Raw genomic sequence first — 144,179 nt, forward strand, 5'->3', positions numbered from 1 at the left:
CTGGGAGAACTGCTTCCACCATCTCCTCCTTCTAATGGAAACCCTGAAGCCTCAAAGTTGTCTTGAGCTAAAATGGCAAGTAGCAAAGGAAATCTTATTTTTCCCCCAAGCCCTAACTTATTACGGGAAGTCATCACAGCCCGATTAGTATTTAAGCAACAATGTGCTGATTCATGATTCAGCCAAAGGCTTAACTGCCATGTAAATGGAGCACGATATTTAAATCTTAATTTCATTACCTGCTGGTAATAATCTTACAATTATAAATCCAAAGTATCACTCGGAATACATTTGCATACGTAAAAGAATGTGTCCTCATTGTTGTTCCACGGCACACATGGCTGTTGGTTTGACTTCAAACCGGAGCTGAAAATCCTTTTATGGAGAGAGAGATGACAGAATTTTTCCCTGCACCGAAGCCTGCCTGGAGAGGGAGAGAAACACATCCACACCATAGAAGGGCATCTGGGCAAGCACAAGTGCCCCGCATGTCACCTGTGAGATATGAGCCACCTCTGCGTGGGTTACTGATGCTCTCACATTTTTGCTAACAAGTCAGTCGATTCAACAAAAGCCACTTCAGAATTCCCAGACACTCAACACTGATTGTCACAGAAGGGGCAGTGGAGACTCTCAGCCTCTGCAGAACTCTCAGGCTGTCAGGGCCTCGATGCCTATATTCTGGCTGTTATATCTCTAGGGCAACGTTTTCCCAGAGGAATAGAGGGTTTGCGGCCTCATCAGCACACGTGTGTGCACATGCGCAGAAAAGAACCATCTCGGCAACTGGGAGTCCTGCAGCAGTGGAAGGGGAAGTCTCTAGTCCTGCCAAGACTGAACTCCCCAGTGAATGGGATTGTTGGGAAAGGGCATAATGTGGGGGTGCATCAGGAGAGGAACACCACTATAGAAGGGGAGTGGGAGGTGCTAGGGAGATGTTAGCCTGGAAGCCAGGAAAGGGAATAACATTTGAAATGTGAATAAGAAATACCCAATTTAATAAAGATGGAATAAAAAAAGACACTCCTTCTGGAAGAGGAGAATGTGTGATTTCTTTTCAGGATCTGTGGGAAGACAATGGACACCTGGGCAAATGTGGAATGACCTATAGATCCTTGGAAACATTTGGAGAGTTCCAGAAACCCCTGGAAAAGTGGAAGATCCGAGATCTCTATGGCAAGAGAGGAAGGTTTATGTGAACCTGGAATGTGTGGGGAATTACCTGTCCAAGTTTGTCAGTAGAAGAGTCAGCAGAAGGAGGCCCAGGCACAGTGTGATCTTCTTTGAATCTTTCACTGTTCTCCCCAGTACTGTGTTTTGTAGATGTTGCAGGCACTCTGGATACCAACTCGTCACAGTCCACATGTTCTTCAAACCCAGTAGACATAACCCGGCTTTTTTTTTTTTTTCACCTTCCCAAGAATGGGCACTAAAGATGAGGCCACTTTTTTTCTAGTAGCAGGATGAAAGCAGATATTCTGGTATCCCTGTTCCTCAGCATCGAGATATATTAAAAAAATTAAGACACTTGTTTTATGTGTTCCCACCACACCTGGTATTTACAATATGTGTCAAAGAATACAGACTCACCCCTAGTTAAATACTTCTTTAGTTGTATTAATATGTAGCCTGTGGAATCTTATATTTCCAATTACTCCTTCCCATCTGCTCTAGCTTGCTGTCTATTTTATATTTACTTCAGATGTGAACATATATTGTGTCCCGCGCGCGACTTTCCGCCGGCAAGAAGCACGCGAGACATAGAAATTCTTGCAATGACTGATACTTTATTCCTATCTCATGGAGAAGCCCCGCGCACCAGGCAGGCGCGCCTATTTAACCCTCGGGCACGCATCCATGCCTGATTGGTTGTTTACTCATGATCTCATCAGGCATGCCCCGGAATGGGCAAAGACCGGGCAGGAAGGCACTCTTGTACATGCGCACAGTTAACTTCCTGATAGGGGGGCCAGCTGGCGCAGCGAAGGCTGGCGCCATCTTGACTGACTTGGCCTTCCACGTGGGGCGCAGTGGAAGCCAGCGCCATCTAGTGGTCGCGCATGTTATTGTGGCCCTCTACAATATTGCTATTATTTCATGTTGCAGAGCAATCATGACTGAAGATGTTAATTTTAGTTCTGTTTAAATTATTCTGTTCCTCATGCACTGATTTCTGTGTGAATATCAATTTCTGACTCATTATTTTGTCTCCTTAAATGATTCTTCTGCAACATTCTTTTTCAAAATCTACTTTTTAATTTTTAATTATCTCGGTGAGTGTACGTGTTTTTGTGTGTGTGTGTGTGTGTGTGTGTATACACATAAGAGCATGATGTCCAAGAAAGCCAGTAGGGGGAGGTAGATCCCCAGAGCTGAAATAACAAGTGGTTTTGGGTCACAGGACACGGGAGCCTGAATCCAAACTCAGATCTTCTGTAAAAGCAGTTTGCATTCTTAATTACTATGTCGTCTCTGTGGCACCATTTTAACATTTCTTCAATTAGTCCAGTTGGTTAGCAATTCCATTAGATGTTGTCTGGGAAAAAACAAAACTTTTTAAAAGTTTTATCTTTAATAGGCACTTTTTTTCTTCTGAGCACAGAACTGGAACTTTAGAGTTATTTATTTCGGAAGTGACCTTGTGCCATCCTGCCTGATTTGCAGTGGGCGTGATTTCCAGTCTAACCACAACTATATCTTCTCTTTTTATTCTCTGTTCTTTCCTTGATTCATTTTTCTTTCTTTCAAGCTTTTTCCACTTACAAGTTCTTTATTATATACATATATCATCGTATTGATTATGGATCTCTCCCAGATCAGCTTTTAACTTTCATGAGCACTGAACCTGTGTCTGGCTGTACTCTGTGTTCAGCACCTGGGACAGCTCCCGGGTCTCAGACACATTAAGTGTTTATTAAACAAAAGGGGCTGTTTATTCTTATTTTACAGATGAGATGCCTCAGGCAGGGAAAGGCTATGGTAACGGAACACACTGGGGTTCCTAACGTGGTTTCTGAGAGACTTAATGAGTTGAAGACAAAAGGGGAGAACCTAGGTTTCTTGGGTTGTTCATACAAGGTCTTAGCCACAGAGGATGAAAGGTAACACGTTCAGTATGGCGAGAACAGCTCAGATTTAGGTTATTACAACTCAGTGTGGATCCGCTCACATCAGCCCCTTTCTGGATGTGTGGCTTGCCTGGAAGAGTTTTAAGACACTTGTACATTGAATCCTGTTCTGACATGCAAGCATAAATGTTGAGGACAAATAATCTTTCTATGATCATAGCTATAAAAATTTATTTTTCTTGTGTTTATTATATTTTATTGTATTTATTGTATTTTGTTGCATTATGTTTGAGACAAGATCTTACAACATATCTTTTGCTGGCCTGGAACTTGTTTTGTATACAAGGCTGATAAGAAGAGAATCTTTAAAAAACCTTCTTAGGAGCAAGTAAAAGCTATCCTGGTTATTGCCCTGCAATGATGGACCTTGCCCTGGAGACCCATGTTAATACAGTAATGTGTGGAATATACTGATTGATTTTTATTGATCCTCCTCTATGACTCTGCCTGGAAGGAGCCAAAAGAAAGCTCACAGCCACCTTACAGCCAGGCAGAAGCAAGGACTGAACTTGAAATCGTGAAAGAAGACAGTAGGGACAAGAGCTTGTATCCTGAGTCCTTGTGTATATTCCAGGAAGCAAAAACTAGCCTATAGTGATAAAGGCATCATCATGGTTTGAATATGCTTGACCCAGGCTTGTCCTAAGCCTGGCAACCTAAGTTTGATACCCAGGACCCACGTGGTGGAAGGAGAGAGCTGACCCTCGCAAGTTGTCCTTTGACCTCCGTGAGTGTGTTTGTGTGTGTGTGTGTGTGTGTGTGTGTGTGTGTGTGTGTGGGTGTGTGCGCTTACAGATTAAAAATGGACATTTCCTGGACAGATACCAGGCACTGAAGTTTAACCAGGAACAGATAAACCAGTTAAACAACCCCATAACTCCTAAGGAAATAAAAGCATATTGAAAAAGGGACATAACTATCTAACCATGCAACTTAGCTCTGATATGTCCTGAAATGATCACCACTATTTTTGTATCAAATATTCATTTTTATTTATTTCTCAATATTTTATGCCAATTTTTAATTTCTGATTATGTGGAATCAGAAAAAAGAATGTGGAATTTTTGTGTCTGTATGTTGATTAGAAATTAAGTCAGTTATAAATATAAAGTTGGGACAAGAACTTACCTTACTATGAAAGGCAAACTAAGCTTGAGTATCTCCTCTGAACAAAGATGCATTATCATCCTTTCTCATGTGTAGGTGAGATTTATCGACACCATTGCTAGATTTTTTCATGTAGGGATTGATCTCAGCAGTTCAAGCTCAGCTTGGCAAACAACCATCCTTAGCCAGGGAACCTTTATACAATCTCCAAATTTAATATTTCCTAATACTATCCGAGAGCATTTCTATGAATTCAGAATTAGTACCTGGATTATTTTAGAGGAAAGTGATTATGTGGGAATTAATTTAGTTCATTATAGCCACAGTGCTATAATGCTACCCATTCTTCTATTTTATGCACTACTCATTACATTTGTATATTTGTTTTAAAAACCCTGCTTAGCTAACTAGCACAACCTCTGCCGATATTATTATATAGCTTCCTTTTGTTGATGGCTATGTCTCTACATCATTTTATGCTCACTGTTTTGGCAACTGATTTCTCTTTAATTTATGTTTATGATGCACATCATGGAGACCCTTCTGTTTTGGCTCTTTGGATGATATTGTTTTCCCTGGTATTATTTCATTGAGGACACAAACACTTACCGAACATTCACTTATTTACATTTATACTGTACATTTCTATCTGGTGATTTGACTATACCATTTATGGTGAAGCAGATAATAATCTCTAGTGAAGTAAAAGTCAAATGGTGTTTAAAAAATTGACCACCTGTATTCTTTTCATCTTTCACTTATTTTCAAGTAAGATACAAAGAAGTCTCTCTCTTCCTCGGATTTACTCTTACTTATGGGAAAAAATTAATTAGCAAATTAATTAAAATTATTTTAGAACAATAGTTTTTCTATGCTTATAATATCTAGATGTAATACTTTAGCCATGAGCTTTCTGAACTCTCCTGCATACTATAGAGTTAATACACTTAGTGTGCGTGAGAACTCCACATAAGAGGCTAAAAAAATACCTCAGCCGTTAAAGGCTTGTGACCAAACCAAAAGGTCAATGAAACTGAAATTATAACTGTATATTAGGTGTTTGTATTGAAATAGTCAAATATTAACTCTTTGTAATTCTCTACATCATATCAGGTCTAATTATAATGATAGTGAATCTATCCAATTACAAGATTCACCTTTATACTTAATACCTTATTTGAATTATTTAACATGTGCTTTGGTTTCAACTTCATATTCTATACCAAAGGAAGCATAGTTAATGCTCTCCTATAATCAAATAGCCACATTCTCTGCGGTAATCTGGTATGTCAGTAAAATATCAAAATCGGTTTCTTTAGTTCATTTACTTTGGAGAGATCTAATCTCAGCAGAAATGCTGAAATGAAATATAAATAAAATAAACTCACTGAATAAAATATAAATCTTTATAAAAGATTAATGAAATAGTAAAATAAGTTATAAAACACGGAAATAAATTACAAAATTCAAACTCAGATTACCCCCACCAAAACCCAGCTCACTGAAAATAAAGACCATGTACCCATTATATAAGTAAGTACCTGTGAGGACAGGATTGACAACACTCTAAGTTCCTTCTCTCCCTTTACATTAAGGGAGCAGAGGTAATGATTTCCCCTATGTTCTCTGAATTATCCATGGTTCTGCTTAAGATGCAACAAAAAATCTAAAATGCCTGTTTATGGAAGATTCATTTTTTTTCTTATTTGCATCCTTAATGTATCATAATCGAAGAAATTCTAGATGTCTAATGAAGATGTGTTATATAAATAAATGATGAAGAAGATTCAATTTAAAATTATATTATGTTTATTAGAAGAATTTTTGCACTCAATTTCATAATCCATTTTATATAATACAGACTCTGTCATTCTTCTCCACATATTCCAGTCAAGATGTATCTTAATACACCACGCTTATTCAAGTGTATTTTGTATCTATTTGTATCCACCTCCCCATGACAACGCCCTCAATATATATTTCATATACTGAAAATGCCTATCCTGATATTTCCATTTATTAGGATGATACTATCAAGAAGATACAAGCTTCCTGTTTCTGGCTGCACCCAGAGATGACATAGTACAATAGCTCTCTGTTCCCAAATTTGGTGGGGGAGAAAGCTGGACTCCCAGAATCATGGACAATTCTGAGATCTTAGGGGAAACCATTACCTCTGCTCACATTCCTGTGCTGAGAGGAAGCTGCTTAGAGCCCTATGGATACAGGAACCTTGGGAGAGTAAGGGAGGGGATCTTTCCAGTATCTACTTGTGTCCAGAGATGGAAGCCAGTGGCCAGGAAAAGTAACACAACTGAGAACACAGGCGAGACCAACCCTTCTGCTCCAAGCGACCAGGATGGAGTCCTCAGGACGCAGAAAACAAGAGCAGTCTGGGACAGGACACTTCCTGTTTCTGCCTGCAAACATTGCTGATCTGGTCCTACATATCTCTGTACCCACATCTTGGTGGGAGAAAAGAAGTCTATAGGAACAGTGACAAAGAGTTTTACAGGATGGTGAAGCCACTGTCAGAGACAGCAAGACCATGAAACACCAGAGAAAACCTGATGACAAGAGTCAAGCACAGGAACCTAAGCAACAGAAATCAAATCTACTTCACATCATCAGAGCTCCCTTATCCAAAGAAAGCAAATATTGGATATCCCAACAAACTGAAAAAGCAAGATGTGGATCCAAAATCATTTTTCATGATGATGATAGAGGACATTGAGTAGGGAACATATAAAACTCTTCAAGAAATACAGGACAAAACAGGTAAAAAAGTAGCTGCCCTTAAAGGGGAAACACAAAATTCCTTCAAGAATCACAGGAAAACACAGTCAAGCAGTTGAAGGAATTTAAAAAATCTAGGATCAATAAGTGGAAATAGAAGCAATAAAGAAAGCACAAAGAAGGACAACCCTGGAGGTAGAAAACCTAGGGAAGAAATCAGAAGTCATAGACAGAAGCATCAGAAAGAGAATACAAGAGAAAAAAGATAAAAATCTCAGGGGCAGAAGATACTGTAGAAAACATTTACACAACCATCAAAGAAAATGTAAAGCTCAAAGAGCTCCTAATGGAAAACAACCAGGAAATCCAGGACAGAATGAGATCAAACCAAAGGATAATGGGTATAAAAAAGAGCGAAGATTCCCATAAAGAAGGGCCAGTAAATATCATCAAAAATTATAGGAGAAAACTTCCCTAACCTAAATGGAGAAATGCCTATAATAATAAAAGAATCATACATTTCTCCAAATAGATTGGACCAAAAAGAAACTTCTCCCTTCACATAATAGTCTAAACACCAAATGCACAAAACAAAGAAAGAATAGTAAAGTCAGTAAGAGAAAAAGTCAGGTAACATATATAGGCATACCTATAAGTATTACACCAGACTCCTCACCAGAGACCATGGATATCAGATCCAGAGTGCATTTTATAAAACACTAAGAGAAAATAAATGCCAGCCCAGGATACTATCCCTGCAAAACTTTCAATCAGCGCAACTGGAGAAACCAAGATATTTTATGATAAACTAAATTTACGCAGTATATTTGCACAATTCCTGCCCTATTAAAGATAATAGATGAGAAACTCCAACAAAGGAGGGAAATTACACCCTATAAAAAGGAAGCAAGTAATCCTCTTGCAACAAACACAAAAGAAGAGAGTCACACAAACATACTTCCACCTCTACCAAAAAATAACAGAAAACCACAATAACTATTCCTTAATATCTCTTAGCATCAAAGCAAAATTCTCCAACCAAAAAGACATAGACTAACAGACTGCATACGTAAAGAAGAACTAGAATTTTGTTGCATTAAGGAAAAACAGCTCAGTGACAAAGACAGATAGTATCTCAGAATAAAAGGCTGGAAAACAATTTTCCAAGAAAATGGTCTGTAGAAACATCCTGGAGGATACATTCCAGTATCTAATTCAACCAAAAGATATCAAAAAAGAAAAAAAAAAGATAAGGACGGACACTTCATTTTAATCAAAGAAAAAATTCCACCAAGATCAACTCTCTATCCTGAATATCTATACACTACATCCAAGGGCACCTAAATTTATAAAGGAAACCGAACTAAAGCTCAGGCTAATGAAATAGTCGTGGGAGACTTCAACAACCCACACTCAGCTATGGCCAGATCATGGAAAGTGAAACCAGAGACACAGAGAAATTAACAGCTTTTGAACCAAATGGATTTAAGAAATATCTATAGAATATTTCACCCTTGAACAAAAGAATACACCTTATTCTCAGGAACTCACGGCACATTCTCCAAAACTGATCATACAGTTGGTCATAAAAGAGGCATCAACAGATACAAAAGAGTGAAATAATCCCAAGCATTTTCTCACACGACCATGACCTAAGGCTGGACTTCAATAACAACAAAAATGTCAGGAAGCCCAAATACTCATGGAGGTTGACCAATATTTTACTCAGTGATAACTTGGTAGAGGAAGAACTAAAGAAAAAAATTAAAAAAAATAAAAATGTTTTAAAATTTTAGGAATGTAAGGTACAACAAACAAACTTATGGGACACAATGAACGGAGAGCTAAGAGGAAAACTCAGAGCTCTGAGAGCATCCAAAGGGAAACTGGAGAGAGCATACATTAGCAGCTTGACAACAAATATAAAAGCTCAAAAGCAAAAAGAAGCAGATTCACCCGAGAGGAGCACAAGGCAGGAAATAATCAAACTCAGGTCTGAAATCAACTAAGGAGAAACACAAAGAACTCGACAAAGAATCAATAAAACCAGGAGCTGGATCCAAGGGCAAATCAACACTGTACTTAAACCTGAGCTAGAATGACAAAAGGGCACAGAGAAAGTATCCAAATAACCAAATCCGAAATGAGAGAGAAACAAAACAACAGAATCTGCAGAAATTCAAAACATCATCATACCATATTACTGAAATTTATATTCAAGAAAAGTAGAAAATCTGGATCAAATGATCAATTTTCTATACAGGGAGCAGTTACCAAAGTTAAGTCAGGGTCAGAAAAAATATCTAAACTGTACCATGAATCCCAAAAAAAATTAGAAACAATTATTAAAAGCTCCCAATTGGGAAAAGATCCCATGACCAGATGATTTTAGTGGAAAATTCTATCCGCACTTCCTAGAAACAAATATTGTCCAAAATTTTCCACAAAATACAAACAGAGGAACACTACCCAATTCCATCGATGAAGCCACAGTTACGCTTATACCTAAAGCACACAAGGACCCAATAAAGAAAGTGAACTTCAGACCAATTTCCCTTATGAATATTGACAAAAATATTCAATCAAATCATTGCAAACAAAATCCATGAACACATCAAAATGGTCATCCATCAAAATCAAGGAGACTTCATAACATGAATGCAAGGATATTTCAATATGGAATTCCATCAACATAATCCACCAGATAATCAAACTGAAAGAAAAAAATGACATTTCACTCTCATTAGATGCTGCGAAAGCATTTGACAAAATAAAACGCCCCTTCATAGCCAAAGCCTTGCAATGATAGGAATTCAAGGCCCATACTCAAGCATAGTAAAGTCATGGACAGCAAACCAGTAGCCAAAAATCAAACTAAATGAAGAGAAACTTGAAGCTCTTCCTCTAAAATCAGGGACTAGACAAGGCTATCCATTCTCTCCCTACTTATTCAATATCGTGCTCAATATGCTAGCCTGACCAATCAGACAACAAAGAAGGACAAAGGGATACAAATATGAAAGGAAGAGGCCAATATATCACTATTTGCAGGAGATACGATAGTATACCTAAGTAACTCCATTATTTCCACCAGAAAACTACTGCACGTGATAAACAGCTACAGGAAAATCCTGGATATAGAATTAACTCAAACAGATCAGTGACCTTCCATGAATAAACAGACCGAGAAAGATATTAGGGAAATGACACTCTTCACAATAATCACAAATAACAAAAAAACCCTCTGTGCAACTCAAACCAGGCAAGTGAAAGCGCCTTATGATGAGAACTTAATGTCTCTAATAGAAGAAAATTTGAGAAGATGGAAAGACCTTTCATGGTCATGGATTGGCAGTATTGATATAGTAAAAATGGCCCTTTGCCAAAATCAATCTACAGATTCAATGCAATCCCCAAGAAAATCTCAACAAAATTATTAATACAGTTAGAAGGAGAAATATGCAAGTTCATTTAGAATAAGAAAAAAACTAGGAAGTGAAAACTATTCTCAAAATAAAAGAAATTCTGGGGAAATCAAAATCCCTAAGGTCAAGCTGAATACCCAGCAATAGTGATAAAAATTATATGGTATTGGTACAGAGACAGGCAAGTAATCACCTGTGTTGGTTCACATAGATGTCAGCGTGTAAATTAATGTAAACCATCCATTCTTTATCACGCTGTACGAAGCTGAAGTCCAAGTGGACTAAGGACATCGAGAATAAAGAGATATACACAAACTAATAGAAGAAAAAGTGTGGGGGGGAGTTGGGGATCTGGCTCAGTGGTAGAGCACTCGCCTAGCGAGCGCAAGGCCCGGGGTTCGGTCCCCAGCTCTGAAAAAAAGAAAAAAAAATAAAAGAAGAAAAAGTGGGGAAAAGCTTGAACACGTGATGACTATGGAAAATTTCTTGAACAGAACCCCAAACAAGTGGCTTATGCTCTACGATGAGGGGGTTGAGAGATTGGACCTTGTAAAATTGCAAAGTGTGTTCAAGGCAAAGAACGCTGTCATTATGACAAAATGGCCACTAATACCTTGAAAAAAGTTCTTTGCCCTCCTATATCTGAAAGAGAATTAATATTCAATATGTACAAAGAACTCAAGAAATTATGCTTCAGAAAGTCAAATAACCCTTTTAAAAATGGGGTACAGATCTAATCAAATAATTTTCAGCAGAAGAATTTTGAATGGCTGAGAAATACATAAAGAAATGTTCAACGTCACTATTCATCAGGGTAATGCAAATCAAAGGATACACCAGGCAGAATGGCTAAGATCAAACATTCAGTTAACAGAAGATGATGGTCACCATGTGGAGAAAGGGTAAGACTCCTCCATTATTGGTGGGATTGAAATGAGGTACAATATTCCGGAAATTACTCTGGGCTTTCCTCAGAACATTGGACATGGTATATGCTGAGGACTTAGCTACCCCACTCCTGGGCATATTCCCAAATGATGCCCCAACATAGAACCAGGACACACGTTGTACTATGTTTACAGCAGCTGTATTCATGATAGCCAGAAGCTAGGAAGAACCCAGATGATTTGACCACAGGAATGGGTACAGAAAATGTGGTTCATCTACGTAATGGAGAGCCCCTCAGTAATTAAATACCATGACATCGTGAAATTATAAGCAAATGAATGAAACTATAAAATACCATCCTGAATGAGGCAACCAAATCACACACACACACAAACACAAAACAAAAACAAAACACACACACACACACACACAGAGACACAGAAATCAATACCCCAAAAGCTTGAATTACCCATCATACAATTCACACACCACAATCAAATAACACACACACACACACACACACACAAACAAAAATAAAACACACAAACACACACATAAAATACAAAAATAAAACACACAAACACACACACACACACACACACACACATACACACACACACTATCCCAAAACCTTGAATTACCCAACATACAATTCACATACCGCTTTAAGTTCAAGAAGAAAGATGAAGCAAATGAGGATGGTCTGTATTAAAAGGGGAAACAAAAATATTCATAGGACATGATATGGAGATTAAGTTTAGAGCAGAGACTGAAGGAATAGCCATTCTGAGCCTGCACCACCTGGGGATGCAGCCCACATGCATGCAGCCCCCAAACCTAAACAACATTGCTGAGGCCAACAAGTGCATGCTCACAGGAGCTTGATATAGCTGTCCCCTGAGAGGCTCTCCCAGATCATGACAAACACCGAGGCTGATGCTTGCAGCCAACCATTGCACTGAGAACAGGGTACCCTTTGGAGAAGAGAGAGAAAGTATTAAAGGAGCGGAAGTGCCTTGCAACCCAGGAAGGACAACAGGGGTCACGAACCAGATCTCCGCGGGACTAAAGCACTTCCTGAAGACTGCACATGGACCGACTGGCGTCTCCAGCTGCATATGTAGCAATGCATGACCGTGCTCTGCACCAATGGAGGAGCCCTTGGTCATGCCAAGGCTGGGCCTTCTGGAAATAGAATGTCATGCTGGGGAGGCAGCAAGGGGATGTTTTTGCGGAGGGGGAAACACATTTGAACAAAACAGGGCAGAGGAAGTGGATAGGGAGAGGGGGCTTATGGATGGAGGCCACACACATACAGCTTTTATATTTTTCTATGCCTTTAACAGCTCAATGGCAAGGCCACTTCCTAACCTCCGAGTGGCTAAACTATCCCCCACTTATATTCCCACGTTATTATTTGCTAAAATCTATATCCCATCTTTCTTGCCCTGGACTCCATTGGGCAGCTCTCCTGGGTCTGCTTATTCTCATGCTCTTCTATGTCAGCTGCTTCTCTGTCCTGAAAGTCTGTCCTGGAGAATCTCCATGTCTTCTTCCTCTCTGGACCTTTGTCCAAGCGTCCTGAAACTCCTGCTCTGTCTGCCCTGCCTAGACACTGGCTATCAGTATCTCTATTTACCAATCAGAACCAACTGAGGCAGGGTCCCTGATTCATAAGTTCAGGACACTGTGATAAGCATGAGAATAAAATCAGCTACAATAACTATTTGTATGTGATTTTCTAGGAACAATATTCCCCAAATTTTAATATTCTGTTAAAGTACTAGAATCATAGAAAATACCAAGTAGACTCATAATAACAATAATAATATAATATAATGTATTAAAAGTGATAATAAAAATAATAATAAATATAATAATAATATAATATAATTAATATAATAAGAATTATAATAAAATAATAATAAATATAATAATAAATGTAATAAAAATGATAATAAAAATAATAATAAATATAATAATATAATATAATAAGATGATAATAAAAAGAATAATAAATATAATAATTATAATAATAAATAATAATGAAAATAAAATAATCATCATCATAATCATCATCAAAGCCTAAGTGAACAGAGAAATAAAAATACAAAAACTGTGAAGGAAAAAGACCAAGTCACACATAAAGCTGATCACATTAGACTAACACCTGAATTTTCAATGGATAATCTATAATATAAATGGGCTTGGATCACCTTTCAACACATTGTCAGAGAATACAGATACCAGTCTCAAATTTATTACTGAGCAAATGTATCGTTCACATCAACCCGAGAGGAGAAACTTTACACAGCATAATCAACAGGAAGCCATGTCTCTTCAGCAACCTTAGTCTAAAAATGGGAAACCGCATTCTGAAAATAAGGGATATTCTCAGGAGGATAGAAATGGTAAATAACCCTGTAGTAATTCATCCGAAGTGGGAAAAAGTATGGGGCATCAACAAAATAAAAAAGACTCATAAATACTCCTCATTAATAACGCTAAGCATAGGGGTTGGGGATTTAGCTCAGTGGTTAGAGCGCTTGCCTCGCAAGCGCAAGGCCCTGGGTTCGGTCCCCAGCTCTGAAAAAAAAAAGGCTAAGCATTAACTGTCCCACACCAATAATATACAGGCTATCAATTAGTATAGGAAAACAGGTTTATTTCTCCTACATCCAAAAAGTACATTTGTTTTAGATACAATTGCATACTCGTGTTTAATATGCAATTGCCCATAATTCTTTTACTTTTTCTTTTCTTTTTTTTGTAAGTATATTTATTGTTCATTAGTTTTTTATAAAAATCTAGCAGATTTTCTTTTTAGTGGTAAGTGTAGAATTTTCATTTATATGTTTTTCTTTTTTTTTTCTTTTTTTGGGGGGTGTTCCCCTCCCCATCCTCCCCCCATTACCGCCCTCCCCCCAACAATCGCGTTCACTGGGGGTTCAGTCTTAGCAGGACCCAGGGCTTCCCCTTCCACTGGTGCTCTTACTAGGATATTCAATGCTATCTATGAGGTTAGAGTCCAGGGTCAGTCCATGTATAGTCTTTAGGTAGTGGCTTAGTCCCTGGAAGCTCTGGTTGCTTGGCATTGTTGTACTTTTGGGGTATCGAGCCCCTTCAAGCTCTTCCAGTTCTTTCTCTGATTCCTTCAACGGGGGTCCTATTCTCAGTTCAGTGGTTTGCTGCTGGCATTCGCCTCTGTATTTGCTGTATTCTGGCTGTGTCTCTCAGGAGAGATCTACATCCGGCTCCTGTCGGTCTGTACTTCTTTGCTTCATCCATCTTGTCTATTGGGTGGCTGTATATGTATATACCACATGTAGAGTAGACTCTGAATGGGTGTTCCTTCTGTCTCTGTTTTAATCTTTGCTTCTCTCTTCCCTGCCAAGGGTACTCTTGTTCCCCCTCTTAAAGAAGGAGTGAAGCATTCACATTTTGATCATCCATCTTGAGTTTCATGTGTTCTAGGCATCTAGGGTAATTCAAGCATTTGGGCCAATAGCCACTTATCAGTGAGGGCATACCATGTGTGTTTGTCTGTGATTGGGTTAGCTCACTCAGGATGATATTTTCCAGTTCCATCCATTGCCTACGAATTTCATAAAGCCATTGTTTTTGATAGCTGAGTAATATTCCATTGTGTAGATATACCACATTTTCTGTATCCATTCCTCTGTTGAAGGGCATCTGGGTTCTTTCCAGCTTCTGGCTATTATAAATAAGGCTGCGATGAACATAGTGGAGCATGTGTCTTTGTTATATGTTGGGGCATATTTTGGGTATATACCCAAGAGAGGTATAGCTGGATCCTCAGGCAGTTCAATGTCCAATTTTCTGAGGATCCTCCAGACTGATTTTTAAGATGTGTAAAGTGACCCATGAAAGTGAAGAAGGATCAACCAAAAAACACCAGACCCCTTCATGCCACAACCTTCAATATGACAGACGGTATTTGTAACTTAATAATTACTTTCTCTTTATAGAACATATTTTCTTAGCAGGAGTATTAATGTGTAGGCTTTAAATGTCTCTTTTCTTAATATTGTTCAAGATATTCTATCAGTCGGACTATTGATTTAAATAAAGAAAACAAGAATAAAAGATGTATTGTCTGGATATGTAGTCCAGGCTAACCTAAAATTCCTAATTTCTCTCCCTCAGTCTCTTGAATGTGAGTATTCTAAGAGCAAGACATGGCGTCTGGCTTGATAGAAATTCCTTCCTATTCTTTCATCTCAACATCTTAGAATTCTTAACAAACTACCTGTATTTCTGTACACATAGTATCTACACAGTTCATTCCTCTTTGCTCACTTTTGCATATGGCACCTGCTGTGTGCTTGTTTGGTTACTTACATGGAAAACTGTTCAGTTCCAGCACAGCCTTGTCTGTTTTCAGATATCATCCGTCTCTTCTCTCTATAGTTACACTCTGTTTTTCACACTGTGACTGCTAAAGTAGCTGTTAGCTCTGTGGTGGTGACTCCTCATCTTGTTCACATTGTAGCCTTATATGGAGACTGAGTATGGACTGCAAATTTCTTATCATTATGTTCACCATCCTCACCAATCCATGAGCTCTCATGTAATGAGAAGCTCCAGGGTTTAGCTTACTTTGGATCCTTGGGGATTCTGCCTGTCCCTTCCCATTATATCTTCTGAAGTTCAGTCTCATGTCCCTCAAATATTGGAACGTGGCAAACTCATTTTCCAGAATATCAACTCAAGAACCAGAATGTTATACTTACATTTGAATTTGTGCAATAAAAATGATTCAGGAGAAATCCTGAGGTTTTATAAAAGAAACCTTACTAAAGCTAAAAGCACACATTGCACCTGACATGATAATAGTAGGAGATTTCAGCACCACACCCTCATAACTGGAGAGATCGTGGAAACAGAAATTAAACAGAGATGTAGAGAAAGCAATGGAAGTTATGAACCAAATGGATTTAGCAGATATTCATAGAACGTTCCATTCTAAAAAAATAAGGATATACATTCTTCTCATGATCTCGGGAACCTTCTTCAGAATTGACCACATAATCGATCCCTCAACAGACCTTACCAGATACAGGAAGATAGAAATAATCCCATGCATTCCCTCAGATCAACACACACTAAAGCTGGTCTTCAACAATAACAATAATGACAGAAAACTCACGTATACGTGGAAGTTGAAAAATGCTTTACTCCATGACAACTTGGTGAAGGAAGAAATAAAGAAATTAAAGACTTCTTAGAAATTAATGAAAAAGAAGATAAACATTCCCAAACATATATGACACAGGGAAACAGAGCTAAGAGTAAAGCATAGATCTGAGTGCTTGGGAGAAAAAACAGGAGAGAGCATATGTCAGGAGCTTGATAGCAGATGTAAAAGGTCTAGAACAAAAAGAACTATGTAAACACAAGGGGATAGAACACAGGAAATTATAAAACTCAGAGCTGAAATCAACGAAGTAGAAATGAAAAGGACGATACGAAGAATCAACAAAACCAGTATCTGTTTCTTCGAGAAAAACAATAAGATGGATAAACCCTTAGCCAAACTAACCAGAGGTCAGAGAGACTGTATCCAAATTAACAAAATCAGAAATGAAAAGGGAGACATAACAACAGAATCTGAAGAAATTAAAAAAAAATCATCAGATTCTACTATAAAAGCCTATATTCAACAAAACTGCAAAATCTGGAGGAAATGGACAATTTTGTAGACAGATAACAGGTAGCAAAGTTAAATCAGGAACAAATAAACTATCTAAACAACCCCATAACTCCTAAGGAAATAGAAGCAGATATTAAAAGTCTTCCAACAAAACAGAGTCCAGGTCGAGATGGGTTCAGTGCAGAATTCTATCAGACCTTCTTAGAAGACTTCATACTAATATTGTTAAAACTCTTCCACAAAATTGAAATAGTCTGAGCACTAGCTCATTCCTTATATGAGTCCACAATTACTCTTATACCTAACCTACACAAAGACTCAGCACAGAAAGAGAACTTCAGACCAATTTCCCTTATGAATATTGACAAAAAATAATCAATAAATTTCTTGCAAACAGAAACTAAGAACACATCAAAAAATCATCCATCATGATCAAGTAGACTTGAACCCAGGGATGGAAGGATGGTTTAATACAGGAAAATTCATAAATGAAATCCATCATGTAAACAAACTCAAAGATAAGGAGCACAAGGTCATTTCATTAGATGGTGAGAAAGCATTTGACAAAACTCAACAACCCTTGGGGTTAAAAGTCCTGGAAAAATCACGAATTGAAGGCTCATATCAAAACATAGTGTAAGAAATATACAGCAAACCAGTAGCTAACATCAAATTAAATGGAGAGTAACTTGAAGCAATCCCACTAAAATCAGGCACTAGACAAGGCTGCCCAACTCTCTCCCTATTTATTCAAAACAGGACTCCATGTCACAGCCAGAGAAACCAGACAGTAAAAAGGGGTCAAAGGGATTCAAATTGGAAGGGAAGATATCAAAATATCACCATTTGCAGATGATATGATAGTATATACTTAAGTGACCCCAAAAGTTCCACCAGAGAACTTCTTAACCTGATAAATAACTTCAGCAAAGTGTCAGGGTATAAAATTAACTCAAACATACCAGGAGCCTTCCTCTCCTCAATGGATAAACAGGCTGAGAAAGAAAATAATGAAATCACACACTTCACAATAGTCCCAAATAATATAAAATATCTTGGTGTGAGATTAACCAAGCAGGTGAATGATCTGTATGACAAGAAGATCAAGTATCTGAAGAAAGAAATTGAGGAAGATCTCAGAAGATGGAAAGAGCTTCCATGCTCATGGATTGACAGGATTAATATAGTCAAGATGACTATTTTGACAAAAGCAATGTGCACATTCAATGCAATATCCATCAAAATTCCTACTCACTTCTTTAATAGAGATAGAAAGAGCAATGTGAAAATTCATTTGGAATAAGAAAAAGCCAGGATAGCTAAAACTATCCTCAACAATAAAAGAACTTCTGGAGGAATCATCACCCCTGAACTCAAGCATTATTACAGAGCATTAGTGATAAAACTGCATGGTATTCATATAGAGACAGATGGACAGAACAGTGGAATAGAATTGAAGACCCCGAAATGAACCCACACACCTATCATTTGATATTTGGCAAAAGACATAAAACCATCCAAATGAAGAAACATAGCATTTTCCAATAATAGTGCTGGTTCAACAGGAAGTCAGCATGTAGATGAATGCAAATTATACCATTTTTATGACCATGTACAAAGGTTAAGTACAAGTGAATCAAGGACCTACACATCAAACCAGAAACACTGAAACGGATAGAAGAAAAAGTTGGGAAGAGTCTTGAACACATGGGCACTCGAGAAAATTTCCTGAAAAAAACACATATGACTTATGCTCTAAGAAAAGAATTGACAAATAGGACCTCATAAAACAGCAACGTTGTGTAAGGAAAAACACACTGTCATTGGAAAAAAACTGCAACCAACAGATTGGGAAAACATTTTTACCAGTCTTATATCTGATAGAGGATAATATCCAAAATATACAAAGAACTTAGGAAGTTAGACTTTAGAAAGCAAAAATACACTATTAAATATTAGGTACAGTGAGTTACAAAACATTCTCAGCTGAAGGTTATCAAATGGCCAAAAAACACCTAAATAAATGTTCAACATCCTTAGTCATCAGGGAAATTAAAATCAAAATAAATCTGAAATTGTGCATCATACCAGTGAGAATGTCTAAGATCAATACCTCATGTGACAGCAGATGCTGGCGAGGATGTGGAGAAAGAGGAACACTCCTCCATTGTTGGTGGGATTGCAGACTGGTACAACCATTATGGAAATCAGTCTGGAGGTTCCTCAGATAATTGGACATTCCATGACCTGAGGACCCAGCTATACCTCTCTTGAGCATATACCCAAAATATGGTCCAACATACAACAGAGAAATATATTCGACTGTGTTCATAGCAGCCTTATTTATAATAGCCAGAAGCTGGAAAGAACCCAGATGCCCTTCAACAGAGGAATGGATACAGAAATGTGGTCCATCTACACAATGGAATATTACTCAGCTTTCAAAAACAATGACTTCATGAAATTCTAGGCAAATGGAATGAACTATAAAATATCATCCTGAGTGAGGTTACTCAATCACAGAAAAACACACTTGATATGCATTCATTGATAAGCAGATATTATCAAAAAGCTTGAATTACCCATCATGCAATACACAGACCACATGAAACTCAGGAAGGATGACCACAATGCAGATGCTTCACTCCTTCTTTAAAAGGGGAACAAAATACCCAGAGGAGGGGATAAGGAGGTAAACTTTATAGCAGAGACTGAAGGACCTGAAGTCCGGAGCCTGGACCACATGTAGCCCAGACATATACAGACACCAAAACTAGATAAGATGGAGGAAGCTAAGAAGTGCAGGCTGATGATGACTGGATATTGATCCCTCCTGAGAGACACAGCCAGAGTATGTCAAATACAGAGGCAAACGCCATCAGCAAACCACTGAACCAAGAACCAGACCCCAGTTAGAGGAATTAGAGAAAGGATTGAAAGAGCTGAAGGGATTTTCAATCACATAATAATAACAATGTCAACCACCCAGAGCGTGGAGGGACTAAACCACAACAGAAAGACTGTACATGGTCTGACTCATGGATCCTACTGCATGGAGCAAAGGATGGCCTTGCTGGAAACAATGGCATGAGAAACAATCTTTTCTGACATGGTTTGTCCCCCAGTGTAGGGGAATGTGGGGAGGGGTGGGGAGGCCCTGTGGGGATTTGAACTCCCTTATAGAAGGGTAGGGGGAAGGGTTAAGGGGCTTATGGACTGGAAACCTGGAAAGGGAATAACATTCGAAATGTAAACAGGAAATACCCAACAATGAGTGAGAGAGAGAGACAGAGACAGAGAGAGAGAGAGAAGGAGGAGGAGGAGGAAGAAAAAGAAGGAGAAGAAGAAGAAAAGAAGAAGAAGGAGAAGGAGAAGTAGAAAGAGGAGAAGGAGAAGGAAAGAAGAAGGAGGAGGAGAAGGAGGAGGAGAAGGAGGAGGAGGAGGAGGAGGAGGAGAAGAAGAAGAAGAAGAAGAGGAGGAGGAGGAGGAGGAGGAGGAGGAGGAGGAGAAGAAGAAGAAGAAGAAGAAGAAGAAGAAGAAGAAGAAGAAGAAGAAGAAGAAGAAGAAGAAGAAGAAGAAGAAGAAGAAGAAGAAGAAGAAGAAGAGGGAATTGATTAAAACAGAAAGAAAACTAAACTTTCATTCTCCCCATTCCCTGTCGTCCTCAGCTCTTGTTGAGGCAGTCGTGTTAGTGAGACGTTATGAGTGTAATTTCTGGTGCTACTTTGAGACACCATCTCATAGTAAACTTTAGTCTCTTACAATCTTCTTGCCCCTCTTCTGTAATGTTCCTCAGCCTTGAATCAAGTGACATTTTGTAGATAGAGCCATTGAGACTGGACTTAAAGTTTCTATCATGCAGTGTGAAAGGCTGGGATTTTCACTGTGATGTTTGTTGCAGAGACTGTAATTAATTCTGTATATAAGGACACATGGCTTTGATTGTTGTTAGGTATGATACTGGCTTAAGTATGTAAGGGGCTGTACATTCTCCCCCATAACCACAGCTTCAATAGTCTTATATACGTGGGTAAATTACCAGGACCATCCATGTTCATTGAACAGGACTTAAGTCAAGTTAGCGAGCTGTTGGCTATCACCAAGCTATTTATGCCACTGCACTGCCCTTATGGTTATCCTGCCATGTTGATCATTGTGTTTTACAGGCATGAGGTGAACAATCACTTGAAACTGACAAGACTGATGATTGTAATTACATGTTATACTAGAAATACGACCTGTGCCTGGCACATCTTCCTATATAAGAATATTGACTCTGATAGGCAGGAGGGTTTAAAAGTTAAATTTAGTCTTAACCAAAAAGAGGAAATTAAAATTTTCCTGCTATAGCATGTTTAATTAATTGAAGCAAAATAAAATCTATTTACTTGATGGTGGGGAAATATCATTTAACAATATAATTCTAACTCCTTTTAAGTGATTAAAAGTCACAGATAGTTGATAGCTGTGATACTGTGTAAAATAGGCATCAGGATTGTGACGATGAAATATTCTCTATTTTATGCAAATGCATAGGAATAATGAACAAAATTTTGTACCAAACTTCATGCTTTAGGTAACTAATTGCATGTATTTAATTTTATCTAGTTTAATTTCATATTAGCTAGGTAACAAATGCATAATAATTATGACTAAATTATTACTTAAATATTATATTATATAATTAAATTTTATAATAGCATACTAGAGTTACCAAGTGGACATGGAAAAATATATTACAGTAATCAAAAAATATTTATTAAAATCCAAATGATGAAAACATTTTATATATAAAAGCAGCCTGGAGCTAAATGTCACCTTAATATGTCATAGTGTGTTCCAGTGAGGTAAAATTTCATGCCATGAAAAACCAAGAACCTAAATTTGATACCTACACACATATGTTTGGAAGATTTCTATATTCACTACATGACATAAAAGCTTACACAGAATATTAATAATGAGACTAATGAAAACAATAATAATAAGAAAAGTAAAAAGAAAACTCTAGGAACATTTTAAAGAAATAACGTATTGTATCGGCCTTAAAATAGGAAATTCAACAACTTTTCTTAGTACATTAAATATTCAGAGAAAAACTAAAAGGCTTTTACTTCATTCTATATGAAAGCATAAACACATGAGATGGATTGTGTAAAGAAAGAGAGAACTGCAAACTGTAAAATTAATATAGTCATTGCAGAGGAAAGAAACAGACACTAACCCAAGGTTCTATAAGTAAACATTTGAAGGATTTATTGCATAATATTAACATATTTAATCTAACACATCTTACTATGAAAAAGGAAAGAAAACTGGGAAAAATAAAGCCTGAATATAGTCTCAGAACCAAGAATCTGGGAAGATGTCTCAAATTCAAAGATACCCTGAAATATATGAGAAAATTATAAATAGGCTGATTTTATTATGGAATAAGTATTGTAGTATTAGCTTAGTGGTTAAGAGCACTTACTGCTCTTAAGAGCAAACACGTTCACTTTCCAACACCCATGAAGCCACTTGCAACCAGCTGTAAAGCAGCTCCAGGGCATCTGACATTTCCTGGTCTCCCCAGGTGCCTGTGTTCATGTGCACAAATCTATACATAGACGTTCACACATAACAGATCATTAAAATAAATAGATTCATGAATGTATTTTCTGCACATATTATGAATACTAAGCCTTCTACGTATGCAAACACAATTGATGCAATGTAATAAGAAAGGAGAAAATTCGCAAATAGTTATGAAGAGTAAATTAAGGATTAATGCTTACACAGTTCAGTAAGCGTAAAATGCTAAACTTCACGATTGAATTGCAATGTAGATGTTAAAAATAATCTAGCATTTGAATTTATGAGTGAATCTATTTAAAATTTATTTTATTTATTTTCATTCCTGCCATTGTGCCATGTCCCCTCCACAGTTCCTCAATCCATTCCACCTCTTCCTCCCCTGACTCGAGGAGGATGCTCCCCAGACCTTGCCAGGCACCATAATCCCTGGGACCTCACATCTCTCAAGGATTAGTCCAGACCAGGCCGTCCTCCGCTATCCATGTGTCAGGGCCTCACACCAGCTTGTGTGTCCTGCCTGATTGGTGGCTCAGTGTCTGGGAGATCTCAGCGGTCCAGATTAGTTGCGACTGCTGGTCTTCCTATAGAGGGTGCCGTCTCCTTCAACTTCTTCAATCCTTCCCCTAATTAAAGAACTGACAGAAGTCAGAGACTGATACCTTTTTAAAATATATGTACCATTTAATTTTGAATGGTATAATATGGGTTCTCATATAAAATTGATTGCAATATATATTTATTATAGTCTTCTGAGATGGAAATTTGGCAATATTTATACAAGTATCCCATTACATAAGAGACTTGACATCATTCCAACAATGTGTTTTGTAATTTATACAAAATATAATGTAAATAATCACCATTGAGTACTGTGCCAGAGTCAGTGTCCATGCTAATTTTCTGTAGAAAACTTTAGCTAATGAAAATGATAATAATCTGAAAGTCACAATTAGGTTATTATTTAAACAAATGAGTATACTACCATTTATTAAATGCATGATACTCCATGAAGAAATTCCCCATGCACATGTATTCAAGACACATTGTTAAACGAAAAACAAACGACAGAATATTGCATTATGTAATCAAATGCCCTGGGTCCTGCTAATACTGAACCCACAGTGAACGTGATTTTGGGGGGAGGGCAGCAATGTGGGGAGGATGGGGAGGGGAACACCCATAAAGAAGGGGGAGGGATTTAGGGGGATGTTGGCCCATAAACCAGGAAAGGGAATAACAGTCGAAACGTAAATAAGAAATACTCAAGTTAATAAAAAAAAAAATGAAAAAATGACCTGTTCTGTCCCACGGTAAGGAGAAACCTGCCTGCACCTTCTGTTCTTTCCAGCTTCTTCTGTTTTCCTCTTCTCCTCTGCAGATTGCTTTATCATGTTACGTATATAGTCTCTAAGTTATTCCTCTATACATTTCTTCTCAGCCCAGATCTTTTTGGCTCAGTTCTACTAAGCTCAGTTCTCCTTAGCTCAAACCGGACTTTCCAGCTCAGCCCCTCTCCAGGTCAGTTCATCTGTCTCTGTCCTTCCCGTTCAGTCCTTTTCCCTCAGTCCTTCTGTGTGTCTTCTCTTTCTCCTCAGCACTTAAACATATTTCAGAATACATAATCCCGTGTTACTATTTTCATCACAAGTTCATATGAAAGATCAAAGCATCAATTGAAATATAATTTGCAACCAAAAATGTTTACATAAATATCCATCAGGAGTAATTATCTGGCTAAACATTCATCACCAGTGTCAGCTCTACAGGTTCACTGAAGCTAAAACCATAGTTGATAAAGAAGTCATTTACAGATAAACCCAGTCAGTATCTTTTCCTCTGTCCTTGCACCTGTAACAAATCATTTGTTCTCTTTTTATGACTCTTGATGACTGTTTTGCAACCTCTTGGAATGTGTTCTGAGTAGGAGAAAGTCTGTTTACTATCTCAGAACAATTAACTGGTGACACCTGGGAGTCTGGCAGAGTTGTCACTGCAATTTTGACTAATAGAAAGAGACTTATAGCAGTCCCACTATAAAAGAGCTTAATAACCATTGATATAATTTTAGGAATTATTGTAGGATCATTATTAAGAATAAAGATTCACCTATTTGTCTGTATAGCATCACTACAGGACAGTACAACTTCGTAGGCCTGCAGAGATCTGCTCCAAAGGGGTGTGCTCTTACTCAATGATTGTTATATATGTCTAATAATAACAACAGGAATAGCATTTTAATAGCAGGAAACTTTCCCAAAATGAATCCCTCACAGCCTTTCTTAATAAGGGCGAACAAGTTGTGGATTATAAAATAATCCGAGGCTGTACATCGCAGGATGATCACCTGCTAGTTATTAGCTGTCCTGTTATGGCTCCTGACACTTTCTTCTCAGTCCCACATGGAACCTTCTCCAAAACTGACAATATGATCCATCACAAAACAGGCCTCAACAGATACAAGAAGATTGAATTAATCCCATGCATCCTATGAGATCACTACAGACTAAGAATGGTCTTCAATGACAACAAGAACAACCAAAGACCATATATATATGGTAGCTGAAGAATGATTTACTCAATGAGAACTTGTTCAAGGAAGAAATAAAGAAAAAAATTGAAGACATTTTGAATTTAGTGAAAATGAGGCATAACTTGGGAACACAAAAAAGCAATGCTAAGAGGAAAGCTCATAGCTCTGAGAGCCTCCACAAAGAAATAGGAGCTATGATACACTAGCAGTTTGACAGAACACCTGAATTCTCAGAACCAATAAAAATCCAAATACACCAAGAGGACTAGACAGCAGGAAATAATCAAACTCCGGACTGAAATCAACCAAGTAGAAACAAAAGGAATTATATAAAGAATCAAGAAAACCACTAGCTGGCTCTTTGAAAAATCCAGAAATAGGTAAATCCTTTATATTCAAAATAAAAATCACAAAATCAGAAGTGAAATAGAGATATAACCATAGAAAATGAGGAAGCTCAAAAATTATCAGATCCCTATACTTAACAAAACGGGAAAGTTAGGAATAAATGGATAATTTTCTAGACAGATACAAGTTACCAAAGTTGAATCACTATCAGATAAACCATCTAAATACCCCCATAACTCGTAAAGTAGTAGAAGCAGTCATTCATGTCTCCCAACCAAAGATCCCAGGACCAGAAAGGTTTAGTACAGAATTCTCTCAGACGTTCATAGAATACCTAATACCAATATTCTCCAAACTATTCCACAAACTAGAAATAGAAGGAACACTACACAATTCCTTCTCTGATGCCACAGTTATGCTTATAACTAAAGCAAACAAAGACCCAACAAAGAAAGAGAATTTCAGACCAATTTTTTCATGAATTTCCGTTCAAAAATTCTCAGTAAATTTCTTGCAAGCCAAGTCCAAGAACACATCAAAACAATGATCCATCATGGTCAAGTAGGCTTCATCCTGGAGATACAGGGATGGTTCAATATACAGAACCTGATCACTAATCAAACTAATCTCAGTATAAATACAAATTCAATGGAAACAAAACAAGCAATCATCTCATTAGATGCTGACAAAGAATTTCACAGAACCTACACCTTCATGTTAAAAGTCTTGGAAATATCAGAAATTCAAGGACCAAACTGAAGCACAGTAAATGCAATATACAGCAAACCAGTAGCCAACATCAGACTAAATGGAGAGAAACTTAATGCAAACCAACTAAAATCAAGAACTAGACAAGGATGCCCACTCTCTCCCTACATTTTCAATATAGTGTTCGAAGTCCTCGCCAGAGTAGTTAGAAAACAAATGTAGGTAAAGAGATACATATTGCAAAGGACGTATTCAAAATGTCACTATATGCAGATGATGTGATAGTATATTTAAGTGACCCCACAAATTCCACCAGTGAATTTCTAAGCCTGATAAACAACTTTAGCAAAGTGGCAGAGTATAACATTGATTCATACAAATCAGCAGCCTTCCTCTATCAAAAGAGAAACAGGCTGAGAAAGAAATTACAGAAATGACACCCTTGACAATAGTCAGAAAGCATGTAAAAATACCTCAGTGTGACTCTAACCAAGCATGTGAAAGATATATATGACAAGAACACATGTCTCTGAAGAAATAAATTGAAGATCTCAGAAATTAGAAAGATCTCCCATGTTCGTGTATTGGCAGGATTAATATTGTAAAAATGGCCATTTTGCCAAATGCAACCTACAGATTCAATGCAATCCCCATCAATATTCTGACTCAATTCTTCACAGTCATAGAAATGGCAGTTTGCAAATTTATTTGGAATAAAATAAATCCCAGGATAGAGAAAACTATTCTGAAAAATAAAAGCGTTCTGGGGAAATCACCATCCCTGAGCTCTAGTTGTATTACAGAGCAGTGGTGATGAAAAACTGTATTGTATTGGTATTGAGACAGGCAGGTAGATCAATGGAATAGAATTGAAGATGCAGAAATGAACCCACACAGCTATGGCCACTTGAAAATTGATAAAGGATCTAAAACCATCCAGTGGATAAAAAGATAGCATTTTTAAAAAAATTGTGCTGTTTCACCTGAAGGGAAGAATGTAGAATAATGCAAATCAATCCATTCCTATCTCCTTGTCCAAATTTCAAGTAAAAGTGGATTAAAGTCCCCCACATAAAACCAGATACACTGAAACTAACTGATGAAAAAACAGGGAAAAGCCTCGAACACATTGGAACTCGGGAAAATTACCTGAATAGAACACCAAAGGCTTTTGTCCTAACATCAAGAATCAACAAATGGAACTTCATAAAATTTCAAAGTTTCTGTAAGGCAAAGGACACTGTCATTAGTTTCATACAGCAACTAACAGATTGGGAAAATATTTTTCCCAATCCTACATCCAATAGAGAGCTAACACCCAACAATTACAAAAATCTCAAGAAGATTTACTCCAGAGAATCAAATAATCCTATTTAATAGTGGGCTACAGTTCTAACCAAAAAATATTCAACTGATGACTATTGAATGGGTGAGAAGCACCTAAAAAATGTTCAAATTCCCTAATCGTTGTGGAAAGGCAAATCAAAACAACCCTGAGATCTACCTCATACCAGTCAGAATGGCTCAGATAAAAAGTCAGGTGACAACCGACTCTGGCAAGGGTGTGGAGAGAAAGGAACACTCTGTCCCTGTTGAAATTGCAAGCTCTTAAAACCACTCTGCAAACCAGGCTGGATGGTCCTCAGAGAACTGAACATAGTATTTACTACCTGAGGACCCAGCTGTACCATTCGATGGCATATACCCAAAACTTGCTGCAACCTACAACAAGGACACGTGCTCCACTATGTTCATAGCAGCCTTATTTATAACAGACAGAAGCTGGAAAGAACCCATATTTCCCTCAAAAGAGACACAGATTCATATAATGGGGTCCATTTACACGATGGTGTGGTACTCAGCTATTAAACAGAATGACTTCATGAAATTCATAGGCAAATGGATGAAACTAGAAAATATCATCCTGAGTGAAGTAACCCAAACACAAATAAATGCAAATAGCATGCACTCACTGGTAAGTGGAAATTAGCCCAAGAGCTCAGAATATCCACAATAAACTCACATACACTCTGCAGCTCAACGAGAAAGGACAAAGAGGGACGGCTTCAATCCCAATTAGAAGGGGGAAGAAAATTATCATGGGAGGCACATGGAGGAAGGACTGTGTGTGGGAGAGGGGAGTGAAATGGAAATACAGGAGAGCAGGATCAGATGTGGGAAGAGACAGGAGCGAAACACAGAGGACCAGGAGAATGAGTATAGAAAGAAGGAACATTGGAGGACGGTGTAACCTCTAGAATGTCCCAGATACTAGGGATGCGACAGGTTCCCTGGACCCAACACTGATGACATTAGCCAACATACACAACAGTGAGATTGACCTGAAGACACCCCCTGCAGTAGATAGACATGACCACAGTGTAAGGATGGGACACTCACCCATCTCTTATTAAATCAGAGTTATCCGTGTCTATTGAAATGCAGGGTAAATATGGAGCAGAGGCTGAAGGAAAGGCCATCAGGAGATCTGCAGACACCAAACCGGACACTGTTGCTGATGCTGAGATGTGCTTGCAAACAGGAGTCTGGTGTGGCTGTCCTCTGAGAGGCTCTGCCAGCACCTGACTGACACAGATGCAGATATTCACAGCCAACCATTGAACTGAGCCTAGAGATCCCAATGGACGATGTAGGGGAAGGGCTGAGGGAGCTGAAGGAGACTGTAATTAACAACAATATCCATTACCCAGACCCCTCAGGGCTCCCATGGACCTAACCACCAACCATAGAATATACATGGTCTGGTACACTACGTATGTAGCAGAGGATGGCCCCATCTCACATCAGTGGATGGGGAAGCACTTGGTCGTTTGGATGCTTGATGTCCCAGAGAAGAGTGATTCTAGAGGGTGAGGAAAGAATGAATGGGGATTACGGAGTCACCCTCTTAGAGACAAAGAGGAGGAATATGTGGAGGTGGGGTTTATGGAAAGGGGGTAATATTTGAAATATAAACAAATACAATGGTTAATAATATTACAAATAAAGGAGTGGTATTTTTCATACATTATTTTACTGCACAGGTTAGTTTGGATCATTTATTGTTGCCTAGATGCATATTTCTTCCAACAGTACCTGATATCTTGTTTCTCTGAGGAGTGTAGCCTTAGATCTTCCTCTTCATTCACAGAAGGCATAACACTTAATTCCTTTCTCCAAGCAAGGGTGACTGTAGAATTGTCTGTAAACGGCAGGAGGCATTTGTACAATCTAGTTGGGGGTCACCAAAAGAATTACTTACAAGCAAAGCTTGTAACGCAAACAGTTGTGTTCATTCAACTTACCAGTATTGAAAGCTTCCCAGGACTTCTGGCCAGGCAACTGCATATGATGTCAAGAGACATTTAGAATTTCAATATATGTGACTAGATAAAATACTTGACATTGTGTAGCATACTCAATATTTCAAAAATATCATCATGGAAAGAATATTAAGAGCTTTAGGACAAGAAAAAATAGTGAGTGATACATCAAGGCAGAAGCATTACAGTAACACCTGAAACTCACATGGAATTCTAATATCAATCCCATGCATTCTATGCTCTATTCACATCCTATCACATGCTCATTCCCTAACACAGTCCACCAGTGATTTTCTAGTCCCTGCAGTCTCTGAGGAGCAAGGGTCAGGATCAGCCTTTCCCACTCGGTTATGAGGCTCCAAGACACATCCCTGCACCAAAGCTGGTGTAAGAGGCGCTTGACCGCACAGTCTCCGAAGCGCCCTTTGCCCTTTCCATTCATGTTGCTACTTCAGGAGTCACTTGTCACGACCCCTGACAGTGTGCACAAAACAGGTAGCACTCCGGACTCAGAGGAAGACAGTCGACATGGTTCCTACTCATTCAGAAAGCTTGGATGATCGCCCGCTACTAGAAGCCGAACTGACAAGTGAGGCAGCTCCTGGCTGGGCCGTGCAGACCTCAGGACTGCCCCGTGCAGACCTTGCAACTGCCCCGTGCAGACCTCGGGACTGCCCCGTGCAGACCTCGTGACTGTCCCATTCAGACCTCTCGACTACCCGGTGCAGACCTCTCGACTGCCCGGTGCCGACCTCGAAACTGCCCCGTGCAGACCTCGCGACTGTCCCGTGCAGACCTCGCGACTGCCCCGTGCAGACCTGGCGACTGCACCGTGCAGACCTCGCTACTGCCTCTTGCAAACTCGAGGACAGCCCCTCTCGAGCTTTGGTTGTTTCCTGAGATCAATGGTCACTCGAGATTTCCCTGCTTTGCCTTCTGGACTTGTCCACAGTTCTCGGGAGAGAGAGAAATACTCGAAGGATACAGCTCGACTGATGCTCACCATGACTCACCACTGCCGAGTCCTTTCACTGCCCCTTCACGGGGTAGTGTTTAGAGAGGACAGAGAGCCTCATCCCGGACTTTACCCTCTGACAATACACCAGCGATTTCCCAGTCTCCATGGCCTGAGAACCCCTTCAGAGTCCCCCGAGATGATTATAACCCCGGAGTGCAGCAGGGGAATCAGTGGAAGGATTCCCAGCCTCCACAGCCTGGAAGCCCATTCAGTGTCCCCCAAGCGGATTATAACACCGGACTCCAATGTGGGAAGAACTTGAACACCAGAGACCTGAGCGACTTTCCACCTCCGGGACTACTTAGATATACTCGGCACAAGTTCATATGCTCAAAACCCTATGAAGACCAGAGATTCAAAAAACCTGATGCTCCTGTTACAGAAATGCTTCAGAAACTCAAAGATCATATAAAGGCTTCAGTCAATAAGAGGGTACTAGACCCCAGAAGGGAACTGACAGACAAAAGAAATGGACAGTTCCACTTCCTCTGAGGGTTCCTGAGGGCATGAGTAATCCACTGACCAAGGATAGGAGATTACTGAGTAACCCACTTGCATAATATATATGTCGTATGTATGTAGTATGTGTATAGTATGTATGTGTGTAATATATGTGTATATATGTAGTATGTATGTATGTATGTATGTATGTATGTATGTGTGTATGTATGTATGTATGTACACTTATGTGCAGTGACCCACGGAGGTCAGAAGAGGGCATCAGACTCCCTAGAGTTGGGCACCATCTGATATAGTTGCTGGGAACTGAACCCGGGTCCTCTGAGAGGAATGCATACCATCATAACTGACATTATTTCAGTTTCCCATCATTTGTGAAACATCTTACCATCCATTGTGTCTTGTACTATGCAGTGTTCGTTCCTTAGTGCAATGGTGTCCCTTCACTCAGACTGGGTTTTGACGGTCTGTTGAACATGTAATAGTGGCATGGCAGAAGGATAGCGTGGGGGGTGTGCTCTGATGCAAAGAGGGACATTGCACTAACTGCTCAGTCACTGTCTCTGCTGGCCTGCACTATGCAGCATGTGTCTCCTGCGAAGCCAGCAGCTTTCCGTGTTGCCTGAGATGACAGCCCTTGCAGCCTCCTCTGTACATCCCCAGGGGATCATCCTGAGGGATCCCTGAAGGGAAATCCCTGATAAAAATTCTCCAGTGCTTACTAGAAACTCAGGCTAAAGCCCAAACTCCTGGTTGGGAAATAAAACCAGCTCCCAGTCCACCACAGCCTGACATAGGGTCCCATCCAACCTGCCTGCCATTCAGCCCATTAACGCTCCTATTCTGATAGGGTCGATGATCATATTGGATTAGGGGCCCAGCACACTCCAGGGTGGCCTTCATTATAACCACTTACATCTGCAATGACTCTACTTCCAATGGATATCACAGCCTGAGCAGCCAGGAGTTAGGATGAAAAGAGAGGCTGGTGCATAAGCCAGACACTCACCCTGTCTGGGATACTGACTTACTTTATTAAATGATTAAAAAAATGTATAAAAAATTAGAGAAGTTCACACCCGAAGAATGGATTAGCACTTTCATGTCTACAATTCCTTTACCTGCTGTCTATAAGCACCTACTACCTCCAGGGACTCAGATAAGCCAGAATTCATTCCCTGTTTCCGCTCTAGATAAGGCACAGGTAATCCGTCGAAAACTGCTAAGCTGAGACTTTAGGAAACCTGTTGGAGACATCAGTTCAGGAAGCCAGATGCCCTGGCCAAGACCTTCGAGATGGGTCATCACAAAGATGGCAGATTTGGAAAGACGATAAGGTTGAAGACCTGATGCCTTTCTTTCATCTAAGGATTTGGAGACCTTCCCTTCAGAGATGATGGCTTCAAAGAATGAAGTCTCCAAGCACCTCTCCTTGGAACAAGTGCTTGTTCCTATGGGGGTTGGGGGGGGGCGGCGGCATTTCATCCTCATACACTGGAGAGTGACGGGTCCAGAACTTCACGAGCCTGCTCAGTGTGCGATAACTTAGGTGGAGAACCACTAGCTTCCTCACTTCAACTAGACCAAGGAAGGTGCTCTGCTCTGTCTCCCTGCCTTTGAAAGACACCTTCATCCCTGTTGTTCATGCCCAAGGCTTCCTATGGTCCTCACCTGTTTGCTTCTGAGTCAGCTGAGGTGTGTTGACATACCTCACTGTGTGCGAGCTTTCCTTAAGAGCTCTAAACACACAACCCATCCTGTACACTCCATCTCTATTTTTCTATTTAGCTTGATTTTTTTTTAACAAAACATGAGCAGGAAGTGGATTTCTCAAATGGCTGATGCTTGCAGTATTCTAAAGTTGAGGCCCAGGTGAACGAAGTAAATTGTGGGCAGTACCTCACACAGACAGATCTTTATGCCCATTTTCTTGGGTTTTGATGATGTTAAAAATCTGGGGTTTGGGGGAAGGAAATTACAAAATGGTAGCAACAACGATCCATCGTGTGTCTCTGTTAAGGTTTGTTTTATTCAAAGTGACAAACGCTCCTCCCATGACTCCATATTGAAGGAGGTAAAGAGGTGAGTTAGGTCTATGAAACGATGGCCTTAGGACCCAGGACTGGTGGTTGTCTTCCCCAGGTTGTCCTTCAAATATATCTTGCCACGAACCAGTTATAGCTGTGGTTCACAACCTGTGTGTGGGTCACGATCCCTTTGACAAACTTCAGTCTCCAAAATGATTACCGACAACAATTCATAACAGAAGGAAAATTACAACTATGAAGAAGCAACAAGAATAATTGTGTCATCAAGGGTCGTAACAAAATAGGAACTGTGTTAAAGGGGGCAGCATTAGGAAGGTAGATCACTGACTTATAGTCCAAGAAAGAGCATCCAACTATGGGCCAAATAAACAAAATACAGGATCTCCAGCATACCAGCAACACGGGATAAAATGCAAGCTGGGGGGATAGTTTTGTGGGAAGCAGTGCCTGCTCTGAAATTGCCAGCAACTGCATGACAGCCCATAACCCATGATTGGAGGGATAATGACAGGACACATGGAGGGTCCCACGGCTCCAGCCACATATATAGCAGAGGATGGCATTGTCTGCATCAATAGGAGGAGAAGCCCTTGTTCCTCTGAAGGGTCAGTTCCCCAGTGTGGGGGAATGGCAGGGTGTTGAGATGTTAGTGGGTGGGAAGAAAAGCATCATCACTGAAGCAGGGGGAGAGAGAATGGGAGAGAGGGGATCCAGGAAAGGGGATAACGTTTGAAATATAAACACATAAAATTCCAATAAAAAAGAGACAGGAAGTGTTTATTTTGACCCATTGTTTGAGCTGGTACCATCCATCATGATGGGGAAAGCATAGCAACTGGAGTGTGATGGTCACATTGCAGACCTGGAGGGTGTTCAGCTTCCTTCCTTTCTTTCTTTCTTTCTTTCTTTTTTTCTTTTTTTCTTTCTTTCTTTCTTTGCTTGTTTGTTTCTTTCTTTGTTTCCTTGTTTTAAATTCCATATATAGGTTTTCCCTTGCTTTTATGTATCTGTATAAAAGATACATATACAGAAGCCACAAGAAACTTAGGGAAGAAAAGCAGGTATAGCTGTCAATAAGACATGGAGGCCACAGGGCTCAAGTCGGTTTCCCTCACGACCACATGTGTATTCATCATGACAGGAGACAGGAGCAGGGCACAGAACTGAACAAGAGTAATCAATGCTTGTGAGCCACCATGTTGGTGCCAGGGACTGAACTCAGGTCCTCTGCAAGAGGAGTAACGGTTCTCAACTACCAAGACACCTCTCCAGTCACACACAATCATTGTTTATACAGCCCCCAAACACAGCACCACTTGATGTGTGTAAACACGCATACTAGACGTGCGGTGTGATTTATTTGTGTGAATGTTCAGTCAGTGTGATACAAACGCTCTTGTATTCATAAATTTTGGGATAGCCGTTTTCACTTGGAGGTTCTCTTCATTCTCAGCTTTGGTGTTTACATACATCATCAAGAGAGGAACCGCCCTGTCAGCCTACCCCCGCCTCCCCTCCATTTGCAGCTATGCCTGCCTTTCTTCACTAAGTTAAAAACCATCTCAGACTCTACTCTTTCATTGTGTTTAGAGTAGTAGACTCTCCAAAACCATAAAATGGAATCCCAGATGCAGAGGGAAGAAGTTTTGCTGTTTTTTACTTTGTTTGCTTTTAGTTGCTTTTTCCCACTTCCACTGGTTTGAACTTGTGTCCCATTCAGTGGCAGGTACTTAATTCAGCTAGCATTTTGAGAAGGGCTGTGGGTGGAGTGTCATAAAAGGAAAATTCCTGGAGAGAACTCACTGGGATTTTGACCATAAATACAAAGTGTTTATTGACTTGATTTTTCAGTTACACAGAATCCTGGACCGCACTTACCCGAACTAAAACTTCACATCTGACAATTTGCTCGAAAGAAAAAAAAGTCTTAAAGACAAAATTGATCCAACAAAATGAGCCCTAAGTTGTAATGATTGACCCTCTGTAAAGAGAAACATTTTCTTTTAAAAAAAGACGATTTTGAATTTTTGTTTAACAATTTCATATACTTATATAATGAGTTTTACTCCTTTCCTTTCTGTATTTCCCTTCCTAATTCCCCTCCCTCATCCCCCTCCCTCATTCTGCCATCCCCTCCTTCAGTTCCCTTTTGCTTCCTCCCTCATCCTCCTCTGTCATCCCCTCGGTCAACCTCTTCTCTCACGCCATTCCCTCTCCAATTGGCACCGATATTCTGAATAAGTCCCCCCTCCTATTTCATGTCTCCTTTCTGCGTGTAATCCCTAAGTTTAATTAATTACATGAGTACAGAGGAATTCGACAGAACAGCTTATCTACGGGTACAGGAATGAAGAAGGGAGTGAAGCAGACATTTCTGGTATCTTTGGAGACTCAACTGTGTCATGGATGTTGGTCTGGAAACTGTCTTAGTGGAGGATGTTTTGCTGAAAACAAACACATGGTGTTTCTGGTCGCTGCCTGTGAAAAGGGCATGTGATGTTTAGAAAGGGTACGAGTATAACCCTGGACAACAGTGGGCAACCCCATGGCATTGGCTTGCCTTGCCACTCTTCACTGATGCTCAATGGATTTTGATGACTCTGGTCTTCACTGACCATGCTGTGGCATTGGTTCACCTTTCCTTCATCACTGACCATTGTTTGTCATGACTTTGTAGAGAGAAAAGCACCAGAGAACTTCTTGTGGAGACAATGTGGTGGCTTCTTGCTGCCTCCTCGAACGCAGGCCAATTGGAAGAGCTCGGCAATTTCTTCTGGGTTGAACTGTCCTTGGTGATTCGTGAATGGTGTTTGCAAGTAGATCGACCTACCTCTGCTGATTCATGTCAACTGAACTGATATCCTGATGATGAAGATTGAAATCCCCCCAGAGAAATATTTCTAAGCAGGTCCACATTGTTCTTTGTTTGCCCTATTATCCTTTCCTTTCCACTACCTCTGGTGGGTGGTGGGCAAGAGGAAGGTTAAAGGGTTTAAAAACTCTTACTAAAGTAGGTCTTGAAAAATCTAAGCCTGCAGGATAGAACACCTCCTCCAATAAATATTGATTGGCAAGGAAGGGGAGGGTCTTTATGGCCTCTCCCATGTGTAATGAAGTGTTGAGGGGCCCAGTCTTTTGCCCATGACCATAGCCACCATCAGTTTAAGAGTTCAATGACTAGGTCCAATCTAAAAGATATCCTTTTGCTGTCCACTTCCCCATCTTCTGGTTCTTATATTCCTTCCACCCACTCTTTCATGATGTTCTCTGAGCTGTGGAGGAGAAGACTTAGCCGTCCTATTTCCACCTGAACAGTCGAACACCACTGATTCCCAGCACTTTGTCCAGCTCTACGTCTCTGCCCATGGTAGTCAGAGGCTTCTTGTCTGATGAGAGCTGAGTGCAACGCTGACCTCTAGATGCAAATATGGATGTTTGGAAGGAAGTTTGACAATGTATTTAGCATTAGGTTCTTTCATAGGATGTATATCACATAAACCATAGGTTCTTGACCAGTTTACAGAACCTGGTGTGTATACGCTCGTGTAGAACATGCCTTGTATCCAATTAGAAAGCCACTCGTTACTCCCATGACTGCAATTCCACTAACACATTAGGGGCACATCTTGCCAGATATTTTAGCTTGAATGGTTCACCCCCGAGTAAGGTTGTAGGTGATTTTCTCCCCTGGAAGCTTACATAGGACTCTCTTGAACCATGAAGGCTATCCATTTTAGAGGATGCTTCCACCTCAGCTTCAGATTGACCCTTCTGTGACATGTGACCAAAAGAATTCAGTGTCCTCAGCAATATGGTGTTACCATCAAGTTCTGGAGGGCTACGAAAAACAATGGCAACAACCTGTAAAGTTGTGAGGGCTTTTGGGATCTCGCTGGTCAGCAACATTCAGGAAGACATCCCACATCTGGCAGTGTGATTTTTGCTTAATTTTGGTTTTCTCTTGCTCTGATGAATGCACTCACCATAGCCAGCTTGCGAAGGGAAATCTTCATTTCATCGTATCTGTTCCAGCCCATCATCAAGGAAAACCAAGACAGGATTGTGAAACAGAAACTACAGAGAATGCCCACTGGCTTGCTTCTAAGCTCACATTCAACTACCTTTGCAGAGTACAGACCCACCTGCATAGGGCGGTGCTGCCCACAGTAGACCAGGCTCTCCAACATCAGTGAACAGTCAAGGAAATGCCACCTGGACATAGTCAAGGCCAATCTGATGGAGGAAGCTACTCGAGGGAGGTTCTTTCCTCCAAGACTAGCCATCACAAGAAATCAATGAAAATAAAAAAAAAAAGAAATCAATAGCTTCAGGGGGAGCATGGCTTATCCATGGAGGGTGCCTCCATTTGAACTCAACAGTTGATCTTGTAGATATATTCTGTAACACAACGTTTTATAAACCCTCTCACCAAACCCCGTTCTAACCTAATCACCTAAGGGGAGATGGAGTGGAAAGTAAGTTTTAAGAAAATAATTGGCGTAGAAGGAAATGCTTCTTGGAAATAAAGCAAAAAAGGAAGCATTTCTGCATCCTAGATACTTTCCTCGCATCATCTGCGCAAAGATAATGAAAACCGTTACGTTCCAGGTACCATAATTTCCAATGTTACAAATCATATAAATAATACTGCTTATCATTCATAAAACACATTGGCACTAATCGTTATGATGTGTTTTTCTAACTCACTCCTAATGTAGAACTGATGAACTGGAATTGTTCGCCTGCTCATTTATACATGAGGTAAGTGAGGTTTAAACGTTGAGATAATTTTCCAATATTCTAAGCTAATAAATGGCAGAATAAGACAGATGCACTTTTTCTGCCTTCATGGTGTGGCCTCGGGAGAAATGCAAGTCAGGATACCTTGGCAGGGAATCCCAAGGATCAGTACAGGGCAGCTGAAAGTTGTCTCGGATACAAGACTGGGAGTAAGGCTCAAGTCTGCCGAGCCCCAGCTCAGGATTTCTGAAACAGAACACCAGAATATGTTAGAGATAGAGGAGACTAAACTAAACATCTGGGAGTCCTCAGCAGATTGTACAGATCCAGGGCTGAGGGTTCATATGTATGTTGGTCTTTGTGGGGGTGGAAAGGAACAATTATTTAGATCCCCACCTCCTACTATGTGTTACTACAGTGGAGGCAATGCATTAAGTCCAAGGTTTTTTGTTTTGTTCCTGTGTATGTGTGTGTGTGTGTGTGTGTGTGTGTGTGTGTGTATGTGTGTGTGTGTGTATTTACATACGTGCATGTGCAGTGTATAATGTAGGGACTAATCCATTTCTCCTCTATCTTATTCATATAAGCAGCATTTCTCAGTCAAACCCAGAGTTCACCAATATGACAAGTCTTGATAGCTATCTTGCCCTGGGGATCTGACCTACCTCTACCTCCCTGGACTGGGATTCTATTTGGGCCACAAAGCCTACCCATCATTTACCTGAGACCTGTGAGCCATCTCCTCAACTGCTAAGGTTCAAGTCCCGGTGTTGGACCCATCTCCTTTACTTTTGTTTTCTTATTCTTTTTTTTTTTCTGTCTTGGTCATAATATCAGAACCAGGTCAATGTATGACTGGGTCACTCAAACAATCACTCAAATCCCACCACACCAATGTGTTCTAATAAGGAGGAGGACCCTGCTGACTCTCTGTCCTATAAAGTCTGACCTTAACAGATGAGTTAAAGGATAGGATTATCCTAGTGGGTGATTGTGGATGCTGTTGTTGAGGTTGAGGGAGGCTGGCAAATGAGGGGCCACAGCTGAATCACTTATAATAACACATACAAAGCTGAGTGTGGTAGTGCATTCCTATATTCTCAATACTCGCGAAGATCACAAGTTCAAATCCAGCCTGGGCTACATTGTAAGTCCAAAGACAGCCTGGGCTACATCGTAAATCAAGGCCAGCCTGGGATACAGAGTAAGTCCATGGCCAGCCTGGGCTACATAGTAAGTCCAAGGCCAACCTGGGCTACATAGAATGTCCAAGGTTTGCTTGGCCTATTACATGACACTTCTCCAAACAACAACAGGTTTTTTTTTCCTTTTTGGTTTCCGTCTCTCCTCTACACTGATACCAGTGCTGTAGTTTGAGGGTGTGGGGGAGAAGTTTCATCATGTTTGATGGTCCAGGATCTCCCAAGCAGCACGGCAAACCAAACAGTGCAGCAAACAAGTCTGCTTCGATATTTGCAGAAAAATATGACACATGGGAAGTGCTGTCTGAAGAAATGGCTCTAAGATGGGACAACGCCTCGGGAGACTGGGCTTGGATCTTGTGCTAGTTTCCTAGTTTGAAAAACAATGATGTTCTCAACCAGAGTCTGTGTTGGGAATACAATGCTGAGCTTCCATTTCAACACTGCATAATCTCCATATGGCCACCCTGGAAATCTTGTCTGATATTAAACAGATTATAGGAGAGGTAAGGTGAGTATAAACACTGTCATTAAAAAGTGTTTAAACGATGAATAATTTTTGTTTTAAATTTTTGTCTGTGGTACCAGGTTCAATGTTCTGCATAAACTCTAAAACACGGCAATTTCTTTTTTTTTTTTTTTAAATCGCCAAACAGAATGTGATCTTATATTTTTCTATCTAGGTCTAATCGAGACATAAAAATAAAATTCTTTGCTTATAAAAAACTAATTGTGTTTCAATAGCTTTTTTTTTGTTAATTTCTTATTTTTAGTGTTTTTTGTTTTGGGTTTCATTTTAATAATTATTTTTTCATTGAATTAATTTTCTTATTTTCTAGTGTAGATAAAAATTTAGGTTGCTGGTCTTTGTTTCTAATCTAAGAATTAGTGTTGTAAATAAAGTTTCCACTTAGCACTGTCATAGTTCTGTCTCACACATTTTGATAGTATGTTTCCTATCTTCTTCTTTTTCTCCTACTGTTACATAGTTTCATTATTTCTTGACATCTCTATTACTTGTGAATGAGTAATTTAATGTTTCTGGACTGGGAGACTCCTGTTGTTTCTCATTGAAGATGTTTATTTTAGTTTTATTGTATTAGCAGAACACATCCCGAGGGGCTGGAGATGCAGCTCAGTGGACAGAGTGCTCACTTGGCTCTCACACAGCTCTGGGCTCCACCTACAGTACCTCATAAGCCTGGTGTGGAGGTACATGCCCATAGTCCCATTACCAGAAGGAGAGCCAGGAGTTCAAAATCATCCTCGGGTGCATAATGTGTTTGAGGCCAGCCTGGGCTACATGAAACTTGTATAAACAAATATGTCCCACAGGACATCCTTTCTTAGGCATTTGCCACACTTTGTTTGTTGGTTTCTGAGTGTCTGAAAAGTCCAGGGGTACTTGAAGGAAAAGAACATCCTGGTGCTACTAGGGACTGTCATTCAGAGACATTGGCTGGTGAAGCCATCCCATCCCAGCTGGTTTTCTGCCTGCTTCTGTTGCTGATGGGCTGATCCGTGTCCACAGCTTTACTCATAATCAACCTGCTTCCTTTTCAGCTGTACACATTCTTGCTTCCTGCTGAGGCTGTGATGGAGTTAGTGATACAAAGAATTGGGGTCTCCTTCCAGCCCACTGATTCTCTCAACAATAAGTTCTTTCTCTATAGAAATAGTTTCTCTGTTGCCTACATTATCAGAAATAAATATAACACTCTTTTTGTTTTATTTTGACACTGGGTTTCATTATGTAGGTAGGGCTGGCCTGAAACTCACTGTATAAACCAGGTAGGCCTTGAACTCACAGAGATCACCTTGCTTCTGAGTGCTGGGATTAAAGGGACATGCCTGTCTCCTTCTGTTTTTAATTTTTTTTAAATTTATCTCTATGAGGTGTGTGTGTGTGTGTGTGTGTTTGTGTGTGTGTTTGTGTGTGTGTGAGTGTGTTTTGACTAAAGAGTCCATCAGATCCTCTGAACCCTGGTCCTCTGCAAGAGCATCCAGTGTTCCTAAGCAGTGAGCCATTTCCCCAGTCCCTTCTGCCTGATCTAAACTCCACTTCATTGTTCATCCTGCCCAGAATTGTCTTTAATTCCTACTCTTAGTGTTTGCTTTAATTCAGTGAGTGCCTAATCGATTTTTTCTTGTTTCTTCTGTTACCTCACCAAGATGATGTGCATCCTTTTGATTTGGAAGTTTCTCATTGACGACACTTGAATCCTTGCTTTAAAATCCTTGCAGACAATTCTGACAAGGGTTTTCTCTTGGTGCCACCACCAGGGAACTGGTTTTCCTCCTCTGCTTTTTATTTAAGGGGATTGTCATGGTGTGAAGTGATTTCCATTTTTAGGTCATTTATGTAAGATGTCAGCAGTCCTGACACTCTGGGTGCAGTGGCTGTTTATCCTTCATAACCTTTTGGTGGTGTTTTGTTTTTTCTGGATTTGCCTGATTGAATAAAAGGGATTATACCTCCTGTCCATACAGACAGGCATAACTTAGATGGGTCAGGAAGAGTGGTTTTCAACCTTCCTAACGTAACCTTTTCATACAGCTCCACCAACTGTAAAATTATTTCATTGCTATTCATAACTATAATTTTGCTATAGTTATGAATTTTAATGTAAATGTCTGGAATTCAGGATATATGATATGTGACTCCTGTGCAAGGGCCATTTGAGCTCCCAAAGGGGTCTCAATCCAAGGGTTAAGGACCACTGATCTGGACTTGGTGGGAGGCCCTTACCGACGTAGATGGGTTGCCCAGTGTTGCCGGGGAGAAGTCTCCATCTCTGGAAGGCAAAGGATCTTCCACGATCAGGCTTTTTCCTGGGTCCCTCTGTAATAGTGGACACACTCTTGATGGTTACGGATGGATCAACTGACTCCAGGCAGTTTTCTTTTACATCCTCGAAGATGAATATTCTAAACAGGGTTATGCTAGCCAAAAGTAGTGGCTGAAGCTATCCCTGGCGATCTTTCCCTTCCCTAATGGCTCCTTGTCCCCACAAGACCAACAGTAGATGTCTGAGTCCCTCCCAAGCTGCACCTTTCCAATCTACACTCTTCTTCTGTCCTGTTTCTTTCACGGACAGCACACACGCTAACCCTGAACCCATCTTGTCCTCAGTAAGCACTATCCACCTACTCCTCTCTGCCAGCTTCGCTTTCCCATATGACCCGGCTGTTCAAAATTCTGAGGCATGTTCACGCTTGTATGGTCAAACAGAATGGGACCGATTGGCTCGTCTATACTGACGCAGATTCTGTATGATTCTGGTTCAGTAGCCTGTAAATTTAATCCTGTCAAATTCCAGTTTTGTGTGAATAAAAATGGCCCTCGTCTAACTGTGGGTTTTGATAAAGCTAATTTTGGGGTGCTATCCAGTGGGCTGCCTCGGAAGGAGAGCCCAGCAATATTTCTGATACGGAGAATGACTTAAAGATAACCAAAGGAAATATAGGAGCTGGGAAAATAACCACCAAGGATGTTGGTGACTCAGAAACCAAAGACTTTTTCAGAAAAAAAAAATGCATGAAAAGAGCTACTTGGGCAGAATGTGACTGGAGTCATCAGAATATTTGGGTGAGGACATCATTTTGGGTCTCCAGGAGGCTACATGAGAAGCTAAAACCTAGATGCTGGAAGTTTCTAAGCATAACTAGGGAAGGAACTGGGCTGAGAGGGCTTCTATGACGTAAGCAGAGTCTGGATGATGTCACAGAGCAATGGGCAGAGGTTGCGCTTCTCTTCCACTTGGGGGCGCTAGACTCCCCTGAAGGTGGGTTCACTATCTTCCCAGCGGGGTGTGAAAGCCAGTTCAGCTCCTGAACCCCACAATTGTTCAGCAGGCTTTTGGTCCCTGACCGGTTTCCGAAGACAGAATCTGGACGACTAGGACATTTTCTTTCGGTAAATACGTTTATGAAGATAACGGGGACCCTTGTAGCCCAGAAAGCTGAAAGTTTTCCCTCGTACAGTGAGTAACCGTCTCTTCTGATGTCTTCCACGTTTGAGAGCTCGGCGGATGGTCTAGGCTAGTCAGTCTCCGGAGTTTATTATACTTTGCTAACAATATCTAATTCATAATTCTAATAAAATGTCAAAACTCCTTTCTGTGCCTGTGCATTTTAGGAGATAATATTTCTTTTTTGTTGTTGTTTTTTTTTTCAGGAGCTGAGGACCGAACCCAGGGCCTTGTGCTTGCTAGGCAAGTGCTCTACCACTGAGCTAAATCCCAACCCCAGGAGATATTATTTCTAAATGGCTGTTGTTGCCTACACAAAAGACTCTTGTTGTGGTTGAAGATGCAACAGCGTCGCGGAATAAACCTGGGGCTGGGTCAGGATGCACAGTACAGAAAGCAAGTGGACTGGTGTGCTGTGTCTCTGGGCAGACACTTGTGGATGTTGCCACGTAGCTCATAGTTAGAGGGTAGAAGAGGTGTGTGGTCACCCTTCTGGCTCCTTTGCTATCCTTTCTCTGTTCTGCTTGCTTAAAGTGGGGACAGGGATACTTAATCCCACACTGATCTAGCCATTCAAGGAGAGATTCCTCAGCAGAGGCAAAGTGCCTCGGGCTGACGAAATGTGTCTGAATATGTTATTCTGAGCTGTAGAGAACCATTTGTTTATTTCCCTTTGAACTTTAGATTTTGATTTTTGAGAGAGGGTTTTTCTGTGGGTAGCTTTGACTACCCTGTAACTAACTCTGTAGACCAGGCTGGCCTTGATCTCACAAAGGTCTGCCTCCCTCTGCCTCTTGAGTGCTGGAATTAAAGGTGCGCTCCACCATTGCCCAGCCCTCCTACGAACTTCTGATTATGACAGAATTAGATTCCGATGCTCAACCCTGTCTACCATCGCCTTCCTCACCTGCTCCAAAGTTCTCTTAGACAAGAGCCTTGGTCCAGCGCTCTCCCAACCCCACCCCCATTGTTCTTGCAGGCAATCACATGACAGAGGCACCAGCATTGTGTCTGGTTTAAGCAGGCGAGCTCTTCAAACTCAGGCCACGGGCAAGTATGAAGCCTGAACACAGAACGATAGCCACAAGACAGTGGACCAGGATGCCGTGGCCTACCACACGAGGTCTACAGCCAAGAAGAAGAGGATGTCTCTGAGGAGGATGAGCACACCATCCTTCCAGAAGCAGAGGAGGAGGAGGCCTTCTCCCCAGGCCCTGGGAACATTGTGGGCTGCAGAATTTCTCACGGATGGAAAGAAGGTGATGAGCCCGTCACCCAATGGACGGCCATCATTCTAGATCAACTGCCAACAAATCCCTCTCTCTATCTGGTCAAGTATGACGGAATTGACTGTGTCTACGGACTGGAACTTCACAGCAATGAGAGGATTTTAAAGCTTAATGTCTTTCTTCACAAAGTAGAGTTTCCTCAAGTGAAAGACGACCATATTGCAAGAGCCATGGTTGGCCGAGCTGTGGAGCATAAATTTGAGGGCAAACATGTCTCTAAGGACAACTGGAGGGTGGTGGTCCTAGCCCAGGTGCCGATCATGAAGGATTGGTTTTACATCACATACGAGAAAGATCCAGCCCTTTACATCCACCAGCTCCTGGATGATTACACAGAAGGTAACCTATGTATCATTCCAGAGATTCCTCCAGCAGAGGTGAAGTCAGACGTTGACAGCGACATCTTAACAGGTCAATGTGTGCAGTTCACCAGAAGCGATGGTTCCAAAAAGATCGGCAAAGTCATTTACCAAGTTCCAGCCAAGCCTTCCGTGTATTTCATCAAGTTTGATGGCGACGTCCACATCTACGTCTATAATCTGGTGGAAAAGATCTGTTAAGGTGAAATTCACAATGTGTGGGGGGCATAGATGGGGAATTTATAGGATTGGGGGAAAATGTTTGTTTTTCTGTGTTTCAGATACACAAGGGCCTTTGACAACCCCAGTATCTTTTCCAGTGGAATTTGTTTTTGCTCTAAGAATTAAAATGTGCGATGTGACGTGTTGTGTGTGAACACTTTGGTGGAGGAGACGGGCTGTGGTGGATGGAACATGGAGAGGAAGCCGGAAAGGTCAAGGCTGTGAACAGTAAGTGTGATGTCACGTAGACTAAAACAAACAGGACTGAGCTGGTCTGGTCTTTAGGGAGAGAAAAGAACTGGAGATGAGGCTTAGAGGAGCAGGGATGGCACGGGGGAAAAAAGATGGATGTTTAGGAAGCCGTGGAGAGGGGCCAGACATAGATAGACCCTCTGAGGTGAAGTTTGCGGGAGAAACACACAGTTGGGGAAAGAGGGGCAGGTAACAGGGAGGTGATCTTGGAACTCAAGGGGAGACCCAATAAACTGATCCAGCAGACTCAGAATCAGAGAAGGTCGGGGATTGTTTGACTAACGAAACCTAATGAAACCTGTTTCTCATCTGTAGATGTATTATTTTTAATTATGTGGGTGGGGCAGGGCATGAACACAGGAGACCACAGACACAAGAATAGTCAGGTCCCCTGGAGCTGGAATTAAAGGTGGTTGGGAGCCATTGGATATGAGCTCAAAGAACCAAATCCAGATCCTCTTTCAGAGCAGACGAGCTCTTGATCCATTGGTCATCTCTCCAGGCCCCTAAAGTCATCTTTTCAAATAAATCCAACCTTCCCATGCAGAGAAGAGACAAGGATGAGGGTAATAAAGATTAAATTGATGGTTTTGTGGAAGAAAGACTAAAGAACACATGAGGGAGTAGAGGACACTGAGGGACGAAGGAATTCCAAAATGGAGTTCTCACAAAGTGAAGCAGGAGCCCCAGGAAGAACAGAAAGAGTCTAGAATGAGTTGAACTTGGGCCGCATCCATATTGGTCTCTTTGGATCCTTAAAGAACAGCCAAGACATCACTACAGAAGGTGGATGTGAGATGGAGGCTTCCCCGGAGGACATTTTGACGAGGATAACTCAAGAGTAGTGAATGCCAAACTCAGTTTATATCTATCCATTCCTGAAAGTATCATAAAGCCCATTATTTTGTATGATCAGTAAAAAGTAAATTAAATGGGAGGATGAGGATGCCATGAGCTTCTGTCAGGTGATACGTGGATCCTGTGTTTAGTTTCCCTGAGCGCTGTTTGCCTTTGTTGCATCCTGTAATATTTTTTGAGGTCTCTTCTCAATGACCCTACATGACCACAAAGAGCTCCTGCACTGGCTTTGCTTGCCTGGCTCTCCTTCGCCTGGATGGCTTCCTACACACCTGTGGGCCCTGTTACCCTATCTAGCCCAAGGAAGTTCCCGTCTCTTACTCATATGTAAGCTTATCCTCAGAAAACTCTTGATGGTGCCTCCAATGCCGAGGTGCTGAGCTCTTTCCTATGCCATTTGCCGTGATTTTAAAATGCTTTGTGCTTCCTGACCATGTAGCTGTCTCCTCCTGAGAAGCCCCTGTGTACCCCATGGGGTCTCCCAGAGCCACATCTACACTCCAAGAAGGTCTTTGGAGGCAAAATTATCATGGACTCATTCATTGTTCTTTCTTCTCTCAAGAATAAGTTTCTCACTGTAAGACTTGAAAATACTTTCTAGCATTGATTAATTCTGCTATTTGTTGGTTTTTATAATAGCTAGTTGTCTGACGGTTTCATTGCTGCAAAAAGACATCATGACCAAGGCAACTTATATGGGACAACATTTAATTAGTGCTGGCCTTCATGTTCAGAAGTTCTGTCTATTTTCATCAAGGCAGGAAGCATGGAAGCATCTAGGCAGACATGGTGTTGGAGAAGAAGCATATCTCCCCCACAGTGATATGCTTCCTCCAACAAGGCCACACCTACTCCCACAAGGCCACACCTCCTGCTTGTGCCACACTTCCCATGGGACAATCACATTCTAACCACCGCCCTGATTTTATGCCAACTGGACACAAGCTAGAATCATTAGAGAAGAGGGAGCCTCAGTTGAGAACATGCGTCCATAAGATCCAGCTGTAGGGCATTTTCTTAGTGATTGGTGGGCAGGGCCCGGCCCACTGTGAGCGGCCCCATTCCTACGCTGGTGGTTCTGGGTTCTATAAGAAAGCAAGCTAAGCAAGACATGAGGAGCAAGACAGTAAGCAGTGTCACTCCATAGCCAATGCCTCAGTTCCTGCCTCCAGGATCCTGTCCTGTTTGAGTTCCTGTCCCAACTTCCTTTGCTGATGAGCAGCAATGTAGAAGTGTAAGCTGAATAAACCTTTTCCTCACTAACTTGCTCTTTGGTCATGGTGTTTCCTTACAACAATAGGATCCCTAAGTAAGACAATTTCTTATAGAAACAGTGTGTCTAGTAGAGCCACAAACGCTTACCTCATAACCACACATAGAAACGTATAGACACTTTGTTTTAATTTAAAGGTAAGACTTGCTCATGTACTGACCTGTGACTTTCTAGTTTGCTTCCTTCTCTCCGTGATGAATGCCATGATCAAAACTAACTTGGGGAGGAAAGGGTTATTTGCCTTACAGGTTACAGACCATCACTGAGGGAAACCAGAACAGGAGCTTGAAGTGGTAACAAGGAGCACTGCTTGTTGGCCTGCTCCCTGTCTCAGTCATTGTTCTGTTGCTGTGAAGAGACACCATGGTCAAGGAACTACTATAATGAAAGCATGTAATTGGAGGATCCCTTACAGTTTCAGTCGTCTGGTCCATCATCATGGCAAGGAGCATAACACGGGAGCAATAGAGAGCTACTGCTCTGTAAGAAGAGAGAGAGAGAGAGAGAGAGAGAGAGAGAGAGAGAGAGAGAGAGAGGGAGACAGAGACAGAGACAGAGACAGAGAGACAGAGAGAGAGACAGAGACAGACAGACAGAGACAGAGAGAGACAGAGAGAGACATAGACAGAGAGAGAGAAAGGGGAGAGAGAGACAGAGAGACACAGACAGATACAGAGAGAGGGGAGAGAGAGACAGAGAGAGACAGAGAGACAGAGAGAGAGAAAGAGAGAGAGACAGAGAGAGAAAGAGAGAGAGAGAGGGAGGGAGAGAGAGAGAGGGAGATAGGGTGGGAGGGAGAGAGAGAGACAGAGAGAGAAATAGAGAGAGAGACAGAGAGAGACAGAGAGGGAGAGAAAGAGTGAGAGAGAGAGGGAGGGAGAGAGAGAGAGATCGGGAGGGAGGGAGAGAGAGAAAAGAGAAAGAGAGGGAGGGAGAGATTGAGGGAGGGAGAGAGAGAGGGAGGGAGGGAGGGTGAGAGAGAGAGATAGAGAGACAGAGAGAGACAGAGAGAGAGAAAGAGAGAGAGGGAGGGATGGAGGGAGTGAGTGAAAGAGAGAGAGAGAGAAACTCTGGGAAAGCATGGGGCTCTTGAAAACTCAAACCCCTCCCTTGTTGACACACCCACTTCCTGCAATGAGGCCCACCTCTTAATCCTTCTAGTCCTTGAAAATACTGTCACTCCCTGTTAACTAAATATTCAAATATATGACTGTGGGAGCCTTTCTTATTCAAACCGCCACACTCCCCATGGCTTGCTCCATTACTATTTCTTACAGCCTAAAAGGCTATTCTTTTTACACATGACTACTGATGAACTTGCCCACAATGGTGGGCCCTCCCACAACAATCATTAATCAAGAAAATGTTCCATAGACTTACCCAAAGTCTATCTAATGGAGGCAGTTCTTGAATTGTTCTCTCTTCTCAGTTGGTTCCAGATTGTCAAGTTGGGGGAAGAGAGAGAGAGAGAGAGAGAGAGAGAGAGAGAGAGAGAGAGAGAGAGAGAGAGAGAGACCCAGCACCGTAATGTTTCTCTTACTCCATGCTACATACTCACCACCAGACACTCTCTTCTCTCAGTGTACAGACCCACTTCCCTGTATGGCAGAACTGAAGAGTAACTACTGTCACCAACATGAATACTCGAGGATATGTGACAAGAAATGAATACATTCTACAGCTCCCAACGCCAAGCAAAAGCCTTTTAGTGTGTGCTGCACTTACTGGGAGACTGTCAGTCACTGGCCATTTCATGGGTCACAGTAGACCAGAGAACCAAAACGTCACAACCTACATATCATCTCCTCTCAGCAGGAGACATAGCCCTTTCTCAAAACCCATGAATCTATCTGTACACTTAGATTTTTTCAAAACCTACTTTATTTAGGTTTCTTAAACCTTCTAGCCCACCAACCAGAGGTAGCAGAGAGAGAAAGTTGATAGGAAAAGAGAGAGAGTTGTGGACCTATTTAGAAGTAATTCTTTGGGGTAACTCAAATCTTCATTGTGCAGTACGATCCAATAGCAAACGCAAAATATGAATCAGTAGCAGTGCCTTGATCTGGCAGAGACCACAAGGCTCTAACCAACAAGAAGGAGCAGAAGCAGCCAGAAGCAGCCCGAATAGCACAGGTTCTTTTGTGAATTTCTCATTACGGAATGAAGACCAGCAAAGACCACCGAAACCTTGCAAGGTATAGCAATGTAAAGATGTCCTCTCCCTCTCTGTGCGATTACATTTATGTTCTACATAAACATCCTGTCCCCCTTCAAGCGTGTGCTCCATCTAAATACCACATGCCTTCTCATGTGTCTGCTTCAGCAAAACATCCTCTCCTAACATAGCTTCCAGAAAAACATCCTGTGACACAAGTGAGATTCCATAGATACCAAAATTTTTCCACTTCATCTAGCCTCATCTCACACTTGGCCATGACATCACAAAACATATAATGGCCATCTTGCAAGGCTCCTAGGCCCCAGCTCCACCAGCCACTGGAGCTTCTGCAAATGCACTCAGTGAGACTCAGACCCTTTAGTGAGAACAACCTTCAGTTATCCCCGTAAACATTGTGCTCTCTCCATCTTTGCTCTCAGCCTATAGCTGTCCAACTTCCAGCCAACTCAGCTGTGACCAGAAAACCCTCATCAAGAAAGTCAATGAATTTGACTTGATTTTTTTCCCTGACAGAACGGAGTGTTCTCCCTGCATGGTTACCCTGGTGTCTGAGTCATCTGTAATAAAACACACTACTATTAAGATCAAAGTCACAGGAACTATGACAAATAGCAAATCGCACGACAAGCATCACAGTTGGCCAAGCCTTTTCTGCAGCTTTATTGAAATAAAATTTACATACTTAAAAAATCCATTTATTTTAAGTGCGTAATTTAATGATTTTACAGCAAAATTTATAGCTTCCTTCCCTTTTTTAAATACTCATTTCCCACTAGTTCATACGATATCAAAGTCTATTAAAAACACAGAAGTGAAGTCAGGAGAAGGACCAGAGTGGGAAGCAGGAGGTTCTTGATTTTCTAAGATGACAGATACATTGGCAGAATCGTCTGGATAAAACCACTTGGGAAACATTGGGTCTTCTCTTAGCGTGCAGCCTCCAGACAAAGAATTTAAAGGGTTAAGTCATGGGTCCTCCTACATTAAATCCGGTCCTGACCTGGTGTGGTCAGCATCATTTTTGGCCACTTTCATGTTAATCCCATTCATCACTCTTCCACGTTGCCTAGCAACTCACATAGTAAACAAACTTATTTTGGTTCATGATTTCATAGGTTTCGGTCCATGGTCACATGACCATGAAAGCGGCACGATAGAGCCCAACTGCTAACCTCACTGGCATCCAAGAAGCATCAACACAGGAAGAGACCAAGGAGAAAAAAACACCCTCCAAGACACGTCCCAAATGACCAAGTCCCTTAATTTCCTATCTCCTCGTTTCCCGCCACCTTCATACACATCCATCAACTCATTGATTACAGCCCACAGAGTCCAATCGATTTTCATAGTCCCACCTTTGAACATTGTACTTGGACAATGTGTATCTTAAACCCATAGGGTAGGGCCAGAAGGTTGTGTCAGAGGTCTAAACATCAATGCACACTAGAAACAGCTGGGTAGGTTTCTCAACATCCCCTATTTCTTTGTGGGACTGAGATACACCATGTCTGCATTGCAGCATTTTGTCTGGGGTGAGATACCATCAGCAGTCAATTGTAAATACGCCCCCCACCATGTGTGTGCTTGAATGTAAAATGGCACGTCTATAATATAGACACACACGCATATACACAGACTCACAGAGAGGCAAAATGGGAAGGAGTTGAGTCTTAGGAACCCTCAAGGAAGAGGGAGTGGAAATATAAGCTACAGATGTCAGCGAGAACCAGAACAAAGCAGTGTCTTGTATACACGATAGGACCACTATCCCTCAGCCCTAGCTGACAGGAGAGGGAGAGTCAATTTTCTACAAAGATATAGATGGTGATAAGCTGGCCAGGCTCCAGGGCCTTGCCCAAGGCCCATGAATTTATGGGCAGCATAAATGACTTGAGTGGGTTGTTACAGAGGGCAGAAAGGGAGCTTGAATTTGGGAGAAGGGATTAGGTGTGGATGGATCTGGGAGGAGTTAGGAAGAGACGTGAGAAGTAAATTCTATCAATATATAATGTACGAAGTTCTCAAGGAACTAATAAAAGTGGTTTATAAATACCATATCTGTACTGAACACATACAAACCATTTTTCTTGTCATCTCCTAAATAACAGCCCCTCATGATTTAATTTCATTAAGTACCAAAGTAATGCAGAGATTATTTAAAATGTAGGAGGGTCTGGAGAGACGGCAGAGGGGTAAAGCCAAGTGTGTGGTCACACATGGAAACACCAGGGCTTGGTATGGGAACAGGAGGATGACCGGGACTTCCTGACAGTGAGCCTCACCTCAGGTTCAGCAGGGGACCCTGTCACAAGGGAATACAGTAGGGAGTGAAGGAGCAGAACACGCTCTACCCTCCCCCAACTTCTGCACTTACATGTTTCTATGACCACACGCACACATACACACATATAAATATGACTAGAGTATACGAGAGGCTTGCATACGTTATATGCAAATGATGTGTCGTTTTACCTAAGGAACCTGAGGAGATTTAGATCATTGGGTGTCCTGGGGCCAACTCTCAGAGGACACGATATATCTCCTTATTGTGCAAACGAATCCTTTGTTGAGTGTCTGTCAGTGACTCCACACAGTTCTCCTCCTCTAGGTTCCTGTGTATCACAGAGAATGATCTGGAAATACTGAAACAAATATAAACTAAAGGCTTTGTTGGGGTTTCTAGGCTTGCGTTAAAATCATATTTATCACGTTTTATTAAATGGAAGGGAAATCTTCAGCTCCCAGCAACAATAGACTCAATCATGTTGGCTTCTGTTTTATCCCATTATGAATAGCAATTAATTGCACATCAATAGCTCCCCATGCTTTGAACTAAATCAGGATGAAGGGATATGTTTCCATAACCCCTATGTGGATAATCAAGTAGAAAGGGTGGAGGTATGATGCCTTTGGCTTATGGGAGAGTGATGGCTTGATTGGAAACTTGTTATGCAAATAACCCTAAACTCTGAGATATGGAATGTAACGATAAAATATACTACCAAATGCTATGGACACTCATTACCTGATTTTTCTTAAAAGAAAAAAAAAAACATACTTTAGGATTTTGAATAAGTGTGACCCTCAGAGGTTCAAATACTTGAATATGTTTGGTTTCCAGTGGGTGGATTGTTTAGAAATGATTGGGAGTTGTGTTTTTGTTAAAAGAGATGTGTCAATGGGAGGTGGGGGCCTTGAGATTTCACAAGCCCACCAGGCTTACATCTCAAGTCACAAAGGAAAATAAATATAACAGGAAATAATAATACACATCCAAACCGTGATGGGAAGTTCATATCCGTTCCCCTTAATGCATGTCAACTTTGGAAACTGGAATCCAAAATGAGATGAGACTTTTGAAAAATCCTAATTCTCAGGCAGGCTTTGGTATTTCTCTTTCCCTGAAAACGAACAGCACTAGAAAAAGGCAGACGGTAGGTTGTTTTTGTCCACAAATCGAATCAAAAGGGTTTGATAATGAACATAGAGGAGGCTCACCCCATGTTTACCAAAGAATAGAGTAAAAAGGGGGGAGGGGAGACATCTAGAGAACAGTCGGTGCCTTATTGGTATTATAAAAAAAATTCCTGAAGTCAAGAAATAATATTTGACAAAAGAAAAAAAAACTAGGTTTCCATTAGGCAGAACTGTTTTAAAAATGCCGTCATTTTAGTCATTGAAAGAGGGGGGTGGATCAGGTCACTCTGAAGATAACTAAAGTCATTCCCATCAAAAAATTAAGAAAAATGTGGATTTTTAATGGACTTGAATAAAATTAGAAATTTTAGCTTTCAAAGAGGAAATATTGTGTTCCAGAGAGAGAGAGAGAGACAAAGGAGTGTCCAAACTCATACTTGATTCTTTCAATAAATCTACTGGTAACTCATGTATTTTTGATATTAGGATTAAAACTCAAGTTGGATTTCTCGACTTAAGAGTTTAATGTCTGTGAATAGCTGCCAGTGGAAAGACTTGTCCTCGGATTTCTCAAAAGGCATGAAAAAGCCACCGTGGAGTTACTGGATTTTGTTTCAAAGACTTTAGCTCCTTGTCTGCAGGGATGCAGAGCCTCAGAGGAAGGGCCTGAGACATCGTAAGAGGTAGCTCCAACACCTGAGGCCATGCGCACAGAGGGAAGTAGCCTTTCTCAGAAAATGGAGCTACGAGAGCTAAAAAATGAAGGCGACACATCGATCAAATCGCTGTAATAGAACGACGGCAGCCAGTTCACAGAGCGAGGCAGCTGTCAGCAACTTGGCCAAGAACTAAGAGGATTTGAAAAGATAATAACACACAGAGTTCACAGAAGCCACAATAGACTCATGGGGTCTGCGAATTTAATCCATGTGCTCTGGGCAGAGAAAACAATCCAAACCAGAGATCCCTCTTCCTCAGCCCAACGGAACGCTGTGCCGTGTCCCGGATGTCCCATGTCAAGGACTCAACCTAGATGCTGGAAGCCTGTGAGAAAGCGGAAGTAGGTCATTTAAGTGCTGACACCGGAAATGGCTCAAGTCTGCACCTTCATTGGAAGGAGAAAAAATAAGTCACACAGCACCGGAAGTAATCCTTGTCAGGGTCTGTGTGAGGTCGGAAGTGTTCGGCGCCATGATCAATCAGTAAGCACTGCCTACACGTGTCGGGTGAGCCCACACAAATGAGGAAATGGTTTTTAAATTTAAACACAATTTCTAATAACTAGTAACTTTTAAGTGTCCAGGTTTAGCACAAGCTTCCAGATTATGTGGTTTCTCAGGCGGAAGAACGCCGCACAAGAAGTGTGTTTGAACTTCGGAGGTTCCTACTATATGACAGCAAACTAGGAAAAGCCTGGAGGTGGGGTGTGGTAAAACGAACTAGAGGGAATCTGTAAAACCAAGAAAGAAGAATTCAGAAGACTTGTACGGGAAAGGCCAGAAAAAGGGATGTCTTGGAAGACCATCCTCGTTTTCAGAGTTTATCACAGCAAAATTGCCAAAGACTGGTAGCAAAATTGCCATTTGTCTCTGTGGACAATCTCTGAACATCCACACACACACACAGACACACACACACACAGACACACACACACACACACAGAGAGAGAGAGAGAGAGAGAGAGAGAGAGAGAGAGAGAGAGAGAGAGAGAGAGAGAGAGGGGAGAAGTGAAGCAAGGGGGAGGGACTAGGGGAGGGGAAGGGAGAGAGAGAGAGACAGAGACAGACACAGAAAGAGAGACAGACATAGAGACATACACACAGACACACACATGCAGAGATATACACGAAGACACGCACAGCCCAATTGAGGATTTACAGAAAGGTAGCCATCAAAGGACCCGAATATTTGGTGCTAAATTAGGTGAGCTTTGTGGAGGAATGAGTGCCAACCAAATTTTGCAAGTTCTGCAGCCACCTGCATGTTTCCGCACCCCCTTAGCTGTCGGGGTATCGCATACATGGCTGTCACTCCTGCTTTCTTCATTTGTATTTTACTGTGAATCTCCCTTCTCCCCTGTTCAATGTGGCCAGCGGTTTTCCATGTGGAAGGACCTCACACTGCACTGTGTCTAGGGCGGCAGGGAAAACAATTTCAAAAGAGGCTCAGTGCTAGGCAAACAGTACAAACAATGCATACTTCACCTCCAAAGGAGGGGCTCAAAGAACACAGAGGCTCTGGCTGGCGCACAGGGCCGATCTTACAAAGTTAGGGCCCACAGCATCCCTGGGACCCAAACAGCAGCTCTCATTCAGCCCTCCATGCTAATGACTCACTCTCATCTCTTGAGACCAGAGGAAGAAGCATTTGGAAGATCCTCTCCCTAAAAATGAAGCTTGTATGGAAACTCTTATTAAACTTAAGAACAATTTTCAATAGGAAAGCCCACACATAGTAAAAAAATAAATGGCAGATTCGACAGCCTTCTCTGCGATACCATCACGTACACACACACACACACACACACACACACACACACACACACCAGAAGAATAGACCTACATAAAGGATACATTTCCAGGCTCAGATATCTGTTGGGAGGAGGTTGACGTTCTAACAAACCTCAGCCAAGGACTCCATTTGGAAGATTCAGAAGCTCAAGACATTGGTTCACTACTGGGAGAAGATCGCTGTCTATCTCACATAACCTTTATGGAAAACAAAGACAGATCAACCTAGAATGAGTTAAACAGAATCCCTTTCAAGGCTATTGAAGAATTTTGGAGACAAACTCCACAGACAGCTAACAGCAGAGAAAGTGACCCATGATTGCAGGTTGTATAATACCACTGAACCTGGTGAAACATTTCCTACTCTCCTAGGAATCCTAGACGTGAGAGGGCACCAAGGCAGCCTGGGCAGCCCACGTCAGTCTCCATACAAAGTGCACTTTGTAGGCTGACACCCACACGGCTAGTCTGCAGTTCACCAATCCTGGTCATGAAGGCATCGAAAAACAGGAGACGGCCTCCCTGGTAGAGCCTCTGTCTCTGGTTCCTGCCTTCTGGAGGCTCCACGGTCATTCCACCCTTAACTCTCCATCATCCTGTTGACAAGTGTCTGGGCTTTATCTTTGACTTAGGAGTATATTTTAGTCCTTTAGATCTCTCTCTCTCTCTCTCTCTCTCTCTCTCTCTCTATCTCTCTCTCTCTTTCTCTCTCTTTGTGTGTGTATGTTTGTGTGTGTGTTTGTGTGTTTTGTGTTTGTGTGTGTGTGTGTGTGTTTGTGTGTGTGTGTGTAAATGTTATAAAGGTTAATAAAAAGAAAAAGTTGCTGGTTCCAGTACACATTTAAAATAAAGATTCTTTTTTTTAAAGCTTTATTTATTTATTCCATGTATGTGAGAACACTGTCACTGTCTTCAGACACACCAAAAGAGGGAATCAGATCCCATTACAGATGGTTGTGAGTCACCATGTGGTTGCCGGGAATTGAACTCAGGCCTCTTTGGAAGAGCAGTCAGTGCTGTTAACCACTGAGCCATCTCTCCAGCCCTAAAATAAAGTTTCTTAAGAGAGCAGTTTAGCGTGGGAAGCAATAAAGATGCCCCATTTATGGATGAGCACTCAGTCTCTTTAAACTCCTGGGACTCGGGAAGCATCTTGGACAAGGAGGTGGGAAGCGTGTAAGACCCAGAAGTTGGGAAGAATGGCTGTGGTTTGCTGCCTTCAGGACAGGATGTGGCTGCTGCAATCGTGAGCTCACAGCAGCTGTGGTCACCTGCATAGGTCTATAAAGGACCACCAGCTAGACAAAATCCCTTACTGAGGAGGTTTTCAGGTGCTGAGGGCTGCTGGGGTAAAAGAATCATTCTTTTCTTAGGGTTTGGTCACTGGTAGAATTCCCACATGCCTGTAGATAGTCACACACCCATAAGTACATAACCAATGCTAATTGGGCTTAGTGGTTATAGGTTGGGAAAGAGGATATGAATTTTGAGGGATGGTTATTGGCAGGGAATTTGGGCAGAGAAGAGGGTGAAATGGAAGAGTTTATGGCCATGTTTCATTGTATACATGTATGAAATTCTCAAGGATAAAGACAATTTATTATTTAATAGAAAATTTAGACTATTAGCTTTAGCTACGTAATGTAAGGCTGTATGACTCTAAAGAATTCAAATATTGAACATAAATCAAACCAATTGACTGCCTTATGATTCAAGGAGCAAATTATACGTACTTAGTATAATGCACATTCTCCCTCTATCGGTCTCTTTCTATCTCTTGTCTCTCTGTCTCTCTCTCTCTCTCAAACACACACACACACACACACACACACGCAGATGCACACTTACATTATTTTTATGTCAACGTATTAAAATTCATGATACAATCAATATGAAGGAATAGAGGTTTGTTTAGGGCACACAGTCACAGTCATTGGGTTCAGACTGTCGGGGCAATGACTACATGGCCACAGTGTATTGATCTGTGTCACTGAGAGCCTGCATGAGTCCTGCTTATATTTGGTTTGATCAGGCGGCCAAGAGTTCGGTCTGAACCAGCCAGCACCCTCCTTCCTGCCCCAGTGACCTACTTCTGCTACAGCACAGTATGAAAGGTTCCTCCACCTTCCTAGACAGTGCCATCAGCTTGAGACAAATTGTTCCCACAGCTGAGACCCTGGGGAAATTTCACACACAAGCCCTAACGACAATGAGCCAGGCAAGTGCGAAATGTTTTGTGAAAACTGTTTAATTTCAGTTCTGTAAACAGGACAGGGAGGAACCCTTTGATATGGATTGATTTAGTCTTCAGCTTACAGAGTGCACCCCCAAAAGATACATAGTGTAGAAAATGCACAGTTTTCTATGTAGCAAGCATTGCACTGAAAACAACACACTAATGAAAGTAAAATGCAAAGAACTGGGATATATAGTAACAATTCCAATTGTCATTGTGAAAGGCTCTTTTATTTACACATGTGAGCTGTCATTATTAGTTCCCTACTGGCTTGATTTTACAAGGAAAGAAAATCACAAGCTCTGACTATCCCATCAACCACGGTGTCATTCATCACACTGTTATGGGGCTCCGATCTAGGGATTAATCATCAGGGTTTGACAACAAAATCCATCGGCTCAATACATGAGGCTTTAGCGGAGAAAGTGAGGTTACAAGTATGTAATGCCCTTTAGTGTCTTCTCTGCCAGTGTGTTGTATGCATGTCTTGTTGTTGAATATTGTTGTTGGTGGTGGTTGTTGTGCTTTCAAATATGAAATGTTGAATGCAAGGGCAAGTGGCAGGGATCCGATAGATCTTTGCATCCTCACTTTCTTCTTCCCATCTCTTGCTAAGTCTCCCAATCCTCAGCTATCATTCAAATACACTGAAACAACTCAAATATACCAAAACAATGTGAAATAAAGACACTGAAAAAACTCAAATATACTGAAACAAGGTAAAGTCAAGATGCACTTGCCATCCCTAATTTGTGTTTGCATTTTGACCGTAATAGTCTGGTAAGCCTTAAAAACCACAGGATGGGTCTGAGGAGGATGGGTGGGTGAAACCGCTTGCTGCCTAAGCAGACCCTAACTCAGATCCCAGTCACCATGAAACAGGCAGGGGAAACCTACAACCCCAGGGACAGGAAGGGGGAACAGAATCACTAAAGTCTCCTGGCTTCCATCCCGGATGAAAATATGAGAGTTTGGGATCAGGCAAAGTCACCTCCTGTCTTAGTTAGGGCTCCATTGCTGTGAGGAGACACCATGACCAAGGCAGCTCTTAATAAAGGAAACATTTAATTGGGGCTGGCTTACATTTTCAGAGGTTCAGTCACTGATTATCATGGTGGGAAGCACGACAGAGTCCAGGTAGACATGGTGCTGGAGAGTGTTCTATATCTAAATCTGAAGGCAGCCCAGAAAGAGACTTGCAGCCACAGGCAGCCGGAAGAGCATCCATCTTCCTCATTGGGCAGAGCTTGAACACTAGGAGCCCTCAGAGCTGGCCTACACAGTGACACACTTTCTCCAACAAGGCCACACCTCCTACTAGTGGCACTTCCCATAGGCCAATCGTGTTCAAACCACCACAGTGCATCAAAAGAAAATGGCAGAGAGACATAGAGAAAGATACTGCATGGTATCCTCTTGTAGCAGGGTGCTGCAACTCCCCCCCACACACACATAAACCCATGCACATGTGCACACATGAGCAGATTTATTTATTTATTTATTTATTTATTTATTTATTTACTTTATTTATTTTTTTCCTTAAGAACTTGGTACATACACATAATGTGTATGAGCAAATTCTTCCCCATCCCCTCCCCTCAAATCCCTCTCCTTTCCTCCCTCCTAATTCCATGTGCATTTTAGTAGAAACTGCTTAGTCCATTTAGTGCTGACTAGACGTGTGGGGGTGAGTACAAACATCCAGGGGAGCATGGACAGCCATCACAGGCCAAATCCATGAAGAAAATGGGCCCTCTGCCCTGTAGTCATCATTTCCCAGTAGTTCCTCAATTGGGGTAGAGGAGCTTCCAGAGTCTCCACCCGTCTATTATGGGATTTACCTATGCAGGTTTTGTAGATGAGATCCTAGACACCGTGAAACACATGAACACACACACACACACACACACACACACACACACACACACACACACACACACCCCACAATTTGAAACCAGAGAATGATTTCTAAAAGGTTATACAACGTCCTAAATTCAGTTCCTTGGTGGCGGAATATTTGAAATCCACACCAGATCATAATTCTATCTATATAAAATTAAATTATTCAAATGAATATTGTAAAGTTCAGCGGATTTTTATCTGTCAAATAGCACAGGCTGAATGAAATCACTTGGTGCCGAACCTCCCTACGGCTGCACAAGAAAAATTGGAAATCAGGGTTCAAAAGCATGAATCCACAAGGGTGAGGGGATCATCAGAGATCGAGGACCTACAGGACAGGGTAGGGAATCTCAGTAGACCAGACAGGTGGACCATAAGCAAAGAGCCTGTAAAACGGGCCATTCATACCTTGACAACCTTCAAAGTCTAGGGGAAACACAGGGTTAGGTACCCCCCAAAGTGGGAATAAAAAAACTTTAATACATTTACCAGACACATAGCTTCTAAATACAGTGTGGATTGGAATCTACAGTGTGAAAAGGCATAGGAGTAGTAGTGTCCAGTTTTCCCCTTGCTGTGACAAAATTGTGTCATTTAGAGGCTGGAGAGATGGCTCAGCTACTCAGAACCCTTGGCATCCTCACAGCTGACTCTGGCTCTGGAGATCTGCCTCCCTCTTCTGGCCTTTGCAGGTACTTCAGTCACATGACATAACACAAAAAAGACCCACGAACAAAAGTAAAAACGAGAACTTAAAATGAGTCATTTAGTTGATGTTAATGCACCGAGGTTTGTAGAGAGAATCTATTCTCAGCATCACCTGTCAATAAAAAAAGTCTATGACCTATGAACTGAGGCAGGAAATAGAAGGCGGGACACTGGCAGCAAGAGAGGATTCTGGGAAATAGTGTATAAAAGGAGACCCAGGGAGGGACGCTGCGGCAGATGCTAAAGGAGATGTTGAGGAAGATGCTAAGAAAGGGGATGAAAGCGCAGTAAATAACCATGTAGAAGACACAGAATAGTTTGAATGGGTTAAATAAGTTAGTCCGGGAATGAGCAAAAGTTTGTGGCTTATGAATTTTTTAATAAATAATTAGTTTCAGAGTTGTCATTTTGGGATCGGGAGCTGGGAAGGAAAAAAGTACTCTTTTTTCCAAAGGTTAATTTCTCCTAATTATTTTCATATGATTATGTAAGATGCTAATATATGGAAATCATGTGTAGGTTATATGGGAAATTGCAACTATCCTGGAGAATTCTAACATAAATATGTTTTTTAATGCAAACTCGGTAGTGATATTTTTTTCAACTTACATTTTTCAAGTCTCTGTCTATTCTAAAGTATATGAGTTTATTTTATCTACAGTAGAAAATGTTCTTGTGATGTAATGAAACAATAGTCAGCCCTACTAAGATGCTTTCTGGAAGTCAGTTAACCACAGGCACTGAGAGCTGTGATGACTTAAGTTGTGGCCAAAGCACTTTTGGGATCGTGAACTGATGAGTATGGGCTTGTGGTCACATTCACCCCAAAAGTGACCACACACACACACACACACACACACACACACACACACACACACACAGCCGACATCACTGACTAACTATAACTCAGCTAGAGCTGTGGCTTTGAGATCCTGGAGGAGGTGGCACTGGGTTTATACGGCCTTACACTTTGGCACAAGCAGACAGCCACACTCACAACTCTCCCTCTGGTCCCCCTCTTCCTTCACAGCAAGGTCCAACACAATTTGTTTTTTCTGATTTTATCCATCCAGTGTGGGCATCCAGATCTTAACTTTTTTGTTCAGTGTGTGTGTGTGTGTGTGTGTGTGTGTGTGTGTGTGTGTGTGTGTGTGTAAGAGAGACTCTGTGTGTGTGACAGAGAGAGAGAGAGAGAGAGAGAGAGAGAGAGAGAGAGAAATAGTCACCCAGTTAAAACATGTGCATGCACACACATGTGGAAGAACCTTGTACACTCAGGAAATATCCTTAAAGTCTTGTCTGTCTTGTTCACTGTGGCAGCAACTCTCACTCACAGGCAAAGCTCCTTTTGGTGTGGGTCACCTTTCCAGACAGCGTGCTCTGGGCATCCTGCCTCTGCCTTCCAAGGTGGACTTATAGGATGGTCTCCACATCCACGGGGCATCTATGTAAGTTTCTGGGGAACGAGTGCTTAACTGCTAGACTCTCTCCCTAGTCCCTTCCAGAACTTTCTGTCCCAATTCCCCTTTACCTTTCATTTTGAGATTTATCGAGTATGCATAACAAATGGAGACTGTATACATTTGAAGTATGAGGTGTAGTATTCTGATCACATTATACATTGAACAGATATTTTAAGATCAAGCTCATTCACATTCTCTCTCTCTCTCTCTCTCTCTCTCAGATCCACTGTTTTAACATACTCCACATACACAAAACCGCAGTGACAATCATTTCACTATTCCCAGGCTCTGATGTGTTATACATCCCGTAACCGAGTGATGTTGTACATTCTGTACAATCTACTTCTCAAAAGGAAAAATCAGCACCGCAGTCACTGGTTAAAACCCTCAAATGGCTCCATGTCACTGAGGGTAAGATGGAAAGCCCCTCTGTTGACATCCCTCTGTTGATAGACAGATGCTGTTCCAGAAAGACCAAAAGCTTTGACACACCATCCCGGGCCTGGGAAATCAAAACTTTAGTTTCTTGTGTTTGTAAACAGAACAGAAAATGGGCTTTACAAGACAAAGAGACTGTAAAATTTCGTGTTGCTAGAATACTCAGTCACATAGGTTATAGAGCAACTGAACTCATGGTTCCACAGGAGTGTGGTTGGGTGATTCATGTGTTTGTATAAGTGCCTGTTCCCAAGTGCAAGAGCACATACGTGTGTTCATACATGCAGAGATGAGTAGAATGTGCATTTTCTTCCTCACTACTCTCCGTTTCTGAGTGAACCACAGCCCACCATTTTGACTAGTGTGGCTGGCCAGGATCCTCTTGGAAATCCAACCGCCTCCACCCTACCATGTTGCAGACATGATTAGCCATGCCTGGAGTTTTACAAAGGTGCAGAGAGAATGTGGGCTTGCAGAGCAAAGGCTCTTGCCCACTGAGCAATCTTCCCAGTCCCCATCAGAATATGGTCTATCACAACCTTCATGCCCTGCCTTCTGCTGTGTGTGTTTCTCAGTGTCCTAAGGGATGTCCTCTCACATAAATGGTTTCACCCCCACATGGCTCTGTGCGTACACCCAGAACAGAGTGTCTCTTTTACCAGGAGAACTAATTCAGAGGTGGACATGTTCTGATTGCAGCCTCTAAGGTATAGAGAAGACTGTCTGCATCTTCAAGGCTTGGGCTTTCTTACCCTGTGAACTGAAAGCTGGTGTCCCACCCTGGAGGATGGAGAAAAGGAGAGAAGGATGCGGGAAAGAGAAGGAGGCAAAAGTGTAGGGGATAGGTTGAAGTCACATTAAAAGTTCCAAGTTAGCATCAAACATGAAGAGTAGACAGGGAGAAATTGACAGTGACACTGCTGTCACTACACACAGACACACAGACACACACACACACACACACACAAACACACAGACACACACACACACACACGCATCTGCTGTGCATCAGGTGTCATTCCCCCACTAAATAAAATGCTCTATTAGGTTTATCTGCCCCTCTCACGAGTAGCCTGTAATTAAATAACCACCTTTTAAAATCCTGCTAGTGTGAAAGAAAGCCATTTGAGCATTTTCCTTAGCTGATGAATTACATGGACCAGTGGTCCTTGATAAACAGGCCTTTTCTATAGCGATGCATGAGAAAAAGTAAATGCGTCTAAAACAATTGATGGTGGATTAGATCCCACGTCTCGGGCCTCACTGAGTAGACTCTGTCCCCAGCAGGGAGCAGAGCCCAACTAGGACCAGCTGCAAGACTGGTCTTCCAGAGGGTGTAAGATCCAGGAGGGCCCCTTCATGGACTCTGTCAGACCTCGCTTTTCCCAGAACAAATGCTGTTGCTGCCCATGCTGAGCCTCTGAAGCCGAAAGAGTGAGGACAAAACAGTTCCCTTTTTGACGATCTCTCCTAAGGAAGTTCCCCATCAGAGCCAGAGGTTTTTCACTGCTGCTTCAGGGCCTGATCATGGCTGTGATGGCTGTCTGTGGTGCTGACCTTTTCCTCATAAAGTTCTTTCTAAAGAGTAATTTGTCTCCTCTTCCCGCCCATGGAACCCACCGTGCCATTGACATCACAGATGTCAGCGTATCTTTTTAAAGAGAACGCAACTCAATCCAATTCTACCCTCTGGCATCCAAAACGCTTGTCATTTTCATAGCCACGTACTTCAGAGTGCTGAATAATTCCTGAACCAAAAATCTCATCTAAATCAGTTCCTGGTGACACTCGGGTATGATTCCCCATGGGGCACACCTCTGCACCGTTTATGAGTCTACAGAATAAAGAAAGCAAGATGCATGCTACAGCTAGCAGAATCTGGTAAACTATAGCCTCTGATCAACTCAGCATCACTTGAAGATAGAGAAAGACAGACAGACAGACACACACACACACGCACATGAGGGGGGGCTTAACAAATGTCTTATTGTGTTATTGTGTTGGTCTGTGGACAGGCCTATGAGGAATTGCCTTGATTGTTGACTGACTTAGGAGGGCCAAGCCCACTGTGGGCAGCACCATCCCTAGACAGGTCGTTCTGAGATGTATAAGAAAGCTAGTTGAGCTGGAGCAAGCCATCAAGCAGAGTCCCTTGGTGGCATCAGCCTCAAGACCTTGTTGTGGTTCCTACTCTGACTCCCCTCCATGACCTAAAAGTTGAATTTAAAACATTTTCCTCCCCTACACTACTTTCCATCCAAGCGTTTTATTACAGCCACAGAAAGGAAACTAGAACAGACTCCATGGGGCAGCAGGGAGAACTGAGGCCTCACTGATTCCCAGAAGCCTGTGCTTGCAGCTTCTGGCTCTTCTATCACTGTAAGCCACAGTGACCTGGGCAGGCTCAAGAGAAGGACGGACAGTCTGCATTACCGAGGAGACAACACAGTCACTTCTGTCCTTATTCCACGGACAAGAAAGAGTGCTGATGACCCAGCGGTTATAACGTTTAGCAGTGGGAACAGAAAGAGAGGAGGAACTTCACGCTTTCCACAGGGCCAACGAGAGGACCAGAGGCAGAGGTGAAGCTGGACTCTGTAGTACATTTCCTGTGTGGGCGCCCTTCCCCCACCTAGTTACAAAACAGAAGGTTCTAAGTCAAGAAAGAAAGAAGAGAGCCACAAGACGAAAGAAACACAAGTATGTCAATAATGCCCCTGCCTCAGCGGCACTTTCCAGAGGTTTGTGAGTCTGTGGACATGTCTATGAGGAACTATGGGGAATATCATCCCCTATGAAGGTGGCCCAGGGTTGTAGGAGAAGGAGAGAAAGCTGAGTAGGTCATGGATAGCAATCAAGTACCCAGCATTTCTAAGTTGTCTCTGATTCCTTTCCTGCCTCTAGAGTCCTGCCTGAGTTCCTGCCCCAATGTCGCTCAGTAACAGACGGGAACCTAGAAGATAGAGTGAGACAACCTCTTTCCTCCTCAAGTTGACAGCTGTGATGAGATTGTTCTTCTTGTTGTCTACATGTTCTTCCCTTTTTTGAAAGTTGTCTCTTTTTATTGTTCTTAGAAAGATGTTATTACATGTTTTCTCATGGGCTCTCTGTCTCTCACCATGTCTCTCTTTGTCTCTGTCTCTGTCTCTGTCTCACTCTGTATTTGTGTGTTTGAGTGTGTATATGTGTATGTTTGTGTGTGTATGTGTGTGCATGTGTGTGTGTTTGTGTGTATGTATGTGTGTGTTTGTGTGTTTGTGTATGTATGAGAATTTCTGTGTGCAAGTGCATATGTGTGTGTGTGTGTTTGTTTGTGTATGTATGAGTGTTTCTGTGTATATGTGCGTATGTGTGAGTGTGTGTGTGTGCGTTTCTGTATTTATAAGTGTTTCTGTGTGTTTGTGCGTGTGTGTGTGTGTGTGTGTGTGTGTGTGTGTGTGTGTGTGTGTGTGAGTCTGCTTTCCAGGCTTAAAAAAAACCCCAAGGCTGTAAATCTCAGCAGGTGCCTAGAGAAGGAAGATGAAGGGGAGAAAATGGGGAAAAATCATGTCCTTTGAGTTAACCCCACCTTGAGGTCATCCACATAGTGGACCAAAGTAACATAATGGCAGAGGAGTCATAACAGCAGACAGAGAGTAAGACGGTGCACTTAGAAAAGTGGACAGATTTTAAAAAGCAGCCATAAGTTGTTAAGCTCTAAGTACATTTTAAAAAAATTATAATGGTAAAGTGGGAGGGAATTACTGGGGAGAGGGAAGGGAGGGTCAGAGTGTGGTGGGGACGGGGGAGGGTTCTGAAAAGAATCCTTTTGAAGATCTGAAGAACTATGTGACACAAACAATTAAAGTGCCCTGTAATTACAGGTAAATTCCACACTTACCTGCATCCACTATTCTGTCTACCCATATTTCAAAAATAAAATTACCTCATCTATTTCATCCTGATTTGCTGCATTTGATCTAATATATTCCTTGTAACCAGAAGTGCTGGTAAATTTTAAAGACATTTAAAATATGTCTGGTCGATATCAGGTTTGTCATCAGTTTATCCCGAATTTGGAAGCAGGTCCAGAAGCTAATTTTTCCTCGCTCTTTGCAAAGAATCCATAATTCATGATTGTCATTGACTTCAATACAAGGTATTTAATCCTGTCAAATTCCAGCTTTGTGTGAATAAAAATGGCCCTCCTCTAATTGTGGGTTTTGATAAAGCTAATTTTGGGGTGCTATCCAGTGGGCTCCCTCAGAGAAAGAGTCTACCAATATTTCTGATACAGAGAATGACGTAAAGATAACCAAAGGAAAGATAGGAGCTGGGAAAATAACCACCAAGGATGTTGGTGACTCAGAAACCAAAGACTTTTTCAGAAAAAAATGCATGAAAAGAGCTACATGGGCAGACTGTGACTCGGTTCATCAGAATATTTGGGTGGGGACTTTACTTTGGGTCTCCACGAGGCTACATGAGAAGCTAAAACCTAGATGCTGGAAGTTTCTAAGCGTAACTAGGGAAGTACCTGGGCTGAGTGGGCTTCTATGACATAAGCAGAGCCTGGATGATGTCACAGAGAGAAGGGCGGAGGTTCCGCTTCTCTTCCACTTGGGGGTGCTAGACTCCTTGAAGGTGGGTTCACTATCTTCCCAGCGGGCTGTGAAAGCCAGTTCAGCTCCTGAACCCCACAATTGTTCAGCAGCCTTTTGGTGCCTGACCGGTTTCCGAAGACAAAATCTGGACGACCTGGACATTTTCTCCCAGTAAATACGTTTATGAAGATAACTGGGACCCTTGTAGCCCAGAAAGCTAAAAGTTTTCCTTCGTACAGCGAGTAACCTTATGTTCTGATGTCTTCCACGTTTGAGAGCTCGGCGGATGGTCTAGGCTAGTCAGTCTAAGAGTTTATTATCCTTTGCTAACAATATCTAATTCATAATCCTACTAAAATGACAAAGCTCCTCTCTGTGCCTGTGCATTTTAGGAGATAATATTTCTTTGGTTTATTTTTGGTTCCTTTGTTTTTTGTTTTTTTTTTTTTTTTTTCGGAGCTGAGGACCGAACCCAGGGCTTTCTGTGTGCTAGGCAACTGCTCTACCACTGAGTTAAATCCCAACCCCAGGAGATATTATTTCTAAATGACTGCTGTTGCCTACACAAAAGACTGTTGTTGCGGTCGAAGATGCAACAGCGTCGCGGAATAAACCTGGAGCTGGGTCAGGATGCACAGTACAGAAAGCCAGTGGACTGGTGTGCTGTGTCTCTGGGCAGACACTTGTGGATGTTGCCACATAGAGCATAGTTAGAAGGTAGAAGAGGGGTGTGGACACCCTTCTGGCTCCTTTGCTATCCTTTCTCTGTTCTGCTTGCTTAAAGTGGGGACAGGGATACTTAATCCAACACTGACCTAGACATTCAAGGAGAGGTTCCTCAGGAGAGGCAAAGTGCCACGGGCTGAAGAAATGTGTCTGAATATGTTATTCTGAGCTGTAGAGAACCATTTGTTCATTTCCATTTGAACTTTTGATTTTGATTTTTGAGACAGGGTTTTTCTGTGGGTAGCTTTGGCTATCCTGGAACTAACTCTGTAGACCAGGCTGGCCTTGATCTCATAGAGGTCTGCCTCCCTCTGCCTCTTGAGTGCTGGAATTAAAGGTGTGCTCCACCATTGCACAGCCCTCCTATGAACTTCTGATTACGACAGAATTAGATTCCGATGCTCAACCCTGTTTACCTTCCTCACCTGCTCCAAAGTTCTCTTAGACAAGAGCCTTGGTCCAGTGCCTTCCCCACCCCACCCCCATTGTTCTTGCAGGCAGTCACATGACAGAGGCACCAGCATTGTTTCTGGTTTAAGCAGGCGAGCTCTTCAAACCCAGGCCACGGGCAAGTATGAAGCCTGAACACAGAACGATAGCCACAAGACAGTGGACCAGGATGCCGTGGCCTACCACACTAGGTCTACAGCCAAGAAGAGGAGGATGTCTCTGAGGAGGATGAGCACACCATCCTTCCAGAAGCAGAGGAGGAGGAGGCCTTCTCCCCAGGCCTTCGGGACATTGTGGGCTGCAGAAATTCTCACGGATGGGAGGAAGGTGATGAGCCTGTCACCCAATGGAAGGCCATCGTTCTAGATCAAATGCCGAGAAATCCCTCTCTCTATCTGGTCAAATATGATGGAATTGATTGTGTCTACGGACTGGGACTTCACAGTGATGAGAGGATTTTAAAGCTTAAGGTCTTGCCTCACAAAGTAGTGTTTCCTCAAGTGAAAGACACCAATCTCGCAAGGGTCATGGTTGGCCGAGCTGTGGACCATAAATTTGAGGGCAAACATGGCTCTAAGGACAACTGGATGGGGGTGGTCCCAGCCCAGGTGCCGATCATGAAGGACTGGTTTTACACCACCTTCCAGAAAGATCCAGTCCTATACATCTACCAGCTCCTGGATGATTACACAGAAGGTAACCTCCGTATCATTCCAGAGACTCCTCCAGCAGAGGTGAAGTCAGACGTTGACAGCGACATCTTAACAGGTCAATGTGTGCAGTTCACCAGAAGCGACAGGTCCAAAAAGATCGGCAAAGTCATTTACCAAGTTCCAGCCAAGCCTTCCGTGTACTTCATCAAGTTTGATGGCGACGTCCACATGTACGTCTATAATCTGGTGGAAAAGATCTGTTAAGGTGAGATTCACAAAGTTTGGGGGACATAGATGTGGAATTTATAGGATTGGGGGGAAAATATTTGTTTTTCTGTGTCTCAGACACACAAGGGCCTTTGACAACCCCAGTATCTTTTCCAGTGGAATTTGTTTTTGCTCTAAAAATTAAAACGTGCGATGTGACGTGTTGTGTGTGAACACTTTGTTGGAGGAGACGGGCTGTGGTGGATGGAACATGGAGAGGAAGCTGGGAAAGTCAAGGCTGTGAACAGTGAGTCTAATGTGACATAGACTAAAACAAACAGGACTGAGCTGGTCTGGTTTTTAGGGAGAGAAAAGAACTGGAGATGAGGCTTAGAGGAGGAGGGATGGCACAGGGGAAGAAAGATGAATGTTTAGGAAGCCGTAGAGAAGGGCCAGAAATAGATAGACTCTCTGAGGTGAAGTTTGAGGGAGAGACAGACTGTTGGGTAAAGAGGGGCAGGTAACAGGGAGGTGGTCTTGGACTCAATGGGAAACCCAATAAACTGATCCAAGCAGACTGAGAATCAGAGAAGGTCGGGGATTGTTTGACTAACGAAACCTAATGAAACCTGTTTCTCATCTGTAGATGTATTATTTTTAATTATGTGGGTGGGGTAGGGCATGAACACAGGAGACCACAGAGACAAGAATAGTCAGGTCCCCTGGAGCTGGAATTAGAGGTGGTTGGGAGCCATTGGACATGAGCTCAAAGAACCAAATCCAGGTCCTCTTTCAGAGCAGACGAGCTCTTGATCCATTGGTCATCTCTCCAGGCCCCTAAAGTCATCTTTTCAATTAAATCCAAACTTCACATGCAGAGAATAGACCAGGATGAGGGTAAGAAAGATTAAATTGATGGGGATGTGGAAGAAAGACTAAAGAACACATGAGGGAGTAGAGGACACTGAGGGACGAAGGAATGACAAAATGGAGTTCTCACAAAGTGAAGCAGGAGACATAGGAAGAACAGAAAGGGTCTAGAATGAGTTGAACTTGGGCCGCATCCATATTGGTCTCTTTGGATCCTAAAAAACAGCCAACCATCACTACAGAAGGTGGATGTGAGGAGGAGGCTTCCCAGGAGGACATTTTGACGAGGATAACTCAAGAGTAGTGAATGCCAAACTACGTTTATATCTATCCATTCCTGAAAGAATCATAAAGCCCATTATTTTGTATGATCAGCAAAAGTAATTTAAAAGGGAAGATGAGGATGCCGTGAGCTTCTGTCCGGTGTTACGTTGATCCTGCGTTTAGCTTCCCTGAGCACGTTAGACTCTGTTTCATCCTGTAATATTTTTGAGGTCTCTTCCCAATGCCCCTAGATGACCACAAAGAGCTCCTGCACTGGCTGGTGTTTCCTGGCTCTCCTTTGACTGGATGGCTTCCTACACACCTGCGGGGCCCTGTTACCGTATCTACCCCAGGAAGTTCACGTCTTTTACTTACATGTGAGCTCATCCTCAGAAACTCTTGATGGTGCCTCCAATGCAGAGGTGCTGAGCTCTTTCCTATGCCATTTGCCGTGACATCAAAATGCTTTGCGGTTCCTGACCATGTAGCTCTCTCCTCCTGAGAAGCCCCTGTGCACTCCATGGTGTCTCTCTGAGCCACATCTACACTCCAAGAGTGTCTTTGGAGACAACCTTATCTTGGACTCATTCATTGCTGTTTCTTCTCTCAAGAATAAGTTTCTCACTGCAGGACTTGAAAATACTTTCTATCACTGATCAGTTCTGCTATTTGGGTATTTTTATACTAGCTGGTTGTCTGACGGTTTCATTGCTGCGAAAAGACACCATGACCAAGGCAACTTATAAGGGACAACATTTTTGGGGGGGGTTCTTTTTTTTTCAGAGCTGGGGACCGAACCCAGTGCCTTGCGCTTCCTAGTCAAGCGCTCTACCACTGAGCTAAATCCCCAACCTCAAGGGACAACATTTAATTAGGGCAGGCTTTCAGGTTCAGAAGTTCAGTCTATTTTCATCAAGGCAGCAATCATGGAAGCGTCTAGGCAGACATGGTGTTGGAGATATACTTCCTCCAACAATGCCACACCCACTCCCACAAGGCCACACCTCCTACTTGTGCCACACTTCCCATGGGACAATCACATTGTAACCACCGCCCTGATTTTATGCCAAGTTGACACAAGCTAGAGTCGTCAGAGAAGAGGGCGCCTCAGTTGAGAACATGCATCCATAAGATCCAGCTGGAGGGCATTTTCTTTGTGATTGGTGGGGAGGGGCCGGCCCACTGTGAGTGGCACCATTCCTAGGCTGGTGGTCCTGGGTTCTATAAGAAAGCAAGCTCAGCAAGACATGAGGAGCAAGATGGTAAGCAGTGCCCCTCCATAGCCTCTGACTCAGTTCCTGCCTCCAGGATCCTGTCCTGTTTGAGTTCCTGTCCCAACTTCCTTTGGTGATGAGCAGTAATGTAGAAGTGTAAGCTGAATAAACCTTTTCCTCCATAACTTGCTCTTTGGTCACCGTGTTTCCTTACAACAATAGGAACTCTAAGTAAGACAATTTCTTATAGAAACAGTGTGTCTAGTAGAGCCACAGACGCTTACCTCATAACCACAATTAGAGACGTATAGACACTTTGTTTTAATTTAAAGGTAAGACTTGCTCATGTACTGACCTGTGACTTTCTAGTTTGCTTCCTTCTCTCCATGATGAATGCCATGATCAAAACTAACTTGGGGAGGAAAGGGTTATTACATTACAGGTAACAGACCATCACTGAGGGAAACCAGAGCAGGAGCTTGAAGCGGTAACAAGGAGAACTGCTTGTTGGCCGGCTCCCTGTCTCAGTCATTGTTCTGTTGCTGTGAAGAGACACCATGGTCAAGGAACTACTATAATGAAAGCATGTAATTGGAGGATAACTTACAGTTTCAGACGTCTGGTCCATCATCATGGCAGGGAGCATAACACGGGAGCAATAGAGAGCTACTGCTCTGTAAGCAGAGAGAGAGAGAGAGAGAGAGAGAGAGAGAGAGAGAGAGAGAGAGAGAGAGAGAGAGAGACACAGAGAGACAGAGAGACAGAGAGACAGAGAGACAGACAGAGACAGACAGAGACAGAGAGAGAGGGAGAGACAGAAAGAGGGAGAGACAGAGAGAGAGGGAGAGACAGAGAGAGAGAGAGAGAGAGAGAGAGAGAGAGAGAATTAATCACCCAGTTAACACATGTGCATGCACACACATGTGGAAGAACCTGGTACACTCAGGAAATATCCTTAATGTCTTGTCTGTCTTGTTCACTGTGGCAGCAACTCTCACTCACAGGCAAAGCTCCTTTTGGTGTGGGTCACCTTTCCAGACGGCGTGCTCTGGGCCTCATACCTCTGCCTTCCAAGGTGGACTTATAGGATGGTCTCCACATCCATGGGGCATCTATGTAAGTTTCTGGGGAACGAGTGCTTAACTGCTAGACTCTCTCCCTAGCCCCTTCCAGAACTTTCCGTCCCAACTCCCCTTTACCTTTCTTTTTGAGATTTATCGAGTATGCATGACAAATGGAGACTGTATACATTTGAAGTATGAGGTGTAGTATTCTGATCACATTATACATTGAACAGATATTGTAAGATCAAGCTCATTCTCTCTCTCTCTCTCTCTCTCTCTCTCTCTCTCTCTCTCTCTCTCTCTCTCAGATCCACTGTCTTAACATACTCCACATACACAAAACCGCATTGACAATCAGTTCACTGTTCCCAGACTCTGATGTGTTGTTCATCCCGTAACCGAGTGATGTTGTACATTCTGTACAATCTACTTCTCAAAAGGAAAAATCAGCACCGCAGTCACTGGTTAAAACCCTCAAATGGCTCCATGTCACTGAGGGTAAGATGGAAAGCCCCTCTGTTGACGTCCCTCTGTTGATAGACAGATGCTGTTCCAGAAAGACCAAAAGCTATGACACACCATCCCGGGCCTGGGAAATCATAACTTTAGCTTCTTGTGTTTGTAAACAGAACAGAAAATGGAGTTTACAAGACAAGGAGAATGTAAAATTTTGTGTTGCTAGAATACTCAGTCACATAGGTTATAGAGCAACTGAATTCATGGTTCCAAAGGGGTGTGGTTGGGGGATTCATGTGTTTGTATAAGTGCCTGTTCCCAAGTGCAAGAGCACATACGTGTGTTCATACGTGCAGAGATGAGTAGAATGTGCATTCTCTTCCTCACTACTCTCCGTCTCTCAGTGAACCACAGCCCACCCTTTTGACTAGTGTGTCTGCCAAGGATCCTCTTGGAAATCCAACCGCCTCCACCCTACCATGTTGCAGACATGATTAGCCATGCCTGGAGTTTTACAAAGGTGCAGAGAGAATTTGAACTCTTTGGGCTTGCAGAGCAAAGGCTCTTGCCCACTGAGCTATCTTCCCAGTCCCCATCAGGATATAGTCTATCACAACCTTCATGCCCTGCCTTCTGCTGTGTGTTTCTCAGTATCCTAAGGGATGTTCTCTCACATAAACGGTTTCACCCCCACATGGCTCTGTGCTTACACCCAGAACAGAGTGTCTCTTTTACCAGGAGAACTAATTCAGAGGTGGACATGTTATGATTGCACCCTCTAAGGTATAGAGAAGACTGTCTGCATCTTCAAGGCTTGGGCTTTCTTACCCTGTGAACTGAATGCTGGTGTCCCACCCTGGAGGATGGATAAAAGGAGAGAAGGATGTGGGAAAGAGAAGGAGGCAAAGGTGTAGGGGAGAGGTTGAAGTCACATTAAAAGTTCCAAGTTAGCATCAAACCTGAAGAGTAGACAGGGAGAAATTGACAGTGTTAGTGCTGTCACCACACACACACACACACACACACACACACACAAACACACACACACACAGACACACACAGACACTCACACACAGACACATACACACAGACACACACACATACACACACACAGACCCACACACATGCACACACACACAGACACACAGACACACACACACACACACACACACACGCATCTGCTGTGCTCAGGTGTCATTCCCCCACTAAATAAAATGCTCTATTAGGTTTATCTGTCCCTCTCACGAGTAGCCTGTAATTAAATAACCACCTTTTAAAATCCTGCTAGTGTGAAAGAAAGCCATTTGAGCATTTTCCTTAGCTGATGAATTACATGGACCAGTGGTCCTTGATAAACAGGCCGGTTCTAAAGCGATGCATGAGAAAAAGTAAACACGTCTAAAACAATTGATGGGGATTTAGATCCCACGTCTCGGGCCTCACTGAGTAGACTCTGTCCCCAGCAGGGAGCAGAGCCCAACTAGGACCAGCTGCAAGACTGGTCTTCCAGAGTGTGTAAGATCCAGGAGGGCCCCTTCATGGACTCTGTCAGACCTCGCTTTTCCCAGAACAAATGCTGTTGCTGCCCATGCTGAGACACTGAAGCCAAAAGAGTGAGGACAAAAGATTTCCCTTTGGTGACCATCTCTCCAAAGGAAGTTCCCCATCAGGGTCAGAGGTTTTTCACTGCTGCTTCAGGTCCTGTTCATGACTGTGATGGCTGTCTGTGGTGCTGACCTTTTCCTCATGAAGTTCTTTCTAAAGAGTAATTTGTCTCCTCAACCTCCCCATGGAACCCACCGTGCCATTGACATCACAGATGTCAGCGTATCTTTTTAAAGAGAACACAACTCAATCCAATTCTACCCTCCGGCATCCAAAATGCTTGTCATTTTCATAGCCAAGTACTTCAGAGTGCAGACTCACTCCTGAACCAAAAATCTCATCTAAATCAGTTCCTGGTGAGACTCGGGTATGATTCACCATGGGGCACATCTCTGCACCATTTATGAGTCTACAGAAACAAGAAAGCAAGATGTGTGCTGCAGCTAGCATAAACAGGTTAACTATAACCTCTGATCAACTCAGCATCACTTGAAGAGAGAGAAAGACAGACAGACAGACACACACGTGAGGGGGGGTTAGCAAATGTCTTATTGTGTTATCGTGTTGGTCTGTGGGCAGGCCTATGAGGAATTGCCTCGATTGTTGACTGACTTAGGAGGGCCAAGCCCACCGTGGGCAGCACCATCCCTAGGCAGGTCGTTCTGAGATGTATAAGAAAGCTAGTTGAGCTGGAGCAAGCCATCAAGCAGAGTCCCTTGGTGGCATCAGCCTCAAAATCTTGTTGTGGTGCCTACTCTGACTCCCCTCCATGACCTGAAAGTTGAAGTCAAAACATTTTCCTCCCCTACACTACTTTCCATTCAAGCGTTTTATCACAGCCACAGAAAGGAGACTGGAACAGACTCCATGGGGCAGCAGCGAGGACTGAGGCCTCACAGATTCCCAGGAGCCTGTGCTTGCAGCTTCTGGCTCTTCTATCACTGTAAGTCACAGTGACCTGGACAGGCTCAAGAGAAGGATGGACAGTCTGCATTACCGAGGAGATGACACAGTCACTTCTGTCCTTATTCCACGGACAAGAAAGAGTGCTAATGACCCAGTGGTTATAACGTTTAGCAGTGGGAACAGAAAGTGAGGGCGAACTTAACGCATCCCACAGGGCCAACAAGAGGACCAGAGGCAGAGGTGAAGCTGGACTCTGCAGTACATTTCCTGTGTGGGCTCCCTTCCCCCACGTAGTAACCAAACAGAAGGTTCTAAGTCAAGAAACAAAGAGGAGAGCCACAAGACGAAAGAAACACAAGTATCTCAATAATGCTCCTGCCTGAGCTCCACTGCCCAGAGGTTTGTGGGTCTGTGGACATGTCTATGAGGAACTGCTTTGATTGTTCACTGATTAGGAGGGTCAAGCCCATTGTGGGGGGAACCATACCCTAGACAGGTGGGTTCTGAGCTGTATAAAAAGACCCAGTCTTGGAGCGTGTCTGCTGCTCATGTGGTGTTTTTTTCTTTTTGTTTTGCTTTGTTTTCTAACTGACAGAGAGGGCTACAGTATTGCCTACAGCGCAGCATTGAGTCTGCTCCCCAAAATTATCATCTTACTGTAAAAGAACTCAAGGAAAATTCCAGATCTCATTAAACAGATAGCGGCCACCTTCCCCCCTTCTACAATTTCTAGTCATTAACGAATTTTTAAGCTACCATTATCGCACCTTAACCACAGCACACTCTGATCTTCATAAGACTGATGGCACTCAAGAAGTGCAAGCCACCAGACAGAGGACAGAGGTAACAAACCCAAACATCCACTGCAGTTCCCAACTCAAATGCTTACAGAGGCCTTGTCAACCTTCAGTCAAAACAGGCATCACGTGTCTCTCATGACCTACCCTTTAATTGTCAAAACATTTGCACGTCTAAGTCCTTTCTGTTAAAGGGGTGGGGGGACTTCTTTCTACTTTATGAGCCATTTACTTTAGTGTTTTTAAGCAGAGAAGAGGACAATCCAGTCAACATTTACTCTAATAGGGGACTGATGTATGCATGAGGCCGTCCCTGTCTCTCCAGTAACTATATATCTAGATGCCTTTTCCTTGCAGTATGTATGAAATGAGCCTTCTACTCCATTCTTCCTTTCTAATTCAGCAGTTCTCATGATCACTCTTGCATCCACCTCCTACCAGATCAAAAAGACTAAGCACGATCCCTTCTGCTGTTAAGGATCAGACCCCAGTGTGGGCTGGAATGATGGCTCAGCAGCTAAAAGCACTGGCTGCTCTTGCAGGGGACTCAGGTTTGATGTCTTGCACCCACATGGCAGCCCCTACACATCTGTAACTCCGGTTTCAGGGAAGACCTTCTGCTGGCTTCCCTGAGCTCCAGGCATGCCCAAGGTACATATACATGCGTTCATATAAAACACCCCCACACACACACACACACACACACACACACACACACACACACACACACACACACACACACACATATATATATATATATATATATATATATATATATATATATATATATGCCTTAGAAGACAAGGAGGAAAAGGAAAAGAAGAAAGAAGAGAAGGAGGCAGTCCTATGTAATCCACAAAAACAATGCATTCAATTTTTTTTATTTATTTACTTTATTTATGAGTACACTGTAGCCATCTTCAGACACACCAGAAGAGGGCATCAGATCCCATTACAGATGGTTGTGAGCCATCATGTGGTTGCTGGGATTTGAACTCAGGACGTCTAGGAAGAGCAGTCATTTCTCTTAACCGCTGAGCTTTCTCTCCAGTCCGTTGATTATTTTAACTTTGTAGTCCTTAAGTCCAAGCTCTTACTTTGAAGGAAATGCCGGGAGTGTGTGTGCACACTGTATATTATTAATACGGTGCTGATGTGTAGAGACAGGTGGATCCTGGAACTTGGGGGGCCAGCCTATCTAGCCTAACTATTGAGATCCAGGACAATGGGAGACCTTGTTTCAGATGATGTGGGTGGTGTTCCCGAGACTGACACCAGTCTTTCAGCCTCCACAAATATGTGCACACGACCGTGAGTACACGTGATGCATACATTACAAAATGAAAAACGAAACGTGGAAATTCAATAAAGAAAGCTCCTTTCCAGCTGGTGGCGTATAGAGAGGATTGCTTCTCCTACTGTAGTTATCTCTGAAGAGGAAGTCAATAAATGACTCAGACAAGAGCCTTTGAAATATCAGCTGCCAACCCAGGGCCCAGATCTCCTCTCTGGCTGCAATTACCTTCTTAACATGACTCCACATTGTCTCCTGGGACCCAGGTTTCCCCTTCCCCATAGCTCTGCCCTAGTATGAGCCTAAGAATCCATAGAGCTAGCCAAGAAAGGAGGGGAGAAAGGACACGAGGGGCTGGAGAGGAGGCTGCCAGTAATCCAGTCATATACACTGACCTTTCCATTGGCACTCAGTCCACGGATACCAGGCAATGTCACTGAGCTGGATGCCCAGGAGGAAAGGCAGGGTTTAATAATCAAATAGGTGGCGGTCTTTACCACAGTAAGTTCAGCCAGCAGTGAACACAGTCAGACACTGAAGAAGATGACACCTGTCTGTTAACTGTGAACTCCTGAGTGCATGTGCATGCTTGTGTAGAAGGACTGTGTGTCTGTGTGTGTGTGCGCGCGTGATCATAGTTATTTAAGAATTGTTATTTTTTTCTTTTATTTTCATATATTATTAGTCCCAGGACTACTTCATGACTTAATAAATCTCACCAACATTTCTTCCGTTGTGCCTTGTAGCTCTGAAAACCCCTGCTGGTCACCCAACGATGTGCTTTACCTTGTCAACTATTTCAGGGGACTTTGGGGTGCCCTTTCTGTGAAACCCAAGAGACAAGAAGAGAACAGAAGCCCCACCTGGGATAAGAAAGCGGGTACAACTTTGTCTGAAATGATTCTGTGTGGGCGAGCACGCGGATAAGAGAACATGATGTGAGAACTGAGCGCAAGCTGGACACACAAATGGGGACATTGAACCCCACACAACCACCCCCCCCCACCAAACGGTGCCTGCGGGTTTAGGCTTAAAAGTACCTGCCACGGAGGGCCCAAAGGAATCAGTACTGAGTCTGTGGGGACATTGGGGAGAATAGAAAGCCTTTGCCTCCGCTCTCAGTAGAAGACATGGCAGTAAAATGGGTTACGGATGTGTAGGACTATTGGCAGAAGCATATTTAAAGAAAGGAACTTGACTCATCAGCTTTGATTTGAAATATTTATTATGGCAAATGGTGGTTATTAGATAAAGATGCCTCACACATCCTCCATTCAGTCACAATGTCACTTTCAGCTCATTTCAGCTGGTTATGTGTTCATGGATTAACACCCTTTTAATAATATCTATTAAAAAATTTTTTTGCTCTCTCCCAGGGCAAGGTAGTAGCAAAACTCGCTGTATGGCCATTATCTGAAGCCTGGACTAGAAAGATAATGGCCCAAGGTTTACAAGGCAGGTGGGAACGATCAATTATACCCCCATGACTACTGCACAGTTCTGTTACGTGATCGGCAGGAGTGCTGGAGTTAACCGGGATTTCGGGACCAGCAGATACCCACTCTGCCCACTTGGGCTTCTCCGGGTACAGGTCTGTCTCTTACGGCAACAGGCAGGGAGCGTCCTACCAGCAACTCTGAGGAGCAGCATGAGGACACGTCATGGAAACCAGAGAAGGAGAGAAGAGAGGAAAGGTGTCCTTCTCTGGCTCATAGACAAGAGTCAGAGACCTGAGTACCTGCTTCTAACTGAGTACAGAGCCACTTCCACCATGTGTGTATGAACTGTGCTGGGGTCTCCAGTCTATGATCGTATTCACTTTGGTCCATCATTTCCTACCAGATGGAGAAGACACCCAGCTCCATCTAAAGTGACAGTGAGATCAGGCTGGTTATGGCGTGCAGGTGGAGGACAAGACTAAGTGGCATCAACACAGACATACACTTTCATGCATACAGACTTGCATGACACATATATCCGCATGCATATGCACACCAAGAACATGAGCACACATGCATGCATGCACACATAAACATACATACATGGAACGCACTGATAATTTTATGAATACATATATACATATTAGCGTGTGTGCACTTAGTTTCACACATGTGCTACCTTTATACTGTATATATACAATATACTATATATATATACACAATACATACAAACACATATATATATATAAACAACACACACACACACACACACACACACACACACACACACACACACACACACACACACATATATATAAATCCTAGTTTTGTGGTATCTGATTTCTGTATTCACCCTAGAAAGAGTCAGCTATTTGGTTCCCATTCCTAAAGCTTTTTCTTTTAAAATGCATGACTGCAAAGAAGCAGGTCACTAGGTCAGTAAAGTGTCTGCCGCATCATGGAACAAAGACTTGGGGGGAAACGCTGCAGGTTTGGGGTTTGCCCTTGAGAAGCCCCTACAGAGTCAGGCAGAGGACACTCTGGCTGTCGTCTCCTTTGTTCTGAGAGGAAAGAAGGGAGCTCTCTGTGGTGATTACAAATACCTGTTTCTGTTTTTTTTTTTCCCATGGAAGACATTTTTTTTAATTGTCTTGGGGGTTGGGGGAGGGAAAGCAGAAAGAGGAAAAAAAAGAAAAAAGGAGTGAAGGGTCGGGGATTCTGTCTTTTATTCAGGCCATGACATACATGCCAGGTAATGAATGACAGGCACCTCTGCACGCAGGTGAGTAGTACTCTGGGAATGTGTGGTGGTTGTCATGGCAACAGACACAAGAGGGTCCTTGTCCCCTAGTGATACTGGATTCAGAGGTTTATCTGTAAACCCCTTCTGATGCTAAAAGGTAGGAAACAATAAAGCTTCTTTAGGGAAGATATTGTTTGTGAACAATTAGGTTGCAGTGGTAGGTGATGCTTGAATATGGCTCCTCAGATGCTCCTTAAGGTAATAAAATCTGGAATAGTTTTTGTTGCACATGGGACAGGGGTAGGGCCTCTCCCCACTATGCTTTTGTTTGTGTCTGTTGAGATCTACTAAACGGAAGAATTTCCAATCGCGTCCAGGCTTATTGCACATATAAGGCTTCACCCCAGTGTGTTTCTTCATGTGGTCCTTGAGGTGCTGAGACTTTTTGTAAGATTTCTTACAACCCTGGTAGGTATAGCAGTATCACTTTGAGTTATGAGGGTTCTTCAAGGACACAGGGCTCTGGGTCTTGAGGTCTAACTTTATCTCTGGATGCTGTCCCTGGTCCAAACCAGAAGCTGAAGAGATTTCCTGAGGCTGTATTTGAATCAAAGGGGAATTTGAAGTATCTGAAGATTCTCCTACATAGGGGGCTTGGTTACTAAGTGAAGTCACTTGAGGTTCTAGGCTTTCTTCTATTTTGAGTGTTCCATTATGACGTGGGTACACATTCTGATCCACAGAGGTCCTCATCTGATCCAGGACTGTCTCTTCAGAACTGAGACTTGTCTCTGGATGCCAAGCCAGGTTGTCTTCTTCACTAGATGTTGTTCTCTTAGTCCCACAAGAAGTTGTGTCAAAATTGGAGTTTGGTATCTGAGAGTCATGAAGAGACTCGCCACCAATGGGACTTGTTACCTGGAGATTCACAATCAAATCCTGGTCATACCTGTAGCCTGATGTCTGATACCCAGAGAGGAAAATAGCTAGACTTGCAACAACTTCGCCCACCGCTTACAAATTGTTATTTACTTGAACAGAAGAAACAACATCTCCCAGCTCCACCCCTTTCCAGAGGTTACTTTAGCATTAGCTCAAAATTTCAAACCACAAGCAAAGGGGGCCCAGAGTGATGCTACCGAAAACTGAGTTGAGCAAACAAAACTGTGTAATGGAGATGCACTGGAAACACAAGGGATCTCGGAGCAGGCTGGGCTCAGTTCTACCCCTCAGGCTGTTGCCCCCTCCCTTCTCCACAGAGTGGACCTGCCTTTGCAGGCAGAAATCCACAAGTTCTACCCCTCTAAGCAGCTCTAACAACCTCCCAGAGGAGTTAAGAATGATTTACTACACCATCAGCCGTGTCTCCTCTATGCTGACATGAATGAGACATGAAGCTTTGCGGAAGTGAAGAGAAGAGAGGCTCTCCTGGCAGAGAACAGTCCTCACCACTCTGCACATACAGACCCATCCTGAATTCTCAGATGGTGATACACAGAAGGGGAGGAAGGAGACCCACACTGAGCAGTCCTGGGGATGACCGGATTTAACTTGTGTCTAGCACTAAGAGAGGAATAGTCCCACACATGCAGTGCCACTGTCCCAGGAGAAGCTCCAGCAGTGGCTCCAGCAGCGGACATCCCACTAAGAGTTGGCTGCTCATCCTATCAAGAATAGCACTTTCTTAGGAACAGGGTCCTGACTACAAATGGGCCCTGGGATATGCAACCACTCAACCCAGAGAGCTGAGAGCTATGACAGGATCTACAGGGGTTATCTCAGGGCAAGCATCTCCCCATCTGTGTGGCCATTTCATCCCCACTGGGCTTGGGCCATGTTGAGAGCAGCAAGGGATTCAGTGTGATGCCCTAAAGTGGCTACAACACATGCCCATACATGGGGGATATCACAACAGATGCTCCTTCTCTCAGCATTCTGGAAGGTGAGTGTCTAGAGCCTAAGTGACAATAGGGCTGTGTGTGCGTATGCAAGTGCACAGACACACACACACACACACACACACACAAACAAACAAACACACACACAGAGAGAGAGAGAGAGAGAGAGAGAGAGAGAGAGAGAGAGAGAGAGAGAGGTCCCTGCCCTTCCCCTTGTTTCCGCAGGATGCAACCATCCTTTGGCTTATGGACACATGGTCCATCCCTGCCTCTTTTGTCACATAGTGACGTCCTCTGCTTCCAATTCTTCTCATGGGCTCAGAAGCAATGGAGCGTGAGCCAACTCCAGTCCATATGGGATCAGCTTCACTCGGCTACAATGGGTAAGGCCCTGCCTGCCAATCAATGACATACACAGACATTTGCATGTAAAGATGTCAACTCCTCATTCTGGAAGGAGACAACAGCATCTTCACCAACTCATCATCCAGCACAAAGCCAGAACAGTACCCTTGGCTCTCAAGACTGCTTCTAGTTAGTTGAACTGCTATTAATTGCTCTAATCAGTTCCCTTACTGTCGTAACAAAGTACATGACAGAAGATAAAAGAGGTTTCCACTGTACACTGAGCTCCCATGATATAGAGAAACAGGCTGGATCAGTGACAGGCAGGCCATGCACCTCGCAGTCTGCCTCAGTGGCTCTATGGCTGCCAGCTTGTCCCCGTGTCCAAGATGTTCCTCAATCCCTTCACAAAATGGTGCCAGCACCTGAGGTCCGACTGTTTAAACATGTGTGCCCTTTAAATGAGAATTTCTAGGAAGAAGCTGTCTGCGAAAGCTGACTGGCTGGTTAGAGCTGCAGTGGTGAGGAGATGTTGGGACGTCGCTGATCCAGAGAATAGTTACCTGATAGTTTTAGCCCCCAGAATTCTTTGCCTACCTCTTTGTCAAAACTAATATATATCATAGATTTAAAACAACTTTTTGGGATCTATTAAGTTAGTAAACCCCTAGAAACCACCAATCCAAAAGCTAAGAATGTCATCAGATAGCATCGTGGGGACATAGAAAAGATCCCCCCAATTTGCTTTAACCTCCTTGCGTGTGTGCCCACCAACGTGTTTTGCATTTGCCTTGCATTATAACTTTCTGTGTTCTGTAAAACTATGAAACTTTGTGAAACTGCGTCCACACTGGAATAAGGGGTGACCTAAATTTGTGTTCCTGGACCATGATCACTCTACATGGCTCCAGAATAAATCATCCTTAGACCCTTTAGTCCCTTAGTCCCTTAAGGTGAGAGCTGTGTTTCTGTGTTTGCAGTCTCTGAGGAGCATTTCACATTCAAATTATCTGAGAAAGGGAGGGATGCACCAGAGGGAAGCAGGGACCCACCTCTTCAGCCTGTTATGTTGAGTATCTTTGTCTCCTCTATGAAGTCATGTGACTACAAGGTCCAATGTCTTTGCCTCTGTTATGTCTAATAATAAGATGATGAAGCAATGATCTTCACCATGGAAAAGAAGTGGGGAAGGATGGAGGACAGGAAGGGAGGGCTAAGAAAGGAAGTAGCAGAGATGGGGGTGTGGCAAAAATCTCAGGGAAGGCAAATCCAGACATCAAGCGTCAGACAAAGCTGCAGTTGTTCCAAGTTCACACTCTCCCTCGATTCAGAAACAGCATCTTTTCTGCTAAGACCTGCTCTGTGCTCCCTTCCTGAATAAAGACAAAGAGTCTGACTGGCAAACCTTGGAGGCCAGACTTCAGTGAGAGGTTAATGAGCCAGAGTAGTAATCAGCCCCTAATGGGAATGCCAATAGCAGTACCGACACCCTGTCAATCAAGTCTGCAGAAGGACTGGAGTTCTCTCATGGAAATCCAGAGAAGCCAGGAGCCCTGTGCTGTCTGAGTCACACCAACATCCAGAGTCCTCCATCAAATGCAGAAATCCCAGAGCACACCAGGACAATCCTCACCAAACACAAGAGCCCTCTAGGTTTGGCACTGGGCTGGGGACAGGGGTCAAGGGGACTGAAGGCTTTTCTGAAGTGATAAGAATCTGCATCCCACCGGGCCTAGTTAGACATTTAAAATGGAAATAGTGGGGCATTTCCCACCCACTAAGTGGCTAATGGTCCTGCTAATCACCAGGTCTCCCTGAAGGGCCGATGTGAGCAGCTCAGACCTGACCCAAGGCTTCCAAAAATTCACACTTCTCTAGACACTTCCTGTAACACAGATGCTGTACAAGGGAATTGGGAGGGAGGCAATGAAGGGCTGGATTTGAACAAATATTCCTTACATGCATCTATATAAATTCTCAAACAATAATAAAAGAGATTAAAAAGAAAACACCTGTGATTGGGGATTTGGCTCAGTGGTAGAACGCTTGCCTAGCAAGCACAATGCCTGGGTTCAATCCCCATCTCAGAAAAAAAAAGAGAAAAGAAAAGAAAAGAAAAGAAAAGAAAAGAAAAGAAAAGAAAGGAAAGGAAAAGAAAAGAAAACACTTCATTCAAGGCCGACTGCCTCTTTTGGTCAGGATTTTGCTCCAGGCTGGTGAGACACTCAACAGGTCATGGCCCTTTCTGCCAGGCCTGAGGACGTGAGGTCACACGTGTGCAGTGGCAAGTTCACACACACACACACTAATTAACTAGTTAACTAATTTTTAAGTAATTAATTAAAGTTAATTACCATTTCTTAATAAATAAGACATTATAAAGCTGCCACTTGCATGAAAGAGTCTGCTTTATTAGCTGACCCCTGACCCATTCTCTCTCAGGCTCACCAAAGAGAGGACCATGTGGGACTATCACCAACCTGGGCTTAGCACCTGACAGAATCCTGAGTGTATCTGTCTGAGGAATGAAGGGCACCCTGGGCATGCAAAACACCACACAGGTCCAAGACAGAAGGGTGCCTCAGTGCACATATGCAAAACCAAAGTTCAGATGAGGTCACAAGAAACCATGAAATAACACACAGCCCGCATTGTCAAACCTGAGCTTTCTCAGAATTAAAATTTGCCTGATTCTATCTAGCGTTTCCCCAGAGGACCAGCAACAGCTTCTTGTCTTGTTCTCGTCCTTTCTACTCTCTTTCTATTTTGTTTAATAATAATTTTAAAACATCCTAACTATTGGTGAAACACCGTTTATCAAACAGGAATAAACAGGTGTCTCTTGTTAAACAAGATGGTTTTAATCTTTCTTGGTACTTTTAGTACTATTTGGGGGAGTTTTGTTGTTTTGTTCTTGTTTTTGTTTTCAACTTAATGCACACTGCTGCATCATGGAACAAAGATTTGGGGGGAAATGCTGCAGGTTTGGGGTTTGCCCTTGAGAAGCCCCTACAGAGTCAGGCAGAGGACACTCTGGCTGTAGTCTCCTTTGTTCTGAGAGGAAAGAAGGGAGCTCTCTGTGGTGATTACAAATACCTGTTTCTCTTTTATCTACTTGTCCCCAAATCCACTCTCCCTGCCTTGTATGCCAATATCCTGCTCTGGAATTAAATAAATGAATACATACGTGTGTGTGGTTGCATAAGCATGGGAGGTCAGAGGTCAACCTTAGCTGTCGTCCTCAGTCTCTGGCTCAACTCCCTTCAGTGGTCAAGTTGACACACCTGGGAAGAAGAGACTGTAGCTGCTTGTTTTCTAATACTAATTGGGTTCCCCAAATTAGTTTGCAGGAGAAAGTCTGCACTTAGCTTCTGGGAACCTGCCCGCAGTTAATTCTGATTGGTAAATAAAGATGCTAGCCGCCAATAGCTGGGAAGGAGAGAGAGAGAGACAGAGAGAGAGAGAGAGAGAGAGAGAGAGAGAGAGAGAGAGAGAGAGAGAGAGAGAGAGAGAGAGTGTGACGGGATTCAGGGTTCCTGGGCTTGGGTCCTTGAGCAAGCAGGACAGAGAGGTCCCCATGCCTTAGGGGAGTGTGGAGGAGGGGAGACAGAGGCTGCCATGGAAGGGAAATAACATGCAGAAGGGCAGAGCTGCCATATAAAAGGACTAAGAAATCATGGCCCAGAGGGCTGCTCCTTGGAGTCAAGAACAGCCAAGATGAAGCATAGAAATTAGTAAATAGTAACTTGGAGTTATTGCTGGGAGGTGGAATCTAACAGGATGGAGGGCAGTCAGCTGCCCAGCTATGGGCTGCTGTAGATATAGAGGCTGGGCGTGTTTCTTTCATTCGGGAACAGAAACCATTGAGGTGAGTAACCCCGCGTCAGGATTTATTATTATTATTATTATTATTATTATTATTATTATTATTTTACTACAGGGGACCTCAGCTGAGGATTTGCCTCCATTGCATTTGCCTGTGGACAGATCTGTGAGGCATCTTTTGTCAGAGAGAGAAAGAGAGAGACAGAGACATAGAGAGATAGAGAGACAGAGAGACAGAGAGAGACAGAGTCAGAAAGAGACAGAGAGAGACAGAGAGAGACAGAGAGAGACAGAGAGAGAGAAGGAATATGGGGTTCCCGGGCTTGGGTTCTGGAGCAAGCAGGACAGAGGGGTCCCCATGCCTTAGGGGAGTGTGGAGGAGGGGAGACAGAGGCTGCCATGGAAGGGAAATAAAATGCAGAAGGGCAGAGCTGCCATATAAAAGGGCTAAGAGATCATGGCCCAGAGGGCTGCTACTTGGAGTCAAGAACAGCCAAGATGAAGCATAGAAATTAGTAAATAGTAACTTGGAGTTATTGCTGGGAGGTGGATTCTAACAGCATGGAGGGGAGGCACCTGCCCAGCTATGGGCTGATTTAGATATAGATGCTGGGCGTGTTTTATTCATTCCGTAACTGAAACAATTGAGGTGAGTAACCCTGCATCAGGATTTATTAAGTTTTTTTATTTTATTTTATTTTATTTTTTTAGTACAGGGGACCTCAGCTGTTTTGCCTCCATTGAATTTGCCTGTGGACAGATCTGTGAGGCATTTTTGGAATAATGATTGGTCTGTGGAGGCCCACTGTGAATGCCGCCACCTCTGTGTGGGCGGTCCTGGTTACAGAAGAAAGCACATTGACCAAGCAATGAGGAACATGCAAGTAAGCAGTTGTTCCTCCAGGGCCTCTGCCTCAGTTGCTGCCTTCAAGTCTCTGCCTTTAGTTCCTGCCCTGACTTTCTTCCTGATGGGCACTGATCAAGCTGAACTCAACCCTTTCCTTCCTGAGATAGTTCACTCACTATTTCTTCAGGGAAAAGAGAAGTAACTGAGTCAGTTACACCCTGCCTTGCTTTGTTTTCTTGCAGCAAAGTCTCACACTTACACCCCAAACATACAAGTCGAGCTGGTAGACCAGATGCATCGGGGATGCATCTGTCCACCTTTCTGGTACCAGGATTCCAGGCCACCATGTCTAACTTTTATTTTTTAACGTGGGTTCTAGGGACCGAACTCAGACCCTCATGCTTACATGGCAAAAACTTTACTGGCTAAGCCAGTTCCTTAGCCCAAGAACCCCACCTCAATATCTTTGAAAGCCATTCCTCTGTCACACCAGTCTCTCATTAAGGCACACGTTCCTTCCATGACAATGCCATGTGGGTTAAATTTCTAATGAGAGGACAGGAAGTCATGTTGAGATATGAAGGATTTTGCATTGTTTCTCAATAGGGTGGCATTTTGCATTTGGGAAATGTGAAGTTTCTGGAAGAAACCTTATCTGCCTTTCCTCCACAAAAAAAGGAAATACCTTTAGTCCATGAACTATAGCTTAACACCCACAGTAATCATGAAGAAGGCAGGTGTGGACATCATCTGTGTTCTGTGGTCCTGAGAAAGGTCAGATATTTAGCAGATAATTATCAAACATTTAATGGGGAGAGGGGGAGATATAAGAATGTAACTTCAAAATTATATTGACTTCACTCTTCTTTGGGCAGAAACATTTTAAGTAATATCCCATTGTCCTTCTGGGTGTGTGTGTTTTAATTGCTGTATCGCATCCACCTCCTGGGACATTGGACCTTTTTTGAGTGTGTGGTTGCTAATTGCTAAGGAGGTCCTGGGGAGGGGCTGGCAAAGTGGGGTTCCGATAGGACAGAAGATGAGTTCAAATGAGGCTGGCAATAATCTTGGCCTCATAACTGCAAACACAATAAATATATCTGCTGGGAATGTGTCTGGTCACAGAAATATAAAACCAATCAGTGTCCCTTAATCCCAAGGGTGTGATTGACTTGGGAAGAAACACCAAAGCACACACAGCATCAGTTCACCAGCACAGCCATCCCACAGGACTCTTGGCTCATCCATCTTTCTCATCCTACTGCCCTCAGTGATTGGCTATAATGTAGTCACAAGATGGCGGCTGCATCCACAGAGAACACATCACACTCCTCCACAGCAGAATTCCAACCCTGGATGGGAGGAAGAGGAAGAGAGATGAAACTGTCTTGCACAGCTCCCTATTTTTGACTGGCAGAAAAACGTCTTTCCTCAGAAGATTTTTGGTGTGTCTCAGTGAGTCTTCTGATGCACCTCAACACCAGTGACATGCACAGAACAAAGCTAGCATGACTGATTCAAGCTAATCAGGATGCCCTCCGTGGATTAAAGGATAGAAAGTCAGTTATACTAATATCCAAATGAAACTGGCTATTGGCAGTGAGAATTTTGGTGTATTTAAAAACATAGAAATATTATAAGAGTATGTTTTGTTTTAATCCAGGCTGTGGGGCATGGGGTTGCTTTAGATTGTCAACACTGGCTGCCTATGATTTGCCTGGTGCTCTGGCAGGGGCGTGATTTTGCCAGCAGCAGACAGATTTTGCACGTGTGTAACATTTGGGATGCTGGAGACTTTTCAGAGAACATATAAATGCTAGAGCCCCAGACTGTATACCATACTATACCTGCAGGTGGCTCAGAGAGCACCTGTAGAGACTCGAGCCTGCAGCCAACCAAGCACAGCTCCAGTGTGAATTGTTCGGCTCAGGAAGAGAAATGCTGACTTTTCATTGATCCACCTAATGGCTTAGTGTGTCTAATCAGCCTGAACTGCATCCTATTGTTTGTCTGCAGTTAGATCTAATTGTTGTCCTAATTACCCAGGTCTAGAGTTAGACTCTCACCCTGAGCTGGGAGAACTGCTTCCACCATCTCCTCCTTCTAATGGAAACCCTTCTGAGACTGAGAGCATTCTGCCTGAAGCCTCAAAGTTGCCTTGAGCTAAAATGGCAGGTAGCAAAGGAAATCTTATCCCCCCCCCAAGCCCTAACTAATTACGGGATGTCATCAGAGCCTGATTAGTATTTACCCAACAATGTGCTGATTCCTGATCCAGCCAAAAATTTAACTGCCATTTAATTGGAGCACGATATTTAAATCTTAATTTCATTAGCTGCTGGTAATAATTTTAAAATTATAAATCCAAATTATCACACGGAATACATTTGCAAACGTAAAAAATTCAGTACTGATTCTTGTTTCATGGCACACATGGTTGTTGGTTTGATTTTCAAACCAGAACTGAATATCCTTTCATGGAGAGAGAGATAACTGGGTTTTTCCCTGCACCGAAGCCTGCTTGGAGAGGGAGAGAAACACATCCACACCATAAAAGGGCATCTGGGCAAGCACAAGTGCCCCGCCTGTCACCTGTGAGATGTGAGCCACCTCTGTGTGGGTTACTGATGCTCTCACATTTCTGCTAACAGGTCAGTCGATACAACAAAAGCCACTTCAGAATCCCCAGACATTCAACACTGATTGTCACAGAAGGGGCAGTGGAGACTGTCAGTCTCTGCAGAACTCTCAGGCTGCCAGGGCCTCGATGCCTATATTCTGGCTGTTATATCTATAGGGCAACCTTCTCCCAGAGGAATAGAGGGTTTGCGGGCTCATCAACACACGTGTGTGCACATGCGCAGAAAAGAACCATCTCGGCAGCTGGGAGTCCTGCACCAGTGGAAGGGGAAGTCTCTGGTCCTGCCGAGACTGAACTCCCCAGTGAATGGGATTGTTGGGAAAGGGCAGAATGTGGGGGTGCATCAGGAGAGGAAAACCCCTATGGAAGGGGAGTGGGAGGTGCTAGGAGATGTTAGCCTGGACACCAGGAAAGGGAATAACATTTGAAATGTAAATAAGAAATACCCAATTTAATAAATATGGAATAAAAAAGACACTCCTTCTGGAAGAGGAGAATGTATGATTTCTTTTCAGGATCTGTGGGAAGACTTTGGACACCTGGGAAAATGTGGAATGACCTATAGATTCTTGGAAACATTTGGATAGTTCCAGAAACTCCTGGAAAAGTGGAAGATCCAAGATCTATATGGTAAGAGAGGAAGGTTTATGAGAACCTGGAATGTGTGGGGACATTACCTGTCCCAGTTTGTCAGTAGAAGAGTCAGCAGAAGGAGGCCCAGGTACAGTGTGATCTTCTTTGAATCTCTCACTGTTCTCTCCAGTACTGTGTTTTGTAGATATTGCAGGCACTCTGGCTCCCAACTCGTCAAAGTCCACATGTTCTTCAAACCCAGTAGACATAAACAAGTTTTTTTTTTTACCTTCACAAGAATGGGCACTACAGATGAGGCCAGTTTTTTTCTAGTAGCAGGATGTAAGCAGATGTTCTGGTATACCTGATCCTCAGCATTGAGATGTATTAAAAAAATTAAAACACTTGTTTTATGCGTTCCCACCACACCTGTTATTTAAAATATGTTTCAAAGAATCCAGACGCACCCCAAGTTAAATACTTCTTTAGTTGTATTAATACGTAGCCCGTGGAATCTTATATTTCCAATTATTCCTGCCCATCTGCTCTAGCTTGCTGTATACTTTATATTTACTTCTAAAGTGAACATATATTGCTATTATTTCATGTTACAGAGCCATCATGACTGAAAATGTTATTTTTAGTCCTGTTTAAATTACTCTGTTACTCATGCACTGATTTCTGTGTATGGATATGAAATTCTGACTCATTATTTGTCTCCTTAAATGATTCTTCTGTAACATTCTTTTTCAAAGTCTACTTTTTAATTTTTAATTATCTGTGTGTGTGTGTGTGTGTGTGTGTGTGTGTGTGTGTGTGTGTACACAAATGAACACGATGTCCAAGAAAGCCAGTAGGGGGCGGTAGATCCCCTGGAGCTGAAATAACAAGTGGTTGTGGGTCACAAGACACGGGAGCCTGAATCCAAACTCAGATCTTCTGTAAAAGAAGTTTGCATTCTTAATTACTATGTCTTCTCTGTGGCACCATTTTAACATTTCATCAATTAGTAGAGTTGGTTAGCAATTCCATTAGATGTTGTCTGGGAAAAAACAAAACTTTTTAAAAGTTTTATCTTTAATAGGCACTTTTTTTCTGCTGAGCACATAATTGGAACTTTAGAGTTATTTATTTCGGAAGTGGACTTGTGCCATCCTGCCTGTTTTGCAGTGGGCTGAAATGCAGTCTAACTACAACTGTACCTTCTGTTTTGATTCTCTGTTACTTTCCTTGCTTTATTTTTTTTTCTTTCAAGATTTTTCCACTTCCAAGTTCTTTATTATATAAATATATAATCATATTATTTATGTATCTCTCCCAGCTCAGCTTTAAATCTCTTGAGCACTGAAATCTGTTTCTGGCTCTACTCTGTGTTTAGTACCAAGGAGAGCTCCCGGGTCTCAGCAACATTAAGTGTTTGTTAACAAAGGGGCTTTTTATTCTTATTTTACAGATGAGATGCCTCAGGCAGAGAAAGGTTATGGTAACAGAAAACACTGGGATTCCTAACATGGTTTCTTAGAGACTTAATGAGTTGCAGACAGAACAGGAGAGCCTAGGTTTCTTAAGGTTGTCCATACATGGTCTTAGCCACAGAGGATGAAATGTAACACGTTCAGTATGGCGAGAACAGCTCAGATTTAGGTTAATACAACTCAGTGTGGATCCGCTCACATCTGCCCCTTCCTCGATGTGTGGCTTGCCTGGAAGAGTGTTAAGACAATTGTACATTGAATCCTGTTCTGACATGCAAGCATAAATGTTGAGGACAAATAATCTTTCTATGATTATAGCTATAAAATTTTATTTTTCTTGTGTTTATTATATTTTATTGTATTTATTGTATTTTGTTGCACTTTATGTTTGAGACAAGATCTTACAACGTCGCATTTGCTTGCCTGAAACATTCTTAGGAACATGTAAACCTAGCCTTGTTATTGCCCTGCCTTGATGGACCTTGCTCTGGGGACCCATGTTAATACAGTAATGTGTGGAAAATACTGAATAAATGTTATTGATCCTCCTCTATGACTCTGCCTGTAAGGAGCCAAAAAAAAAAAAGCTCACAGCTACCATACAGCCAGGCAGAAGCAAGGACTGAACTTGAAATCTTGAAAGAAGAGATTAGGGACTATAGCTTGTATCCTGAATCCATGTTTATATTCCAGAAGCAAAAACTAGCGTATAGTGATAAAGGCATTATCATGGTTTGAATATGCTTGACACAGGCTTGTCCCAAGCCTGACAACCTAAGTTTGATACAGAAGACCCACCTGGTGGAAGGAGAGAGCTGACCCAAACAAGTTGTACTTTGACCTTCCTGTGTGTGTGTGCGTGTGTGTGTGTGTCTCTGTGTGTGGGGGCTTGGGGGATTACAGATTTAAAATGGACAATTTTCTAGACAGATACCAGGCACCGAAGTTAAATCAGGAACAGATAAACCAGTTAAACAACCCCATAACTCCTAGGGAAATGGAAGCAGTCATTAAATGTCTCCCAATCAAAAAGAGCCCAGGTTCAGACAGGTTTAGTGCAGAATTCTATCAGACCTCCATAGAGGACCTCATACCAATACTATACAAATTATTCTACAAAATTGAAAAAGATGGAGCACAACCAAATTCCTTCTATGAAGCCACAATTTCTCTTATGCCTAAACCACACAAAGACCCAACAAAGGAAGTGAACTTCAGACTAATTTCCCTTATGAATATCGACGCAAAAATACTCAGTAAAATTCTGGCAAACTGAATCCAAGAGCACATCAAAACAATCATCCACCAATATCAAGTAGACTTCATCCCAGGTATCCAGGGATGGTTTAATATACAGAAAACCATCAACGTGATCCATTATATAAACAAACTGAAAGAACAAATCTACATGATCATTTCATAAGACGCTGAGAAAGCATTTGACAAAATTCAACACCCCTTGATGATAAAAGTACTGGAAAGAATAGGAATTCAAGGCACATACCTAAACATAGTAAAAGTCATATACAGCAAACCAGTTGCTAACATTAAACTATATGGAGAGAAACTTGAAGCAATCCCACTAAAATCAGGGACTAAAAAGGCTGCCCACTCTCTCCCTACTTATTCAATATAGTTCTTGAATTTCTAGACAGAGCAATCAGACAACCAAAGGAAATCAAGGGGATACAGTTTGGTAAAGAAGAAGTCAAAATATCACAATTTGCATATGATATGATACTATATTTAAGTGATCCCAAAAGTTCCACCAGAGAACTACGTCAGCTAATTGGCTGGGTATAAAATTAACTCAAATAAATCAGTAGCCTTCCTTGACACAAAAGAGAAACAAGCCGAAAAAAAAATTAGGGAAATGACACCCTTCATAATAGACTCAAACAATATAAAGACCTCGGTATCACTTTAACCAAGCAAGTAAAAGATCTGCACAATAAGAACTTCAAGACTCTGAAGAAAGAAATTGAAGAAGACTTCAGAAGACGGAAAGATCCCCTATGCCCAGGGAATGGAAGAATTAATATAGTAAAAATGGCCATTTTACCAAAAGCGATCACAGATTCAATGCAATCCCCTTTAAAATACCAATCCCATTCTTCAAAGAGTTAGACAGAACAATTTGCAAATTCATCTGGAATAACAAAAAACACAGAATAGGTAAAACTATCCTCAAGGACAAAAGGACTTCAGCGGGAATCACTATCCCTGAACTCAAGCAACATTACAGAGCAATAGTGATAAAAACTGCAAGGTATTTGTACAGAGACAGACAGAGAGACCAATGGAACAGAATTGCAGACCCAGAAATGAAACCACACACCTATGGGCACCTGATTTCTGACAAAGGAGCCAAAACCATTAAATGGAAAAAAGATAGCATTTTCAGTCCAAGTGGATCAGTACCTCTACATCAAACCAGATACACTCAAACTAATAGAAGAAAAACTAGGGAAGCATCTGGAACACATGGGCACTAGAAAAAAATTTCCTGAACAAAACACCAATGGCTTATGCTCTAAGATCAAGAATTGACAAATGGGATCTCATAAAACCGCAAAGCTTCTGTATGGCAAAGGACACTGTGGTTAGGAGAAAATGGCAACCAACAGATTGGGAAAAGATCTTTACAATCCTACAATAGATAGAGGGCTTATACCCAAAATATACAAAGAACTCAAGAAGTTAGATCACAGCAAGTCAAATAACCCTATTAAAAATGGGGTTCAGAACTAAACAAAGAATTCACAGCTGAGAAATGGCAAATCGCTAAAAGCACCTAAAGAAAGGTCCAACACCCTTAGTCCATAAGGGAAATGAACATAAAAACAACCTTGAGATTTCACCTCACACCAGTGAGAATGGCTAAGATCAAAAACTCACGTGACACCAAATGCTAGAGAGGATGTGGAGAAAGAGGAACACTCCTTCATTCTTTGTTAGATTGCAGACTGGAAAAACTATTCTGGAAATCAGTCCTGAGGTTCCTCAGAAAATTGGACATTGAAATACCAGAGGATCCAGCTATACCTGTCTTGGGCATATACCCACAAGATCCCCCAACATATAAAAAAGACACGTGTTCGACCATGTTCATAGTAGCCTTATTTATAATAGCCAGAAGCTGGAAAGAACCCAGCATAACATTCAAAAGAGAAATGGATACAGAAAATATGGTACTTCTACACAATGGAATGTTATTCAGCTATCAAAAACAATGCCTTTATGAAATTCATAGACAAATGATTGTTATTGGAAAATATCATCCTGAGTGAGGTAACACAACCATAGAAAAACACACATGGTATGCACTCATTGATAAGTGGCTATTAGTCCAAATGCTTGAATTACCCTAGATGCATAGAAAACATGAAACTCAGGACGGATGATCAAAATGTGAATGCTTCACTCCTTCTTAAAAAGGGGGAACCAGAATACCCTTGGCAGGGAATATAGAAGCAAAGATTAAAACAGACACAGAAGGAACACCCATTCAGAGCCTGCCCCACATGTGGCCCATACATATACAGCCACCCAATTAGACAAGATGGAGGAAACAAAGAAGTGCAGACCGACAGGAGCCTGATGTAGATCTCTCCTGAGAGACACAGTCAGAATACAGCAAATACAGAGGCGAATGCCAGCAGCAAACCACTGAATTGAGAATAGGACGCCAGTTGAAGGAATCAGAGAAAGAACTGGAATAGCTTGAAGGGGCTCGAGACCCCGTATGAACAACAATGCCAAGCAACCAGAGCTTCCAGGGACTAAACCACTATCTAAAGACTATACGTCGACTGACCATGGACTCTGACCTCATAGGTATCATTGAATATCCTAGGAAGAGCACCAGTTGAAGGGGAAGCCCTTGATCCTGCTAAGACTGAACACCAGTGAACGTGATTGTTGGGAGGGAGGCGTTAATGGAGGAAGGATGGTGAGGGAAACACCCATATAGAAGGGGAGAGGGAGAGGGTAGGGGGATGTTGGCTGGGAAAGCGGGAAAGTGTATAACAATCAAAATGTAAATGTGAAATACACAAGTTAATAAAGAAAAAAAGAAAAAAATTCTTACAGAATTATGCATATCATTCATTCTGCACTCGAGGTTTAGTGAATTTCAGTGGGATCAGTTTATGGGGTGTTTTCTTTCTGATGAATGTGTCTGCAAGTGTGTTAAAACAAAAGGATTTGACATGTCCTTATTTAAATAAAAATAAATTAGTAGTCTATTAAGAGATATTATGATAGAGCTTGACAGTAATAAAGAGGGTCTAACTTCAGCATTAAGCCGAAGGGATACAGGGAGAGGATAATGAAAAGTGATGGGTACTCAACAAAAATAATGGAGAGAATTGACTTTGTCAGTTGTCAGCTGGTTTTTGAAATTACATTGGCAGAACAATGGAATGGAGATGGGGTTTTGGAGGAGATAATTTAATGAATCAACATACCAAAGTTTTGGAAATAATTCATCTCAGTATATATTGAAGATGGAGAAATAGATCACACCTACAATAGTCTTAATGTACTTCTAGAAATTTGAAAACCAAACAGTTGGAGATCATCTAGAATCTTTCCCCAAACTTAACAATGATGATTTGCATCCTTACTCTCTTCTTACAAAGAAAATATTTATGGAATGGGTTTTGAGAAGGCTTCATTTCCAAGCAAAGGAGACTCACTAAGATGCAGGCCTAGGCTAAGTTGAGGTTCGTTTGTATGTGTTCCATTACACATTCAGACATAGTTACTGTGTTTCTATGACTCTACAAAGGTGGGCTTGATTAGACTAGGTACAATGTTAATTGAGGACATTTCCTCATCTGTGACATAGACGAGGTACATTGATAATTGTGGATATTATCTCATCTGTGACATACACTAGGTACACTGATAATTGAAGGACATTTTCTGATCTGTGACATAGACTATGTACACTGATAATTGAGGACATTTTCTCATCTGTGACATAGACTAGGGAAACTGATAATTGGAGGAAATTTTTTGATCTGTGACATACTGTTCTGCTGTTTCTGGCCAGAGTATGTCGTGTGCAATGGTAACCTCTCTCACTTATTTTTCTGCATTTCAGGAAGGCAGTTGCCCTATGATGTTTAGACATAGCACCTGCTCTGATGTGTGATGTGCAGTGAGACATTTCCAAAGAGAGTCACTGTGACTTGGGTTGACAAGCAATCACCTTCTGCTACAGTCAACCATTCATAAACTAGCATGTCGCCTCAGCTCTTCCAATGCACTTCAGAATGTGGATTTTATTTTTATACAAATGGCCAGCACTGTAACTACATTTCATGACTTTCTTTATTCTGTCATTAGACTCGGGACAAGATTTTAGATTTATAAGGTATGTTTCATTCTAGGTCAGAGAAGTCTTTTATGTCAACTATAATATCAGCAACTTCCAAATCTACATGTAAAATATGCATTGGGTTAAGGAACCCAATGAGCCTTTTATTATTTTGATCATTCGTACAAAGAATGTCTGTTCCAACTAATTGATACAGACATGAATCTCACTGTTATGGTGTTGTTTCAGTGTCCCCTACTGCATTGCACCTGGACAGAGGTTTCACAATAGTCCAGTTCTGTAGCAAATCACAATGTTGCATCTCCAAATACAAAAGAATCCCCATCTTCTCTCCTTGAGTTTCTCACTATCAAATTTTGTGATCTATTCTTCAAATCAATATTTATTGTAGGCCAATTATTTACTGAATTCATCTTAAACATTTCAGCATTTTAAAATATAACCTTTATAAAGAAACAGAAGGGCAGAGGATGTTACCATTTGGTAATTAAGAAAACAATAAACGTAAAAATATACATAATGAAAAACGGGACATAAATATTTCTAACCATGAAACTTAGCTCTGATATGTCCTGAAATGATCACCACTATTTTTATATCAAATATTTATTTTTATTTACTTCTCAATATGTTATGCCATGTTTTAATTTCTGATTATGTGGAATCAGAAATAGAATGTATTATTCTTTAACTCCAAGGAAATAAAATAACTTACTTTCTGAAACATAACCCTGAATATTCTATATTTTCATGAAGAATAAAATAGCGTATAGGTAAAATTATTGTGTCTGTATGTAGATTAGAAATTAAGTCTGTTATAAATATAAAGTTGGGACAAGAACTTACCTTACTGTGAAAGGCAAACTAAGCTTGAGTATCTCCTCTGAACTAAGATGCATCATCATCCTTTCTCATCTGTAGGTCTGATTTATAGACACCATTGCCTGATTTTTCATGTACGGACATGAAAAAAAGTGAAATTAGTGTCTCAGTTGTTTTTTTTTTTTAATATAAACTATGTAGACATCCTGGAAAATATACTGATACATTTAAACTTCACATCATTTCTTTTTTTTTTCTTTTTCTTTTATTAACTTGAGTATTTCTTATATACATTTCGAATGTTATTCCCTTTCCCGGTTTCCGGGCAAACATCCCACATCATTTCTTTAGTGGTAAATTAATTTGCTTTTAAAAGAAATGTTGGAAGGGAATTCAAATGGATTTAAGATAAGAGTAACTGCTGTGCAAGTTTCATGACATCATTGGGTCCATGACTCGAGGCTGGAAAGTTGGATTCTAGTTATCCACCTGTGAAGTGTAACATATACATGTTCAGACATATATGCAAATAAACATAGAGATGCACACATTCATACATGAAGGCACACACACTACAAAAAATATATAATTTCAAAGGTGGTTTTGTTTTGTTTTATTTGCTTTGCTTTGCTTTCATTTACTAGTAATGACACATGCCTTTAGTTATACCATAAAATCTGAGAAAGGGCTGACAAGTAGGAGGCCAGAACTTCACATGTGAGAGCTTCAGAGCAGTTAGTACAAGTTTAACATGAAAAACGTGAGAACTTTTCTCAAAATCCTAAGAGCTTGAAATATAGGTCAGGGCCTTCCTGGCACACAGTAGGTTATGTCTTTGATCTTCACAACTGAATTTTTTCATTCAAATTTCAAGTACTTCTCTATTGAATGATTTTCAAATAAGCAAACTGTGATTAGTTTTTAGAATTCGTTTTGTGTTCAAATGTAAATCTCCTAAACTCTTACCTTTATCTCTGACTTTCTAAACCAGAAAAAGCATAGGAACATTTGATATATCTGGCCTTATATGTTGTATATTTTCATTTTAAATAGCTTTTTTTATAGCATTATAGCGTTCCTGGGATTTACAGATTACCTCCTTGGAATATTAGGGGATACATACTTGGAACCTTTGGGTCAGACCTTCACAGGTTCTTTCACACAATTTATCATTCCTCTTTCAGGTGACATAAGGAGCTGTTGCTGAGCTGTGGCTAAGACTGAGTGTGGATTACAATAGTGTCGACATCCTTCTCCAATGTGAAGCCATACATGTTCCTTAAACACATTCTTGAAAGATAATCTCCATAATTCATGGAGTTTTCATTAGATAGCTACATTCTTTCACTTTTGGAGGATGTTTTTGAAGACTATTCTGGCATTTTTGTCAATTGCTATCCCTCTTTCATGGGAAATTTCTGTTTCTTTTCTGGATGCTTCTAGGAACTGTATTTCTACTATTTGCCGGGTTCAGTTGGATCACCTGCGTTCAGATTTCTTTTTATTTATCATGCCTGACTTTTGTTTGGTTGAGTATTATATTGTACTCATTCTACAATTCCTTCATTGTTATGCCTGCATACTTTTCTCTTCTTATTTTGACTTTTCCTCCTTTTAGTCTTCTGTAAACCCATGGCTCTTCCACCGTCATGGAATCTGGGTATTGCTCATCACTGTTTCTCGTGTATGAGCTTTTCTATAGAGTTATTAGTTTTCAATGTCTAAGGGTATAGATTCAAGTTTTTGGTATTTATGAAATTTGCAGATTTCATAACTTGTAGAATAACATGATTTCCTTACCTTTTCATTTTTTAGTTTTTCTGGAATGATTAAAATTAACAATTTATAGAGAATAACAAGCATAAGAAAAATGTATATTGTGAACATATTTCTGCAAAAGGTCTCATGTATTGATGCAGCTGAAATAACGAGATTTGCCATGCTCTCTGTGACTGCCCTCACATCTCCCTTCTCCTTTCCCCACAGTGATAGTATTTGCTCATTTACTTTTCTTCTCCCCTTACATTTGTTTATTCATTAGTTGTGTGCTCAAATGCTACAGTATTTTATTTAGTTGAGAGGACACTTTTCAGAAATGACTTATTAGCTTCTGCCATGTTGGTCACAGGGATTTATCTCAGCAGTTCAAGCTCAGTTTGGCAAACAACCACCATTAGCCAGGGAACCTTTATGCAATCCCCAAATTTAATATTTCCTAATACTATCTGAGAGCATTTCTATGACTTCAGAATTAATAACTAGATTATTTTAGTGGAAAGTGATTATGTGGGAAGTAATTTTGTACGTTATAGCCACAGTGATATAATGCTACCCATTCTTCTATTTTATGCACTACTCATTACATTTGTATATGTGTTTTAAAAAACCCTGCTTAGCCAACAAGCACAACCTTTTCTGATAATATTATAAAGCTTCCTTATGTTGATGGCTATGTCTCTACATCATTTTATGCTCACTGTTTTGGCATACTGATTTCTGTTTAATTTATATTTTTGATGCACATCATGGAGACTCTTTTGTTTTGGCTCTTTGGATGATAGTTATTTCCCTGGTATTATTTCATTGAGGACACAAACACCAAACATTCATTTATTTACATTTATACTGTATATTTTTGTCTGGTGATTTGACTATACTATTTATGGTGAAGCGGAAAGTAATCTCTAGTGAAGTAAAAGTCAATCAGTGTTTAAAAAAATTGACTACCTATATTCTTTTTATCTATCACTGATGTTCATAGTAAGATACAAAGAAGCCTCTCTCATCCTAGTATTTACTCTTACTTACCTAAAGAATTAATTAGCAAATTAAGTAAAATTATTTTAGTACAGTAGTTTTTCTATGCTTATAATACCAAGATGTAATACTTTAGCCATGTGCTTACTGAACTCTCATGCATCCTATAGAGTAAACATATTTAGTGTGAATGAGAACTCCACATAAGAGGCTACAAAAATACCTCAGCTGTTAAAGGTTTGTGACCCAACCAAAACGTCAATGAAACTGTAATTAGTCACTGTATGTGTTTGTATTGAAATAGTCACATATTACCTCTTTGTAATTCTCTACATCATATCAGGTCTAATTATAAAGATAGTGAATCCATCCAATTACAAAATTCACCATTATATCCAATACCTTATTTGAATTATTTAACATGTGTTTTGGTTTCATCTTCATATTCTATACCAAAGGAAGCATAGTTAGGGATCTCCTATAATCAAATAGCCACATCATCAGCGGTAATCTGATATATTAGTAAAATATCTAAATCAGTTTCTTTAGTTCATTTACTTTGGAGAGATCTAATCTCAGCAGAAATGCTGAAATGAAATATAAGTTAAATAAAGTCACTGAATAAAACATAAATCTTTATAAAGATAAATAATAGTAAAATAATTTATAAAACATAGAAATTAATCACAGAATTCAAACTCAGATTACACCCAACAAACACCCAACTCACTGATAATAAAGACCATGGACCCATTATATAAGTAAGTGCCTGTGAGCACATGCTTGACAGCACTCTTAATTCTTTCTCTCCCTTACATTAAGGGAGCAGAGGTTACAGTTTCCCCTAAGTTCTCTGGTTAAGATGCAAGGAAAAATATAGAATGCCTGTTTATGGAAGATGTGTTTTTTTCTTATTAGCATCGTTAATGTATCATAATCGATGAAATTCTAGATGCCTAGTGAAGATGTGTTATATAAATAAATGATAAAGAAGATTCAATTTAAAATTATATTATGTTTATTAGAAGAATTTTTCCACTCAATTTCATAATTCATCTTACATAATACAGTCTCTGTCATTCTTCTCCACAGATTCCAGTCAGGATGTATCTTAATACACCACGCTTATTCAAGTGTAATTTGTATCTATTTGTATCCACCTCCCCATGACAATCCCCTCAATATATATTTCATACACAGGAAATGCCTATCCTAATATGTCCATTTATTAGGATGATACTATCAAGAAGATACAAGTTTCCTGTTTCTGGCTGCGCCCAGAAATGACATAGTACAATAGCACACTGTACCCAAATTCGTTGGGGGAGAAAGCTGGACTCCCAGAATCATGGACAATTCTTAGAACTTAGGGGAAACCATTACCTCTGCTCATATTCCTGTGCTGAGGGGAAGCTGCTTAGAACCCTATAGATGCATGAACCTAGGAAGAGTAAGGGAGGGGATCCTTCCAGTAACTACTTGTGTCCAGAGATGAAAGCCAGGGGCCAGGAATAGTAACACAACTGAGAACACAGGTGTGACCAACCCTTCTGCTCCAAGCAACCAGGCTGGAGGACTCAGGACACAGAAAACAAGAGCAGTCTGGGACAGGACATTTCCTGTTTCTGCCTGCACCCATTGCTGATCTGGTCCTACATATCTCTGTACCCACATCTTGGTGGGAGAAAAGAAGTCTATAGGAACAGTGACAGAATTTTAAAAGATGGTCAAGCCACTGTAAGATACAGCGAGACCACAAAACACCAGAGAGAACCTGATGACAAGGGTCAAGCACAGGAACCTAAGCAACAGAAAGCAAAACGACTTGGCATCATCAGAGCTTCCTTATTCCAAGAAAGCAAATGTTGGATATACCAACAAACTGAAAAAGCAATATGTAGATTCAATATCATTTTTCATGATGATGACAGAGGACATTGAGTAGGGAGCAAATAAAACTCTTCAAGGAATATAGGACAACACGGGTAGAAAAGTAGAAGCCCTTAAAGGGGAAACACAAAATACCTTCAAGAATCACAGGAAAACACAGTCAAACAGTTGAAGGAATTTAAATAAAATCTAGGATCAATAAATGGAAATAGAATCAATAAAGAAAACACAGAGACAACCCTGGAGGTGGAAAACCTGGGGAAGAAATCAGAAGTCATAGACAGAAGAATCAGAAAGAGAATACAAGAGATAAAGGATGAAAATCTCAGGGGCAGAAGATACTGTAGAAAACATTTACACAACCATCAAAGAAAATGTAAAGCTCAAAAAGCTCCTAATGGAAAACATCCAGGAAATTCAGTAAACAATGAGATCAAACCAAAGGAAAAATGGGTATAAAAGAGAGTGAAGATTCCCATATAAGAGGGCCAATACATATCTTCAAAAAATTATAGGAGAAAACTTCCCTAACCTAAAGGGAGAAATGCCTATAATAATAAAAGAATCATACATTTCTCCAAATAGATTGGAATAAAGAGAAATTTCTCCCCTCACATAATAGTCAAAACACCAAAGGCACAAAGAAAAATAAAGAATATTAAAGGCATTAAGGGAAAAAGTCAAATACATATATGGGCATACCTACAGGAATTACACCAGACTTCTCACCAGAGACTATGAAAGTCAGATCCAGAGTGGATTTTATAAAACACTATGAGAACATAAATGCCAGCCCAGGCTACTGTCCCCTGCCAAACTTTCAATCAACACAGTTGGAGAAACCAAGGTATTTTATGATAAACATAATTTACACAGTATATTTTCACAAATCCTGCCCTACAAAAGATAATACATGGGAAATCCAACACAAGGAGGGAAATTACACCCCATAAAAAGCAAGAAAGTAATCCTCTTGCAACAAACCCAAAAGAAGAGAGTCACACAAACATAATTCCACCTCTACCAAAAATAATAACAGAAAACCACAATAACTATTCCTTAATATCTCTTAGCACCAATGCTCAATTCTCTAATAAAAAAAGACATAGACTAACGGACTGCATACATAAAGAAGAAGTATATTTTGTTGCATTAAGGAAACACAGCTCAGTGAAAAGACAGATAGTATCTCAGAATAACAGGTTAGAAAACAATTTTCCAAGAAAATGGTCTGTGGAAACTTCCTGGAGCATACATTCCAGTATCTAATTCAACCAAAAGTTATCAAAAGAAAGATAAGGACAGACACTTCATTTTCATCAGAGAAAAAAATTCCACCAAGATCAACTCTCTATCCTGAATATCTATACTCTACATCCAAGGGCACCTAAATTTATAAAGGATATCATACTGAAGCTCATGCTAACGAAATATTCGTGGGAGACTTCAACAACCCACACTCAGCAATGGCCAGATTATGGAATGGAAAATCGGAGACACAGAGAAATTAACAGATTTTGAACCAAATGGATTTAAGAAGCAACTATAGAATATTTATCAGTGAACAAAAGAATATACCTTATTCTCAGGAACTCATGGCATATTCTCCAAAACTGATCATACAGTGGGTCATAAAAGAGGCATCAACAGATAGAAAAGAATGAAAAATCCCATGTATTTTCTCACACTAATATGACCTAAGGCTGGACTTCAATAACAACAAAAATGTCAGAAAGCCCAAATACACATGGACATTTAACAATATTTTACTCAGTGATAACTTGGTAGAGGAAGAACTAAAGAAAAAAAATAGAAATATTTTAGAGTTTAAGGAAAAGTAAGGCACAACAAACTCAAACTTATGGGACACAATGATTGTACAGCTAAGAGGAAAACTCAAAGCTCTGAGAGTATCCAAAGTGAAACTGGAGAGAGCATATATTAGCAGCTTGACAACAAATATAAAAGGTCAAAAACAAAAAGAAGCAGATACACCAAAGAGCAGCAGAAGGTAGGAAATAATCAAACTCAGGTCTGAAATCAACTAAGGAGAAACAAAAAGAACTCTACAAAGAATCAATAAAACCAGGAGCTGGATCCAAGGGTAAATCAACATGATAGATAAACCTGAGCTAGAATAACAAAAGGGCACAGAGAAAGTATCCAAGTAACAAAATCAGAAATGAGAGGGAAACAATACAACAGAATCTGCAGAAATTCAAAACATCTTCGGTAATATTACTGAATAATCGGTAGTATTACTGAAATTTATATTCAAGAAAAGTAGAAAATCTGGATCAAATGATCAATTTTACCAAAGTTTAGACAGGATCAGATAAAATATCTAAACTGTACCATGAATCCTAAAAAATTAGAAACAAGTATTAAAAGGCTCCTAACTTGGAAAAGACCCCAGGAACAGATGATTTTAGAGGAAAATTCTATCCGCACTTCCTAGAATCAAATACCACTATTGTCCAAAATATTCCACAAAATACAAACAGAGGAACACTGCCCAATTCCATCGATGATGCCACAGTTATGCTTATACCTAAAGCACAAAAAGACCCAATAAAGAAAGTGAATTCAGGCCAATATCACTTATGAATATTGACAAAAAATAGTCAATAAAATCATTGGAAACCAAATCCATTAACACATCAAAATGATCATCCATCACTATCAAGGAGACTTCAGGACAGGAATGCAAGGATAGTTCAATATGGAATTGCATCAACATAACCCACTAGATAAACAAACTGAAAGAAAAAATTACATTTTCATCTCATTAGATGCTGTGAAAGCATTTGACAAAATAAAACACCCCTTCATAGCCAAAGTCTTACAATGATAGGAATTCAAGGCCCATACTCACAACAGTAAAGTCATGTACAGCAAACAGTAGCCAAAAGTCTAACTAAATGAAGAGAATCTTGAAGTTCTCCCTCTAAAATCAGGGACTGGACAAGGCTATTCAATCTCTCCCTGCTTATTCAATATAGTACTCAATGTGCTAGCCTGACCAATCAGACAACAAAAGGAGGACAAAGGGATACAAATATTAAAGGAAGAGGCCAATATATCACTATTTGCAGGTGATATGATAGTATACCTAAGTGACTCCATAATTTCCATCAGAGAACTACTGCACGTGATTAACAGCTTCAGCAAAGTCTTGGATATAGAATTAACTCAAACAGATCAGTAACCTTCCATGAATGAACAGACCAAGAAAGAAATTATGGAGATGACACTCTTCACAATAATCACAAACAACAAAAAATACCTCCATGTAACTCAAGCCAGGCAAGAGAAAGCGCCGTATGAAAAGAACTTACTTTCTCTAAAAGAAGAAAATCTCAGAAGGTGGAAATACCTTTCATGGTCATGGATTGGCAGTATTGAAATAGCAAAAATGGCCCTTTGCCAAAAGCAATGTACAGATTCAATGCAATCCCCAAGAAAATTTCAACAAAATTTTTCATACATTTAGAATAAGAAAAAAAACAAAAGAAAAAACAAAGAAGTGGAAACTATTCTCAAAATAAAAGGCATTCTGTGGAAATCAACATCCCTAATCTCAAGGTGAATACTCAGCAATAGTGATAAAAATTATATGGTATTGGTACAGAGACAGGCAAGTAAACACCTGTGTTGGTTCATCTAGATGTCAGCGTGTAAATTAATGTAAATCCATCCATTCTTATCACGCTGTACAAAGCTGAAGTCCAAGTGGATTAAGGGCATCCAGAAAAAAGAGATATCCACACACCAATAGAAGAAAAAGTGGGGAAAAGCTTGAACACGTGATGACTATGGAAAATTTCTTGAACAGAACCCCAAATCAGTGCCTTATGCTTTACGATGAAGAGTTGACAGATTGGACCTTGTAAAAATGCAAAGTGTCTGTAAGGCAAGGAACACTGTCATTATGACAAACTGGCAACTAATATCTTGAAAAAAGATCTTTGCCATCCATTATCTGAAAGAGAATTAATATTCAATATGTACAAAGAACTCAAGAAGTTATACTCCAGAAAGTCAAATGACCCTATTAAAAATGGGGTACAGATCTAAACAAATAATTTTCATCAGAATTTTTTGAATGGCTGGGAAATACATAAAGAAATGTTCAACGTCATTATTCATCAGGGTAATGCAAATCAAAGGATACACCAGGCAGAACGGCTAAGATCAAACATTCAGTTAACAGCAGATGCTGGTCACCATGTGGAGAAAGAGGAAGACTCCTCCATTATTGGTGGGATCGAAATGAGGTACAATATTCTGGAAATTACTCTGGGCTTTCCTCAGAACATTGGACATAGTATATGCTGAGGACTTAGCTACCCCACTCCTGGGCATATTCCCAAATGATGCCCCAACATAAAATTAGGACACACGTTGTACTCTGTTTATAGCAGCTGTATTCATGATAGTCAGAAGCTAGGAAGAATCCAGATGATTTGACCACAGGAATGGGTACAGAAAATGTGGTTCATCTACGTAATGGAGAACCCCTCAGTAATCAAATACCATGACATCGTGAAATTCATAACAAATGAATGAAACTATAAATACCATCCGGAATGAGGCAACCAAATCACACACACACAAAACAAAAACAAAAACAAAAACAAAACACACACACACATACACTCACACACACACACACTCACACACACACACTCAATACCCCAAAAGCTTGAATTACCCAACATACAGTTCACATACCGCAACCAAATCACACACACACACACCAAAAAAAATAAATAAATAAAACACACACACTATATATATATATATATATATATATATATATATATATATATATATATATATATAAAATCTACTTTTAATCTGATTTTTGGTGTAGGATGTTTCATCTTTATCCCAGAACTTTAATCAAGATCTATTCGTTATTTTTATTTTTTTAGTCATCTGCAGATACATCTTTTTTAGGAATGAATCCTTCTCACTGGAGACCAGAGAAGAGACCTGCAGTTCCATGATTAATAAACGACATTGCAAGACATCAAAGCAAAATGTAAAATGTGAATGGAGTAAATATTTTAGGACAGTGTTTTGCAAGCACCTTCTTTCATAGGCAGTCTTTGAAGGAGAGCTCTGAAAGTTTGCATTTCATATTTGACTTTTCTGGGACTCTGACTAGAATCAACTCATAACTGTTTGGGATTTTCTTGCAATTAACCAGTTTGTGAACAGAGCTGAATTCATCAAATGGTCTGCTGTCTATGTTAATATTGCTACAGTGAGGAACAACAATGCTAAAGCTCTTCATCTGCTTTTCAGACAGCATCCTCATACAAGTGTCGACGTCTGTGGGTTGTGGTAGGGAAAGGTTGAGAACACTGGCTGAGAGCTGTAAATGCAGAAGTACATGCTTGAGGGAGGGAAAGGCCAGTGTGTAGATCATAAAAAAACTTCACAACATTCATTGTTTTAATAATCATTAGGAAGTGGACTTCTGCAAAATGACTTCAGCAGAACAGCATGGTAGAAAAACAGTAACTGATTCACTGGAGATTTAGATGCACTGGATTGTTAAAAATGGGCTTAGAGGTAGAGACATGTCAGCACATGAAGAATGGATACTCAATCCTGTGTGATCTGTTAAGCTTCCCTCCCCCATGGTTTCATGCAAACAGCATCAGATTTTAGCACTGAGGAATAGAATAAAAGCCAATTTGTAGAAATTCCCAATCATAAGAAAATACTGTCCCCCTCCATGATGCACATCATCTCTCAGGTGCACTGGCCTCAGCATGACTGAATGTCTGCTGTCAGCTTGGGTTTTTCCTGCCACCCCTTTCATACCTGCAGATCTCCAATCTGCTTCAGCCACGTCATCAGCTCCCCATTCTGTTGGAGGGAAATTAGATCACTGCGTCTACCTATGCAGTTTTTCTTTACCTATGATGACCCAGGGAACTGTTCTCACTCCAGTGAGCTGTTGTACGTAATCTTGAATTTAATTGGTGTTGTTAGTGGCTGTGATGTCTTCAAATCCCAGAAGACCATATTTCAAAGGGAGTTGATTGAGGATTTCTTGGGTATTTTTGCAACACTGGAAGGTGGGCTCGATGAACAGGAGCATCTTCCCAGATTGGGTCTTGCAGTTCCCACTCCTGAACCATGCTGTGAATTGCATGTATGTGGTACATAGCACTTACATCAAGTGAAACATTTATGTATAATAGAAATAATAGCAATAATAATTGTAATGATCAAATTCTGAACCAAACAACTATCCCAAATAAAACCAAATACATATTCAAGGCCAACAACATAAAAGCTAAGTATAAAAATATTTCTAAAAACATGGAATTTATTTTCTCTTCTATGTGGTTTCGACTGAGATGATATTTCATGAAAGCAGAGACAGATTGGGTCTGATTTTCCTGATTTTCATTTGTAATCCGTTGGTGAGTGTTTTCATTTCCTGAGAATCATTAGAGCAATACTGTTGATTTTCTCATTAACTTGTTCTATGAGATAAATCTTAAAGTACTATATTTTAGGAGTAGCTAAATATATGACGACAAGGATACAGTATGGATACCTTTTTCATCATGAAATTGGCATACAGAGTAGGCCACACTAGACACATCGAAAGGCCAATCCACATGTGTACCTCTGGCTTGCTGGGAACAATTGTGAATCCCAAGACCCTGCAAATTTCAGTCATCTATCTCTGCATATGGTTTCTGGGATTACAGGATGCAACACTACACAAGAAAAAACCTGTTTCTTTTGAGTTGAAAAACACATTTTATTCTGAAAAATGTATATTAATTTTTTTCAAAAAGGGCTTAAATGATACAATCATAATGTAATGTGCATGACATTAACAGAACTGCAAATTCACCAAAAGAACAAAAATTAATAAAGAATGAATAACAAAACTTCCAACCAAACCAACAGTACTAATACCTGAAGCAAACAAAACTCAAAACAAAAACAAAACACAGTAATTAAGCTAAGCAGAATTCTCTTGCTGAAGGTTGAGCACCACAGTCGTACCCTGCGGCTGGCCTTGGGAACATGGTGGAAAGGCAGTCAGTCACCAATTGTAATGCATTTTAAAAGGTGAATCTAGCTGTGCCATTTTGGGGCCTTTACAGGTCACGGTCTTCCAAAGCTAATAGGAGACGTGTACAGAATTTGGTTTCTAGACTTTGAAATTCTCTTGACTGATTTCCAATAATAAACTTGAAAATCCCTCATAACAAGAAAAAATTAATCCTCTCAGACTCCTTCTGGGTGCTCAGAAGCTCTTGATGTGCTTCAACATTTCTTGAAACCCTCCCAAGTTCATGTTCGGCATGACGGGAATTCCAATGTCTGAATGGAAACTCACTTCCCTTTCCTAACTAGGATACAGCATTTACTTAGCTCAAATGTTTACACTCCTAAGGAGATAAACATTTAAAAATTCATCCTCTCAATGTGTACCACTAAATTTATTGTATATAATTTCTACCATTCAAAGTCTTCCTCATGCATATTTCCTGAAGCCCGTAGCTTTCTTCATGTTAGTAACAGGTTCTGTACCCAGTAGTGCTTGTTTACATGCAATGGTTTCCTTGGCTTTGAACCAGCTGCTCAGTCTTAGGTACCAGAACTTACCCAAGCACACGTTTCTCCATTTTGAATTAAGCTGTTACCAATACGCTTTCTTAGGTTTTTCAACTTGAAGAATTATCCAAGCTCTTACTTTCCCTACAGAGTTATGTCTAGAAATGACCTGGTTTAATACTACAATCATGAGAACTGAGCAGCTACAGTTCCATAAAATCAAAATTGAATCACTACACATCTCTGAGATGCTGTTTTAACGTAGATTCAGTAGTTACTGTTTTCAAGTCAGCCCTCTTAAACTTTAAAATGTAAGCATTGCTCATGCACAGAATGCTTTCTCAAGAAAGAAGGAGGAATTCTAAATTTTTCCTTGAGTTTGGGTTTCACTTACTTGTGGAGAATACATTTCATATCTTGCATAAATCCAGCGTGCCACACACAGCACAGAGGAAGTCAGTTATTTGTGGCTTATGCATTTTTTTGTGTATGTGTGTGTGTGTTTGTGTGTCTATGTGTGTGTGTGTGTGTGTGTGTGTGTGTGTGTGTATGTGTGTTTGTGTGTGTCTGATTGACAAATAATTTTTGGAGTCTTTCAATTGAAATTTTGTCCCAAAACTCATTAAGTATTTATTGTCCTCAAAACTCAAATCTAAGTGTTATTTTGGACTTTTGAGTTTCATGCCCAAACCTCATCCGCTACATGCACTTCCTCCACTGTTGACAAGTTCTAGCTTTGCTTTCTGAATGTCATGTTTGCTGTGACTACCTAGTTATACAGACATGTGATACACAAGTGAGTTCTAATATAGATTTCTTAATACTCACTGTTTCTGATCAGAATCTGTGAAGTGGGGAATCAATCTCTTTGTGCTTAATGTTGGTTGCAAACTGCCTCTGAATAATTTTTGAATAGCATCTGGTATATATGCATGTGCTTTTTAGGTGGTTTTTCTTTATCTATTAACACTCCACATACCATAGCATCCGATTATTTTAAGTTTGCACGTGAAGTGATTTCTTGTCCGTCCTGTCTTAGAATTGTGTGGGGATACTGAGATCAATCTGTGTAGCCCTACAGAATTCTTCTTGATATATTATCTTCTATTAATGGTGTAATGTCTACAACCTTTGATACACAGCCTTTGATACACCTTCCTTCTCCTGTGTAAAAGAAAATATTTACAGCAGACGGATCCTGTAATGTTTTGATACTACAAGATTCCTTTAACTGAAATAAGTCTATACATGCTTATTCAGACCCAAAGAGATCTATGGGGAGACGCCCCGACTATAAATGTCAACTACTACTCAGATGTCCTCTATGTATACAGTCTGAGGAATAGTCACTTCAGTTGAGGTGTGGAACTGAAGAATACTCAGCCATTTTCTAAATTAAAAAACAAAACAAAACAAAACAAATTACTAAGGCAAGGATAATGCTTTTATCTATATAAAACATTAATTTCAGCCTCACATACAAACGTGTGATGTGAATTAATTTCAACCAATACTGCAGAAGGAATAATATACTTTTTTGTATGGTCTCTCTGGATTAGAGTATGATAAAAATACAGTCTTCCGTGACAGATTTTCAAGCACATATGAACATCTGAAGAACAACATCTGTGGGGCACATCCCTCCTGAGAGACTCCTCAGATCTCACTTACACGGCTCTCCATATCTTGGGTATGACAGAGCCAGTGTGACCAATTTCCAGGATACATAAGTTCCCCAGAAAGAAGTGCATGGGGGTGTGTAGAGATGGACGGGTGCAGATAGCAAAGGCCATGAGAGCAGAGTGAGGGTGAACAGAGGGATCATTCTCCAGGGACCTCACATTTCTTGGCAATTGCAAAGCATTTGACAGACAAGCCCTTTTCCTGCCACAAAGAGCAATTGACACACTCGACACTCATCTCCAGAAACACAGAGCAGTAGGCCATTAGTAGGATTCTTGCAGATGAGAGATATTATTTTTTTAGTATTTTAGAGGCTCAGTTACATCAGAGTCAAAGTCTTTGTCTGCAGTCACAAAAATCAAAGCTTAGAAAAGATTTTTTCTCACATAATTTCATAGCTAATACTTTCTCTCTTAACACCAGGGGATTTTTCAAAGTGTGCTAAGCATTGAGCCAAGTGTACAAATACTTACAATAGAAGGTGGAAACATGTAGTCCTGGATCTAATGAAGCTCAGGCAGAAGGTTTACCTTGGGTTTAAGTTCAGTTTCACATGCTGTATAAGCAGTCATTCAAATTAAGGAAAAGAGAACCTTGAGTGTATCTCGATTTTTACCCATTCTTATCATTAACTAGTCATCAATGTTATGCAGAAAAACTGATCAATGCACTCATCTCTATGCTTTCCTGATGACACAGGTATAGTCTCTCCAACCACCCTGTGTGTGTGTTGGGCCCTGATTATCCTCTGATTGCTATTATGAATATTCAAACCCACACAATAAAGGTATCATTTCCTCAAGACTCAATATTTTTGAAGATTAAGTAAAATCAAATAATCATTTGATAAATAAATGATTACTGGTTTTAATACATAGACTTAAATGCAAGGCACATGTCGATGTCTGCACAGTAACGAGGTCGTCAGAGAAGATTTTTAAGATGTGTACAGTGAGCCATGAAAGTGAAGAAGGATCAACCAAACAACACCAGACACCTTCATGCCAGAACCTTCAATATGACAGCTGGCATTTGTAACTTAATAATTACTGTCTCTTTACAGAACATGTTTTCTTAGTAGGAGTATCACTGTGTAGGCATTAAATGCCAGTTTTCTTAGTATTGTTCATGATATTCTATCAATCAGACTATTGATTTGAATAAAGAAAACAAGAATAAAAGATGTATTGTCTGGATATGTAGTCCAGGCTAACCTGAAATTCCTAATTTCTCTCCCTCAGTCTCTTGAATGTGAGTATTCTGACAGCAAGACATGGTGCCTTGCTTGATAGAAATTCCTTCCTATCCTTTCATCTCAACAGCTTAGAATTCCACCAAACAACCTGTATTTCTGTACACATAGTATCTACACAGTTCATTCCTCTTTGCTCACGTTTGCATATGGCACCTGCTGAGTGCTTGCTTGCTTACTTACATGGAAAACTGTTCAGTTCCAGCACAGCCTTGTCTGTTTTCAGATATCATCCTTCTCTTCTGTCTATAGTTACACTCTGTTTTTTACACTGTGACTGCTAAAGTAGCTGTTAGCTCTGTGGTGGTGACTCCTTCTCATCTTGTTCACATTGTAGCCTGATATGGAGACTGAGTATGGACTGCAAAGTTCTTATCATTATGTTCACCTTCCTCACCAATCCATGAGCTCTCGTGTAATGAGAAGCTCCAGGGTTTAGCTTACTTTGGATCCTTGGGGATTCTGCCTGTCCCTTCCCATTATATCTTCTGAAGTTCAGTCTCATGTCCCTCAAATATTGGAATGTGGAAAACTCATTTTTCTCCCAGTCTGATATATTTTCCCTTCAAATTACATAACCTTTCCTGTTTTGTGGGGTGTATATGTCTTTCCTGAAGTTTGGGTTTTCTTGGCAAAAGATACACCACTTTTTCCTGACAAGAGCAGAGAAGGAGACATCACCAGCCTCTTAGGCTCTCTCTCTATTCTCCTGATATAATGAAATGTCAAGGTATATGAGTAGATCAGCACATGGTTGATCCGCAAATCAAATGTGGGTTTCAGTATTTCCAAATTATAAATAAATAAACATGTTACCTATGTTCATAAATACCATATAGGACACACACCCACATGCACACACACACACACACACAAACACACACACACACACAAACACACACACTGGTATGCCACATACACATGTGTGCCTATATATTCATGCAGAGACAGACACACAGAGAAACCCAATAAAGAGCACATAGAGATTGTACATGAATTAAAATGTTAGTATAAACAACAATCAAGGATAACAGTATTTGTTTACATCCTGCTTCACCATTTGGTCACTTATAAACACGGCTAAGAAAAAAATGTATTCCCCATGAGTTTTCTTCTGTGTGAATAAGTTAATTTCCCAAATCACTTAAGTTGATTGTGTGTGGATTGCTTCTCAGCTACGTGGGTCATGAGCATGTGTTCATGTCTACACACAAACATTTTAGATTTACCTTTGTGTACACTCTATTTTTGGGAATTTCTCACCGTAATACAAAATTTTTGTATCTATTCACTAATTGATCACTAGAGTAATTTTCTATTGGGGATAATGAAAAACACAGCTCCCCAAACAACAACAACAACAACAACAACAACAACAACAACAACAACAACAACAAAAATGTAAACAATACATAGTTTTCTCATGGGGTCAGGGGACATAGTCAGGTATATCAGCATATTAGATCTATCAGATTAGATCTGACCCATACATGCAAAAGTTATAAAAATCTAAGTATAGAGAACATAGGGTAGACTTAAATCTCTGAAAATTATGAAGCATGAGGTCTGTTGTACATACTTGACCATTCAGTGGACTCTGCTTTGTAGAAAAAATGCTGGAATGCATAGGATTCTATTGTGATGCATTTCACACTTATTTGGCCTACTGTAAATATTTCTCCACAGTAAATTAAAACAAACAAACAAACAAAAGCAAATAAACAACCTTCCCACAGTCAGCATAGAAAATGACTATATTTTAAATTTGAAATTTTTTTAAAGCAATTTTGTTTTCATTAGTAGTTTCTGTATTTGTATAGGTAGCTCTCTAGTTAGAGAGTGAGGCCTTGCCTCTCCCAGTTAAATTTCCAGAATATCATCAACCCAAGAACCAGAAAGTTATATTTACATTTGAATTTGTGCAATAAAAATGAGTCACCAGAAATCCTGAGGTTTCATAAAAGAAACCTTACTAAAGCTAAAAGCACACATTGCACCTGACATGATAATAGTAGGAGATTTCAACACCCCACCCTCATCACAGGAGAGATATTGGAAACAGAAATTAAACTGAGATGTAGAGAAAGCAATAGAAGTTATGAACCAAATGGATTTAGCAGATATTTATAGAACATTCCATTCTAAAAAATAAAGATATACATTCTTCTCCTGATCTCGGGAACCTTCTTCAAAATTGATGACATAATTGATCCCTCAACAGACCTTAACAGATACAGGAAGATGGAAATAATCCCATGAATTCTATCAGATCACCACACACTAAGACTGGTCTTCAACAATAACAATAATGACAGAAAACTCACGTATATGTGGAAGTTGAAAAATGCTTTACTCCATGACAAATTGGTGAAGGAAGAAATAAAGAAATTAAAGACTTCTTAGAACTTAATGAAAATGTAGATACAACATTCCCAAACATATGTGACACAATGAAAGCAGAGCTAAGAGGAAAACTTATAGATCTGAGTGCTTGGGAAAAGAAACAGGAGAGAGCATATGTCAGGAGCTTGATAGCACATGTAAAAGCTCTAGAACAAAAAGAACTAAGTAAACCAAAGGGGGGTAGAACGCAGGAAATTATCAAACTCAGAGCTGAAATCAACGAAGTAGAAATGAAAAGGACGATACAAAGAATCAACAAAACCAGGAGCTGTTTCTTCGAGTAAAACAATAAGATAGATAAATCCTTAGCCAAACTAACCAGAGGTCAGAGAGACTGTATCCAAATTACAAAAATCAGAAATGAAAAGGGAGACATAACAACAGAATCTGAAGAAATTAAAAAAAATCATCAGCTTGTACTATAATAGCCTATATTCAACAAAACTGCAAAATCTGAAGGAAATGGATAATTTTGTAGAGAGATACAAGGAAGCAAAGTTAAATCAGGAACAAATAAACTATTTAAACAACCCCATGACTCCTAGGGAAATAGAAGCAGATATTAAAAGACTCCCTACCAAACAGAGTCCAGGTCGAGAAGGGTTTTGTGCAGAATTCTATCAGACCTTCTAAGAAGGCCTCACACTAATATTGTCAAAACTCTTCCACAAAATTGGAGAGACGGAGCACTAGCGCATTCCTTATATGAATCCACAATTACTCTTATACCTAACCCACACAAAGACTCAGCACAGAAAGAGAACTTCAGACCAACTTCCCTTATGAATATTGATGAAAAAATAAACAATAAAATTCTTGCATACGGAATCTAAGAACACATCAAAAAAGTCATCCGTCATGATCAAGTAGACTTGAACCCAGGGATGGAAGGATGGTTTAATATAGGAAAATTCATAAATGAAATCCATCATGTAACCAAACTCAAAGATAAGGAGCACAAGGTCATTTCATTAGATGGTGAGAAAGCATTTGACAAAATTCAACAACCCTTGGGGATAAAAGTCCTGGAAAAATCATGAATTGAAGGCTCATATCAAAACATAGTGTAAGAAATATACAGCAAACATGTATCTACCATCAAATTAAATGGAAAGAAACTTGAAGCAATCCCACTAAAATCAGAGACGAGACAAGGCTGCCCAACTCTCTCCCTACGTATTCAATATGGGACTCAATGTCATAGCCAGAGGAATCACACAGCAAAAGGAGGCCAAAAGGGATTCAAATTGGAAGGGAAGATATCAAAATATTACCATTTGCAGATGATATGATAGTATATACTTAAGTGACCCCAAAAGTTCCACCAGAGAACTTCTTAACCTGATAAAAAACTTCAGCAAAGTGTCAGGGTATGAAATTACCTCAAACATACCAGGAGCTTCCCTCTCCTCAGTGGATAAACAGGCTGAGAAAGAAAATAATGAAACCACACACTTCACAATATTCCCAAATAATATAAAATATCTTGGTGTGAGATTAACCAAGCAGGTGAATGATCTGTATGACAAGAAGATCAAGTATCTGAAGAAAGAAATTGAGGACGATCTCAGAAGATAGAAAGAGCTTCCATGTTCATGGATTGACAGGATTAATATACTAAAGATGACCATTTTGCCAAAAGCAATGTACACATTCAATGCAATATCCATCAAAATTCCTACTCACTTCTTTAACAGAGATAGAAAGAGCAATTTGCAAATTCATTTGGAATAAGAAAAAGCCAGGATACCTAAACTATCCTCAACAATAAAAGAACTTCTGGGGGAATCATCACCCCTGAACTCAAGCAGAATTACAGAGCAATAGTGATAAAAACTGCATGATATTCATACAGAGACAGATGGATAGACCAGTGGAATAGAATTGAAGACCCCGAAATGAACCCACACACCCATCATTTGATATTTGGCAATGGAGATAAAACCATCCAAATGAAGAAATATAGCATTTTCCAAAAATAGTGCTGGTTCAACTGGAAGTCAGCATGTAGATGAATGCAAATTATCCCATTTTTATGACCATGTACAAAGCTTAAGTACAAGTGAATCAAGGACCTACACATCAAACCAGAAACACTGAAACGGATAGAAGAAAAGTTCGGAAACAGTCTTGAACACATGGGCACTGGAGAAAATTTCCTGAACAAAACACACATGACTTATGCTCTAAGATCAAGAATTGACAAATAGGACCTCATGAAACAGCAACATTCTGTAAGGCAAAAGACACTGTCATTAGGGCAAAACTACAACCAACAGATTGGGAAAACATTTTTACCAATCCTATATCTGATAGTGGGTAATATCCAAAATATACAAAGACAGGAGCAGGGCACAGAACTGAACAAGAGTGATCAATGCTTGTGAGCCACCATGTTGGTGCCAGGGTCTGAACTCAGGTCCTCTGCAAGAGCAGTAACGGATCTCAACTACCAAGTCACCTCTCCAGTCACACACAATCATTGTTTATACAACCCCCAAACACAGCACCACTTGATGTGTGTGAACACGCATACTAGTCGTGCGGTGTGATTTATTTGTGTGAATGTCCAGTCAGTGTGATACAAACACTCTTGTGTTCATAAGCATCGCCGTTTTCACTTGGAGGTTCTCTTCATTCTCAGCTTTGGTGTTTACATACATCATCAAGAGAGGCACCGCCCTGTCAGCCTACCCCCGCCTCCCCCCCCATTTGCAGCTATGCCTGCCTTTCTTCAGGAAGTAAAACACCACATCACACTCTACTCTTTCATTTTGTTCGGTGTAGTAGACTCTCCAAAACCATAAAATGGAATCCCAGATGCAGACGGAAGAAGTTTTGCTGTTTGTTACTTTGTTTGCTCTTAGTTGCTTTTTCCCACTTCCACTGGTTTGAACTTGTGTCCCATTCAGAGGCAGGTACTTAATTCAGCCAGCATTTTGAGAAGGGCTGTGGGTGGAGTGTGATAAAAGGAAAATTACTGGAGAGAACTCACTGGGATTTTGACGATTAATACAAAGTGTTTACTGACTTGATTGTTCAGTCACACAGAATCCTGGACGGCACTGACTCGAAATAAAACTTCACATCTGACAATTTGCTCGAAGGAAAAAAAAAAGCCTTAAAGACAAAATTGATCCAACAAAATAAGCCGTAAGTTGTAATGATTGACTCTCTTTAAAGAGAAACATTAATTTTTTTTTAAAAAAAGACGATTTTGATTTTTTTGTTTAACAATTTCATATACTTATATAATGAGTTTTAGTCATTTCCTTTCTGTATTTCCCTTCCCAATTCCCCTCCCTCATCCCCCTCCCTCATTCTCCCATCCCATCCTTCAGTTCTCACTTGCTTCCTCCCTCATCCTCCTCCGTCATCCCCTCAGTCAACCCCTTCTCTCACACCATTCCCTCTCCAACTGGCACCGATATTCTGAATAAGTCCCCTCCTATTTCATGTCTCTTTTTTTCTGCGTGTAATCCCTAAGTTTAATTAAATACATGAATACAGAGGAATTCGACAGAACATCTTATCTACGGGTACAGGAATGAAGAGGGGCGTGAAGCAGACATTTCTGGTTTCTTTGGAGACTCAACTGTGTCATGGATGTAGTTCTGGAAACTGTCTTAGGGGAGGATGTTTTGCTGAGAACAAACACATTGTGTTTCTGGTCGCTGCCTATGAAAAGGGCATGTGATGTTTAGAAAGGGTATGAGTATAACCCTGGACAACAGTGGGCAACACCACAGCATTGGCTTGCCTTGCCACTCTTCGCTGATGCTCAATGGACTTTAATGACTCTGGTCTTCATGGACCATGCTGTGGCATTGGTTCACCTTTCCATCTTCACTGACCATTGTTTGTCATGACTTTGTAGAGAGAAAAGCACCAGAGAACTTCTTGTGGAGACAATGCGGTGGCTTCTTGCTGCCTCCTCGAACCCAGGCCAATTGGAAGAGCTCAGCAATTTCTTCTGGGTTGAACTGTCCTTGGTGATTCGTGAATGGTGTTTGCAAGTAGATCGACCTACCTCTGCTGATTCATGTCAACTGAATTGATATCCTGATGATGAAGATTTAAATCGCCCCAGTTAACTATATCTAAGCAGGTCCACATCGTCCTTTGTTTGCGCTATTGTCCTTTCCTTTCCACTACCTCTGGTGGGTGGTGGGCTAGAGGAAGGTTAAAGGTTTTAAAAACTCTTACTAAAGTAGGTCTTGAAAAATCTAAGCTTGCAGGATAGAACCCTCCTCCAATAAATGTTTATTGCCAAGGGAGGGGGAGGGTCTTCATGGCCTCTCCCTTCTGTAATGAAGTGTTGAGGGGCCCAGTCTTGTGCCCATGACCATAGCCGCCATCAGTTTAAGAGTTCAATGACTACGTACAATCTAAAAGATATCCTTTTGCTGTCCACTTCCCCATCTTCTGGTTTTTACATTCCTTCCACCCACTCTTTCATGATGTTTTCTGAGCTGTGGAGGAGAGGACGTAGATGTCCTATTTCCACCTGAACAGTCCAACACCACTGATTCCCAGCACTTTGTCCAGCTGTATGTCTCTGCTCATGGTAGTCAGAGGCTTCCTGTCTGATGAGAGCTGAGTGCAACGCTGATCTGTAGATACAAATATGGATGTTTGGAAGGAAGTTTGACAATGTATTTAGCATTAGGTTCTTTCATAGGGCCTATCACCCTAACCATAGGTTCTTGACGAGTTTACAGAACCTGGTGTGTATTCCCTCGTGTGGAATATGCCTTGTATGCGATTGGAAAGCCACAGGTTACTCCCATGACTGCAATGCAACTAACACATTGGGAGCACAACTTGCCTGACATTTTAGCTTGAATGGTTCACCACCGAGTAAGGTTGTAGATGATTTTCTCCCCTGGAAGCCTACATAGCACTTTCTTGAACCATGATGTCTTGCCATTATAGAGGATGCTTACACCTCAGCTTCAGATTGACCCTTCTGTGACCTGTGACCCAAAGGATTCAGTGTCCTCAGTAATAGGGACTTACCATCAAGTTCTGGAGGACTACGAAGAACAATAGCAACAACCTGTAAAGTTGTGAGGGCTTTTGGGATCTCGCTGGTCAGAAACATTCAGGAAGACATCCCACATCTGGCACTGTGATTTTTGCTTAATTTTGGTTTCCTGTAGCTCTGATGAATACACTCACCAGAGCCAGCTTGGGAAGGGAAATCTTAATTTCATCTTATCTGTTTCAGCCCATCATCAAAGAAAACCAAGACAGGATTGTGATACAGGAACTACAGAGACTGCTCACTGCCTTGCTTCTAAGCTGACATTCAACTACCTTTACAGAGTCCAGACACACCCGCATAGGGCGGTGCTGCCCACAGTAGACCAGGCTCTTCAACATCAGTTAACAGTCAAGGAAATGCCACCTGGACATAGTCAAGGCCAATCTGATGGAGGAAGCTCCTCGAGGGAGGTTCTTTCCTCCTAGACTAGCCATCACAAGAAATCAATGAAAATAAAAAAAGAAAAGAAATCAATAGCTTCAGGGGGAGCATGGCTTATCCATGGAGGGAGCCTCCATTTGAACTCAACAGTTGATCTTGTAGATATATTCTGTAACATGTTTTATAACCCCTCTCACCAAACCCTGTTCTAACCCAATCACCTAAGGGGAGATGGAGTGGAAAGTAAGTTTTAAAAAAATAATTGGAGCAGAAAGAAATGCTTCTTGGAAATAAAGCAAAAAAGGAAGCATTTCTGCATCCTAGACGCTTTCCTCGCATCATCTGTGCAAAGATAATGAAAACCGTTACGTTCCAGGTACAATAATTTCCAATGTTACAAATCATATAAATAATACTGCTTATCATTCATAAAACACATTGGTACTAATCATTTTGATGTGATTTTATAACTCACTCCTAATGTAGATCTGATGAACTGGAATTGTTCGCCTGCTCATTTATACATGAGGGAAGTGAGGTTTAAAAGTCGAGCCAATTTCCCAATATTCTAAGCTAATAAATGGCAGAGTAAGACAGCCGCACTTTCTCTGGATTCATGGCATAGACTCGTGAGAAATGCAAGTCAGGGTACCTTGGCAGGGAATTCTAAGGATCAGTACATGGCAGCTGAAAGTTGTCTTGGATGCAAGACTGGGAGTGAGGCTCAAGTCTGCTCAGCCCCAGCTCAGGATTCCTGAAACAGAACACCAGAACATGTTAGAGAGCGAGGAGACTAAACTAATCATCTGGTTGTCCTCAGCAGATTGTACAGATCCAGGGCTGAGGGTTCATAAGTATGTTGGTCTTTGTGGGGGTGGAAAGGAACACTTATTTAGATCCCCACCTCCTACTATGTGCTACAACAGTGGAGGCAATGCCTTAAGTCCAAGGTTTTTTGTTTTGTTCGTGTGTGTGTGTGTGTGTGTGTGTGTGTGTGTGTGTGTTTGTGTGTACATATGTGCATGTGCAGTGTATAATATAGGGACTAATCCATTTTCTCTTCTACCTTATTCATTGAAGCAGCATTTCTCAGTCAAACCCAGAGTTCCCCAATATGACTAGTCTAGACAGCTATTTTGCTCTGGGGATCTGCCCTATCTCTACCTCCCTGGACTGGTATTCTGTGTGGGCCACAAAGCCTACCCATCATTTACCTGAGACCTGTGAGCCATCTCATCAACTGCTAAGGTTCAAGTCCCGCTGTTGGACCCATCTACTTTACTATTGTTTTCTTCTTTTTTTTTTCCGTCTTGGTCATAATATCAGAACCAGGTTAATGTATGACTGGCTCACTCAAACATTCACTCAAATCCCTCCACACAAATGTGTTCTAATAAGGAGGAGGACCCTGCTGACACTCTGTTCTGTAAAGTCTGACCTTAACAGCTGAGTTAAAGGATGGGATTATCCTAGTGGGTGAATGTGGATGCTGTTGTTGATGTTGAGGGAGGCTGGGAAATGAGGGGCCACAGCTGAGTCACTAATAATAACAGATACAAAGCTGAGTGTGGTAGTGCATACCTATATTCTCAATACTCGCGAAGATCACAAGTTCAAATCCAGCCTGGGCTACATAGTAAGTTCAAAGACAGCCTGGGCTACATCGTAAATCAAGGCCAGCCTGGGCTACAGAGTAAGTCCATGGCCAGCCTGGGCTACATAGTAAGTCCAAGGCCAACCTGGGCTACATGGAAAGTCCAAGGTCAGCTTGGCCTACTTACATGACTTTTCTCCAAACAACAACAGGTTTTTTTTTCCTTTTTGGTTTCCGTCTCTCCAATTTCCTCTACACTGATACCAGTGCTGTAGTTTGAGGGTGTGGGGGAGAAGTTTCATCATGTTTGATGGTCCAGGATCTCCCAAGCAGCACGGCAAACCAAACAGTGCAGCAAACAAGTCTGCTTCGATATTTGCAGAAAAATATGACACATGGGAAGTGCTGTCTGAAGAAATGGCTCTAAGATGGGACAACGCCTCGGGAGACTGGGCTTGGATCTTGTGCTAGTTTCCTAGTTTGAAAAACAATGATGTTCTCAACCAGAGTCTGTGTTGGGAATACAATGCTGAGCTTCCATTTCAACACTGCATAATCTCCATATGGCCACCCTGGAAATCTTGTCTGATATTAAACTGATTATAGGAGAGAATAGTTGAGTATAAACACTGTCATTAAAAAAGGGTTTAAATGATGAATATATTTTTTTAAATTTTGTCCATGGTACCAGGTTCAGTGTTCTGGAAAACTCTAAAACATTGGAATTTTTTTTTAATCGCCAAACAGTATGGACCTTATATTTTTCTATCTAGGTCTACTCAAGACGAAAACATACCATTCTTTGCTTTAAAAAATAATACTAATTGTGTTCGTTTGGCTTTTTGTTGTTGTTGTTGTTAATTTCTTATTTTTAGTGTTTTGGTGTTCATTTAAACAATTATTTTTTCATTGAATTAATTATATTCTTATATTCAGTGTAGATCAAAATTATGTTGCTGGTCTTTGCTTCTAATCTGAGAAGTAGTGTTGTAAATAAAATTTCCTCTTAGCACCTTCACGCTTATGTCTCACACATTTTATAGTATTTTTCCTATCTTCTTCTTTTTTTCTTACTGTTACATAGTTTCATTATTTCTTGACATCTGTATTACTTGTGAATATGTGATTTAATGTTTCTGGACTGGGAGACTCCTGTTGTCTCTCATTGAAGACGTATATTTTAGTTTTGTTGTATTCACAGAACACATCTTGAGGTGTGGAGATGCAGCTCAGTGGACAGAGTGCTCACTTGGCTCTCACACAGCTCGGGGCTCCACCTACAGAACCTCATCAGCCTGGTGTGGTGGTCCATGCCCAGAGTCCCATTACCAGGAGTAGAACCAGGAGTTCAAAATCATCCTCGGGTGCATAGTGTGTTTGAGGCCAGCCTGGGCTACATGAAACCTGTATAAACAAATATGTCGCACAAGACATCCTTTCTTAGGCTTTTGCCACACTTTGTTCTGTGGTTTCTGAGTGTCTGAAAAGTCCAGGGTACTTGAAGGAAAAGAACATCCTGGTGCTACTAGGGACTGTCAGTCAGAGACATTGGCTGGTGAAGCCATCTCATCCCAGCTGGTTTTCTGCCTGTTTCTGTTGCTGATGGGCTGATGCGTGTCCACAGCTTTACTCATGATCACCCTGCTTCCCTTTATCTGTACCCATTTTTGCTTCTTGCTGAGGCTGTGATGGAGTAGTGACACAAAGAATTGGGGTCTCCTTCCAGCCCACTGATTATCTCAACAATAAGTTCTTTCTCTGTAGAAATAGTTTCTCTGTTGCCTACATTATCAGACATAAATATAATACTCTTTTCTGTTTTATTTTGACACTGGGTTTCATTATGTAGTTAGGGCTGGCCTGAAACTCACTGTATAAACCAGGTCGGCCTTGCACTCACAGAGATCAGCTTGCTTCTGAGTGCTGGGACTAAAGGGGCATACCTGGCTCCTTCTTTTTTTAATTTTTTTTTAATTTATCTCTATGGGGTGTGTGTGTGTGTGTGTGTGTGTGTGTGTGTGTGTGTGTGTGTTTTGACCGGAGTCCATCAGATCCTCTGATCCCTGATCCTCTGCAAGAGCATCCAGTGTTCCTATGTAGTGAGCCATCTCCCCAGTCACTTCTGCCTGCTCTAAACTCCACTTCATTGTTCATCTTGCCCAGACTTGCCTTTAATTCCTACTCTGTTTGTTTTAATAAAGTGAGTTCCTATTCGATTTTCTCCTGTTTATTCTATTACATCACCAAGATTATGTGTATACTTTTGTTTTGGAAGTTTCTCATTGACCCTTGCTGACAATTCTGACCAGGGTTTTCTCTTGGTGCCACCACCAGGGAACTGGTTTTTCTCCTCTGCTTTTCATTTAGGGGGATGGTCATGGTGTGGCGTGATTTCCATTTTGACATCGTTTGTCTAAGATGTCAGCAGTCCTGACACTGTGGGTGCAGTGACTGTTTATCCTTCATAACCTTTTGGTGGTGTTTTGGTTTTTCTGGATTTGCCTGATTGAATAAAAGGGATTATACCTCCAGTCCATGCCTACAGGCATATCTTAGAGGGGTCAGGAAGAGTGGTTCTCAACCTTCCTAATGTAACTGTTGCAGTTTGTTGCAGTTTCCTCTCCAACCAGAATCGGCAGGTACAAAGAAAACGCAACTCAATTAATATGACAACAATCTAGCGTCTAGATTGGGCAGATCCACCCTACACTGTCCTATTACTAGCTCCCAAATCCCTCATCCCTTGCACCTTTTATTTGCCTGGTCTCCAGCTTCTACTTCTCCCATGATAACTCTCTCCTCACTTCTTTCCTTTTTATTCCCTGACTCCTCCCCCTTCTGACTCCCCACTTCCTGACTCCTCCCCTCTCCTGACTCCTCCCCTCTCGCTCCCGACTCCTCACTCTGCCCAAATCTCGAGCTCTTGCCTTTATTTTACTAATTCAGAGAGAACTCCAAGGCAGACCAGAACATTTTCCCCTTTTTGTCCAGTTAAAAAACCTTTTCCCTATACATATATGAACTGAGTATTATTACCATTCTGCAATTTATAAAACCAAAAATACACTCATCACCCAGTGGATCAATTTTGTTCATTAACCATGTCATCTCTACTAAAAACTATACCTGACTATATCCTGGTTCCAGATCCTATGCCACCTGAAAACCACCCTAACAGATTTATCATCTTTCTCAATACTAAACCGCTTGGGTTGTCTATGAGACTACCAGTCTCCAACCACATAAGAAATCCAAGAATGATTAATATTACCTGAAAATATGGGAAGCACAAAACATGGCTTCCAAGCTTAGCCAGTTTATAGAGACTGCTGATCACCTGGACATTCCCCCTATTCCTTAATATGTCGGAGCATCAGTCTTCAGCCTTCTGGCCCAGGATCAGCTGACAGACCTTTGTAATGTAGATTTTCAAGGGCTGATCACCCTGCCTTGGCAGAGACTATCAGTCGACTATTCTGCATAATTTGTCCTTTTCTGGACAGTGTTTTGTCTGTAGATGAATTGAAGCAATTTGATCAGTGGCTGTGTCACCACGATTTGAGCAACTCCATTGATGCTCAATTTCTTCTTTGAGTCTAAGGGGTCCTGTCAGGGGCAGACAGGTCTCTAGTCAAATGATCTAGACGAAGAAATGTCCATAAACGGGTTATTCTGTGGACTTCTGACGCCCTTGAAGATTTCCTATCTACATAGGCGTTTCTGAACTGTTAAGCATAGACTACCGTTGGCCCTCTCTAATCGAAGTATTTCCAAAACCCATCTAAACTGACTCAGAACCATTACTTTGCAATCTGGTCTTTAGCTGGTACTGGTTAATCAACTAAAAATAATGTATAATAGCAGTTATAGGACTGGGGCTAAGACTTGTATTCTTAGATGCATAGTGGAGGCACAATGCTAATGTTAAAGTAGCAATATTAATCTCAATTATAAATCAATAAGAAAGTATACCAATGAAAACCTCGCATTTGTGTAAAATGCATTCTATACCAATGAAAAGATTGCAGCTTCAACTTTGTATCAATTACAAACATTTCTATCAATGTAAGATATAGCTGTAAAATTTTGTTTAAGAGTAAGTTTGCTAATCTATCCCTGTTTGTCTATTTCTCTAACTTCTATGTATTACATATCACCCCCCCCCTTTTCTTTTTAACTAAGAAGGATAGAAAAGAGGAAAGGAAAGGTAGCAATCCCTGAGTTTAAATTCTATAGTTCCCCCTGCCCAAAGCTACATTTGTATAGTATCCCTTAAAAGAAAACATATCCACTGTTCTTAGAATAACCAGAACCATCCACCCCAACATAAGGAACTGGGAAGATAATCTTCCTCGTCTGATTCCAGCTGAATTGGGGTGAAGAATTCCCTCCTGGGGCCCAAGGGGAATTAGGAAGAGTTGGCTTTGTCGGAGTAGAAGTAGCTGGGATTTGCCTGCCAGTCACTATGTGCTGAGAAAGTTCATCTCTTAGCTGACATCTTGACTATGACAGTCTGAAGGGCTGGATAAGTAAGATGGACATTCTGGAAAAGTTCCGAAAGCAGGCCTTGAAATGAAGCAGCTTCAGTGTAATTGAGGGAGAATCAAACACAAAGTTGGACTGGAAGGTCCCGGAATCTCAGCATCCCAGAGTGTGGGTCATTTCAGGGCTGTCTTTCTCTTCTTTCCTCCTGCAGCACACAAAACTGTACAAGCATCATATAGTTCTGTAAGCGCATTCACATGGAGTAAGCTGGGTGCACAGCTTAGTTAATAAAGATCAACAAAGAGAGGTGACTGCCTTTCTTCAGGTTAGTTGGATCATATAATCAAACCGTAACATAATTTTGTAAAACATGCCATTTTACAGGATGCATGTAATAAAAAGTTGTGAGAAATTCGTACTCAAAATGTTACTGGCTGTTTGTAGACATGTTTTTCTCAGCCAATTCATACATGGAGACCTAAACATCCTCATATATACATCACCTATTTGTTGATTGTCTTAGTCTCCCTTTTCTTCTGTGTTGCCGAGGACTTCAGGAGATCTCCCCTTGTCATGTCTGATCTTTATCAGCTTGGAAGGAACCCACAGCTTTTCTCCTCCTGTACAAACATATGCATAACCCCTTCCCCAGCGTAACACATTTCCCATTTTCCATTCTGATGTCAGAATATCCTTAATATAACCAGGCTGGTTTAGTTCAGTAGTCTTTTCCACAATCCAATGTCTTTCAGCATCTGTGCTGTTTTGTCCATCAGCATTTAAAAAATTTAAGGTTAATAAAGCACAATGTAGCCTACCTCGGGGAGTTTTTGTTGCCCCTTTTTGCCTGTTAAGCATCTCCTTTAGACTTCGATTAGATCTCTTCACAATCGCTTGTCCTGTAGGATTGTGTGGTATACCTGTAACATGTTTTATATTATAATATTCAAAGAAGCGCTCAATCTTGTTAGAGATACATGCTGGACCATTGTCCGTTTTAATTTGTATGGGTATTCCCATTATAGCCATAACTTCTAACACATGTGTAATTACAGAATCGGCCTTTTCTGACGCTAAGGCAGTTGCCCATTGAAATCCTGAGTATGTATCTATAGTATGGTGTATGTATTTCAGCTCACCAAACTCTGCAAAATGGAGAATATCCATTCGCCAAATTTCATTTCTTTGGGTGCCTTTAGGGTTAGTTCCTGTAGGCAATGGAGTTTGATTATATAACGAGCAAGTAGGACATTGCCTCACAGTCTCCTTGGCTTATTGCCAAGTGATAGAGAATTCTTTCTTTAAGCCTTTGCTATTGACATGGTGTTTTTTATGGAGTTCTGAAGCCTCTAGTACACTTCCTATCAGTAGCTGGTCAATTTCATTATTACGTTGCGCCAGAGGGCCTGGCAGACCTTTATGGGATCTTATGTGTGTTATATATAGCGGGTAACTCCTATTTCTGATCTTTTGTTGTAGCTGAATAAATAGTGATGTCAATTCAGAATAATCCTGAATAAGCTCTGCAGTCTCTATGTGCAAAGCAACACTTTCTGAATATTGAGAGTTAGTTACTATATTAAGACGCTCTTGAAAATCTGACAACACCATGAGTATTGCATACAATTCAGATTTTTGAACTGCCTTATAGGGACTCTCAATCACCTTGCTTACATTTTCTGATTTACATCCTGCCTTTCCTGACTCACTGGCATCAGTGTAAAATGTAGGGTCTCCAGATATTGGGGTTCCCTTTATTATACGAGGGAGGATCCAGTTAGTTCGTTTTATGAACTGAAGTCGCTTGCTTTTAGGGTATCTGTTGTTAAACTCTCCTAAGAACTTACCGCATGCTCTTTGCAAATGTTCAATTTGTACCCACAAAGATGCAATTTCTGTATTAGTAAAAGGTACCACAATTTCAGCCAGATCCATTCCAACTAATTGTCGAAGTCTCAATTTTCCTTTAAGTATCAATTCAGAGACCTTCTCAATGTATGTTTTCAGTTTCTTACTCTGTTTATGTGCTAAAAATATTCATTCTAAGATATAATCTTCCCTCTGCATGAGAATTCCTGTAGGGGAATGAGTAGAGGGTAAGATGACTAATATGCAGGCCATCTTTGGATGAATACGATCTAGATGTGTGTCCTGCAATTTCCTTTCTACCAAAGCTAGCTCTTTCTCAGCCTCAGCTGATAGTTTCCTTGGGCTATTTAAATCTTTATCGCCTTGTAATGTTTGAAATAAATTGCTCAACTCTTGACTGGTCAAGCCAATCACAGGCCTCAACCAGTTAATATCTCCCATTAGTTTCTGAAAAATCATTAAGTGTCCTTAATTGCTTTCTTTTGAATTGCACCTTTTGTGGCCTAAACCTTTGTAGACATATTTTATACCCTAGATAATTAATAGAATCCCCTCTTTGTATTTTCTCAGGGGCGATTCGTAATCCCCAGCAAGGTAAGGTTTTTTTCACTTCATCACACATTCTTTCCAGGATCTTTATATCTGAATCAGACAATAAAATGTCATCCATATAATGATAAATAATAGATTGGGGAAATTGTTTGCGAATCATCTCCAATGACTGCTGTACAAAATATTGACACAAGGTAGGGCTATTCAACATTCCCTGTGGCAGGACTTTCCATTGATATCTTTTTATGGGCCGACCTCTATTGAGGGAACGCACTGAAAAGGCAAACCTTTCCTTATCGCCTTCATGTAGAGGAATAGTGAAAAAACAATATTAAGTCAATCACTACAATAGGCCATTCCTTAGGCAACAAAGAAGGCAGCGGGATCCCAGGCTGCAGGGAACCCACCAGCTGAATAATCTTACTAATTGCTCTGAGATCTGTCAACACCCTCCATTTTCCAGACCTTTTTTTAATGACAAATACTGGAGAATTCCAAGGGCTGGTGGACTCCTCTATATGCTGAGCCTCCAGCTGCTCCTGGACTAGCTGTTCTAATGCCTGTAGTTTTTCTTTTGTCATAGACCACTGATCAATCCAGATGGGTTGGTCAGTCAGCCACCTTAGTGGCAAGGCTGTTGTTGTCTGAACAGCCATGGCTCCTTGGGGTAGCACTAAATTGTCAGCCTCTGCTGTATGTTGCTTATGGACAGCTTGGAGCCTCTCTAACTATCCTTGATAACATTCCCTGACTGATTTATAGTTTTTATTAGGAGCATGATGAATTTCAGGGCCAGACCCTGAAACTGAGGGGATATTAATTTGAGTTTTCCACTGCTGTAGTAGGTCTCTTCCCCATAATTTAAAGGTATATCAGCCACGTATGGCCTTAATTTTCCTACCTGACCTTCTGGTCCTATACATTTAAGCCACCTGGTGCTCTGTTTTATTTGGGATAAAGTGCCAACACCTTAAAGCTGCATATCCATTCCTTGAAGTGGCCAACTAGTGGGCCAAGATTTTGGAGAGATGATGGTTACATCTGCTGCAGTGTCAACCATTCCTTCAATTTCAATATTGTTTACCCGTATTTTTAGTTTTGGCCTTTGGTCCTCTATAGATGTTTTCCAAAATATTCGTTTTTCGCTCCCTTTGAGGCTTTTGGGATTGTCCATAGGACTTCCCTCAGCCTCCTCTGGTCCCAGAACATCTATTTTTGAAGTCATGCCATTTAATTGTTCTGAGGAAGAGAACTCTTCCTGCCTGGCATTGGGGCCTGCAAGAGGCCCCCTGGAAGTTTAATGGCAGGATGTGGCCCCATCTGTCTGTTATTGCTCTACATTGCTTAGTCCAATGTCCACCTCTGTCACATTTTTGACACATTCCAGGAGGCATAGTCCCCCTTTTGGTATTACTTTGTTTTTTCTTGCTGTAATATCAGAGATGACCCTGCTCACCACAATTAAAACATTTGAAATCTTGGGTCATCTCTAGTTGCCCAGTGGCAGCTTCTCCTATCACAGTCGTATCAGGAGAACAAGATCCAACAATAGCTGTATATCTAATCCACTCATCTATTGGTGCGGACCTCGCCTTCAGTGGTCTGATTACTTCCCTGCATTCGGTATTTGCATTTTCAAAGGCTAAAGCCTCAATTATCGCCTTTCTTGCTGCTGAATCTGATACACTCCTTTCCACAGCTGAGGTAAGCATTTGTAAAAAGTCAGGGGAGGTTTCTTTAGGACCTTGTATGACTTGAGTGAATGTTTCAAGTCTTTTCCCTGATTCTGCGACTTTGTCCCAGTCCTTTAAGGCTGACGATCGACACCATGCCAGAGTTTCTTCATCATATACAGCCTGCACCTCTACTTCAACAAAGCGGCCTTCACCAAGCAGTTGATCTGTGTAAATCTCTCTGCCCCTAGCTCTATTTTGTCGTGCTATCTCCCTTACTTCTTCTCTCCACCACGAAATCCATTGTAAATTTTCAGCAGGTTCTAGAATTGCTCTTACCATATCTTTCCAGTCTTGGGGGATTACTCTATTTTTAATAGCCCAAGAAATCAAGATTTGTTTTACAAATGGTGAATGCATTCCAAAATTAGTTACGGTTTCCTTAAATTTCCTTAATTCTAACACATCCATGGGTTGCCATTCAAATTCTTCATAACCCTGTGGATGATCATCGTTTGGAGGCTTTTGTTGTACACTAACTGGATAGACTAAAGTTTGTTTCCTAATAACCTTAGGTTGGCTTTCCCTAATTTTATCTTCTGTCTCTACCTGAGTTTTTCTTTAGTTGTAATTTTAAATTCCTCTCTTAAAGTCTGTACCCATGCTTCATATTTCTCCTTCTGTCTTCCCACCTGTTCCTTGAGTTCCTGAATTCTCTGTTCAAGGCTTTGCTTCCACACTTTGAATTTTTCTTTATATTGTACTTCTAATAATTTGTTATCCATTATCTTTTGAGTGATAAATTTTAAAAAGTTATTCTCCAAGTCTTGCTTCCAAACCTCATTACTTTCTCTCTGCTGTTCAGTATGACTTGTGAGCTGTTGTATGTTCTGTTCTAACATCCTTTTTAGTTCCTGTCTACCACTTTTATTTTCATCTTTCTGTCTCTTATTCTGATGTATAATTTCCTGTGTCTTCGGTTCTAGTGTTCCTTCTAGGCTACATTGCCAAGATTTAATTTTCTCTTTCTGTTGTTCATGTTGTTCCATAATTACCTGTATCTTCTCTTCTAAGCCCTGCTTCCATAATTTTAGCTTCTCTTTATGTTGTAATTCTGATATTGCAGCCTCTGCCTTATTTGATTTGCTAGTTTTAGTAAATTATCTTCTAGACTTTGCTTCCAGATTCTATCTCTATTTTCCTGCTGTTCAATTTGATCTTTGAGTTGTCGAATTCTTTTTTCTAGTGTCTCTTCTAGCTCCTGTTGCCAAACTTAAGCTTATCTCACTGTTGTTCAGAGTCATCTATATATCTGAGAAATTTCTGTTCTAGCATTACTTGTAATTTCTTTCCTAAGGCTAGAAATTTGCTATTTAGGGCCCTGTCTTTTGATAAGATATAGTAAATCAGAAGAATGAATATTGCAATACCGGTCAATGATAAAGTGTCTTTTTCCTCCAAATTCACAACCGTCAGACCACTCAAAATATCATTCCATAAGGACCAAAAGATATTCATTGTGTTTCTCATCTTTAAGTATCAAAAAGTTGTATATCTCTCTTACATCAAAATAGTATCTGATCCGAAGCCATTTGTACCTTTTTCTCCCTCCATTCAGAACACTTGCAGTCTTCTCGATTCTTCCTAGACCCCTCAGACCCAGTCTTCAACTTCTAATCCACCAGTACTCCTGCCTAGATCTCTATCAGAGCCCTATTCTGGGGGTGAAAGGGAAGTAAACTTTTATCTCAGGTTAGTTGAGTTCTAATGGACACGTTGGGCGCCAGTTGTTGCAGTTTCCTCTCCAACACAAATCGGCCCGTACAAAGAAAACGCAACTCAATTAATGTGAAAACAATCCAGCATCTAGATTGGGCAGATCCACCCTACACTGTCCTATTCCTAGCTCTCAAATCCCTCATCCCTTGCACCTTTTATTTGCCTGGTCTCCAGCTTTTCTTTCTCCCATGATAACTCTCTCCTCATTTCTTTCATTTTTTTCCCTGACTCCTCCCCCTTGTGACTCCCCCCTCCTGACTCCTCCCCTCTCCTGACTCCTCTCCTCTCGCTCCCGACTCCTCCATCTTCCCAAATCTCGAGCTCTTGCCTTTATTTTACAAATCCAGAGAGAAATCCAAGGCAAACCACAACAGAAAAGTAAGCTTTTTAGATTCTACAACCAATTAAAACTAAGCTTATTGGCCAAGTAAAAACAATTCACTGTGCAAATCACTAGCTGTGTGTATATCTTGAAAGTCAAATTCCTACAAGCTTTTCCCCCTTTGAACGAACAAACGTCACCTAAGAATGTGTTATTCAGACTGGGAAATGCACTTTTGTCTATATAGAAAAGTATATATTATATAGCATATAATATATTTATTATATATTTATATAATACATACAGCATAGTCTATATTGGAAAGTCTGCTTTTTACCCGCTAGAACCACTTAATACTAAGCTTATTCGCCAAGTAACAGCAATTCACTTTGCAAATCACTAGCTGTGTGTTTATCTTGAAAGTCAAATTCCTACAAGCTTTTCCCTCTTGGAATGAACAGAATTCGATAAAGAATGAGAGATTGAGACTGGGAAAAGCTTTTTTAGTCTACATAAATAAGTCTGATTTTACCGTCTAGAACCATGTAAAACTAAGCTTATTGGCCAAGTATCAGCAATTCACTTTGCAAAACACTAGCTGTGTGTTTATCTTCAAAGTCAACTTCCTATAAGCTTTTCCCGCTTGAAAAGAACAGAATTCACCTAAGAATGTGTGATTCAGACTGGGAAACGCAGGTTTTGTCCATATAGAAGAGTATGCTTTTTACCATCTAAAACCACTTAAAATTAAACTTATTGGCTTAGTAACAGCAATTCACTTTGCAAAACACTACCTGTGTTTTTATCTTGAAAGTCAACTTCCTATGAGCTTTTCCCCTTGGAATGAACAGAATTTGCCAAAGAATGATAGATTCAGGCAGGAAAACCATGTTTTGTCTATATTGAAAAGTCTGCCCTTTACCCTATAAAGCCACTTAAAACTAAGCACATTGGCCAAGTAACAGCAATTCACTTAACAAAACACTTGCTGTGTTTTTATCTTCAATGTCAATTTCCTCCAAACTTTTCCCGATTGGAACGAACACGATTCCTCCAACAATGTGTGATTCAGACTGGGAAAGACACGTTTTGTGTACATATAAAATTCTGCTTTTTCTCCTCTTGAACCACTGAAAACTAAGCTTATTTTTCAAGTAACAGCACTTCACTTTGCAAAACACTAGCTGTGTGTTTATCTTGAAAGTCAACTTCCTACAAGTTTTACCCCCTTGGAAAGAACAGAGTTCGCCAAAGAATGAGAGATTCAGACTGGGAAACCCATGTTTGACTATATTGAAAAGTCTGCGTTTTAGCCTCTAGAACCACTTAAAACTAAGCTTATTCGCCAGGTAACAGCCATTCACTTTGCAAATCACTAGCTTTGTGTTCAGCTTCAAAGTCAAGTTCCTACGAGCTTTTCCCGCTTGGAACGAACAGAATTCGCCAAAGAATGAGAGATTGAGACTGGGAAAAGGATTTTTAGTCTATATAGAAAAGTATGCTTTTTACCATCTAGAACTACTTAAAACTAAGCTTAATCGTCAAGTAAGAACAATTCACTTTGTAAAACGAAAAAAAAGGCTGTTTTTTTTATATTCAAAGTCAACTTCCTATAAGCTTTTCCCGCTAGGAACCAACAGAATTCCCCAAAGAATGTTCGATTCAGACTGGGAAAACCAGGTTTTGTCTATCCTGAAAAGTCTGCTTTTTACTCTCTAGAACCACGTAAAACTAATCTTATTCACCAAGTAACACCTTTCACTTTGCAAATCACTAGCTGTGTTTTTATCTTCAAAGTCAAGTTCCTAATAGCTTTTCCCGCTTGGAACGAACAGAATTCGCCTGAGAATGTGTGATTCAGACAGGGAAACGAACTTTTTTTCTATATAGAAAAGTATGCTTTTTACCTTCTAGGACCATTTAAAACAAAGCTTATTGGCCAAGTAACAGCAATTCACTTTGTAAAACACTAGCTATGTGTCTACCTTCAAAGTCAACTTCCTACAAGCTTTTCCTGCTTAGATGAACAGAATTTGCCCAAGAATGAGAGATTCAGACTGGGAAAACCATGTTTTGTCTATACTGAAAAGTCTGCTTTTTAGCCTCTAGAACCACTTTAAAGTAAGCTTATTCGCCTAGTAACAGAAATTCACTTTGTAAAACACTAGCTGTGTGTTTATCTTCAAAGTCAACTTCCTAAAAGCTTTTCCTGCTGGAACGAACAGAATTCTCCAAAGAATGTTCGATTCAGACTGGGAAACCCATGTTTTGTCTATATTGAAAAGTGTGCTTTTTACCCACTAGAACTGCTTAAAACTAAGCTTATTCGCCAAGTAACAGCCATTCACTTTGCAAATCACTAGCTTTGTGTTCAGCTTCAAAGTCAAGTTCCTACAAGCTTTTCCCACTTAGAAGGAACAGAATTCGTCAAAGAATGAGAGATTGAGACTGGGAAAAGGATGTTTAGTCTATATAGAAAAGTATGCTTTCTAGAACTACTTAAAACTAAGCTTAATCGCCAAGTAAGAACAATTCACTTTGTAAAACACTAGCTGTGTATTTATCTTCAAAGTCAACTTCCTCCAAACTTTTCCCACTTGGAACGCACAGAATTCCCCTAAGAATCTGTGATTCAGACTGGGAAAGGCAAGTTTTGTCTATACAGGAAAGTATGCTTTTTACCATCTAGAACCACTTAAAACTAAGCTTATTCGCCTAGTAACAGAAAATCACTTTGCAAAACACTAGCTGTCTGTTTATCTTGAAAGTCAACTTCCTAGAAGCTTTTCCCGCTTGGAACGAACAGAATTCGCCAAAGAGTGAGAGATTGAGACTGGGAAAACCTTTTTTAGTCTGTATAGATATGTATGCTTTTTTCCATAGAGAACTACTTAAATCTAAGCTTAATTGCCAAGTAAGAACAATAACTTTGTAAAACACTAGCTGTGTGTTTATCTTCAAAGTCACCTTCATACAAACTTTTCCTGCTTGGAACGAACAAGATTCGCCAACGAATGTGTGGTTCAGACTGGGAAATGCATGTTTTGTCTATATATAAAATCGGCTTTTTCTCCTCTAGAACGACTGAAAACTAAGCTTATTGGGCAAGTAACAGCAATTCACTTTGCAAAACACTAGCTGTGTGTTTATCTTCAAAGTCAAGTTCCTACAAGCTTTTCCCGCTTGGAACCAACAGAATTCGCCAAAGAATGAGAGATTGATCCTGGGAAAAGCTTTTTTAGTCAATATAGAAAAGTATGCTTTTTACCATCTACAACCACTTAAAACTAAGCTTAATGGCCAAGTTAGAACAATTCACTTTGTAAAACACTAGCGTGTTTTTATATTCAAAGTCAACTTCCTACTAATTTTCCCGCTTGGAAGGAACACGTTTCGTCTAAGAATGTGTGATTCAGACTTGGAAATGCAAGTTTTGTCAATAGAGTAAAGTATGCTTTTTACCTTCTCAGACCACTTAAAACTAAGCTCATTAGCTAAGTAACAACAATTTACTTTGAAAAACACTAGCTGTGTGTTTCTCTTCAAAGTCAAGTTCCTACAAGATTTTCCCGCTTGTAATGAACAGAATTCGCCAAAGAATGAGAGATTGAGATGGGGAAAAGCTTTTTTAGTCTATATAGAAAAGTATGCTTTTTAACGTCTAGAACTAATTAAAACTAAGCTTAATTGCCAAGTAAGAACAATTCACATTGTAAAACAATAGCTGTGTTTTTTATCTTCAAAGTCAACTTTCCACAAACTTTTCCTGTTGGAACGAACACGATTCACCTAAGAATGTGTGATTAAGACTGTGAAACAGAGGTTTTCTCTATATAGAAAATTATGCTTTTTACCTTCTAGGACCACTTAAAACTAAGCCTATTGTCCAAGTAACAGCAATTCACTTTGCAAAACTCTAGTTGTGTTTTTATCTTCAAAGTCAACTTTCTACGAGCTTTTCCCACTTGGAATGAACAGAATTCGCCAAAGAATGAGAGATTCAGGCAGGGAAAACCATGTTTTGTCTATATTGAAAAGTCTGCTTTTTTACCCTATAGATCCACTTAAAACTAAGCATATTTGCCAAGTAACACGATTCACATTGCAAATCACTGGTTATGTTTATCTTCAAAGTCAAATTCCTCCAAGCTTTTCCCGTTTGGAACGAACAGAAATCGCCAAAGAATGAGAGATTGAGACTGGGAAAAGCTTTTTTAGTCTATATTGAAAAGTATGCTTTTTACCATCTAGCACCACTTAAAAGGAAGCTTAATCTCCAAGTAAGAACAATTCATTTGTAAAACTGTAGCTGTGTTTTTATCTTCAAAGTCAACTTCCTACACACTTTTCTGGCTTGGAAAGAACACCATTTGCCTAAGAATGTGTGATTCAGACTGGGAAATGCAGGTTTTGTCCATTAGAAGAGTATGCTTTTTACGATCTAGAACCACTTATAATTAAGCTTATTGGCCAAGTAACAGCATTTAAGTTTGCAAATTACTAGCTGTGTGTTCATGTTCAAAGTCAACTTATTACTAGCTTTTCCCGCTTTGACCGAACAGAATTTGCCTAAGAATTTGTGATTCAGACTGGGAAATGCATGCTATGTCTATATAGAAAAGTATGCTTCTTACCGTCTAGAACCATTTAAAATTAAACTTATTGGCCAAGTAACAGCATTTCACTTTGCAAAACACGGCTCTGTGTTTATCTTAAAAGTCAACTTCCGAAAAGCTTTTCCTGCTCGGTATGAACAGAATTTGCCTTAGAATGTGTAGTTCATGCTGGGAAATGCATGTTTTGTCTATACAGAAAAGTATGCTTTTTACCGTCTAGAACCACTTAAAATTAAACTTATTAGCCAAGTAACAGCATTTCACTTTGCATAACACTAACTGTGTTATCTTCAAAGTCAAATTCTTACAAGCTTTTCTCACTTGGAATGAACCGATTTCGCCTTAGAATGTGTTATTCAGACTTGGAAACGCAGGTTTTGTCCCTATAGAAGAGTATGCTTCTTACTGTCTAGAAACACTTAAAATTAAACTTATTGACCAAGGAACAGCATTTAACTTTGCAAATTACTAGTTGTGTGTTCATGTTCAAAGTCAACTTATTACAAGCTTTTCCCGCTTTGACCGAACAGAATTTGCCTAAGAACGTGTGATTCGACTGGGAAACGCATGTTTTGTCTATATAGAAAATTATGCTTTTTATGGTCTACAACCACTTAAACCTAAGCTTATTCGACAAGTAACAGCAATTCACTTTGCAAAACACTAGCTGTGTGTTTATCCTGAAAGTCAACTTCCTATAAACTTTTCCGGCTTGGAACGAATAGAATTCACTTAAGAATGTGTGATTCTGACTGGCAAACGCATGTTTTGTCTATATAGAAAAGTATGCTTTTTACCCAATAGAACCACTTCAAATTATGCTTATTGGCCAAGTAACAGCAATTCACTTTGCAAAACACTAGCTGTGTGTTTATCTTCAAATTCAACTTCCTACAAGCTTTTCCCACTTGGAAAGATCAGAAGTCGCCAAAGAGTGAGAGATTGAGACTTGGAAAAGCTTTTTTAGACTATATAGATAAGTATGCTTTTTACCATCCAGAACTACTTAAAACTAAGCTTAATCCCCAAGTAAGAACAATTCACTTTGTAAAACACTAGTTGTGTGTTTATCTTCAAAGTCACCTCCATACAAACTTTCCCGCTTGGAACGAACACGATTCGCCAAAGAATGTTTGGTTCTCACAATTTTCTTTTTGCTCAAGGAGACCAAGATTAAAGAGTCCTGAGAGCATACTCAACCTTCATACGGGCTTCTAATAGGGAGCTTTAGATCATGTCCATCTAATTATGACCACTAAGAAAATACAGGTGTGACCAAAGGAACTTCACTTAATCATGACCTGTGTTAGTAGGTCGTAAAACTTTCATTATTTGTCCTATATACCATCCTTCATGCTTATACCCATGTCATTGATGATTAGCTTCAAGAGGACTTAGAGAATGAAAATCATCAATGCTGAATAATACCAATGCTTGGATCCTGACAGGCCTACCGTGGTGTAACTGAGGATGGGGATACGTGAATTAGCACTAGCCTTCCTGCTCAAGGTAGGCTTGGAAACTCCCTTATCCTTAAATAGGTTTGTCACTTTAAGCAGATTCTAAGTCTTCTTTAATATTCTACTCTTAAACGTCATTACTTTACATCACCAATTTATGTCCACTATATGTCCAATGTACATTCTGTATATCAGAGGGTCCAATATCCGTCTTAAAAGACTGACCATTCCTGAGATCATCTCTGGCACCTGGGTCTCAAACTCCACTTCCAGTCAAAAAGGTCCTCAGAGGGTTGGGGATGTAGCTCAGTGGTTAAAGCGCTTGCCTAGCAAGCGTGAGGTTCTGGGTTCGGTCCCGAGCTCCGGAAAAAAAAATGTGGGGTCGGGGATGTAGCACTGGCCTAGCAAACGTAAGGCCCTGGGATCGGTCCCCAGCAAAGCGCTCGGATATGACTCTCTTCATTGTCATTGATACTCCTTCCAGATAGACTCAAAATCATCCTTCAAATCCTTCTCTGTATCATTTCATAATACATAAGTAAACAGAGTCCCTTCCTATATACATAGTGAGGTAAAGAAACTTATTTAAAACTATCCAATGATTTCTAAGACATTTTCAGTAAATAAAAATTATGTCTCTAATATTGTTTCTATATTCCCATACGTGACGTTGCCTAAGCGTCAGCTTTATTTGGTTCGCTCTCCTATCTCTTAATCAATACAAACTGCTCTCATATTTACTTTTTGTATATGTCAAGGTCTTTGTCCTTTTATCGACCTTATATTTACTGGGATTTTGCCCAAAATATAGTTCAATTATTTTTCATCTAGTTTAAATTAAATGTCACTTCCTTAGGAAAATCTCCATGACTTTATTTCTAAAATAGATTCTTCAATTACTAGCATACTATCAACTCCAACACACTGATTTATGCATTCATTTCTTTCTTTTTTCTTGTACTATAATGTAATTTTTATAAAAAAATTTCATAATACTTTTTATTCATTCCTAATCTATACCACTATTATGGACCTGGTACATTAATGGAGATTTATTATTTATTCCATGATTCAGTAAGTTGTAAAAAATAAACTTTATTCTATTCTTCGTTTTAATGAACATGCATCTCATGCATTGGTTAGACCATCATGGAGTAATTATGTGAATTCTTCAATATATTACAATTTAATCACCTAGATGATATTGCCTATAGATTTTAATTTGTCACAGATAGTGTATTTCATATTCAACACAAGACTTTGTTCGCTGAGCAATTATCTCAGCTGGGAACACATTTGTCATGAAAGAATGAGATTCCTCAATTTTCTTCACAGCACCCACGTGAGGATGCCACGTGACACATGTTTGTGGTCCCGTCTCTGAAGAGACAGAGAGATGATGGTTCCTCGGAGCTCCCTGATCAGGGAATCAAATTTCTTCTGTGAGCGGTTCCCAGGGAAAGATTAAAAATCAAGAGGCCCCCGAGCCGTGTCCCCAGACCTGAACCTGAACCTCAGCTCTCGGTCCCCGGACCCCACGAGGAGACAGACAGACAGACGTCCAGGAGAGCTGACACAGTTGGATCACAGGACAGACGGCCTCAGAGGGACCTTCCTGGGGCGCTCAGAACCCACGGACGGAGGCGCAGGCTGTTCCAGGACACTCCTGGTTTCTGTCTATTCCCTAGAGCTGAGCCTGATCCTCGGCTCTAGGTGCACAAGATGCTTGAAGAGAGAGCGACTGTCCTGTTAGTGCTGACACGCGGGCTTGGAGGAGACTCACGCCGCCGTCTGAGACAGCAAAGCCAGCTCAGTCCAGAGATAACCAGATGGCGAGGGGCCAGCATAACCCCCAAAGCGACACAAACTGAGGTCACTAGACGTCGTCAGAACCCGGTTCTCCCCCCCCAAAGCCAGCCCCGTGTACCTCCGACACACCAGAAGAGAGATGGAAGGGTTTGACCTTCAAGTCACTCAGCATGATGAGGTCAAAGGATTTTAAGAAGGACGTAAATAACTCCATCAAAGAAGTACAAGGAAACAGACGTAAAGAGATAGAAGCCCTTATAGAGGAAACACAAAAGTGCCTTAAAGAATTACAGGACAACATAACCAAGCAGCTGGAGGAATTGAACTAACCATCAGGAAGTAAAAATGGAAACAGAAACAACAACAACAACAACAACAACAATAACAACAACAAGAACAACGACAACAACAACAAAAACAACAACAATAACAAGAACAACAACAAAAACAACAATAACAACAAAAACAAAAACAACCACAAAACAACCACAAACCACACAAGAGAGACACTCTGGACATAGAAAACCTGGAAAGAGATTAGGAGTCATAAACACAAGCATCAACCAACAGAATATAAAGTATAGAAAACAATCTGAGGGGCAGAAGATACCACAGAAAACAGTGACACAATCGTCAAAAAATGCAAAACAAGAAAGTCCTAACCCAAAACATCTGGGAAATTCCAGAGAAAATGAGAAGATAAAACCTAAGGATTATAGGGATAGAAGAGAATGAAGACTCGCACTTTGAAGGGTCAGGGAATATCTTCAACACAATTATAGTAGAAATCTTCCCTAACGTAAAGAAAGAGACAACCTTAAACGTACAAAAAGCAAAAAGAACTCCAAAAAAAAATGGGAGCAGAAAAGAAATAATAGTCAAAACATAAAATGCACAAAACAAAGAAAAAATGATAAAAGCAGTAAGAGAAAAAGATCGCGTAACATAGAAAGGGAGACCAATCAGAATCCCACACTTATTAAAATAGACTGTGAAAGGTCGCAGTTCCTGGGCGTATATCACACAGATCGTAATGAACAGAAACGTCAGCCCCGGCGGCTGTAAAACCTCTCAACTACCACAGACGGAGATTCCAGGATATGCCATGACAAGAGCAAATTTACACAATATATTTCCACAAATCAGTCCTATAAAAGAGAATAGATGGAAAATTCCACCACAAGGCGAGAAACTACACCCAGAAAAAGAAGAAAAATAATCTCCTTTGAAGAAACACAAAAGAAGATAAAGAAGGTAAACACAGACACATAATTCGACATCAAACAAGAAAAAAATAATAATAATAGAAAAAACCAATCATTTGTCCCTGATATCATTAAACAACAAACGACTCAGAGACCCATAAAACGACATACACTAGAAGTCAACTGCCCCGGAATAAAAACACGTTATTCTTCCTGCGTGTGCACTGGAGGGTCAGAGACGCGGCCATCTGATGGGACAAGCTCTAGGATTGACCTTTTGACGGAGGAGTGAGTCTCAGACACTCAGCCTCCGCTGGAGTGCACGTGAGACTGAATCCTTGTGAACAAGAATCCCCAGGAGATCCTCACTTTGTTCGAGGCTGACTCAGGTATTACCATAAAACTAAGAGAGACCAGAACAGGGTTTGGGCGTGTAGCTCAGTGGTTAGACCGCTTGCCTAGGAAGCGCAAGGCTCTGGGTTTGGTCCCCAGCTCCAAAAAAAGAAAAGAAAAGAAAAGAAAAGAAAGACCAGAACAGGGGTTGGGGGTGTAGCTCAGTGGTTAGAGCGCTTGCATTCCTGGTCTTTCTTTCCTTTCTTTTTTTTTTTTTCTTTTATTTTGGAGCTGGGGACCGAACTTGTTCCTCAAACTTTATTCAGTAGTCAAAACAACTTTGATCACAAAAAAAATTTCCAAGAACAATGGACTGACGTGTCAGCCAATGAATAAAAATCCCAGCCTGGATCCGAGGCCATTTCTCTAAACTTCTCACCAGAAAGGTGGCTGTCCCCCACACCCACACCTCTGTGGCTTATCGTGAGTTAAAATGGGGATTAGATCCAGTGATGTTGACACCAGGATTAGATTCAGGGACGTTGCCACCAGGATTAGATCCAGGGACGTTGACACAATGATTAGATCCAGTGACATTGACACCAGGACTAGATCTGGTGATGTTGACACCAGGATTAGATCCAGGGATGTTGACACCAGGATTAGGTCCAGTGATGTTGACACCAGGATTAGATCCATGGACGTTGACACGAGGATTAGATCCAGTGACATTGACACCAGGACTAGATCTGGTGATGTTGACACCAGGATTAGATCCAGGGAGAGTGACACCAGGATTAGATCCAGACACGTTGACACCAGGATCAGATCCAGGGACGTAGACACCAGGATTAGATCCAGTGACGCTGACACCAGGATTAGATCCAGTGACGCTGACACCAGGATTAGATCCAGGGATGTTGACACCAGGATTAGATCCAGGGACATTGACACCAGGATTAGATCCAGTTTCGTTGACAACAGGATTAGATCCAGGGACGTTGACACCAGGATTAGATCCAGGGACATTGACACCAGGATTAGATCCATGGACATTGACAATAGGATAAGATCCAGGGACGTTGACACCAGATTAGCTCCAGTGACGTTGACACCAGGATTAGATCCAGTGACGTTGAACCAGGATTAGATCCAGTGACGTTGACGCCAAGATGAGATGGAGGAACGTTAACACCAAGATTAGATCCAGTGACGCTGACACCAGGATGAAATCCAGGGACGTTGACACAAGGAATAGATACAGGGACGTTAACACCAAGATTAGATCCAGTGACGCTGACACCAGGATGAGATCCAGGGACGTTGACACCAGGATTAGATCCAGTGACGTTGACACCAGGGTTACATCCAGTGACGTTGACACGAGGATCATATCCAGTGACGTTGACACCAGGTTTAGATGCAGGGACGTTGACACCAGGATTAGATTCAGTGACGTTGATACCAGGATTAGATCCAGGGACGTTGACACCAGGATTAGATCCAGTGAGGTTGACACCAGGATTAGATCCACTGACGCTGACACCAGGATTAGATTAGTGACGTTGACACCAGGATTAGATCCAGTGACGTTGACACCAGGATTAGATCCAGTGACGCTGACACCAGGATTAGATCCAGGGACGCTGACACCAAAAATAGATCCAGTGACGCTGACACTAGGAATAGATCCAGGGACGCTGACACCAGGATTAGATCCATGGACGTTGACACCAGGAATAGATCCAGTGACGTTGACACCAGGATTAGATCCCGTGACATTGACACCAAGATTAGGTCCAGGGACGTTGACACCAGGATTAGATCCAGTGACGCTGAAACCAGGATTAGATCCAGGCACTTTGACACCAGGATTAGATCCAGGGACGGTGACACCAAGATTAGATCCAGTGACGTTGACACGAGGATTAGATCTAG

Source organism: Rattus norvegicus, chromosome Y, assembly GCF_021556685.1.
Source record: "Rattus norvegicus strain SHRSP/BbbUtx chromosome Y, alternate assembly SHRSP_T2T, whole genome shotgun sequence".
NCBI classification, from domain to species: Eukaryota; Metazoa; Chordata; class Mammalia; order Rodentia; family Muridae; genus Rattus; species Rattus norvegicus.